Source organism: Rhinatrema bivittatum, chromosome 4, assembly GCF_901001135.1.
Source record: "Rhinatrema bivittatum chromosome 4, aRhiBiv1.1, whole genome shotgun sequence".
NCBI lineage: Eukaryota > Metazoa > Chordata > Amphibia > Gymnophiona > Rhinatrematidae > Rhinatrema > Rhinatrema bivittatum.
The window spans coordinates 277,549,944-277,694,122 of record NC_042618.1 but is presented as its reverse complement, the minus strand read 5'-3'; the positions used below and the strand labels follow the sequence as shown (position 1 = coordinate 277,694,122).

Here is a 144,179-nt window from a genome sequence, read left to right as displayed (position 1 = left end):
CGCCATCTTTAAAGATGGCGCCGGCCATCTTTACTCATTAGCCCTATAGTAAGGGCTAATGAGTAAAGATGGCCAGCGCCATCTTTAAAGATGGCGCCGGCCATCCAGTGCTCCTACCATGTGACAGGGGCCGGCCAATGGTCGGAAGGGTGGAGTCGATTTAAAGGGTCGGGTGGGGGTTTTTTTTTAGTGATGTGAAATTGGCGATGTGAATTGGAATCGGAAACGATTCCAATTCACATATCTTAACGATCAGATTCCCCCCCCCCCAGCCGAAACTGATCGTTAAGACGATCTGGCACACGATTCACATCTCTAACTTCCAGTAACTTGCTTCTGAGTCTATGTCTGTGCTTCCAGTACCTCGTTCCTGAGTCCACGTCTGTGCCTGTGTCTATCTCATTTCTGAGTCTCGTCTGCATCCATGTTCCAGTCTTCGCTGCCCTGGCCTCCATCCGGCCTGCCGCTTTGTGCCGTACCCTGTGGCAGGTCCAAAAGGGCTGGGAACGGTCGAAGGACTGTTCACAAGACCAACATTGCGTTGTTGGGTCTTCCGAAGCGTGAAAGTCTGAAGGAGGGCCATCTTCCCAGTCTTCAGTCCAGCCTCGCTCCCGTCCAACCCATGCACGGGCATGCTCGCCTCCCGCTGCACCTCTTCGGAGTTCTCTGGGGTCGAGCCGCGGCCCAAGGACACACACATCTCCCAGGAGTGGGATCGCTCCCCCAGCGCTCCACAACAACTCAGTTATTTACACTTTTGAATAATAGAAGGACTAGGGGGCATTCCATGAAGTTAGCAAATAGCACATTTAAGACTAATCGGAGAAAATTCTTTTTCACTCAATGCACAATAAAGCTCTGGAATTTGTTGCCAGAGGATGTGGTTAGTGCAGTTAGTGTAGCTGAGTTCAAAAAAGGTTTGGAAAATCCTTGGAGGAGAAGTCCATTAACGGCTATTTATCAAGTTTACTTAGGGAATAGCTACTGCTATTAATTACATCAGTAGCATGGGATCTTCTTAGTGTTTGGATAATTGCCAGGTTGTTGTGGCCTGGTTTGGCCTCTGTTGGAAACAGGATGCTGGGCTTGATGGACCCTTGGTCTGACCCAGCATGGCAATTTCTTATGTTCTTATGTCTGAAGGAAAGGAACTTTCTTCTCCTCACTTGTGTAACATGAGCTAAATCAGGATATATCCTTACTACTTAACCATAAAAAGATACTGGAAATTTCCTGAAAAAAATTACGCATAACATTATTTAAATCTAAAACTGAGATAAATAACACCAACAGCGTGTTTCTATCCAGTACTTCCGAATGGGAATTTTCTAAAAAGCTGGACAAATTTTCAGAAATTTGAACACCAGCGGCTGATCCTGATGAAGATCTTCTCCTAAGAAAATGACAAAAATTTACTAAGGTAATATTATCTTCAGAGAAACCAAGAACTTCTAATAGGAAACCGCTTCAAAGTTGTATAAGGAATTTCACCAGCTATTTTGGGAAAGTTCAGGATTCGCAAATTTAAGTATCTGACAGTATTTTCAAGAACTTCCAAGCGTCTAGAAACAAGCCATCTACTCTTTTATAGTGGCAACGTTAAGCACTTGCATGGACTGAATCTTGTTTTCAGCCTCCAAAATCCTATTTGATGTAGTGGTGGCTTGTTCTTGGGCCTCAAGAATTTTCTGATGTAAGTTATAAGAGAGAGAGTCCATTTTATTTTCAAGGCGTCTTAAAGAAGTCCCAAAGCCTGCTACCAAGTCCCATATTGCCTCTAAGGTAACTGCCTCCGGACGAGTTGAAATAGCCAGGAACTCACCAATCTTACTGGCAGAAGTCGCCACACGCTGGCCAAGTGAAAGAATCTCCATTGGTCCCTGTAATAGGGAATCTCCAGGTCAGGCCACAATGGGATTTCCAACTCCAGGGTTTATCTCCACTCCGGGGCCAGAAGATATCTCTGCATTCAGCGCAGGACGAGGAAGCACCGCCTCCACCTCAGGCGCCCTTACCGCGTCATCGGTAAGCGCCTGAGGGATGACCTTGCCGGGGTCATGCTGCGCCGGAGGCGGACGGAGGTCCGGGCTGAGGGACGCCTCATTCGCCGGCGAACACGATTCTCCTCCGCCATGACTCGCACCGAATTCATTGCTTCCCCCGAGCGGGGGCTGGCTCATGAAGCGCACAATGTCAAACTTGCCCAGCGGAAGGTAGAGATTCAGGAGAGAAGATTCTCACCTTCCCCTTTCATTTAGATGGCATAACTAACCAGGAAACAAAGAAAAAACAAGCAGAAAAAGGGAGAGAGCGCTCTGCAGCCTCATTATGCCGCCATCTTACTTCCCTCCAGCCCCCTGCAGCAATTTATATACCCTGCTGCTGATAGGATTATGACACACTTGCTGACGTCACAGCACAGTGGGGGAGCAAAGCCAATTTCAAATATGCTTTTCTAGTTTACATATCGTTTTTTTGTACTTCAACAATTGTATTACAGTTGCCAAACCTTTTTTCGACAGATATATGCAGACCGATTGCACGCATGATGCAATATTCAACGTCCAATGCAATAATAAAGATGGTGCTACAGACGCTCCGTTTCGAACAAAGCGCGTCATTTACGCGCGCTTTTCATTTCAGATTAATTTAAATATTGCATCCGCGGTGCTGGAGAAAAATTGTGTACGTGTTTAAACTGCGTGTGTTCCTAGTGAACGCAATTTAGATGGCATAACTAACCAGGAAACAAAGAAAAAACAAGCAGAGCCTGCTAGGGATGTGAATCGTTTTAGGACGATTAAAATTATCGTCCGATAATTTTAATATCGTCTTAAACCGTTATGGAACACAATACAATAGAGATTCTAACGATTTATCGTTATAAATCGTTAGAATCGTGAGCCGGCACACTAAAACCCCCTAAAACCCACCCCCGACCCTTTAAATTAAATCCCCCACCCTCCCGAACCCCCCCCCCAAATGAGTTAAATAACCTGCGGGTCCAGCGGCGGTCCGGAACGGCAGCGGTCCGGAACGGGCTCCTGCTCCTGAATCTTGTTGTCTTCAGCCGGCGCCATTTTCCAAATGGCGCCGAAAAATGGCGGCGGCCATAGACGAACACGATTGGACGGCAGGAGGTCCTTCCGGACCCCCGCTGGACTTTTGGCAAGTCTCGTGGGGGTCAGGAGGCCCCCCACAAGCTGGCCAAAAGTTCCTGGAGGTCCAGCGGGGGTCAGGGAGCGATTTCCCGCCGCGAATCGTTTTCGTACGGAAATGGCGCCGGCAGGAGATCGACTGCAGGAGGTCGTTCAGCGAAAATGGCGCCGGCCATACGCGTATGGGCCGGCGCCATTTTCCGTACGAAAACGATTCGCGGCGGGAAATCGCTCCCTGACCCACGCTGACCTCCAGGAACTTTTGGCCAGCTTGTGGGGGGCCTCCTGACCCCCACGAGACTTGCCAAAAGTCCAGCGGGGGGTCCGGAAGGACCTCCTGCCGTCCAATCGTGTTCGTCTATGGCCGCCGCCATTTTTCGGCGCCATTTTGGAAAATGGCGCCGGCCTGAAGACAACAAGATTCAGGAGCAGGAGCCCGTTCCGGACCGCTGCCGTTCCGGACCGCCGCTGGACCCGCAGGTTATTTAACTCATTTGGGGGGGGTTCGGGAGGGTGGGGGATTTAATTTAAAGGGTCGGGGGTGGTTTTAGGGGGTTTTAATGTGCCGGTTTTGCGATTTTTTTAGATTTTTAGAATTTTTCACGATTTTTCACGATATTTTACCCCCCCCAAACGGCAACAATACGATTCCCTCCCCCTCCCCAGCCGAAATCGATCGTTAAGACGATCGAGGACACGATTCACATCCCTAGAGCCTGCACCTCAGAAGAAATTTCACTAGCACTCGACAAAGCAATAAAGAATCTTGACTTGGAAAATCCAGATGCAGCTCTTTCACTCTTGGAATCACATTACCAACACCATAGCCAATGAACTCAGCCCAATGATCTATAAACAGGATCCCCCTCCTGCAGACTGAAAAAAAAACCCTGGTACACCAACAAACTAAAAAAGACCAAAGCAGGACCTTAGGACAAAGGAACGCATTTGGCGCCGCCAACCCTCCCCCCAACACAAGGCAGTATATAAACAATCACTACACGAACTACCCGCCCAAGCCACCGTCAAAGCCAAACGGGATTTCTATGCGTCCAAAATTCACGATCTACAATTCAACTCCAACGCTCTTTTTTCATATGTCGCTGACCTCACAAAGTTCCCCCACCCCTCCACACATGAAGAATTCTCGAAAGAAAAGATGCGAGGAGCTTGCTAAATATTTCCAACATAAAATCTCCAGCATCCTCCTGCGCTTCCCCACCAACCGCACTACCACTTCCCCCTCCCAAACCACAATAGCACTAGGTTTTAGATCCCTTGACCTCACATACTCCCGTGAGATAGAAACCATCTTAAAAAGATGATGATGAAACCGGCCACCCACTTCGCAGACGCAAATCCCCTCCAAATCCTCCTCTCCATACCCACTACCATCGCTAAACCCTTAGCTGATATAATTAATTGCTCTCTCACTTTTGGTAAAGTCCCTGATCCCCTCAAGCTGGCCGTTGTGAAGCCGCCTCCTCAAAAAACCCACCCTTAGCCCATCCTGATCCAGCAAACTACCGGCCCATCTCCAACCTTCCTTTCCTTTCAAAATCCTTGATAAAATAGTCAACACACAGCTCACTGAATTCCTCGAGGACACAACATCCTGCACCCCTCACAATTCGGATTCCGCAAAGGTCGAAACACTGAGAAATCTCCTGTTAACGATCACAGACACAATACTCATTGGCATGGACCAAGGAAAATCTTTCCTGCTTGCCATCCTGGACATCTCGGCGGCCTTTGACACTGTCAATCATCAAATCCTTCTCTCACGCCTGGCAGAGATAGGTATTGCCGACACAGCGCTAGCCTGGTTCGCCTCCTACCCCACAAATAGAGAATACATAATAAAAATCGACAACTTTGAATCTGCTCCAGTACCCCTCATGCAAGGCGGTCCCCAAGGCTCGTCCCTCTCCTCCACCCTATTTAATATCTACCTCCTGCCCCTCTGCCACCTTCTCTCAGACCTAGGCCTGAATTTCTTCTTATATGCAGACGATGTGCAAATTCTCATCCCCATCCAAAAAACGCTCAATGAATCCCTCCTTTTCTGGGAATCCTGCCTAGGCGCTATTAACACTCTCCTATCCAACCTCCACCTCGCACTAAATGCAGCTAAAACCGAAATACTCATCATATCTAAACAACACGAACACGCTTCCCCCTCCACCTCCCCCCTCTCGACCCTCTCCCACCCCCGTACCCCATCCGTAAGAGACCTGGGAATCACACTAGACCAACACCTCAACTTCAAACCACACATTAAGTCATTGCTGAAGGCGGGCTTTTACAAGCTCCAGATCCTTAAAAATCTCAAGCCACTACTCCACACACAGGATTTCCGCTTAGTCTTGCAGTCAACCATTTTCTCCAAATTGGACTACTGGCAACACCCTCCTCTGCTAGGCCTCCCATACTCTACCATCAAACCCTTGCAAACTCTACAAAACGCTTATGGCGAGAATCCTAACTAACACCCATAGAAGAGAACATATTACACCCATTCTTATCGATCGGCATTGGCTGCCCATCCCTTTCTGCATTCAATATAAATCCTGACCATACTTCACAACACTCTATACAAAACAACTCCGCCTGGCTCAAGGAAATGCCTCGTCTCCACTCGTCCCACCGCCCCGCAAGATCCACCCTTGCAGGCACCCTGCACACCCCCTCACTAAAAATTGCGCACCTCTCCACCACCAGAGAAAGAGCATTCACCATAGCAGGCCCTGCCCTCTGGAACTCTCTTCCCACACACCTCCGTCTCGAACCCTCTCTACCCACCTTCAAAAAAGGCATCAAGACCTGGCTATTCAGGCAGGCCTACCCTGAGTCCAACCCCTTAGACACCTGCCCCACTACATCTCCTCCTCCCGTGCAATAATCTGAACTCTCTCCCGGATATAACATTATATTAATCCGCTGTAAATAAGTTAATCTCTGCTGTAAATATGTTCTTCTACTCAGTTATGGTTACTCCTATCTACCTTCTCTACTGCTCTCTCCTCTTCTTCTCTCTGTCTACCCCCCCCCCCCCCCCAACTCCCTCTCTCGCCTGCTCCATCCCCCGCTCCCTGTTTTTTGTAATTTCCTCCTTTCACAAGTTTATTGTAAACCGACGTGATGTGCCCCACGAACGCCGGTATATTAAAAGCTGTTAAATAAATAAATAAATAAAATTTCTCTGCGTGTTTTTATAGCATCGGTCCCGTAGGGGGGAAGTGAAGACAGGAAAATAAATGGAAAGGAGGTTCTGGAAAAGGAGTATTTAGATTGACATCAAGGCAGGTGTAAAAGATTAGGATCAATGCAATTAGAAAACCAAATGTCCATATAAAGATAGAAAAAACATTTTTTCAGTTTAGTTATTGGAATGAGTCAATTTTGGGAAGGTGTGCTTCCACTGTAAGGTGGTAGGGAAGCACAGCCATTAGTGTGAGAGGGAGGCTCTGATGGTATAAAATTAACTTTTGAAACTCAATATTCTGAATTAGTATGAATACATATTCTGCATTTAAACTACCATATAATATAACGGGATATTCAAAAGCCGCCCACAAAGACATTCAGAGCAGGATCTTCTGAGGTAAAATGATCATTTATTTAACATGCATATTATAGGGATATGCAACACTATGCCACCAACCAAAACAATTACTGAAAACCTTATAAAGAACAGAACCTATGTAGCAAACTTGCTGTACCAAAATAGGACTAACTTCCAGGACTCTCACAGCAATAGTCTTATCTAGGAAAAGGCATCCCTGCAACTATTACACAGGAGGCCCGGCGTCTCGAGGCAAGGGCCGCATAATTGGGCAGACGTGCTGCAGCCAGTGCTGGGGGGGGGGGGGGGGGAAGGGGGGGGGACACAGGCGGCCTATGGGGCACCCTGAATAGGGGGGGGACAGGTGGCCAATGGGGTTGGCCGGTTCAAATCACAAGCAGGAGCCAATGAGACAAGGAAGGCAGTGTCTCAGAGCTTGGGTACATTAGGGAGTAGGTCAGGGTGGGGGAGCACATTCGCAGACTGGATTGCAGACGGGAATTGAGAGCAAGGAGAGCAAGCACTGACCTCCAGCTCAGAAGAAGCAGACCTCCACGTGTTGATTCCAACCAGCAGTTCCAGCTCGGGTGCAGTACACAATAACAAGACCATCCAACCTTCCAGCAAGGGAGAAGCTGCCGCAGGAGAAACACGCTGACCCGAAGAAGCACCTGGAAGCAGCATCCCCGGGCACTACAGTCCTACCTAGCTGTACCACCAGGTAAGTTTTTTCCAGCAACGCAGTAGATCTGCCCTGCTCCTCCCTTTTTTCCCCTTCCTCCTCTCATTTCCTTCCCCGCCCCTGCCCCCCCCCCAATCCAGGCCCCCCAAGAGCCCCCCGGGTCTCCAGCCCGCCACCCACTAAGCACCCCCCCTCCCAGCAACACAATTGCCGACCGCTGGTTTTTAAACTTCCCCAGTTCCTGAAGCCCCCCCCTTCTCAGCCCCTGGTGCCCCCCCGCACCCGTCCTCTGCCTCCAAGCACCCCCGGATTGCCCTGCCCACCCCCGCCTAGGAAATTGTTCCCCCCCTCGCATTTCCCAGCCCGTACCATGCGGCCGCGCCCCAAGCCCCCAAGAAAAAAATGCCCAGCCATGGCCCACTCCAAAGCATGCCCCCCCCCGTGCGCCTCTTGCCTGTTTCCCTCGCCCCCCCTGGCGGACCTAAATCCCAGCGGACCACTCACATGCCCAACAGGTGGCTGACTGCGCCGCCGGCAACGCCCCCCCCCCCCCCCCCCCCCCCCCCCCCCCCCCCCGGCGAAATTTCTGCCGCTACCGCAGGCCCCCGAACCTTTGCCGCGCCCACCCCTGGCATTGTCCCCAGCCCGCGGCCATACCCCCCGCTCCCTCCGCCGTCCCTGCTACATCGACCCCTCGTGACCAGGCCGCCCCATCCCGCGAGATTTCGCGCCCTCCAGCCCCATTGTCCCACGTGGCCAGGCCCGCCCCCCACTCCGCGAGATTTCGCGCCCGTCAGCCCTGCCCCCCTGCATCTTGCGCCGCCACCGGCTCCCCCCCTGCAGGCAGCCCCCCCCCACAATATTAATCACCGCTGGCCCACGCCCCCCCCACCCCTGGGTATTTGGTGCCGCCGCCGGGCCCTCCCTCCAATCGCCTTCCCCCGCGCCAGGTTTCCGGTCCACGCGGCACTCCCCCCGGACCCGCATGCCCCTCGCCGCCGCAGTTCTGGCTCCAGCTCCCCACATGGCCATGCGCCGCCGCCGTTCCCCCCAGCCCACGTGGTCAGGCAGGTGCCGCCTGCCTGCCGCGTCCCCGCAGCATCGACCCAATGCCGCTCAGTCCTGCGCCCCCCCCCTTTTTGCCGCCCCCCCCCACCTTTCCTGGCTCCCCTCATGGCCTCCACTGGCTAAATGTTTTCTGGCACCTGCCCATTTAATAAAGTAGATAAAGGGAAAGCATGCCCATAGTGTGAGGCGGCTTACTTGCTTTCCTGAATGCAGGTCCCCCTCAATAGCTGTAATTGATTAATAGAGGCCCCCGCACCCCAATCACCACCTGCCCCTCCCGGCCCCCCCCTCACTTTCTACCAGCCGTTCCCTCCCCCCTCCCCCGCCATTTGACCCCCCCCTTTTTTTTTGCACCCCCCCCTGCATTCCCCACCAGGCTTAGCCATCCCCCCCCAGCGCCCCCCCCCCCCCAGATTATTATATATTCACGCTGGCCCCAGCGCCTACTGCTTCACTAGCTCCCATGCTTATTAGTTACATGCTGCCCCCAGCCCCTACAGCTCCAATAGCTCCAACACTTGGTAGCCAACCCCATGTACCCCCGTTCACTACATAATTGCTGCAATAGCCCCCACATTTCCGCAATCCCCATGTATCCCCCCCCGTTAACTCCATAAATAGCAACCACACCACCCCCTCTCAGCCTCAAAAAGTAAAAAATTTTTAATGCACTTATAGCAGGCCAGAGCGAGCCTGGCTTGGCTCGGCACACCCCCCCCCCCCCCCCAAACTCCCGGCCCTCTCTTTACACTGTTGGCCGCTCCCACCACCAACCCTATCCATATAGGTTCGATCATTGGCAACAAACTTTCACCCCCCCCCCCCAGCTGCCATTCATAAACTACACCCAGGTTCCTGACTCCCCCTCCCCCCCCCCCCCCCCCCGATTATGATCTATCACACAACATGTCAGCCACTCATCCTTCCATGGCCCACTAGCTTGGCCACACCACAACTCGCTATGCTAGATCACAAGCGGGCAAGAAGCAAGGCCATGACGCAGAAGAACAAAAAAACGCAAAGCGGCGTCCAGGCGACAACTGCACAGCATCAGCCACTTGGGCTGCTATGTCCCTGCACAACGCCCATTAGATAACATCGATGCAAGAACAGAAAACGATCTACAATAGGTCATCAAGCGCTGGCCGCGGCGGCGATCCATGGCACAGTCAGGGTGAAGTCCCTACTGGCAGGTTTACTCAAACCTGCAGCCCGTTCCCCCCGCAGTGCAACGAAGCACCTGTTGGCCCACATCCAAGTGCAGCTGTCAGCACCCATATTCCTGCGCATCACTCGAGCGTCAACGAAATAAACCGGCACCCGCAAGTGGGACAGAACTGTGAGTACTATGTTTTAAATGGGGGCCAGGCTAATGCGCAGGTTCCACAAAAACACCCCAGTTACCCACCACAAATGCTTAATGCCCTGAGTGGTAATGGCAGCGAAGTATGGCGGGGGACACAAGGGGGTCCAATTGATATATTCTCTGCCATGAAAGCATTTTTCGATAACTTTACTGGTCACGGTGTTGGGGGCACTGGACCACCGGAACCGGGGCCTTCAGGCCCAGCCAGGGGGGAGGCCTTCCCAACAGCACAAACCAGGGCGGAGCCTGGGACAACAGAAACAGCAGAGAGTGAGGTGGGAACCACAGGACAGGAACACGCATCCACTAAAGTTACCAATGCGACGCAATACACATGTACCGTGGGTTCTCTCACTGCGCAGGTTTCAGAAGCTCAAGCTATAAGATGTCGACATATTCGAGTTGCTTAGGAGGGACGGGGAAGGAGCCGAGCCAAAGTGCCATGAAGCATGCAAACAGCTAGGGATAAACCCTTCATAGCCAGAACTGTAGCAAATTGGTCGGCAGGTTTTAGAATTTTGTCTACTATCATAGGACAGAAGCACCCTAAAAAATGTTGTGCCCTATTCACATACCAAGACGTTATCTGCGGTGCATACCACGCATATGGAGGTACTGCTTGGTTAGAATACGATGAACAGTTCAGAAGAAATATGGCGGTGAACCCTAGCTTGAACTGGGATCACAAGGATATTGTTCTCTGGCTCTCTAAAATCACCCCGTACAGACCCGTGCAGGAAGCCATCCATGGCTTCTCAGGAAATGCGTACCAGCCTAGTACATGGTCGGCACCTCGCCACCATACTTTTCCCGGAAGGCCCCTGTTTCATCAGGGGACAGCCCTTTCATCAAGGGCAACGGTTTATGCAACCCGCAAGAGCTAGGGGTGGTGCTCCCAAACTGCCGGCTGTTCAATGCCGGTTTTTGCAGATATGCAGGAGCCTGTAAATTCAGACACTCCTGCACGGTATGCGGGGCAGGCCACCCTCAAACAAAAATGCGCAAGGGGCGGTAACAGCCAACATTCAGAGCAGCAATAGATTTAGGAGGGCTCCGACGCCTATTAACATACTTAGTTTGCATAGCATGCTAAAGGGTTATCAGCCAGAAGAGGCAAGGTGGCTTCATGAAGGATTTTCTCAAGGTTTCCACATACCGTTCTTGAGCCCCGAACCGCTACAGAGGCTAATAATCTACTATCAGCAAGGAGTAAGGAAGAGGTCATAATTCAAAAAATTAGAAAAGAATGCGCTAAGGTAGGTGGAAAGCCCATTGGCGAAAAACTGTTACCAACTTTAGGATTTCCCCACTAGGGGTGGTACCCAAAAAAAATAAAAAAGAGCCAGGTGAATTCAGAATGATTCATCATTTGTCTTTCCCGGAGGGTGGGTCAGTTAACGATTATCTGGACCCCGAAGCATGCTCAGAGGCCTACGCATCATTTGACCAAGCATTGGACAAGGTGAGGCATTGGGGACAAGGAACATGGTTGGCCAAGGTGGACATCGAGTCAGCCTTCCGTTTGCTACCAATACACCCAAGCTGTTTTCATCTGTTGGGGTTTTCAATTTCGGGGGTAAATATTACTTTGATAAATGCCTCCCGATGGGCTGCTTCATATCTTGCGCCTACTTTGAGAAGTTCAGCACATTTGTACAATGGGCAGTGGAGCAGGACATCGGGAGAGGAAAAATAATACCCTATTTGGATGATTTTTTGTTCACAGGCCATAGGGACACACAGGCCTGCGCCCAAGCCCTTAAGGCATTTCATCAGTAAGGCTGACGAGTTAGGTATTCCGCTAGCCCACCAAAAAACAGAAGGGCCAGCTCAAATATTGTCGATACCCAACAAATGGTCACACGCATCCTGCACCAAAACTAGAAGCATTATGTGCCACCATCTGGTCACTGAAAACTCAAGGAAGATCACTTTAAAACAAATGGGTCGCCCATTCCTAAGAAGACTGTCCCAATCTACAGCGGGCATCCGAAAGAGCCACCATTTTATTAGAATCACCCAGGAGCTCAGGGAGGACCTGAGAGTCTGGCAGACATTCTCGTGGGAGTATAATGGGAGGACAGTATGGAGGGACCAGTTATTTATTTATTTATTTATTTAGAATTTTTATATACCGACATTCTTACATTAAAATGCAAATCATACCAGTTTACATAAAACAGAAAAAGCAGGAAAAAAATATTTCCATAGTCAAATACAGAGAACATTTATAATAAAATTGTTAACAAAGGCATAAGGTAGGAACTTGAAAAAAGGTTACTTAACAGAAAACGTAAAAGAAAAAATAGTAAATGAAGCACAAAGAGTTGACGTCGGGGGAGGGGCATGGTCACACAACGCAGTCACCCATTTCCCCTCACCTCCTGATGATAGTTAGTGACCAATCGTGAATTACAGCTCTACACCGACGCAGCTGGCAGCATAGGATTTGGGGCCTACCTGGCGGGGAGATGGTGTGCGGAGCGGTGGCCGTCACAGTGGGAAGACTTGGGCGTTCTCAGAGATATCACCTTTCTCGAGTTATTCCCCATTGTTGCGGCCATACACATGTGGAGGTCATGTTTCCAGAATAGGAGTGGTTTTCTGGTCCAACAACATGGCGGTGTGGTACAGGCCATAAACTCGCTCACGGCGCACTCCCCCAGGGTCATTAGGCTACTGCGGGATTTAGTATTGCTTTGCCTGCGCATTAACCTGGTCTTTAAGGCTAAACATGTTCCCTGGGGGGAATAACAGCATTGCTGATGCGCTTTCCCGTTTCCAGTGGTCTCATTTCAGATTCCTGGCCCCAGAGGCAGAGGATCAACCATCGTGCATTCCTCCTTTGGATTTGGGAATTGGGGGTGCCAGGGATTGACTCCATGCTGAGACCGGCTCTGGCTGAGAGTACATGGAGAGCCTATGCAAGGGGATGGAGCTTATTCCAAAAGTTTACTCAAACACAAGAAACACAGTATCCGAGGCGAATTACAGAAAGAACAGTAACAGAGTTCCTAATCCACCTCAAGAACTTTGGCGGTGCAGGCAGGGCAGCACTTAGCTGCCATCGGATTGGTTACTAAGTTATGGGGCATCGGCGGGCATTAGAAGCTCCTTTCTGATTAGAAAGATTTGGAGGGTTGGCGGAGACAAGAACCAGCTAGAACAGACACTAGAAGGCCTATCACACCTATGGTGCTGCAAGCCCTGGTAGTAGAGCTCCCTAGGTTAGTTTGGGATGATTTTGAGGGTAAAGCTGTGGCCTTGCATTAATGTTCTTCGGAGCCTTTAGGAGCAGCGAGCTGATCCCAAGGGCAAAGGTGACCACCAGGCCTTCGGAAGGGGGTCTCCCGATAGAGAACATAAGAATAGTTAGGGATGTGGTGCAGATTTTATCAGACGAGCAAAAATGACCAGAGGGCAATAGGTCAATGTGTAACCGTCTCTTTTTAGTCAGTAAGGAGGCCCAGACAACTGATCCGTAAAGATAGACTTTTATTGCCAGCAAGATGCAGCTAAGACAAAGGCTCAGTACAACTGCATGCCCCTCCCCTTCAGGAGCAGACTCTTATGCACTTTACAGTTCTTATCTCTTACACATGCGTTCTAAGCATTGCTGAGCAAGCATATTCCGGCTGAAGGGGCTACTGACCCCCTCCCTAGACACCCTGGAACTTTCGTGAAACTTCTCCCATGTTCTGCAGGAGAGGCTGCTGGGACTTGCAGTTCTGGAAAGGAATTTGCGAGTCTGCAGTAATACAGCCCCATCACATAATACATCCATTGTTCTAATCTAGGTTACAGCAGTGAAAGCTTATCAGAGAATAAGAACAGCGAAGCCAAAAAAATGAAAATGTGCAATGTGCTGACAGAGAGTTTCCCAATGTCCTAATTACAGCTGTATTGCAGACTGTAAGTAAACCCGTCATGAAGCAGGGAATTCTGGTACATGAAGTCCTTTGTCAGGTTGAAGCCTTCAGACTCCTTCATTCCCCCCTTTGATACTTATCATTCTCTATGAAAAGTATCACACCATCACAACGCAACTGTGGAGCTGAAAGAAACAGAAACAAGAAAATTAGCAATTTGAGTTCTCAGGGGGCCCTAATTTCCCAAACAGTCCGATGGTTTTCTTCACGGGTTTGAGACAGATGGGCCCTAATGGCTCCACCCCCCTTTGTAGCCCGAACTTGTCATGTATGGGAAGATGGCCCAGGATAAAACATGAGGATGGTTAAACAGGTTCTATAGGCTCAGAGGAATACATGTACAGTGACAGGAGCTGCGTGGCTGTTTTGCGTTCAGCAATGTCCTTCATCACCCGACAAAGGCGGTTTGAGCAAGAAAGGAATAATTCAGGGTCCTAAAGACAAAACAGAATTAAACTGGCTGGGATAACAAACAAGCTCTTAAATCCACCGATCATGGAAAACCAACCACGGAATCCATTGGTCCAGTCCCAAGCACTATTCCACTGCTGGTCAGGAACGTGGGCCATTTCGACCATGCGATCAGTGATGTCTTGGATAACCTTGCTTTGGTCATCTACCTGTAAACAACAATTGGAGAGGTTAAATGTTCCACAAACCCTCCTTCCTGGGCCAGAGGGTAATCTAAAACCAATCTATTCTGGTACACTGCAGTCATAATTTTGGTATTTTGTTTTGCCCAGAGTTTAAGAGCGAAAGCAGTCGTTGGTGATGAGCTCCAAGACTGCCTGAAGCCTGATTGTTCAGTTGTTTTCCCTCTATAATGCTCCATGCACTTGAATTGTAAGAAAGGCATATTTAGAGTCTGTATAGATATTTACAGTTTTCCTTCTGCCAACTGCAGAGCTCGAGTAAGGGCAATTAGTTCAGCTTTTTGTGCAGACGTTCCTGGGGGAAGAGGTTGAGCCTCAACGATTTCATCTTCGGATACAACAGCATATCCAGCAGAACGTATCTCATGAATGATTTGGCTGCTCCCATCAGTGAATAAAGTCCAAGCTCCTTGCCAGGAGTGATCCCTCAGGTCTGGTCTACTGGAATGTATTGTAGTCATGACTTCTTCACAATCATGGGCAACTGGTTCAGGTGCCGGCATAAGAGTGGCCGGGTTCAAGTTTTGCTGTCTTGTATTTGAAGTTCAGGTGTTTCACACAGTAAGGCTTAATACTTGACGAGACGTGAATTAGTCATCCATTTTGGTCCATGGGTCTCTAGTAGTCCTTGAATAGTATGGGGAGTTGTTACGTTCAGAGTTTGACCAAAAGTTATTTTGACGGCTTCTGGAATTAGTAAGCATGCAGCCGCAATGCTTCGAAGACAACCTGGCCATCCTTTTGCAACATTGTCCATTCCTTTTGACAGATATGCAACAGGTCGTTCCCACGAGCCTAGAGTTTGAGTCAATACCCCAATGGCCATTCCTTTCTTCTCATCGACGTATAGATGAAATGGTTTCATTACATCTGGCAACCCTAGAGCAAGGGGTTCAATCAAGGCGTCTTTCAGTTGATGCAGATTTGCTAGTTCATGTCCTTCCCACTGGAAGGGATGAGATTCCGATTCTTTTCCTCGTAACTTGTCGTACAGGGGTTGGGCAATAACTGCATAGTTAGCAATCCACAGTCTACAGTATCCTGCAGCTCCAAGGAACGCTCGGAGCTCTTTCTTGCAAGTGGGTACAGGTTGACCTCGTATTGAACTAGTACGAGAGATTCCAAGACAACGAGTGCCTTCACGGATTTGGAAGCCCAAATATTCCACTTCCAATTCACAAATTTGCGCCTTCTTTTTACTTGCACAGTATCCTTTGGAGTACAACGTCTTTAGCAAGTGGAGGGTGGCTACTGCACATTCAAGATACGTTTCTTGAAACAGAAGGTCGTCCACATACTGTATCACTGGCCCATACATGACTTGGTACATCTTCAAGTCTTTTGCCAGTTGCTCACCAAACAACGTAGGTGAGTGCTTGAAACCCTTGAGGCAAGCGAGTCCATGTGTACTGCTGCTTTATTCCAGTGTGCGCATTTTCCCATGTGAAGGCAAAATCTTCTGACATTCCTCCGCTACTGGGACGGAGAAGAAAGCATCTTTGAGATCAATGACACTGTACCACTTTGATGCAGGAGAGACTTGAGCCAGATTGAATATGGATTTGGTACGAGGGCTACTAGATCTGCCACTTGATTGTTTACTCTCCTTAAATCTTGTACTGGCCGATAATCATTAGATCCAGGTTTCTTTACGGGTAACAAAGGGGTGTTCCAAGCAGATCGGATTCGCCGGAGAATGCCCAAATCATACAGTCTCTGCAGATGTATCTGGATTCCTTGCCTGGCCATATATGGAATGGGGTATTGAGGTTGATTGATCACCTGTGCATTCTGTTTCATCTCTATCCATATGGGGATAGCGTCGATAGCTATTCCTCCCGGGTTCTGTTCGGGCCATACTTGGGGTACACTATCCATCAGTTGTCTTCGTTTTTCGTTGAGGGGGGTGTTGTTTTCATATCGATGTTCGATGGTTCGTTCGACTATGGGAAGATGTAGTCTCCATTCTTCTTGGAGGGGACAGATGAGTATCATTGGATGGTCCCCGAAGGAGGCTTTAACTTCCCCTGTTGGTTGAAATCTCAATGTGGTCTGAGGCTTACACAGCAGGTCCCATCCGATAAGGGATACCATGGTCCCGCCTACTTGTATAGTTCATTCTTTCTGCAGAGGGGCAGTGAGTACCTGACCTGAGGCACCCACTATAGAAACAGTCTCTTTCGTCGGGGGGGGCCGATTGGTGCAGTCATGACAGATCGTTGGCCTCTGAGTCCAACAGGCCCCTGATTTTTGTTGTTTTACCTCGTAGATCTCCACCAGAGAGTCAGTGGGGATTCTTCCCTCCCGATCTCTTCAGGCTGTATGCTCCTTGTCGCCTCCCCCGCCATCTGCCAGTGGGGGTTGTCCGATCTCCTTTCTCCTCGGCCCCTTTGTGTCGGTGCAGGTCCATTTTTGTCGTTAGTATTCACTGCAGGGCTCCCGTATTTCTTTTGCCATTCTTCACAGTCTCTCTTCCAATGGCCTTCATTTTTGCAGTACGCACACTGATTCTTTCCCAAAGGGGGTCTTGTTCCCCCTCCTCTTCGCGGTCTGCCATTGTCTTGGCTCCTTCCCGTCCGAGTGTCCTCGAGAGCGGCGGCTAACAGTCACTTTCTCCTTCATGTCTCTACTTGCTTCTCTCTTTTCTCTTCCACTTCTCTATTTCCACATACTTGGTCTGCTATAGCTTTTAACTGGCTGAGGCTCATGCCCTCAAAGCCTTCGGCCTTCTGCAGCTTCTTTCGGATGTCGGGTCTCTATTATTAAGTTCCTGGTTGCAGGGACGGGCCCTTTTCTTCTCTTCCTGATCCCTGTTCCCATACATCTCAAAATACGATGAAAAGATCACAGTCCATCTGGAAATTGAATAGGTGACCTGCGCCTGGAGGCAAATCAGTTCTGACGAGGCTGAGAAGCTGCAAAACATTGCTTCCTTCATACTTGTAAGTTTGGCATTGGGTTAATTCAATAAAGTCAACCTGGATCTGCAGGCAAGGATCCAGGGGGGGCGCTTTAGGTGTGCAGGAGTGATGATCAAACCCTTGGAAGCCTTGTACCAATTATATTGCAAACACTAAGAACATATGGTAATAGCCAGAGCCCAGCCCCCACCAGTGGTAAAAGAACATAATTGCAATATATATATATATATGTGTGTGTGTGTGGGCCACTACTTTATCATTTTATTTATTTATTTTTATTATTTTTTAACAATTTTATATACCGACCTTCATAGTAGATTACCATATCGGATCGGTTTACAGTTTAACAGAGGGAAAAAAACTAGAGTAACAAATTCACGTAAACGAAAGATAACATTTGGGCCGACTCATATTTGCTCTTGTTCCTAATCTTGCATAGTGGCCCCTTCTCTTGCCCACAACTTCCAATAATCCTTATCTTGCGCCTGCCACTGAATCAAAATTTTTTAATATTAAGTCTTTGTTTTCTCTGTGTTTTTTTTTTTTTGTTTGTTTTTTTTACAAACGGCATCCTGTAATTCCCACAGTCAGAACTGCAGCTGTCCTATCTTGCCGCTTGCTATGCCCTGCATATTTAACAAAGCTTTAACAAAGGTCCCATTCTTAATCATTTCTCCTCTAATTTTCCCAGAGACAGCTTCAAAATAAACTGCGTCAGAAAAAGGGAGTTCATACTTTATCATGCGTTCCAATGTAACTTTTAAATAACAGATAATATATAGGAGACAAGTAAGAACAATAATTAACATGGTATTAGAGAATAGAAAGATAAGCATAGGGAGGACACTGGGATAGAAGATATGAGAAAACTAAAAACTTCTGATTAACAACGCCAGCATTGAAACGCACAGCCATATTGAATGCCTACGCACTGACACACTGACACGCAGTGGAACGCACCACCATTCCACAATTACATTTTTGTACTGTAACAATGAATTTGCTGCTATAAAATGTCTTAAAAATAGCCTGCATCATAAGGCACTAAATGATTTGTAAGGGACCCTTGGTTCTGGTATTTCTTTGCAAGTAGCAATCCTTTGTCAGATTACAGACAGTTTTAGCAAGGACCTTGGAGAATAAATTTAATCAGCAGAAACTCTGAGCTAAAAAAACTTCAACTTCTGTGAAATAGCCTATAAATGCCATTTGTCTTCATTCACCCAGGCTGGCTCAACCCCTTTTTTTTTTTTTCTTCTTTCTCTTCTCTCTCTGGCTCGATCCCCTCCTCTCTCCTGTAATTATCTCTGCCGTTAACCCTTAACTGCCATCAAGTTCTAAACTTCAACACCAGTAAATGCATTCTCCAGTAATCAAATAAGTATTTTAACTTAACACTGTAAATTAATTTGTTGTATAGTAGTCTTGTGCAGCATCTGTAACCCAAAAATCTCTTCTTATTAGGGTTTAAAACAATTAAAAACAATTAAAAAATCCCTGGTACATGTGCTTGCAATTCACAGATAGCAGTTACATACATTACAATCCTTAATTAATAATGGGGACTTCCAGTTCCCCATTTTGTGCACCTGAGCCACCATTACGAGGGCGGCTCCCTCCACTAACTTCTTCGCCCATGACGGAGGATCTAAAATGACTGCAATCCAAGCAGTTATGTACGGTATATCTTCAGGGCAACCCGGATTCCCTTCTCATATAACTATATTCTGGACCCTTGTGGCCGTTTGGAAATCGAAAGTTCCTACCGGAGGCCAATTTACACACAAACTAGGCCACCTATGGCCGCATCGTTGAATCATTCAGGTTTTCGTACATTTACATCTATCAAACACTTCACTATAGTGCTTCGTCATGGCTTTTAGCGGAGTTGAATAGCCCCCTCCCTTTAGGATAGAATCACAGACAAAGGAAGGAAGGGAAGACGGATAGGTAAGGGGTCCGTACCCGTCAGACACAAAAGGGTCACAATCGCCCCGACTAGGACGCGGTCAGCCCGGCCTAGAAACTGCGAGGCCATTCATTCTCTTTCACACAACAAGAAACCTTTTCCCGCTATTGTACACTTCACTTATAATTTTTTTCTCTTATGTGCGTGGCCTTTGGAACAGAATTCCTACTGAAACACTGCGCGGGGTGTGATCAAAGCCCCCTCGGTCCGCTCGGGGATGGACCGGTTACTCTTTATCTATTCTTCACTTCTTATTTATTTTATTTATTTATTTAAGTTTTTTATATACCAACATTCAAGACAAAAGTCCCATCATGCTGGTTCACATGAAACAGGAGTGCAAAATAAACTTAAACTTGAACAATAGTGCGGAAAAGCAGTTACATGTAACAAGGAAAAATAGAACTTGGAAGTGAGAAGGAAAAAGGAAAGGAAACCAGCTAATTACATATAATTACATTGTAAGAGGTAGCTAATAGTGATGTTGATGGTGATGTGTGTTGATTGTTAGGAGTTAAATAATATTGGAGTTAGGAAAAGCCTGCATGAACAGCCAGGTCTTGAGTCTTTCTTGAAGGTTGAGAGGCTGGGTTCCATTCTAAGATCTGGGGGGATGGAGTTCCATAAGGTAGGACCGGCTGTGGAGAAGGCCCGATTTCTTAGCGTAATGTGTCTGGTAGTTTTGGCTGGGGGTACTTTTGAGTGATCCTTTGTAAGCATCTCTTGTCGGTCTTGTTGAAGTGTGTAATCGGAGGGGGAAATGAAGGTCAATTGGGGCTAGTTGATGGATGTTTTTGTATATGGTGAGAATGGCCTTGTAGATTATTCTGAAGTGGATGGGTAGCCAGTGGAGGCCCAATAGGATAGGGGTTATATGGTCTCTTCTCCTGGTGTTAGTGAGTATACGGGCAGAGGCATTTTGAACCATTTGCAGTGGTTTGGTGTGTAGTGAGGGAAGACCAAGCAAGATGGTGTTACAATAGTCCAGCTTTGCGAAGATGAGTGATTGTAGGATTGTTCTAAAGTCATGAGTGTGGAACAGAGGTCTTATTCTTTTCGGTACTTGGAGTTTATAAAAGCAGTCTTTGGTGGTTTTGTTGATGGTGGCTTTCAGGTTCAGGTGATTGTCAATTAGAACTCCTAGGTCTCTCACTTGTGTAGTTTTTGGTATGGCTGGATGAGTGGGGGTGCAGGGACTGTTCTCTGGTGTGATGAGTAGTAGTTCCGTTTTGGATGAATTTAGTACCAGGTTGAGGCTTGTGAGAAGCTGTTTGATATTTTGGAGGCATGTTTCCCAATGAGATAGTCTTCTACTGTTCCCATAATACTCGCCTGCAGGGGTCTTCCGATCGTCATGAAAGCCTTCTTCCCGGATCACCAGCCCAAAGGTCTCAGAGGATCTCCGTGGAATGACCCCCTCAGATACCTGATCACTGAACTCAGCGGTGGCCACTCACCAGGCAAGTCTGGGGGATCACTCCGCCACAAAATCCCCTGGACCAACTGGGGGGCTAAAATAGCATCCCCGGTACCTCCTGGCTGAGGCTCGCCAAATGTAACCGTCTCTTTTTAGTCAGTAAGGAGGCCCAGACAACTGATCCGTAAAGATAGACTTTTATGCCAGCAAGATGCAGCTAAGACAAAGGCTCAGTACAACTGCATGCCCCTCCCCTTCAGGAGCAGACTCTTATGCACTTACAGTTCTTATCTTTTACACATGCGTTCTAAGCATTGCTGAGCAAGCATATTCCGGCTGAAGGGGCTACTGACCCCCCTCCCTAGACACCCTGGAACTTTCATGAAACTTCTCCATGTTCTGCAGGAGAGGCTGCTGGGACTTGCAGTTCTGGAAAGGAATTCGCGAGTCTGCAGTAATACAGCCCATCACATAATACATCCATTGTTCTAATCTAGGTTACAGCAGTGAAAGCTTATCAGAGAATAAGAACAGCGAAGCCAAAAAAATGAAAATGTGCAATGGGCTGACAGAGAGTTTCCCAATGTCCTAATTACAGCTGTATTGCAGACTGTAAGTAAACCCGTCATGAAGCAGGGAATTCTGGTACATGAAGTCCTTTGTCAGGTTGAAGCCTTCAGACTCCTTCAAATGGGTTACATTATACCATGCTCTTATACAGGCCATATGCCCAGTAAGGGCCAAGAAGGAATATCTAATGGTACACCCACCGGGGGAGGGACCATTAATTAAACACCAAGATCGAACGGCTTTATCGCGTTACCTATTTATTAGTATACTACGCAAGGGATTAGCTAGGATAGGGGAGGACACGGGAGATTATCACACTCATTCCTTCAGAATAGGCGCAGCATCGTTTGCCAGCATCAGTGGTTTCAGTGAGGATCAAATAAAAGCAATAGGGCGATGGAAATCCGGTAAATACAGGGCATACATACGGCCCATAAAACAGGTTCCCATATTCCCTAGGACACCTTAACATGGCGCATCGCCACCTATCCACTTCCCCATAACCGTTCTTATTCTTATTTATCATTGACTCCAGCGGCGGTCGCAAAGGTGATATGGATCCTGGGGCACTCGTACATTTATTGGGCTCACATTAGAGCCAGGAAAAAGACCTCCAGTGATCAGACGGGCATACCTCACAGCAAGGCCAGCATATTCTGGCTATGCAACCGAGGGATGAGGTGGGTCCAACTAATGCCATCCATCCCGCAATACACCTTGCAACTTCCATGGCCAGACATTATCATCTTCCATTTAGGAGATAATGATTTGATCTCAGTCAAAAACATTGATCTTATAATTGCTATCAAGAAGGAGTTGTCTGCAGTCAAGGCCCTTTGGCCACCTGCGGTATTGGTGGGGTCTCACATTACACGTCATCAGACATGATGATATGTCTCTATCAAGAAGGAGTTGTCTGCAGTTAAGGCCCTTTGGCCACCCGCGGTATTGGTGGGGTCTCACATTACCCCTCGATTGGTATGGAGAGATGCGAGGTCGCATAAAGGCAGCGTGAAATGCAGGCGTAATTAAATAAGGAAGTGGATACCTGGATGAGGCGTTATGGGGTCACGTCATCAGACATGATGATATGTCTCCCACCTGTGCGGGCATGTATAGGCCGGATGGGGTTCACCTATCCGATGTGGGCATAGATATCTTCATCCTCTCCCTGCAAAACGGCCACAGCAAGCGCTAGTTGATTAGTGGGGATAGGAAACAAATAGGTGTTACTGTTTCCTACCTTGGCGGGGCCCTTACCGGTGCATAAGGAGATATGTCGCTGCATAGGGGGGAAGTTTTTGGTGTCGGGGGAGGGGGAAGGGGAGGAGTGGAGCACCAAGGACTTTGCATAGGGGGAAAGCGTGGGGGATGGCTATACGCAAAGCATGGCGCAAGACTGAGATGATGGCCGGTCTGGGGGTGGCCAATGAAGGCCTGGCATAAGCAATAACTGGGGCCCGCAAGGCCAGGGGAGGGAGGAGGCGGCAGAACACTGCACGGAGCGGCAGTGGCCACAGAGGCATTCACGGAGCGGGATGCCAATGGCGTACCACCTTCACGGAGCGGAAAGATGGAGGGCTGCCGTCTCCAGCAAATAGAGGGTTGGGTAAGAGCACATAAATTTACCGGTGAGGGCATAGGCTATATATGTATTGCCAAAGGTTAAGCTTGGTCAATTAGTGCTGATTGTTAATGTTTAAAGTAATGTTAATTGGCTGTGGCCGTTTCTTCCACTCAATAAAGGAACATGATTTACCTTACTGTGCCTCTGTGTGGTCAAGGGTGGGAGGGGTGCCCTGAAGCTACGGCTTGCACAAGTTGTGGACCCTAGAACCCAATACACCTACTTAAGGAAACAGAGCAAGTTAGTCTGCGACCCTCACCAAATAAAGGAACTGCAAATTAAGTAGCAGCGTGGAAGTAATCGGATCTGAATCAGAAACACTCCTAAGCCAGGGTCAGTGGGGACTCTACATGCAGACAACCTGACCTGGAAACCTCAAAATGTCACAGTCTCTGCACAATGCAACACCTTCTGTACTGTGCAAAATAGTTTAATTTCCTGCCTGTGTTTTGTGCTAGCAGCGAGAAAATGCACAGTTAAAATAACAGAGGGGGGAGGGGTTCAGCCCGTGTCACTGCCTAATCCCTAAATTCTGTGTGGTAGAACATAGTTGCCATGGAGACAAAAAAGACTGAGACCGGAAGCAGTAGGAGCCTTCTTCCTAGCTACGCCAGAAATTGTGCAGCCGTGGGGAGGAAGTTCGTAGAATTTCTGATAAGGGACTAGCTTGGGGTGAATTGCTTCCTGTGTTCATAATTTTTGGTAAGAGTAACGTGGGGAGCTGGAAGAGATGAAAATTTGGGGAAATTTGGGGGAGGAGAGGGTTTCTGCAAACATTTACCTGGAAGGGAGGGAGAGAGAAAAGCTGAGCAGGCTTACTAAAAGCAAAAGCTCCCCTCCTTTGGGATCTCAGCTCCTTTCTTTGACTGTCACTTCCCTAAGTCCCTTTAAAGGGAAGAAATGTTCAGTTTTTTATCTTAATATCACAATGCGAAAATAATTCTTGAAGTGAATAGATACTACTGAATGAAAAAAATCAAAATGGGAGGGGTCTAAGAGCTTCGGTGTCTTTCCAGAGCACAAGTAGGTATCAGTGTAATGAACATAGGGAAAATGTATACTGCCCCTCGTGTTCTGATTTACTAATGAATGTGATACTACTGAAAACATGCATGTTAAGTTATATGGCGTGCTCATCTAAGCGAGGTGCAGCTATCATGTTCCCAATAGTTTTCAGTAACATTATTATTGGAATTGAGTTTTCTTCTTGCTCACATTTAAGCATACTCTTGTTTGGGATTTGGATTTTAGACTTAATTATTCACTTTCCAAATTCAGTCTCAAGATGAATTATATTGAGGCACAGTAGGTATTTGTTTTTCAAATATTTTTAAATAAATTCTCCTGACCACTTCCTTTCACTTCCATGTACCTCTGGATGCCCTTGGACATTTGGTCAATTTCTTCCTTTTGTATCCCTCAGTGGCCCCTCATTGTCTTCTTTGAGACTTTCCCAGGAACTATTTTGGGCTTTACCTTTTTTAAATGTATTATTACTCATTCTAAAATCCTAAATGAGTTACAAACTACATACATAAAAGTTAACACATAGCTCATCTTGTATAAGTGAATGCCCCTCAGTGAAGGTATTTTCAAGTAAATATTTTGCTGTGAGAATAATGGTTGATAAGGGATGTAAAGCTTTATTTCTTAGCATCCAGTCAGATGAATCCAGAAAAAGTGGGTTATGCTCCCCTAGCAGCAGATGGAGACGGAGTAAACTGAAGTCACAGTTACATCAGCCTGCCAGTATTCTCCGTTTCCAGCAGTTGGTGGACGTGCATCTCGCCACTACAGATTGCTTCATTTTAAAATATAGGAGAATTAAAGATAAGATTTGGCTTTTCTCCGGTGATACCAAATGGTCCCTCCCCCAATTGAGAATTCCTGAGGTGATTTCCATAGTCCCTCAAATGGTGCCTTGGTCAGGTACCTGGTTTTGCTGGTGTGGACTTAGCTGCTTAAGCAACTGAAAGGCAGCCGGTGCAGGAAGCCGAGTGTGCGGTGACGGCACATGCCCTTGGCCCCTGCAGCCAGAGACAGCCAGGTAACGCTGAGCTCTGGTAATTTAAAAAAAAAAAAAAAAAAAGAGAGATACAGAAACTTAGTAGCAGGTTTTTGTTGTACAGGGTTTCCTCCACCCCCCCCCCCCCCCGGTCTCTGTGCTCAACATACCGGTCTGAGGTTGATTCTGCTTTGTGGGAGGTCGAGGATCATGGGCAACCTTCTTAGGCTATGTCCTGCTCCGAGGCTTTTCGCTGCCCACTGTGTGCATGCACTACAAGTGGTACTGTGCGCTTAAGTTTTTTTGTGTGCTTAATCTTTGGCCACCTAGCTAAGTACACCTAAGTGTTGGACGCATAATTTCTAGGCACCTAGGTGAGTCCTTATCTCAAAAAAAAAAAAAAAAGGCTATTCACCGGTCCCCAGCCATTGCTCAGTGCATTGTCGGCCATCATGGCGCCTGTGCCTAAGAAGAGAGAAACTGCCTGCTCTGATTTCTCAGACCTTGAAAATTGCTTGGAATTCCTGGGGCAGATTCAGTGTCGGAGCTAAAGAGAAATCCCATTTTGGTTTCCTTGCATAAATCTTCTTGTTTTTGATCCGTGATGGACGCCATTCAAGAATTAATTGATCTTGCATGTGCGCCCCAGAGGCTGTTTTCAACAGGGATCAGATTTTGGAAGGTCTGTACCCTCTGGATCCAGTGGTAAGAGAGCGCTTCTGTTTTTTCCCAAGGTAGAAATGCACTTTTGTATGCAGTCTCCAAGTGGATCACTATTCCCATGGAAGGAAAAGCGACCTTAAAGGATGCTCATGCTAAGAAGATTGAGACTATCCTTAAGCGAGCATTTGAAGCAGTGGCAATTACCTTGCAGATCGTTTCTTGTTGTTCCTTGGTGGCTTACTCTTGTTTGCTTCTCTCCCAGAAGGTTGATGACTCTGGGGTAAACTCTAGGGCAGTTGTGGAACCAGCTGCTGCCTTCTTGGCAGAGGCGGGCTGTAATTTGGTCTGCTTCAGCCAGAGGGATGGCTTTGTTAGTAACAGGCAGGCGTCAGTTATGGTTGAGAAATTGGTCGACTGATGCGACCTACAAGGCTAAACTCAACAAATTGCCCCTTAAACGGATTTTGGTTGCGAGTTGGAGAAACTGGCCAGTAAGTGGGGCGAATCTCCGGTTCCTGGTTTGCCGGAGGATAAGAAGCAGGCGCAGTGCTCCCTTCACAAGAGAGGTCGTGCTAGATGATCCAAGCGCTTTCGACCCTGTAAAGGAGCGACCTTCAGAGCCTCAACCCTTTGGCGGGACTCAGTCATTTTATCGCCGACAACCCAGAAGAGGTGCAGGGTCAGGTAGTGGAACCTCCCAAGCCTCCCAATGAAGGTTTGCCAACCCACCTCTGGCAGTAAGAGATAGGGGGATGCCTCTCACTCTTTTATCAGAGGTGGGTCAAAAATCACATCTGATCAGGTGGGTCCTGGAGGTGCTACAAGAGGAATGTGCACTGGGGTTGCATAGTGTTCATGGTTGTCTCCCTGCTGCTCACCACCAAAAAAAACCAAAAAACCAGGCAGTAGAAAACTGCATTGTCAGTCTCCTCAGTATGAGGGCTGTGATCCCAATTGTGTGGGATAATGGCCATGCAGTCGGCCAGCATTTCTTACATCTCTGGATTTGTCAGAGGCATATCTCCACATTCCCATCAGGACTAGAAGATCAACACTTTCTGGATTCACAATTCTGGGACGCAACTTTCAGTTTTGGGCGCTGCCCTTGATCTGGTCACTGCTCCCAGAACCTGTTCCAAGGTAATGGTGGTAGTTGTGGCAGAGTTGAGAAAGGATGGACTCCTAGTACACCCGTATCTGGATGACTGATTTGCGCCAAGTCACTGGAAGAGAGCTGCTTGGTGATTCGCAAGGTGATTTTCCCTGTTGCAGGAGCTCGGCCAGGTGGTGAACCTAGCCAGGAGCAGTCTTCAGTTGCTGGAATACCTGAGGGTTCATGTCAACACAAAGCAGGCTAAGGTGTTCCAGCCGGGAGCCTGAATTTAGAAGTTGCTAGCTCAACTGCGTCTGTTATTGAACACTCTGAGCATAACTGTATGGTATTGCTTGCAGATCCCTGGCTTAATGTTGGTGACCCTGGAAGTGGTGCCGTGGGCAAGAGCCCATATGTGTCCTCTTCAGCACTCCCTGCTGTCTCAGTGGAATCTGCAGTCTTAGAACTATTCAATTCAGCTCCATCTGCCAATGGAGGTCTTCTCCCAACTGCAGGGGGTGGCTGTAGGTGGATCATCTATGGAAGGGAGTTTTGCTATCCCCTCCAGACTAGTCCTGACAACGGATGCGAGTCGGATTGGCCACTGTTGGAAACAGGATGCTGGGCTTAATGGACCCTTGGTCTGATCCCAGTATGGCAATTTCTTATGTTCTTATGTTCCTTTGGTTGAGGAGCTCAGTTTCAGGAGCTGACGATGCAAGGGAGCTGGAGTGCAAAGAGTCTCTCTGGAACATCAGTTGCTGGAGGCCAGGGTGGTCCGGTTGGCATGTTCACAGTTTGGCTGCAGGGTCGCTCGGTCCGCATAGTGTCAGGGATGGTACCAAGAGCCAACAAATGTCACAGGAAATAGATCATCTTATGGAATGGGCAGAAGTGCATCTCCAGATGTTCTCAGTCTTGCACATTGTAGGCTAAGAAAACGTAAGAGCAGACTTTCTCACCTGGTAGAGTCTGGACCCAGGAGAGTGGGTGTTGTCAGACGAGTTTCAGCTGATTCAGGATCACTGGAGTCTCCCGTCCCTGAACCTGTAGGTGACTTTGCCCACTGTGTAAGTTTCACGATTCTTCAGCCATAGAAGAGATTTGAGGTCATTGGGGATTGATGCCCTACCGCTGGAATGGCTGGAATACAAGTTGCTGTATGTCTTTCCTCCATGGCCCATGTTGGGAAGATGATTTGAAGGATCAAACACCAGAGAGGGATGGTGCTCTTGGTTCTCCAGATAGGACCAGGAAACCATGGCATGCAGATCTGGGAGGCTCCTGTGGATTTGCCTCTTCGACTTCTGCACACAGGAACTTGTTTGCAGCAGGGACCTGTCCTTCATGAATATCCAGCTTGATTTTCTCTTATGGTATGGCCCTTGACAGGGCTCGCTTGCTGAAACGTGGATATACTCTGCGGCAGTAGTAATCTCCGCCTTGCTAAGAGCTAGAAAGTTCTCCACTACTGGTCTATGTGCGGATTTGGAGAGTGTTTGAGGCCTGGTGTAAGGATCGCGGTACTCTTCCTTGTTCGGTCAAGATACCGTTCATTTTGGAATTTTTGTAGGATGACTTGAATAAAGGCTTGGCCCTTTTATTACTTAAGTGTGCAAGTAACTGCTTTTGCCTGTTTCAGGAGTCCAGTCAATGGTTGATCCTTGTTGGCTCATTCTAATGCAGTCTGTTTTCTGAAAGGAGTCCATCAAGCCCAGCATCCTGTTTCCAACAGTGGCCAATCCAGGCCATAAGAACCTGGCAAGTACCCAAAAACTAAGTCTATTCCATGTTACCATTGCTAATGGCAGTGACTATTCTCTAAGTGAATTTAATAGCAGGTAATGAACTTATCCAATCCTTTTTTAAACACAGCTATACTAACTGCACTAACCACATCCTCTGGTAACAAATTCCAGAGTTTAATTGTGCGTTGAGTAAAAAGAACTTTCTCTGATTAGTTTTAAATGTGCCCCATGCTAACTTCATGGCGTGCCCCCTAGTCTTTCTACTGTCCGAAAGAGTAAATAACGATTCACATCTACCCGTTCTAGACCTCTCATAATTTTAAGCATCTCTATCATATCCCCCCTCAAGCCGTCTCTTCTCCAAGCTGAAACGTCCTAACCTCTTTAGTCTTTTCCTCATAGGGGAGCTGTTCCATTCCCCCTTATCATTTTGGTAGCCCTTCTCTGTACCTTCTCCATCGCAATTGTATCTTTTTTGAGATGCGGCGACCAGAATTGTAACAGTATTCAAGGTGCGGTCTCACCATGGAGCGATACAGAGGCATTATGACATTTTCCGTTTTATTTGCCATTCCCTTTCTAATAATTCCCAACATTCTGTTTGCTTTTTTGACTGCTTCAGCACACTGAACTGACGATTTCAATGTGTTATCCACTATGACGCCTAGATTTCTTTCTTGGGTTGTAGCAACCTAATATGGAAACCTAACATTGTGTAACTATAGCATGGGTTATTTTTCCTTATATGCATCACCTTTCACTATCCACATTAAATTTTTCATCTGCCATTTGGATGGCCAATTTTTCCAGTCTCACAAGGTCTTCTTGCAATTTATCACAATCTGCTTGTGATTTTAACTACTCTGAACAATTTTGTGTCATCTGAAATTTGATTATCTCACTAGTCGTATTTCTTTCCAGATCATTTATTAATATATTGAAAAGTAAGGGTCCCAATACAGATCCCTGAGGCACTCCACTGTCCACTCCCTTCCACTGAGAAAAATTGTCCATTTAATCCTACTCTCTGTTTCCTGTCTTTTAGCCAGTTTGCAGTCCACGAAAGGACATCGCCACCTATCCCATGGACTTTTTACTTTTTCCTAGAAGCCGCTCATGAGGAACTTTGTCAAATGCCTTCTGAAAATCCAAGTATACTACATCTACCGGTTCACCTTTATCCACATGTTTGTTAACTCCTTCAAAAAGTGAAGCAGATTTGTGAGGCAAGACTTGCCCTGGGTAAAGCCATGCTGACTTTGTTCCATTAAACCATGTCTTTCTATATGTTCTGTGATTTTGATGTTTAGCACACTTTCCACTATTTTTCCTGGCACTGAATTCAGGCGAACCAGTCTATAGTTTCCCGGATCGCCCCTGGAACCCTTTTTAAATATTGGGGTTACATTTTTCTATCCTCCAGTCTTCAGGTACAATGGATGATTTTTAATGATAGGTTACAAATTTTTACTAATAGGTCTGAAATTTCATTTTTTTAGTTCCTTCAGAACTCTGGGGTGTATTACCATCCGGTCCAGGTGATTTACTACTCTTCAGTTTGTCAATCAGGAGGAACGTCTTCGTCCTCCTTTGCGTTTCCAGTGCCCCTATGGAGTCCCAGTTGGTTTTTGGATTTTTTTGGTATGCCTATGTTTCAACCACTATGGTCTGACCTTGACAATAGTGTTCCTTGTGGCAAATTGCTATGTGCTTAGGGATTTTGAGCTGCAGGCCTCGTCTTGCCAGGAGCCATTTTTCTTTTTACCGAAAGTGGTCTCTGAGTTTCAATTGAACCAGTCCGTCTCCATGGCATCTCTGGTCAGGGAGAGAGATGTAGAATAGTCTTATCTCTTGTGGCCCTTGGATGCAAAGTGGCAAGTATCTGGAGGTCACTGGGCCTTTTCCGTAGGTCAGATCACCTGTTTGTCCTCCATGGCAGTACTAGATGGAGTGCCAGTCTTGCGGGCTACAATAGCTCGCTGGAATTTAGGAGGTAGTCTCACCGCATACGTGGATGCTAGGAAGCCATTACCTAGTCAGGTTCGGGCCCATTCCACTCGAGCTCAGGCAGTGTCATGAGCAGAAGTTAGATTGTTGTCTCCCGTCAACATTTGCCAAGCTGCGATGTGGTCCTCCTTACACACCTTTTCCAGGTATTATCATCTGGATGTGCAAGCCCGGGAGGATGCAGCCTTTGCACATGCGGTTTTGACTGGACTGCGGGCAGCCTCATGCCATATTCAGGAATAGCTTGGGTACATCCCACTTGTTCTAGATTCATCTGACTGGATGCTAAGAGATAAGAAATTACTTCTTACTTGATAATTTCCTTTTCTTTAGGACAGTCAGATGTATCCAGCTTCCCTCCCTTGGTTGCTGTATGATTTGCATAATGGTCCTCCTGTGTGCCTAAGTGTTACAGGGCTTACTGGTAAGTGTTACTCTAGTCTCTAGACCAGCGATTCTCAACCGGTGTGTCGCGACACACTAGTGTCTTGCGTGCTCCCGGTCTCTCCCGCTGCTCTTTCTTCCCTGCTGCCGTTGCTGCCGGGCTATCAGCACGTTCAAGCCCAGTGGGAACGGCAGCGATGGTAGAAGAAGCAGTGGCACCTACGCTGGCCTTTTCTTCTTCCCGCCCTCCCCCCCCCCCCCCCCCCCCCCGGTGACCCGGAACAGGAAATGATACGTGGTGCGCGGGAAGGAGAAAGACCGTGCCGCGTGATAAAGTAGCAGCGGCGGCTGCAGCATCGGCCCCCGAGCAATTGAAGCAGCCGGTAATCGAGAAAGGAGACAGCAGCATGAGCCTCCCGCGGCCGATGGGATTCTTCTTTCTTGGCCTGCGGGGGCAGGAGGAGGCTGCTGCAGCTACCAAGGGGGGGGGGGGGGGGGAGTGAATGAGAGAGAGAGAGAAGCAGCCAGCCAGCTTGTGTGTAAGTGGGAGAATGTATTTGATTGAGAGCATGTGTGTGATTGAGAGAAATTGGTCAGAGAGCTGGTGTGTGTGTGTGTGTATATGTGAGAAGCAATGAAAGTGACTGCTCAAGGAGATGACTGATGTGTGTGTGAGAGAAAAAGCATGGAAGTGAGAAATCTGGGTATGTGAGAAAGCATGGGAGTAAGAAGCCTGGTGTTGTGGGGCTGTGTGTGAAAAAGCATGGGAGTGAGAAGCCTGATTATGTGAGAGAGAGCATGGGAGTGGGAAGCCTGTGTGTGTGTGCATGCATGAGCAAGAGACTGGTTGGTAAGGTGACTGTGTGTGTGTGAGAGAAAGAGACTAGTGTGTGTGAATGTGTGAGAGAGAATGTGATTCAGGTAATGAGAAGCCTGTGCAGTGGAGAGCAAGCATGGAAATGAGAGAGAGACTGGTGTGTGTGTGTGTGTATGTGTGTGTAACAGAGAGAAAGTGATTATGGGAATGAGAAGCCTGTGCATGTGAAGAGTGAGCATGGGAGTGAGAACCTGTGTGTGTGTGTGAGACACAGCATGGGAGGGAGAAGCCTGTATATGTAAGACAAAATATGGAAATGGGAAGCCTGTGTGTTTGTGTATGCATGAGAGAGATCAGGTGACTGGTGTGTGTTTGTGTGTGTGTGAGAGAGAGAAAGAAAGTGATTATGGGAATGAGAAGCCTGTGCATGTGAAGAGTGAGCATGGGAGTGAGAAACCTGGGTGTGTGTGAGACACAGCATGGGAGTGAGAAGCCTGTATATTTGAAAGAGAACATGGGAGTGGGAAGCCTGTGTGTGTGTATGCATGAGAGAGATCAGGTGACTGGTGTGTGTTTGTGTGTGTCTGTGAGAGAAAGAAAGTGATTTTGGGAATGAGAAGCCTGTGCATGTGGAGAGAACAAGCATGGGAGTGAGAGACTGGTGAGTGTGTGTGTGTGAGACAGAGAAAGTGAATATGAGAGTGAGAAGCCCGTATATGTAAGTAGAACACAGGAGTGGGAAGCCTGTGTGTGTGATTGGCATGAGAGAAACTGTTCAGGAAGGTGACAGGTGTGTGTGTCAAAGACTGTTTGGGAGATGATTGGTGTATGAGAGACAGAAACTGGTCATGGGGGCATGACTGGTATGGTGTGTGTGTGAGAGACATGGGACTAAGGAAGAGGACCATGAGTATAGAGCTTAGCCTCTACTGCTGCTTCACCTGTGTGCTATGGCCTGCATGGAAGAGGAGTAGGAGAGCTGCTGGAGGGGGTAAGTAAAGGTGGCTTTTTAAGTTTATTTTTCTTGATTGACTGCCATTTTAATTATTTAATATTATGTGATGTGTCTGCTTTTTTTGAAATATTTTATTGGTGTTTGGAGAATTTTTATTAGTTTTTATGAGTTTTTAATTGTTGGATGTTATTCTGTTCATAGCTGTTTTGAAACATTTATTCTGCTTATTAGTATAGTTTTACAATTATTTCTGTGTGGGGATCTATAGCTGCTTGCTAGTTCTGTTTTCCTAATAAGAGGTGTATTGGTTTTTAGGACCTGATTTAATATTTGTAGTGTTGCCTTTTCATAGATAGGGTTGCTCCTGTTTGAGTGTATTATGGAATACACTCAAACAGGAGCAACTGTGTGCGGATTAGTTTATGTGCATTACTACAGATCCTGGGAGTATGTTAGGTCGGTTCTGTGTCTGTTACCGAGATGAGATATTTTACTAGCATGTAAGCGTTTTATCAGTCTTATTTGTTGTGTTTTCTCAAGAGGACATGCATTGGTGGTAAACTGCTGTCTTTTCATAAATAGGGCTGTTGAGCCTGGAAGTAGAAGGAGTTTGAGTTGCTGTTACTGCGATGACACCAGAACCAGAATATCTTTTTTGTAGGGTGAGTTGTATGGGGAATGTCATAATTTTGCTTTACATCCATTATTGTGGGTCAGGGGGGTTCCCGTGGATGCAAACTGTACTTTTACATCTAGCCCCGTGACGATCATGGGTCAGTGTGTCATGCATGTGAGAACCATCTGTCAGGTGTGTCCCGACAGAAAAAAGGTTGAGAACCACTGCTCTAGACTAGTGTGTTTACATTCTTGTCTGAGCTCAATGTTGCCTGTTGGCTGAGAATTGCAATGGTTATCTGTTTTTGATCAATTTTTTTGCTAGTTTTTCCACAGATGTTTTTGAAGAGAATATTAGTAGGCTGATATAACTGTAGGGGTGTGTATACTGTGACATCAGTTTACTCCATCTGCTGGTAGGGGAGCATAACCCACTTGTTCTGGATTCATCTGACTGTCCTAAAGAAAATGATATTCTCAGGTAAGTAGTAATTTCTCAATAGTGCACTGATACTATATGGGGTTTTTGAGATCAAAATATAATTTAATGTAAGAACTTCAAATTTTACTCTCTATGCTACCACCAACCAATGTAGCTTATAAAGTATCAGGGACATGTGCTAATTTTGCGAAGCACCTCGCAGCAGCATTTGAAGAGACTGGAGAGTCAATCCAGGCAAACCAATATAAACCTCATTTTCCCGTAGATAAGCAGCATGAATTAGCCATGCTGTCTAGGATGTCCTCTGGACAGCTAGGTGGCGGAGCTCCTCTTCTCCTCAGAGAACGAAAAAAAAAAGAGTTCCATCGCGATAATGCGGCCACTTGGATTCAAGTTTTGCCAATGTGGCAAGATTATGTCGGTGACTGGACATGCCAAATGTTATATTTGCCTCTGACCAGAACATGACCAGGTGACTTGCAGGGACTGCGGATGCATGTCCCCCCGGGGCCAGCGCCAAAGGGTCGCCAGGATCGCCAAATTTCGGGAAGCGGCATCAGGCTCGTATGCCCCTTACAAAGATTCGACAAAGTCTTCTCCGGGAGCCCCCTGGATGTCCAAGGCGTCGTTGCATCGTCGAGCCTCCTCGGTTGGGGCCTCTTGGTTTGTCTGGGCCAGCGCCGAAGCAAGCTCCCACGGTGCCGACGCAGGAGATGTATCAATGGCGCCGAAGTTTACATGGAACTAAACTTTTTCCACATGTATGTCTCACATCTACTCAAACACATGCCAGATGCCCATGGGTTATGAATTCCCATGGATATTGATAGACATATATAATACTATCATAGACAACTTTCAAACCAAAGTATCAGGGACATGTGCTAATTTTGCGAAGCACCTCGCAGCAGCATTTGAAGAGACTGGAGAGTCAATCCAGGCAAAACAATATAAACCCTCATTTTCCCGTAGATAAGCAGCATGAATTAGCCATGCTGTCTGGGATGTCCTCTGGACAGCTAGGTGGCAGAGCTCTCATAGACGCACCAACATGTCTGACTGCGGGAGCCGACTGCACGACTCATAACCAACGCAAAAACACAAAATGTTGATGCACAGAAGCAGGCTGATGCTTTCGACTCACAGTGCCTCAAAAACACCAAAGAAGCACTCTTCAGGGCACAAACGGCCCAGGGAACCTTCCCCACTCTTGGTGGTAGACTCAGACATGGCGCCTTCGTCTCCAGCCACCTCTCACGGTTCCTCTGCATCATTCAGGGTCTACTCTGGCTTGTCCACTGTCTCTCAGCACAGGAAGTCCAGCTTCCAGGAACCCTTGCAAAAGACACAAACGGCCTCCTCCGGACCCACTTCAACCTAGAGGTCCCGACACGGAGATACTATTGGCTGCAGTACCAGCCAGAGGTGCTCACAGGGAGCCCAGGCCACACCTGGAGATGCTCACTGACAGCCTATGCTGGTTCCTCAGGACACCTTGGCCTCTCAGGCAGTGTCCCAGATTTCCCTCATACTTTCACAGTTTCTTACTACTGTTGAACAACAGGGAAAACGTCCAGCAGAGCTACCCCTAGAAGCCCCTCCTTCGCCACAGGAGAGCCTCAGTTCAGATCCTTCTCCTCCTGGCCCACCTCTACCAATGTCTCCTCCTGGGCATGATTCCCCCCACTTCACCGGGATCCTCCACAGGGTACCCCTTTGACCCTGCAGAAGTGCCACTGGAGCCTGTGTCTCCACCTGAAGATCTGTCTTATTCCAAGTTCGTAGAAAAAAGTAGGGCAACGTCGAGTCTCGGAAGATTCCTGACCTGGGGCAGGAAGTCCTGGATGCTGTCATGACCAAGGCCTGGGAATCTCTTTTTGCAGGACCATCAACCTCTTGCAAGATGGAATTAAAATTCCGTATGCGGCTGTCCCCATTTTACTCCACGGTGCAGTTACCTCATGCCTCTGTAGTAGTGGAGTCCGCTATGCAGAAGGCCAAAAAATCACACTCTAATACTCCACCTGGAAAGGATTCCAAATACTTGGATGACTTTGGCAAAAAGGCTTTCCAATCTGGGATGCTAAATGCAAAATTTCAACAGCACCAGTTTTATATTACTTAGTACTTGTATGAGTGTCTACAGGCTGTAAAGCCCCTGCTTCAGGAAGCATCCCCGGACCACCGACCTCCTGAACAATTCCATGACTTAGAGGAAGGATTACGGCACTCCTCTGCACGGTGTATGAAAGGTTCGGCACTTCAGCCAAGTCCACGGCCAACACCATCGCTGCCCAACGCTTGGCATGGCTGCAAGCAAGCGCCATTCGTGAGGACGTGCACGAGAAACTTGTGGACCTTCCCTGTCTCCCGGATAATCTCTTTGGTGACAAATTGAGAGAGACTGTAGCTCAGCTTAAGGAACAGAAGGTGTCTGTCATGTCTCTGACCACTCCTTCCGATACCGCTTCATCCAGACGATACTTCTCATCCTATAAGAAGTCGTATTATCCATGCCGTCCTTACCGGCCTTACCCATCTTACAGGCCTGTTCGATATACATCAAGCTGCCCTCAGCCTCCCCAACAACAAGGGGTTTGACAACACCTTCCTCGGCAGCCTCGTCCACCTTAGGACTCCAACCCCCCCTAAGCCCCCTCAGGGATTTTAGGACGGGTGAACCCACCACTACCGCTTCCACTGGGGGGCAAGCTCTCCTAATTTCCCAGCATAGAAGGCGATCACATCTGACCTTTTGGGTTTTACAAATCTTATAGGAAGGCTACTCCCTTAGCTTCCAATCTATCCCATCTGTGCCACACCTGGTGCGCCAGATATACCTGAATGCACACTGTGGACCCCTGCTACAGGAGATAAACCCCCCTACTCCAACAACAGTGCATCGCTAGCTGCTCTTGACACAGCTCCACCAGGGCTTCTACTCACAATACTTCCTCATCCCCAAGAAGTCTGGTGGGTTACGACCCAGCCTAGATCTGCGTTCTCTCTACAGACACTTGACAAAGGAGAAATTCAAAATGACGTCTCTCGAGTCCATCCTTCCCTTCCTTCGACCCAACTATTGGATGTGTTCACTGGACCTCAAGGATGCTTATTCACACATACCGCCGCATCTCACATCCTGGCGGTACCTATGCTTCACTGCCAATGGCCGCCACTTCCAATACCCTCAGCCCCCCAGGGTTTTTATGAAATGCCTAGCGGTAGCGGTGGCTCACCTCTGGGGTATTCAAATATTCCCCTACCTGGACGATTGGCTGCTGGTGGCCCCCAATCTGTCCACCCTACATACCAATCTCCTAGCGACCATATCCTGTCTGGACAACCTGGGACTGCTGGTCAACTATGAGAAATCCAACCTGCAGCCCACTCAGGGCTTGCAATTCATTGGGACTCATATCAACACCATTCGCAACAGGGCCTTCCTCCTGGAAGCCCGGGCCCTTGCCCTGACATCACTTGCCGGCCGCCTCCAAGAGGCCACCACAGCCCCTCAGATCCTGACCGTCCTCGGCCACATGGCAGCATCTATCTATGTCGACTCCCACACTTGCCTTCACATGCGCCGTTTACAGTAGGGCCTAAAATCCCAGTGGAACCAGTTCTGCAATCCTCTCTCCCTTCCTGTCACCCTCACGTCCAGCAATGAAATGGGATTTGGAATGGTGGCTAACAGCATCGGCTCTCGTGATGGAGCACCTCTCCGGCCCCCAGTACAACACTTTCCGCACCACAGATGCTTCCACCATCTACAGACTCAAGGCCTGTGGTCTGCCTGGGAACGATCACAACAGATCAACCTCCTAGAGCTCCGTGTCATCCTGAACGCTTTTTGAGCCTTCCAACATGCACTCCAGGGAAGACAGTCATGGTCCACATGGACAACCAAGTTGCCATATTCTACATTAACAAGGAAGGAGGGTCCGGTTCCTGGAACCTTTGCAAGGAGCTGTCTGGATCCTGGAATGGGCAGAGAGCAATCCATCACCCTGCAGGCCACATACCTGTCAGGTATTAACAGAGCCGACAGACTGAGCAGAATCTTTCACCCCCACGAGTGGGAACTCCATCAAGACGTGGCGGAAAAGACACTTTTGAACCTGGGGTCTTCCATGCGTCGATCTTTTTGCTACAGAACAAAACTGAAAGGTCCAAACCTCTGCTCGTTGTACCCCAGTCCCCAACTACTAGCGCAGGACGCATTCCTCATCAACTGGATGGAGGGTCTGCTCTATGCCTTCCCTCCTATACCTGTAATATCTCGCACAGTCCAGAAATGCATCGCAGACAACGCAGACCTGATTCTCATCGTTCCACCGTGGCCCAGGCAACCGTGGTATGCATATCTAGTTCGACTGTCGGTGGACTGACCCATCCCCCTGGGCAAACAGTTCACGCCTCCTCACAAGAAGGAGGCTGCCTGCTCCATCCACTTCACTCATCTCTGAATCTCACTGCATGGAGATTGAAAGGCTGGTACTCACCACCTGAACCTTTTTTATCTCAGCTTCAAGATATTGTAGTTTACTCCAGGAAACCCTCCACAAGAAATACCTACCAGAGAAAATGGGTCCGTTATGCTTCCTGGTGCTCAGAACACAGAATGGACCCCCTCACCTGTCCCCCTGCTCTTCCATCTGCTCTTCCGGCAGGGACTAGCCATGACTTCGGTCAGAGTACACATCATCGCCATAGCCATCTACCATTCTCCCCATAATGCAACCCCAATCTCTTGTCATCTGTTCGTCTCTCGATTTAATGAAAGGGATTTTATGCCTCCGGCCTCCGATCCGGAAACCTCCAGTTCCATGGGATTTAAATGTAGTGCTAGAGCAATTGATGCTACCGCCCTTTGTACTCCTGGACACTTGCCATACCAAGTTCCTCTCCTGGAAAGTGCTCTTTTTGGTCGCCCTCACCTCCGCAAGACAGGTCAGTGAGTTGCAGGCCTTAGTGCACTACTCGCCCTACTTGGAATTCTATCACGACAAAGTGACACTGCATCCACATTCTGCCTTCCTTCCTAAAGTGGTGTCAGTTTTCCACCTCAGTCAATCCATTACCCTTCCAACCTTTTACCCAAAGCCACACAGCAATGAGAGCGAGCATAAACTACACACGCTGGATTGTAAGAGAGTGCTTGCTTACTATAATGCCGCACACAAACTGAGCGCAGAGCCTCCCAGCTTTTTATATCATTTAACCCTAACGCCCCAGGACTTTCAGTTTCCAAAAGGACCCTTTCGTCCTGGTTCTCGAACTGCATACAATTCTGCTATCAAACGTTTGGAGACCTTGTCTGCCTCCCCTAAGGCTCACCAAGTTCATGCCATGGCTGCAAGCAGTAGCTCACCTTCATGAGGTGCCTATTCTAGACATTTGCAGAGCGGCTACCTGGTCTTCGCTGCACACATTCACAACTCATTATTGCTTAGACAAACAGACCACAACCGATGCAAACATGGTCAAAACATTTCTCAGATTGGGCACTTCTTGAAAGCTGCGAAGACAACAGATACGAACTGTCCGCCTATCTTCTCTACTTTCTTGCGCGCACTACCTCAGCTCATCATTTGGACATGATCAGAAAATTTTGCGCTCAATACATCAGCTGGGGACTCCCAGACAGCATGGCTAATTCATGCTGCTTATCTACAGGAAAAGAGCAAGTTTGCTTACCATAAACAGTGTTTTCCGTAGATAGCAGATGAATTAGCCATGCTGACCCTCCCGCCTCCCTGGTTAGTTATTATTTTTATCTCGTCTTGCTTGGATATGGACTGAGGAGACCAGGTCAGCGTGAGAAGATCCACACAGGTGCACCACACTGAAAAAACTCAGTGTTCTATGAGAGCTCCGCCACCTATCTGCCCGGAAGATGTCCCAGACAGCATGGCTAATTTATTTATTTATTTACATTCTTTAATATACCGATGCTTAAGACAAGTCTTATCGAACCGGTTTACAATGAACAAGGGGAGAACCAATTAACACAGCAGGCGTAAAAAGTTACAATAAACAGGGAATGAAGAACTTGGTCATTAGAAAATGAGGGATAGATTAAACAGTAAAAAACAATGAGTAGAGAGCAGTTGATTAGATAATAAAGCATGTACATTCATTTAGTGGTTCAGATATCAAAAGTTAATTGAATGATCAGTTACTGGCATAATAAGATAATTGTATGAAAAGATTACATTGTATGAACAGATTTCCGTAGATAGCAGATGAATTCTGCTATCTATGGAAAAAAAACTGTTTACGCTAAGCAAACTTGCTCTTGCAGTGGTCTAAGTTGGAGGTAACCAGTGCCTGCAATACTGTTTAAAATGACTTTGTTCAAAAAAAGATCTTAATCTGCACAGCAGTTTATAGAATGCCTCTCTACTGCTATCTTATAACATGTTTTCTATGAGTAACCTCATTCAGAGCCAGGCTCACTAACACATTTTTTTGTATATCGTGTCTGTAGGGAAAAAAGCTTAGTAAATAAAGCCCAGTTTTTTGCTATTTGAAGACATGCATGTCCATCATTATATCAGGACTTCCAGTCTCCTGCAATTCCACAACTGCTGCAAAGGCTGCAAAATTTGGCCCTTGCTGTGGAATTGCCCAGTCCTAGTCAAACTGTCGTGGGACACCGTGTACTTTTTTTCAGAAGAAAAGCAGGGTGGCAGTGGGACAGTGCATTGCTCCTTTCCCTCCCTCCCTCCCTCCCTCCATGGAAGAGAAACAGTGGTAGCAGGATGGCACATCATTACTCTCCCTCCCTTCCTGAAAGAGGAACATTGGTGGCAATCCCCCCCCCCCCTCACCCACTCCTTTGGCAAAACAGGAGGAGGAGGAAGATGGCAGCCTTGGCACTTCCATTTCCTCCCTGCCAGGGCCCAAATGGTACTTTTGAACCAGTGACGTACTAATGGGGGGAGCGTACCATCCTTGGTGACAATAGGGGGAGGGGTGCCATTGCTGCCAGCGGGAAGGTCTCACGGCAGCACAGAGAAGTGATATGCTGGCAGGGTTCCCACTCCCCGCCAGCAAAAGTGAGGTCCTGTAGTTCCGGCGGCAGAAGAAAAGGCCAGCAGCCGAAAAAGAGGTCCAAAATGTGTGAGAGACTGGCCCTGTGAGAGTGAGTGCCTATGTATGATAAGGTGTGTGTATGAGGATGCCTGTGTGTGTCTGGGTATGCCTGTTTCTGTGAGAGAGAGTGCCTGTGCCTGTGCATGTATGCCTGTATATGTGTGTGAGAGGAATTTAAAGTTTGTGTGCTTTCCTCCAATCCACAACAATCTTAGGATGACTAGAAATATAAAGGTCCCAGATATTGAAAATGGGGTTTTTTTTTCATCCTTGTTAATTTTAATTATTGGATGTGACGTGTCTGCTGTTTTGAAATATTTTATTAACGTTTGGTAATTCTATTCATCAGCTGTTTTGATATGTATATTTTTAGTATGGTTTTACTATTCTGATTTATATATGATTGTTTTTGAGGAATAGTGATGATCTGCTTTTCCATTTTTGCACTGCATACAGAATCTGGCTTGTGGTTTCCAGTTTAGTTTTTGTATGCATGTGAGTGTGTGTTAGTGTGAGAGAAAGATGAAGTGTGTCTGTGTGAACAGTGTGTGAGATACAGAGGAAGCGTGTGTTGGTGTGTAAGAGACACAGAAAGCATATGTGTGTGTATGTAAGAGAGAGATAGAAGCATGTTTGTGTGAGAGAAAGGGCGCATATTCTGTTTGTGCATACATGCCCTCAGTCTACGACAATTTTAGGATGACATATGTAGAGTTGGAGATTTTTTAAATGTATGTATTTATTTATTTAAATTTTTTTAATATACCGATGCTCAAGACGAAGGCTTATCGTACCGGTTTACAGCAGAACCAGGGGAAAACCATTTAACAAGAAGAAAGAAAGTTACAATAAACAGGGAATATAAATTCAGGATCGTTAAGAGAGAGAGAATTAGTTTAACGTAACTCATCTAAAGAGGTAATGTAAAATAGCAGAAAACAATTGATCAGCATAGTGTGCTGATTTAGCAGCTGATTTAAATAAGCACTTTGAGCATAACAGATCCTTTGGATTGGGGCAGAGGATGCGTCCGAAGGGGCGATGGAGGGCCAGGAGAGGAGGAAGGTGATATGGAGGAGGTAAAGAGCGTCAATGCTAGTTGGGGAGTGACCCATTAAGGGTAGGCTTGAGAGAACAGCCAGGTTTTCAGTTTCTTTCTGAAGGACAGATGGCATTGTTCCTGGCGTTAGATCTGGGGGTAGTGAATTCCAATGATGAGGTCCAGTGGTGGACAGTGCTCATTTTTGAATGGAGTTGTGAAGGGAGGATTTGAGTGGGGGAGCCTGGAGGGATCCTTTGTATGCGGATCTAATCGGTCTTGAGGAAGAATGGAGTTCGAGTGGGATGGTGAGTTGGAGTGAGGATTGCTGATAGATGGTTTTGTGAACGATGGTCAATGTCTTGAACAGAATTCTATAGTGGATGGGTAGCCAGTGTAGGTTTTTTAGTATCTGTGTGATGTGGTCCTTGCGGCGAGAGTTTGTAAGGATCCTGGCTGCAGCATCTATAGTGGTTTAGTTGAGGCGGGGAGGGCCGAGTAGTAGCGCGTTACAGTAGTCAATCTTTGAGAACAGTATGGCTTGCAGGACTGAACGGTAATCATGAAAGTGTAGGAGAGGTCTCAGCTGTTTTAGAACCTGTAGCTTATAAAAGCATTCCTTAGTGATGGTGTTAATGAACTTTTTGAAGTTCATTCTAGTGTCCAGAGTGGCACCAAGGTCTTTCACCTGGCTTACTAGTGGTATGGTTGGGTTGCTGACGAGGGGGTTATTATCGTTGGGAGCAATGACGAGGAGTTCTGTTTTGGACGTGTTAAGAACCAGATTGAGACTAGAAAGAAGGTGGTTGATGGAGTGAAGGCAGCTGTTCCAGAAGTTTAGGGTGATGGTGATGCGATCCATGATGGGGATTAGGATCTGCACATCGTCAGCGTATATAAAGTGGGTAAGGTTGAGGCTTTCAAGTAACTGGCATAGGGGGAGCAGATAGATATTAAACAGGGTAGGGGATAGTGATGAACCCTGGGGTACTCCTTGATTGGAAGGGACGGGGAGGGATTCTTTATCGTTTATTCTAACTTTGTAGTGCCTGTTGTTGAGGAAGGATTTGAACCAGATGAGTGCAGAGCCTGTGATGCCGATCTCCGTCAGATGGTTGATGAGAGTTGTATGGTTTACTGTGTCGAACGCTGCAGAGATGTCGAGAAGAGCTAGTAGGTATGATTGGCCTTTGTCGAGACCCATCAGGATGTTGTCCGTTAACGAGAGTAGGAGAGATTCCGTGTTTAAAACGTTTCCGGAACCGAATTGAGAAGGGTAGAGAATATTATGGGAGTCATTAATTATTGGGTGTTATTTGATGGGTCTGCTGTTTTTTAAATATTTTATCGATGTTTAGGAAATTTTAAAATTATATATTTGGGAGGGGGGGGCCAAAGGAAGTATCTGCCCCAGGTGCCAAATTCTTTAGGGACTCCACTGCTTTGAACCACTGTCCACCAAAGTAGTGGGTGTAAGAGGGATCTAGAGGGGGCAAGAAGGGAGTGAACCAGGTATCATGGGGGTGGGGAAGATGGAGGGAGTCAGTTGGGGGATGGAAGAGGGAGTGAAACAAATTTGGGGTGGGGGAGGGACTCAACCGAGGAGCAGGGAGTGAGAGGATGAACCGGGGAGCAATGTTCCTTCTAATTTTGAAACAGCTACATCTGCAAAAAAATGTTTTTATGTAACTTTTTATAAGCTGATTTCAAATTTGTGCACTACGAGCCAGTATAATATAAATAATATTGGGATTTCTTGTGCACACTATGTTTTGCTGTGTGCGCAAGCTTCATGATCTTGTGGATATGCATGTGCACAGCTTAGAGAGAACAGTGCTGAGGAGGAAGGGAATGAGTGAACTGGGGATTGGGTGAAGGAAAAGGAGGAGGGAGTGACCCACAGATATGTTAGATGGAGGGAGTGAACTGGGGGAGTGCATGAACTAAGGTTCATAGGAGGATCCTAGGGTGGGAGTAGGGAGTGAACCAGGGTTTGAGGGGTTCATGGAGAGGGAAGGAACAAAGGTAAGTGAGGTGATCGAAGGGGGAATAAGGTAATAAAGGAAAGAAAGGAAGGGGGCTGAGGTTTTCTTCTCCCCCCCCCCCTCACAGTCCCTCTCCCCTCTTCATTCTAATCTTCCCCTTCTTTTCCATCTCCATCCCCAATACTCTTGTTTCTTTCCACCTCCCAATCCCTTCCCCTTTCATTCCCTTTCCTTATCCTCCTTGAATCCCCCATCCTTTCCTCCCTCTGTTCTTCTCTGTCCCTTATCCCCCTGCCATTTCTGCCTGATTCCTTCTTAATTTCACTCCTCTGTGATCTCTTTCTTCCCATCCTCAGATTCCCTCCCTTCCTTCCTCCACAGCCCAATCACTAAGTTTGCTCAGAGTCATCACCATCCAAAAACGTTTCGCTGTGGGTATGACCATATCATCCTCCTCAGTAAAGACACAGGCATTTAGTTTTTCTGCTATTTCCTTGTCTTCCCTGAGCACCCCTTTTACCCCTTGGTCATCTGCCCGACTGACTCCCTCACAGGCTTTTGCTTTGGTAAGATAATTCTGATATTCTTAAAAGGATATCTTGGGCCCCAGGGGGGGTGGGTTCTTGAGGGTACCTGGAGATCATCCTTAGAAAGGGGGGGATACTATCAGGACTAGCAGCTGCATGGGCAGTAGCTTGGACTGTACTCAGGAGAGTCATATTAGCTATGGAGTGCTGAGAGAGCAGTATTTTATACCTACCCGTCAAGTATTCAGGCCTTGGACACACTCAGTGAAGCCCCCATTGGTCCAAAGGAAGACCTAACTCTGCAAGCACATCTATTTAAACCTTGAGCCAGTGGAGAATCTGTACTAACTAGCATTATGAATCTCTGGGTCAGGTCTGTATGTGTTGGTTTGAATCCTGTTTGAACTGTTGTGGATCTAAAACCTTGTTTGTCTGGTAAAGAAGTGAACCGGTGTCTGTTGTTTCTCCTGCATAGTGTAAATAAGGATCTTGTTATGTTTACATAAGAACATGCCATACTGGGTCAGACCAAGGCTCCATCAAGCCCAGAATCCTATCTCCAACGGTGGCCAATCCAGGCAATAAGAAGCTGGCAAGTACCCAAAAACTAAGTCTATTCCATGTTACCGTTGCTAGTAATAGTGGTGGTTATTAACTAAGTCAACTTAATTAATAGCAGGTAATGGACTTCTCCTCCTAGAACTTATCCAATCCTTTTTTAAACACAGCTATACTAGCTGCACTAACCGCATCCTCTGGCGGCAAATTCCAGAGTTTAATTGTGCGTTGAGTGAAAAAACTTTCTCCGATTAGTTTTTAAATGTTCCACATGCTAACTTCATGGAGTGCCCCCCTAGTCTTTCTATTATCCGAAAGAGTAAAAAAAGGATTCACATCTACCCATTCTAGACCTCTCATGATTTTAAACACCTCTATCATATCCCCCCTCAGCTGTCTCTTCTCCAAGCTGAAAAGTCCTAACCTCTTTAGTCTTTCCTCATAGGGGAGTTGTTCCATTCCCCTTATCATTTTGGTAGCCCTTCTCTGTACCTTCTCCATCGCAATTATATCTTTTTTGAGATGCGGCGACCAGAATTGTACACAGTATTCAAGGTGCGGTCTCACCATAATGCCTCTGTATCGCTCACCATGGAGCGATACAGAGGCATTATGACATTTTCCATTTTATTCACCATTCCCTTTCTAATAATTCCCAACATTCTGTTTGCTGTTCCCTGTACGTACCAGGATCAGTCCAGGACACCTGGGTTGTGACTCCGCACCAGTAGATGGAGACAGACTAAAACTTGTGGGCGGAGCCATATATATGCCCCTGCGCCAGTCACAGCCCCTCAGTCTTACTCTGTCTCCAGTAGATGGTGCAGGTGCGGTCACAGCTCCTGCCTGCCCTGGTTCTGGTACTCTGTCAGGGTTGGTTCTTTGTTTCTTGGTTTTAGGCCAGTTTAGGCTATAGTTAGTTTGGTTTTTTCTGTTTTTTCGCCGCGTTTTGCGTCAGCATGCCTCCTGGCTCGTTCTGTTGGGCCTGCGGCTCGGTCGTTTACTCCCGGGGGGCTTACCAGGTCCTGAGGGGACCATTTTCCCCTGGTAGAGCACTGACTGGGCTAGGGGTCGAGGATCCTGTGGTACTTTACAGCCCAGCCGGGGTGTTGCCGAGGAGCCCGGCTCACTCACCCCGGCCAGACCGCTGGACCGTGGCGAGGGACAGCTGCAGGTAATTAAAAAAAAAATTGAAAACCGGAGCGGTTTCTCGTTTCAGCGCGAGCGCAGGGGTTTACCTCTATACCGGTCGGGTCGGCGTTTCGTTTCCTCCCTCTCCCTTTTCTCCCGCTTAATTTTTGTTTTTCTGTCACACTGCCGAGCAGGCCGCTCAGGTCGGCCCTGCTCGACTTGCGGCTCCAGCGCCGCGCGCCTCTCTCGGGCTCAGCTGTCTTCAGGCTGCGGCACGGGGGGCACAGGGTTGTCGGCCTCGCTTCGGGGGGGTGTTTGTTTGGCGGCAGCCTCTCGTTTTTGCGGTCGGGGTCCGTCCGGCGGCTTTCCCCAAGCTGTTGCCGTCTGCCGCGGGGAACAGATTAAAAAATAAATAAATAAATAAATAAAAAATAAGTCGACCTCTCGAGCGAAATGCGCGGGGAAAATCGGCCATCTTTGTGCCGGCTTCAAGCGCGACTCCAAGCGCGGCAGGCCCCGAGGATTCTCCTTCCCCCCCCCCCCCCCCCCCCCCCAACGGCCGGCTCCGCGGTCTGTTCGCCATCGGAGGCGGTGGGGGGGAGGGCTGGGGGAGCCATGGCGAACTCTGCAGGACTCTTTTGCCCCTGATTATTTTGGCCAGGCATAGGGTTTTTTTAAGGCCCGTAAAGCCCACAAGCGACCTGATGGCCAGGCGGAGGGGGGGGCCTGCGAGGCCACTCACGGCCCAGACACGCCCCCGGCCACGGAACCCGGCGGGGCGATTCATAGCCACGCGCCCGGTACGGGCCATACCGCCTAGAAGGGGCACGGACCCTACCTCGGAGTCGTCGGATCCGGAAATTTTCAAGGTGCCTTTCCCTCCTCCGAGGGGGAACTGAGGGAGATGGCGCGCCACCGCAGGGGGCGGCGAGGCAGAAACAGGCTTCGGAAGGGGATGGCTCGGGATTGATTCGCCCCTTCATAAGGAAGGGGCTGACCCATGTTTCCCGCCACCCTGGAGGAGTTGGAATCGCCACGCCGCCTGAGCGGTCTCGGCTGGGCTCCATTCCTTTTCACCTCTCTGTGTCAGCTCTGCTCTATCGAGCGGGGGATGCTCCGGTTTTGCACCTGGAGGTCGCGAAAGCTATGGGTACGCTCTCTCACTTGCCGGAGGACGACGGGTTTCCCTAGGGGTAAACCGGGTTTTTTCAAGCGGCCCGAGGACAGATCCAGAACGCGGTCTTCGTTTTTCGGCCAGGTCCCGCTTTTGTGGTCCCAGGACGTCGCATCCTCAAGGGTAGTCCGGTCAGTCGTTTAGTCTTCCTCCTCCCAAACCCGCTTTAGCGACAGCAGTTCTTCGGGGGCAGCGGGGGAGCCCCGGCAGGCGCAGAGTCCAAAGCTTCGCCATGAAGGGTGGTCTGTCTCTCTCTCTCTCTCACCGCAGCCCCGGCACGCCGTTCCCAACGTCGGGGCGCGGTTGGTATCGGTTTTTTCGAGCGATGGGCCGGCCGTAACGTCAGTCCAGTGGGTCCTCCATGTGAACAGACGCGATTACCTCTTCCGTCCCGGTCTCCCTCGCGGCGGGGGGAACCGTTAATCCATTCACTTCATCGTCCCCAAGGAAGGCGGCACGTCCAGTCCAATGCTGGATCTCAAGAGTATAAACCGATGCTTTCGCGTTCCTCCCTTCAACATGGAGACGGTTCGGTCGGTGATTGCCGTGGTACGGCCAGGCGACTTTTTTGGCCCCCCTAGCTCCCATGGAGGCGTATCTTCACGTAGGCATTCAGCCATCGTTCCAGCGCTTCCTCAGGTCTGCGTTCTAGGACGGCAATATCGGTTTCGAGCGCTCCCGGTTGGTCTCGCGCCGGCCTCCCCGGACATTCACGAAGGTGATGGTCGTGTGGCGGCGCGGCGGCGCCGGGAAGGTCTCCTGGTCCTTCCTTACCTGGACGATAGGTTAATTCGGGCGAAATCCGAGGATCACTGTCGGGTGCCAGTGGTCAGGGTCCTACAACTGTTGCAGTCCCCTGAATGGGTGGTCAACTACAACAAGTGTCTTCTGACACCCACGCGGACCTTGGATTATCTGGGAGTCGTTTTCGACACGCAGCAGGGCACGGTGTTCCTGTCGCACGAGCGGATATGCAACCTGCGAGCTCCAGTACGGTGCTTATTGTCTCTCCGCCGACCGCGGGTCTGCGATTACCTTACGGTCCTAGGTTCCATGGCTTCAACGCTGGCGCTGGTTCCCTGGGCGTTCGTTTATCTGCGACCATTTCAGTCGTCCTTACTATCCCGCAGGAAGCCGGTTTCTGACGAGTTCCACTTACCGCTTCTACTAGGGGGACACGCGAGCCCAGCCTACTCTGGGGGCTGGATTCCAGTCATCTGTCCTCTGGAGTGTCTCTTCGGGGGCCCAATTGAACGGTGGAGACCACGGATGCCAGCCTCTCCGGTTGTGGAGCGGTCTGCCTAGGGAGCTCGGTCCAAGGCCTATGGTCAGTGTCGCCAGCCCAGTGGTCTATCAACAGACTAGAGACCGGAGCGGTCCGTCTGGCTCTGCAAGCCTTCCTACCGGTAGTGCGGGAAAAGAGTAAGATAAGCAGAGGGATATCGGACAACGTGGCCACCGTGGCCTACATCAATCGCCGAGGCGGGACAAGGAGCCCACCGGTGCCGAAGGAGGCTCAGCGCTTCATGGTCTGGTCAGGGCTACATTTCAGCAACATAGCAGCCTCTCACATTGCAGGAGTCGACAACGCTCAGGGGAGTTTCTCAGCCGGCGTCGCCTGGACCCCGGAGAGGGGGAGCTGGCGGACGAAGCATTTCTTCTCATTTGCGAAACGTTGGGAGTGCCCCACATGGATCTGATGGCCACGTGGCACAACGCGAAGGCGCCGCGATTCTTCAGTCGACGTCCAGAACGGGGGGCAGAAGGCGTCTATGTGTTGGTGCTTTCTGGCCGACGAATGTTCTGCTGTACATGTTCCCCCCGTGGTCGATGTTCGGCACGATTCTGCGGCGCATAGAGTTGCACCCAGCCAACGTGGTCCTGGTGGCACCGGAGTGGCCGCGCCAGCCGTGGTTCGCAGACCTCGTCCAGCTCGCAGTAGCGGTACCCCTTCAGCTCCAGGGAAGGGCGGGTCTTCTACGTCAGGGCCCCGTCGGTTTGGTGGATGCGGATCACTTCGGTCTCGCGGCATGGCTTTTGCGAGGAATCGGCTGAAGAGAAAAGGTTACTCGGATGCGGTGGTAGCCACGTTGCTACGTTCCAGGTATCAGTCGCCGTCCCTGGCTTATGTCCGTGTCTGGGGGGGTTTTTGAGGAATGGTGCGTGCAGCGTGGGGTGGACCCCACTTCGTCTCTATCTCCATCATTCTGGCGTTCCTCCAGGCGGGTCTAGCCAAGGGTCTGGCTTGCAGTTCTCTACGGGTCCAAGTGGCGGCACTTGTTTGCGAGATAGGGTCCGTGGTATGTCCCTGGCTCTTCACCCGGATATATCCCGTTTCCTTCGGGGAGCTAAGCACCTTCGTCCTCTATTGAGTCTCCACTGTCCGGCTTGGAACCTTGATTGGGTTCTCTCCGCGTTATGCGCGGCGCCGTGTTGAAACCTTGTAACGCGTACCTATTAAGGATCTCACGTTGAATACGGTGTTCTTGGTGGCGATTGCTTCGGCACGGCGTGTTTCGGAGTTACAGGCCTTGTCCTGTAGGGACCCCTTCTTGCGTAGTTCCGATTTCGGAGTTTTCTTTGCGGACGGTTCCTTCCTTCCTGCCGAAAGTGGTGTCAGCCTTCCATGTACCTCTATCGGTTGCGCTGCCCGCTTTCGCGGTCAGGGAGACCTCTGATCCAGATGCGAGGGAATTACGGCAGCTTGACGTACGGGGCTCCCTCCTTCGCTATCTGGAGGTCATTAATCCATTTCGGGTCACAGATCATCTGTTTGTTTTTGTTCTCTGGTCCCAGGAAAGGAGCTGCAGCATCCCGCGCGCAGATCGCCCGTTGGTTCAAGGAGGCCATTGGTTCGGCGTAGATCGCCCGTTGGCTTAAGGAAGCCATTGGTTCGGCTTACTTGGTGCGGGGCGAACCACTTCCCGTGGGTCTTCGGGCTCGTTCGACTCGATCTCAAGCTGCATCTTGGGCGGAAGTTTCCCAGGTGTCCCCTCAAGAGTTTTGCAGGGCGGCTGCCTGGAAGTCGATGCATACCTTTATCAGGCAGTACCGGTTGGTTGTCCGGTCTGACGACTCCGGGGGTTCTGGAGAGAGGGTACTCCGAGCGGGACTCTCTGCTTCCCACCCTTGGTAAGTTTGCTCTGGTACATCCCAGGTGTCCTGGACTGATCCTGGTACGTACAGGGAAAGGAAAATTAGTTTCTTACCTGTTAATTTTCGTTCCTGTAGTACCAAGGATCAGTCCAGGATCCCGCCCGCAGTGCTACGCTAAAGTAACGGGGAGTCCGCTCATTGGTCTGGTCTAATCGGATCCGCTTGTTTAGCTCTCTCGGTTGGAGAGTCCGTTTCCAGAAGGGGTGTTTCTTTCCCCGTTCTATTCTTTTAGCGGTTTATAGCTAGTTTTGGTTTTAGTTCTCTGGTTGTGTTTTCTACTTTGACATTACGTATGACTGAGGGGCTGTGACTGGCGCAGGGGCATATATATGGCTCCGCCCACAAGTTTTAGTCTGTCTCCATCTACTGGTGCGGAGTCACAACCCAGGTGTCCTGGACTGATCCTTGGTACTACAGGAACGAAAATTAACAGGTAAGAAACTAATTTTCCTTTTTGACTGCCCGCAGCACACTGAACCCATTTCAATGTGTTATCCACTATGACGCCTAGATCTCTTTCTTGGGTGGTAGCACCTAATATGGAACCCAACATTGTGTAATTATAGCATGGGTTATTTTTCCCTATATGCATCACCTTGCACTTATCCACATTAAATTTCATCTGCCATTTGGATGCCCAATTTTCCAGTCTCACAAGGTCTTCCTGCAATTTATCACAATCTGCTTGTGATTTAACTACTCTGAACAATTTTGTCTCATCTGCAAATTTGATTATCTCACTCGTCGTATTTCTTTCCAGACCATTTATAAATATATTGAACAGTAAGGGTCCCAATACAGATTCCTGAGGCACTCCACTGTCCACTCCCTTCCACTGAGAAAATTGCCCATTCAATCCTACTCTCTGTTTTCTGTCTTTTAGCCAGTTTGCAATCCACGAAAGGACATCGCCACCTATCCCATGACTTTTTACTTTTCCTAGAAGCCTCTCATGAGGAACTTTGTCAAACGCCTTCTGAAAATCCAAGTATACTATATCTACCGGTTCACCTTTATCCACATGTTTATTAACTCCTTCAAAAAAGTGAAGCAGATTTGTGAGGCAAGACTTGCCCTGGGTAAAGCCATGCTGACTTTGTTCCATTAAACCATGTCTTTCTATATGTTCTGTGATTTTGATGTTTGGAACACTTTCCACTATTTTTCCTGGCACTGAAGTCAGGCTAACCGGTCTGTAGTTTCCCAGATCGCCCCTGGAGCCTTTTTTAAATATTGGGGTTACATTAGCTGTCCTTCAGTCTTCAGGTACAATGGATGATTTTAATGATAGGTTACCAATTTTTTACTAATAGGTCTGAAATTTCATTTTTTAGTTCCTTCAGAACTCTGGGGTGTATACCATCCGGTCCAGGTGATTTACTACTCTTCAGTTTGTCAATCAGGTCTACCACATCCTCTAGGTTCACCGTGATTTGATTCAGTCGGTCTGATTCTTACCCATGAAAACCTTCTCTGGTACGGGTACCTCCCTAACTTCCTCTTCAGTAAACACCGAAGCAAAGAAATCATTTCATCTTTCCGCGATGGCCTTATCTTCTCTAAGTGCCCCTTTAACCCCTCAATCATCTAACGGTCCAACTGACTCCCTCACAGGCTTTCGGCTTTGGATATATTTTAAAAAGTTTTTACTGTGAGTTTTTGCCTCTACGGCCAACTTCTTTTCAAATTCTCTCTTAGCCTGTCTTATCAATGTCTAACATTTAACTTGCCAACGTTTATGCATTATCTTATTTTCTTCTGTTGGATCCTTCTTCCAATTTTTGAATGAAGATCTTTTGGCTAAAATAGCTTCTTTCACCTCCCCTTTTAACCATGCCGGTAATCGTTTTGCCTTCTTTCCACATTTCTTAATGTGTGGAATACATCTGGACTGCTTCTAGAATGGTATTTTTTTTTTGATTTACAAGTTTTATTGGTCTTCACATGTAAAATATACAAACAGTGAGACACTAGACAACCAACAAGTTATCAATGCAAGATTAAACCCTCACCCAGCCCCCCCCCCCCCCCCCCCCCGACTGAGACTACTGCAATCAAGAATATATAAACTGGAGTACATATAATACAGTCTTATTCTTAGACCACTGTAGCGAGCAGGTTATACATTAACAAGTCGTCTCTCATATCAAATACATGCACGCACATAGACTCTATGACAGTTGATTCCTCCATGTCAGATAAGGACCCCATATTCTATAATATTTAGGCAAAGTATGATTTTTAATCGCAGTTAGCTTATAAAGATAGCAGTTATGGTCAAGTCGGGCTACCACTGCTTCCCTAGTAGGGAGGTCTGGTCGCTTCCAAAACAGAGCTAGCTCACACCTAGCTGCAAGGATGATTTGATGTGTGAGTAAACCATTGATAGTGAGGGACTGGTGGAGACACATTCAGTAAAACATGCTCAGGAGCTAGGGGAACCTCTAAGCCTAGAATACCTGCAAACCAATTTTTGGGTGTCTTCCCAAAACATGTTCACCTTTCGACATGTCCCCACATATTACCACCACAAATTACCGATACAACTGTATGACTTTTTCTCTATCCCCAGAGCTAAAAAAAGAAGGGGAGGGATTACTGCTGGCCGCAAAAAAAGAACTGAGTCTATCACAGCAAGCCATCAACTCGACCACCAAACTTGAAATCGGATTATTCAAATCCACCAGCTTCAAATCTGTCTTATCTACGCTCCCCCTGGGCTCCTAGAATCAGACCCATCCCCCCTCATAGAAATGGTAGCCAAACACATCAATGCAAACTCACCAGCTATCCTGTTAGGAGATTTCAATATTCATGTCTATTCCCCTTCCCCCTCCTCCAACTGCGAAGCCCTCCTTTCCTCATTCCAAGCCATGGGTTTCAAACAAATTATAATAAACCTATGCACAAAGCTGGTCACAAACGTTTAGACCTTATATTCATAAATGAATCCATCCCCTGGTCTGATCATTCACTGATAATGACAGAGCTATCTATAAAAAAAACAAAACAAAAAAAAAACGTCTCCCATCATCCCTAAATCATCATTCCAATTCAGAAAACCATGTTCCATGGACGCCCTTAGCAACAGCCTCGCCAAGGACCTAACTAACTTGGACCTCACAAATGCCGACACTGCTATGAACTCATGGCTAAATATCACATGCTCAGTAGCTGATAAATATGCCCCATGTCCTCCAAAGTTATAAATCTAGCTCGTACTACAAAAACCCTGGTTCTCAACAGAATTAAGGAAACTCAAACAAGACCTGCAACTTAAAGAACAACGCTGGCGGAAGGATCCATCCCCTAACACACAGGCTTCTTACAAAACGGCAATGAGCTTCTATAGGACCTCCATTCATCGCACAAAAAGGGATTTCTACGCCAAAAAAATACACGGCTTCCTATACGACCTGAAAACACTTTTTTTCATATGTTGCAGCCCTTACCACCCCTGTTCCTCCAATCATCCCAGAAGAAGAAGCCCTAAACAAATCCACAGAGCTGGCAGTTTTCTTTGACGACAAAATCAAAAACCTACTTACTCTTCTGACATCATCCAACGCCCACACCAAACACCCAGCCTCCAACTAGCCAAAAACTACTCTCCTACGATTCACAAACAGTCACTAGAATCTTTTGATCTCACATTATCCTTGAAATTGAATCTATTATCAAGAAAATGAAGCCTTCATCACACCCTATAGACCAAATACCAACCAAACTCCTGCTCAACAATTCCGAACACCATTGCCAAACCACTGGCAGACATCATAAATTGCTCCCTCAATCAAGGATCGGTCCCGGACGCATTAAAAACCGCTTCTCTAAAACCTTTACTAAAAAAACAAACTGGACCCGGCTAACCCTATAAATTTCCGGCCCATCGCCAACTTAACTTTCATAGCCAAGCTAATGGAAAAACTGGTAAACACTTGACTCACAGACTACCTCGACGCCCACGACATTCTTTATCCTTCTCAATTCGGATTCAGGAAACGACGAAACACAGAATCTCTCTACTCTCATTAACTGACAACATCCTGATGGGCCTTGACAAGGAAAATCCTACTTGCTAGCCCTTCTCGACATCTCCGTGGCCTTTGACACAGTAAACCACACTATCCTCATCAACCATCTGATGGAAATAGGCATCTCAGGTTCTGCACTCCTCTGGCTAAAATCCTTCCTAAGCAACAGGCACTACAAAGTAAAAATATCCAATAAAGAATCTCCCCCCATACCCTCCAAACAAGGAGTTACCCCAGGGTTCCTCACTTTCCCCTACCCTATTTAACATCTATCTACTCCCCCTTTGCCAATTACTCAATAACCTCAACCTTACCCACTTATATACGCCGACGACATGCAGATTCTAATCCCCATCAAGGACACCATCTCCAACACCCTAAACTTTTGGAACAGCTGCCTTCACGCTATCAATCTCCTTCTCACCAGTCTCGATCTGGTTCTCAATACGTCCAAAACCGAACTCCTGGTCATCTCCTCCAATGATGATAATCCCTTCGCCAGCACTGCTACTATACCACTAACAAACCAGGTGAGAGACCTGGGGGCCACTCTGGACTCTAGAATGAACTTCAAAAATTCATTAACGCCACCACTAAAGAAGGCTTCTTCAAGCTACAGGTCCTAAAACAGATTAGACCTCTCCTACACTTTCATGATTACCGCACAGTCCTTCAAGCCATATTGTTCTCAAAGATTGATTACTGCAACGCGCTACTACTTGGTCTCCCTACCTCCTCCCACTAAACCATTACAGATGCTGCAGCCAGGATCCTCACAAATATCCGTCGTAGAGACCACATCACTCCGATTTTAAAAACACTACACTGGCTACCCATCCACTGTAGAATTCTCTTCAAGACACGACCATCATCCACAAAACCATCTATCAGCAATCATCACTACAACTTACCATCCCTCTCGATCTCCACTCTTCATCAAGGCCAATCAGATCCGCTTACAGAGACTCCCTCCAGGCGCCCCCCCTAGCAAATCCTCTATACACAACTCCATTAAAAAAACGAGCCTTTTCCACAGCCGGACTGCATCACTGGAACTCGCCAGGAAAAATGCCAGATCTCCTTCAGAAAAAACTGAAAACCTGGCTGTTCACTCAAGCATATCGTTGAAGAAACCTTCTTCTACCAGCACAGACTATCTCCCCTCTCCCTAGTACCTCCCCTCCTTGTTCCCCCCCCACCTTGCCACCCAGTCTCATCCTCCGTCCCTCTCACAATGGAACTGTTATGCCAGAAAAACTGTTCATCCAATTAACTTTTGAAATCTGAACCACTATGTGAACGTACATGCTCTACTATCTAATCAACTGCTCTCTGCTCATTGTTTTTTTACTGTTTAATCTAACCCTCATCTTCTAATGACCAAGTTCTACATTCCCTGTTTTATTGTAACTTTTTAGCGTGCTGTTGTAATTGTGTTCTCCCCAGTTTATTGTAAACCGGTACGATAAGACTTGTCTTGAGCATCGGTATATTAAAAGAATTTAAATAAAATAAATAAATAAACATATGGAAGTAAGTGCCAGTCCCCCCACACTTTTTCCAGCAATCGGCACTAAACGTTGGTACAATCTTCTGTATCCGAACAGGCGTCCAGTACCATCGCATTAATACTTTTATACCCATTTTCTGTTAATGTGGCCGAAATCGAGCTGCGTTTTGTGTTTTGAAAGATTAATTCCCAGGTCTCTGGAGAGAGATGTTTGCCCAAGTCGTGTTCCCAAGCCTTCTCATACGGGGCCGGGAGCCTCACAGCATTACCCATAAAGATTAGAAATAATGCCAGACTGACTGTCTGCTTTATTACACCAATGTTCCAGTATTGTTTTCCCCTTCCGAAGCTCAACCCCTGCTTTCTCTGACAGTAGAAAACGTCGGAGTTGCAAATACAATAATATATCTTGCTCACGTAACTGCCACTTCTCCTGAAGCTCTGGAAAGGTGAGAAATCCCTGAGAGCCCCAGACATGCTCAAATTGAGCAATTCCCCTACTGAGCAATGAGTGATAGTGTGAAAGTGCTTGTCCCGTTGCAAATTTTATATTATAGTTAAGGGCAAGTACTATAGAAATAACAGCGAGTGCCAACAAAATGCACCCTCCATTTCTCCCATGTATTTAAAGTCGTCGGCAGGGGAGAAGAAAAAAGGTTCGCACTCACAAAGCGGGGAGTAGCTGGCTTGTTACGGCGGTTACTACCCCAAACCAAATGTGCCTGATACTTCACTTTCGATGCATATCCAGCATGGCTCTCTGCTTCAACGGCATGGGAGAAGACTGATACATCATGCATTTCCAGCATAGCGCTCTGCTTCAACGGCAGGGGAGAAAAAAACTGATACTTCACGTATATCCAGCATAGCTCTCTGCTACAACGGCAGGGGAGAAGAAAAAACAACCAACAAGGGCTGTACAACATAGTCTGGGTAAAACAAATAAGCATGGGTGTAGCTTGCTTATTGCGGCGGTTACTACCCCTACTACCCCTAACTAATCAAGCTAGACATTTCACTTGGATGCAGCTCCATCACTGCTCGCTACATTAATGGTGGGGGTGGAAGGAAATAGAACCAAGAGCTAAGAGAACAGATATAAGTATGAGAGAAAAAATGTGTGAGGCTTGCTGGGCAGACTGGATGGGCCGTTTGGTCTTCTTCTGCCGTCATTTCTATGTTTCTATGTTTGTGGTAGGGGCAATTTCACCATCTCTCAGCCAGGTGTCCCTAGGCTGCCAAAGCATGGCCCGCAATGGCATACGCCCCACTATATCCTGTTCAAGATTTACCCAAAGCGGCTGGTCGTACATTTTATGCCAGATAATTATGGTCCTTAACTGAGCGACCACCCAATACCACTGTAGGTTGGGGACTCCCAAGCCCCCCCTACTAGTAGGTTGAAACATTACTGCCCTTCGAATCCGAGGTGGCTTCCGCTTCCAAATATAGTTAAAAACACGTCTTTGCCAACACTTCAGCATGTTATTGGGGATAGATATAGGAAGTGACTGGAATAGATACAAAAGCCGTGGTAAGGGATTCATTTTACCGCAGCTATCCGCCCCAACCATGTGAGGGAGAAGCCAGACCAAATGTCCAATTCCTTAGATAGTGTTTGCCAGAGGTGGTTTATAGTTCAGTTCCAGGAGGTCCCCATAATTCTTGCCAATACGTATACCCAAGTATTTAATGTGATGTGCCGCCCACTTAAAGGGAAAGTTTGGACTTGCAAACGCGGCGCCCTCTGTTCATCTCCTAAAGTTAAATTGAGCACTTCAGATTTTTCGAGGTTTAATCTGAACCCGGAGACTTTACTAAAGTCTTGCAAGCACTACAATTGTCCCTGGGAGTGAAAGATCTGGTTTAGTGAGGGTAAATAGGACATCATCCGCAAACATAGCTATTTTGTTGCTCTGACGATCCCAAGTGACCCATGAATATCACCTGAGGCACGTATATGATGAGCTAAGGGTTCTAAAAAAAAGGGCAAAAAGTGGCGAAAGGGGACACTCCTGCCGTGAACCTTGCTGGATGGGCAGAGGTTTCCGAGTGTTATACCATTAACCTTTACCCTCGCTTGGGGTTGGGAATGTAAATTGTGCAGCCATGCCAAAAAAGTCACCAAAGTTCATTTTTCTCAAGGACACTGAAAAGATATGGCCAGTGGACCCATATCAAAGGCCTTCTCAGCATCTATAGACAATAATACTGCTGGGGTCCCCTGCCTCTATACCGAACCAGATGAGGTTCACTACCTTCCTGACATTGTCTTGCCGTCATGCGGCCCGGTATGAACCCCGTCTGGTCCAGATGTACTAGTTGGTCATGACCCTCTTTTAAGCGGCATACCACTACCACTACCATTACCCAATTTCTATTCCCGGCTACTCACACTAAACCATTACCCAATGTCCATTCCCGGTTACTCACACTAAACTTGTTCAAATGTTCTCCTCCCCACCTCCCTCCCATCCATTCCTCTCTACTCTCCATGATCTCCTTCAACTCACCCCCCTTATATCTAATGAATGATCCGATACTCCCCGCCTACAATACCGTTCCATTGTGCCTGATGTTAGTATTGTTCGGTTAAAAATTTGATACAGCTGCGCTATTAAGAAGTTTATCGTTCATGTTGTAATATACTCTCCAATGTTGACTGTAATATACTTATAATGTTAAATCGATGTATTTGTTACCATGTAAACCGATGTGGAAGGCAGATTGCTATACGTCGGTATATAAAAAAAATTTTGAAATAATAAATAGTCTATTTGCGAGGATCTTGGCAAAAATCTTTAGGTCAATATTGATCAAGGAGATAGGTCTGTATGATCCACACACAGCCGGGTCCCGTCCCAGCTTGGCCAGTATAGAAATCCCAGCTACATTGGCACTAATCGTAAGAGGATTTCCAGACTTCAATGAGTTGAATCATTCCTGCAATAAGAGAATGATTAGGATGGCAAATTTTTTGTAGAATAGGGCTGTGTACCCATCAAGCCTGGGTGCCTTGTTGACTTATAACCCCTTAATCACCTGTACTATTTCCTGTTCCATAATATCTTTATCAAAAAACTGCCTTTCAAGATCAGATATTCCAGGGAGAGTTATGTCCTGCAGATACTGGTCAATACGATCAGTTAGAATCAGGGGATCTGCGGTATAAAGGGCCCTGTAGAATTCCATGAATCTTTGCCGCATATCCTCCGGCTTAGTGAGCAAAGTGCCCCTTTCTGATTTCATTTGTGTAATTTGCCGCTGGGCTACTCGTTTGTGCAAGTATCGAGCCAAACAGCGACCCGCCTTATTCCCACCTTGAAATCGTTCCTGTTGTAGCCTCTGCAGTTGAAAAGCTATAGTTTCTAACTCAAGAGACGAGAGTTCAGATCTAGCCCGCAGGAGCTTAGCATAACAGGCCTTATTCAAGGTTTGTTTATGGATTTGTTCCAGATCCAGGATCTCTCGCCGGAGCTGCTGTTGTTTGTGGTAGCCTAATCTTTTTCACATAGGACGCCCTTGCTATTAATCGACCCCTAATTACTGCTTTAATAAGGCCTTCCCAAACCATTGAAGGGTTAATGTCATCCTGTACATTAAAATGAATATATTCTTTAATTTCCCCTTCCAGTTGTGAACAGTAGTGTTCGTCCCCCAATAACGAGTTATTGAGAGTCCAGAAGCGCCCCCCCCCTCCTTGTTTGGTAGAATCATACAAGATAAGCTCGACTGGGGGCATGATCCGACCATGTGATATGGATGAATATCAGCCTTGCAATACTGTGGTAACAAACATTTATCTAAAGGAAAAAGTCCAACCTAGAATAGGACTGGTGGGGTTTAGAAAAAAAGGTATAATTTCGGCTATGGGGGTATGGGAACCTCCAGACATCTATAAGATTCCATTTTTTCATTAGTTTCTTACCCGCGCTCTGACTGTACCTACGCCCGAGCTACTACCCTTAGTGTTGTCTGCCCTGGGATCCAGAGTCAAATTTAAAGTCACCAACTAAAACCAAATGGCCTTTCAAACCGCCTGCTGTAGGTAGTGACCCAATGCAGTGTAAAAGATAGGTTGACCCTGCCACTGGTGCATAGGCATTAACCAGGGTATACGTAACACCTTCAAGCTGAAATTATACCATGACATATCGCCCCTCTGGATCAGAAAAATGTTGTATAATACCCTGAAAATCCTTGTGCAGCAGAATAGCCTGTATATTTATCCTGACTGGTGGTTGCTGCAAAATATTGTGTAGGGTACAGGGACCACTGTAGAAGGGATTCATAGCGTTTCCGCAAATGCGTCTCTTGTAATAATATAATAGCTGCCCCTGAACGGAGAATGTCAGCGTGCAGAAACTGGCGTTTCCTCGGGCTATTAAGCCCTTTAACATTCAGGGACAGCATAGATAATTGCTCAATCATAGTTTAAACATAAATTAAAAAGGGATCGAAAGAAGGTCAAAAATACATGGAGACTTTCATAAAAGAACCTGCCAGCTCGCATATTCTGTGGAGCAAAATTAGTTAGTACTGATCTCAGTCCATTTCCCCAAACCCTAATATGTGCGCTATGTTGCCATAGCCAAGCTGCCCACGCAGCCAGAGGGGAGAGCTATGAAAGCACTGAAACATGTCCCCCTCCCCCGAGCCTCACAGCCACTCTTAATGCATATGAAAAACATTTTACAACCCCTAGTAGAACTGTAAAACAGGTGCTGTTCCCATGGATACCAAGTTCTGTGATCTGAAACAAAAAGAACTGTCACAGCACAAAAAACATCCTCCCTGCAGACAAAGAGGTCACCAGCACAATGTGCCACCAATCTCTGTCCTGAAGAACAAATTAAGGACTTCACATATCCTCAGCTGTTGGCTTTGCCCATTGTAAAGTCACCGGATTGACGCTGAAGCCGCTTGCTGTTTTTCCCCACTCGCTGCCATCGTGGCATCACAAGCCGTCCCGCAGTAGGTGCCCTGGTCGGCTGTTTAGGCTTCTGGATCATAAAGCCGGCTTCTATCAATATACGTTCTGCTTCCTCTGCCTTTGAACCGTGGATGTAACTCCCTGTATGGTCAGCGCCAGACCAAAAGGAAACAGCCATCTATATCTGATCCCCTCCTTCCGCATTACAGCAGTGGCAATCTTTAAATTCTGCTCTTTTTTTTCAGTGTCATGGGGGGGAAAAATCTGATAATATGGAGATGGAGTGATTTTCCCACAACCAGCTTGTTGCTTACGGGGCAAATTGCAAGCACTTGCTCCTTAACTGGAAAATCTATGAAAACAGGCTAATGTATCCCGAGGGCGATCACCGATTCTGGGGCCCAAGGTGCGGTGTGCCTCTCCAGCAAAATTTCCTGTGAACTCTGTCCCGGGCTATTGTATCTGCCTATACAATATAAGCCACTATGTTTTTTACCACTTCTACTGCATCTTATATTCCTCTGTTTTCTGGCACTCCTGATTCTTAAATTGTTCTTCTGCGCCCCCTATTCTCTAGATCCTCCACTTTTAGGAGGAAGCAGAATTTTCCTGTTGTAGTTCAGCATGTGGCTATACCACTTGATCAAATTTAGCGTCCTGTGCATCCTGTCTCATATCGCACTCATCCACTCTCCTGCCAAGGCTAGAGATTTCTTCTTTCATGGTCTGTTGTAATTCTCTCATTTCTTGTTTAAAAGCAGACCTTTCAGTTCTTATTTCTCTAAACCATGTTCTAACCTCCTCCCGAGAGGGAATGCCACCCCCCTCCACCTCCAGGGCCTCCACAGCTGCACCAGACGCCATGTGCTCCACTCCCGGCTCACTGCTGCACTAGGCCCCTGGCATCGTTCCTCCCCGGGTTTGTAGGAGAACTGCCTGAGATCGGGAGTCTTTTTTTTTTTTAGCAATCTGTAATTCTGATGGCATCCGAATTACAGATCACTATTTTTTGTGGAGTTTCGCGGGGTTAGCAAGCTGTCTGTCTTAATTGCAGCTCGGGGGAGAACGGACCTCCACGTTCAAGCAGCCATCTTCCGCGGTGGCCACGCCCCCTCCTCTCTAGAATGGTATTTTTTAACAATGACCACGCCTCTTGCACATTTTTAACTTTTGTAGCTGCTCCTTTCAATTTTTTTCTAACAATTTTTTTTTCATTTATCAAAGTTTCCCTTTTGAAAGTTTAGCACGAGAGCCGTGGATTTGCATACTGTTCCTCTTCCAGTCATTCATTCAAATTTGATCATATTATGATCACTATTGCCAGCGGCCCCACCACCATTTCCTCTCTCACCAAGTCCTGTGCTTCACTGAGAATTAGATCTAAAATTGCTCCCCCTCTCGTCGGTTTCCTGAACCATTGCTCCAGAAAGCTATCATTTATTCCATCCAGGAACGTTATCTCTCTAGCATGTCCCAATGATACATTTACCCAGTCAGTATTGGGGTAATTGAAGTCTCCCATTATTAACCGCACTACCAATTTGGTTAGCTTCCCTAATTTCTCTTAGCATTTCACTATCTTGACCAGGTGGATGGTAGTATACTCCTATCACTATATTCTTCCCCGACACACAAGGGATTTCTACCCATACAGATTCAATTTTGCATTTAGTCTCATGCAGCATGTTTATCCTGTTGGACTCTATGCCATCCCGGACATAAAGCGCCACACCCGCCTCCCGGGTGCTCCTCTCTGTCATTGCGATATAATTTGTACCCCCGGTATAGCACTGTCCCATTGGTTATCCTCCTTCCACCATGTCTCTGAGATGCCAATTAAGGTCTGTCATCATTCACTGCTATACATTCTAATTCTCCCAATTTACTTCTTAGACTTCTGGCATTAGCATACAATCATTTCAAAGTTTGTTTTTTGTTTGTATTTTCATTCTGCTTTTAATTGATAGGGATAAGTTAGAATTTTTTAGCTCAGTGAGTTTTTAGTTACAGGCACTTGGACTTACTTTCTTATTATTGGAACCTCACTGTTGGATGCCCTAATTCTAATACATCATTAGTATCCTTTGAAGATAACCTCTCTCCGAACCATGCGCTGCTGAGCGACTGTCGGCTTTCCCCTTTGTTCTAGTTTAAAGCTGCTCCATCTCCTTTTTAAAGGTTAGCGCCAGCAGTCTGGTTCCACCCTGGTTAAGATGGAGCCCATCCCTTCGGAAGAGACTCCCCCTTCCCCAAAAGGTTCCCCAGTTCCTAACAAAACTGAATCCCTCTTCCTTGCAGCACCATCGTCTCATCCATGCATTGAGACTCCGGAGCTCTGCCTGCCTTTTTGGACCTGCGTGTGGAACAGGGAGCATTTCAGAGAATGCTACCCTGGTGTTCTGGATTTAAGCTTCTACCTAAGAGCCTAACTTTGGCTTCCAGAACCTCCCTCCCACATTTTCCTATGTCGTTGGTGCCCACATTTACCACGACAGCCGGCTCCTCCCCAGGACTGTCTAAAATCCTATCTAGGTGACACGTGAGGTCCACCACCTTCGCACCAGGTAGGCATGTTACTAGGCGATCCTCACGCTCACCAGCCACCCAGCTATCTACATTCCTAATAATCGAATCACCAACTATGACGGCTGACCTAACCCTTCCCTCCTGTGCAGTAGGCCTTGGGGAGATATCCTCAGTGCGAAAGGACAATGCATCACCTGGAGAGCAGATCCTTGCTACAGGATTCTTTCCTGCTGCAACCCGGTTGATGCTCTCCCATCATGAGACCTTCTTCCTCCAAGGCAGCACTAGGGGCTGCCAGTCTGAAGTTGGGACTTGGCTACTATGTCCCTGAAGGTCTCATCTATACCTCTCTGTCTGCCTCAGCTCCTCCAGGTCTGCCACTCTAGCCCTCCAGAGATCGGACTCGTTCTCTGAGAGCCAGGAGCTCTTTGCATCGCATGCACATGTACAACTTCTCACCGGTGGGTAAAAAATCATACATGTGACACTCGATGCAAAAGACTGGGAAGCCCCCCTTCTTGCTGCTGGACTGCTGCCTTCATCTCAGTTTTGATCAGTTCCTAGTTAAGTTTAGATTGCTATGGGATTAAGAATGTGTCATAAGAACATAAGAAATTGCCATGCTGGGTCAGACCAAGGGTCCATCAAGCCCAGCATCCTGTTTCCAACAGAGGCCAAACCAGGCCACAAGAACCTGGCAATTACCCAAAACACCTAGGAGATCCCATGCTACTGATGCAATTAATAGCAGTGGCTATTCCCTAAGTAAACTTGATTAATAGCAGTTAATGGACTTCTCTTCCAAGAACTTATCCAAACCTTTTTTGAAACCAGCTACACTAACTGCACTAACCACATCCTCTGGCAACAAATTCCAGAGCTTTATTGTGTGTTGAGTGAAAAAGAATTTTCTCCGATTAGTCTTAAATGTGCTACTTGCTAACTTCATGGAATGCCCCCTAGTCCTTCTATTATTCGAAAGTGTAAATAACCGAGTCACATCTACTCGTTCAAGACCTCTCTACGTCCTTTAAATGTATTAGTGAATTCACTATATGTCTGGTAGTGGCCTACCGGGGTCTGATCAAACTCTCAAAGTTTTTGTTGTTGGGTGGTTTTTTTTTTTTTTTGTGAAAGTGTCACCCTGCCTATAAATTAAAGGATGAGCTAGGGGTGGGTGGGCAAGGGTTGGGAAATCCAAACAGTCTAACTTCAGTTAGGTCAACAAGAGTGACTCACTGCTCTCTTGATTAACAAATGTTGGTACCTATTCAAACCAAATCACCACTACCTCAACACCTTTCCAAGGTGAGTAACTGAGCAGAACTTTTCAACCTTTTACTTAGATATACACTGCTCCTAGCTTATTTCTAGCTTCTGGCTACTTTTTGGGTTTGGTGTTTTTTGGGTTTTTTTTTTAAATGTTGTATTAAATACAAATACTCAGTTCTTAGTCTGCAGAACACTCAGTTCTGCAGACTTTTAAAAATAAACACACTACCTACTGCTTACTTAGCTGCCTTATTGACTGACTATTTAAAAATACAAACAGTCTAACTTGTTTATTCACTGCCTTACTGACTATTAAAAGCACAAACACACTAAATAATATTCCCAAATAGTTAACTTTGCCCCAATACTTTTAAAAAAGGCAATGTCCAAGGAAAAACGTACTGATTCCTTTCAGCCACCAGCAAGGTGATCCTCTCCTCTCCTCTATCATATCCCCCCTTAGCCATCTCTACTCCAAGCTGAACAGCCCTAACCCCTTTAGTCTTTCCTCATAGGGGAGCTGTTCCATCCGCCTTCTGTCTTTTCCTTCCTTCCCATTTACCCTGTTCTTTCTATCCATAGTATGGCCTAGCATGTCACAACAGGGCAGAGTGGGTGCAAGGTATTCCCCCCAGCAGGAGCAGTACAGGGCTCTACAGCAGAGCAGGACTAGGTCTTCTGCCTGTCCAGCTACTTCCCCTTGGGTTAAGCCCACAGATTCTGGTAGACCGTGGGGTGCACGTAAAGGATTCAGGCAGGAGACAAGGAAGGCTGGAGGCAGGCAGTCCGGAGTTCAGGCAGTGAGGAGAACAGTTGAGTGTCCGGGTTAGCAGAGTTCAAGCCTGGTCATGGAACTGGCAAGAGTCAGTTACAGGAAGTCAAATTGAACATAAAAGAAGAGCAAGGCAGACAGGAGCTGAACAGACAAGGCGGGGGGAGCACACTGGCAGGAACAAGGGTAAGACATGGGCAGGAATGTAATAATACAAGGATAAACTGAGACAGGGATGCAAGGCAAAGTATGACAGAGCTAGATAGGCCATTGGGAGGCCTGGACAAGAGCAAGACAGGGAACACAGAGACAGGATAAGAACAAGACATGGTACGAGCTAGGCCACCGGAAGACCTAGACAGGACAAGGGCAAGAGATACACAGACAAAGAGGACCAGCGAGAGTCTCAGACAGGATAGGAACTAGGCACTATACAAGCTAAGCCACTGGGAGACCTAGACAGTACCCAGGAGGATCACTGGGAGGCACACAGTGAACAGGACAACAAAAGGCAAGGAACAAACAGCACGACAAGAAGGCCTAAATAGGCACACTGGGAACACAGACATGACAAGGTAAAAAGGCCTTTAATAGGCCACACAAGAAACAAGGCTAAGGGTAAGGTTGGCAAAAGCAAGAAGCTGAAGAGACAATGATGAGACCTAGCAAACTGAGGGAGGGTTTTATAGAACTGGCCTTGCTGTGTCATGCAGCCTTCAAGATGGAGGCTAATGCTGGATTGAGTATGGCCCACTGAGGGACCCTGCTAGCAGGGGGGGATGCCTAGCAGCCACAATTAAGACACAATGTCTACATCTCAGTCATAGTTACTATATTCATTGATGGGGCAACTTTCAAGTCTGCTTTAATGCAGCTAAAAAAACAGGGTTCCACACATACTTGCTAGCATAGCTTGCATCTTTAATTTTCAACCAAGACAAATATCACACACGTGCATGCATGGTACACAACTTATCGCATGCACTAAGTGTCATTATGGAAACATGCCAATGCACAACACATTCTGCGTATGTTCTGTATGTTGGAAAGCATAAAAACAGGAATTAAGTAACCAAGTTACACCTAGATTCAGCAAGTAGTCCTAACAGTGAGTTGAGCCTTTGCTAAGGAGAAATGTGTATATGGCAAGTAGCAGTAGCAGTTTGTGTGCATCTCTTCATAGACAAATCCTTGTATGATGGGTGAAATAAGGATAGATAGTATGTGTTTACACAGAGATTGTTTCCTGCAAGGTTACCCTACTAGCAGATTGCCACCTAGCAGCAGTTACTCTTTTGAAATTTAGCTGCCATGTACATCACTTTAATGCAAAAGAAAGATTATGCTTTTAGGCTCATATATGCTAAGAAAAGAAAGTAAAAGTTGTAAGGCATGTGAGAAAAAAGGAGAGAGATAATGTGTAACAATGGAAGCATCATACATGTGTAAAAAAAAAAAAAAGGACTGTATGCAGGGTTTAATATAGGGACCATGACTACTGAGGATGTTTGTGGCAAGGTGTGAGAGAGGCACTATCCAGAGATGTTGAACACTGAGGCTTCTAGGAAAATACTAGGTCCTGGGATATATCAGTGCCCAGCAAGTCAACAATGTAAGCCAAAAAAAATTCTACAGAGCCCTATTTGAAAAAACTGGCTAATGGTGCATAAATGACTTTTCCATTGATATTGTTCATGTGGACATTATGTCCATAATGAACAGGCATAATTACTGTTATCTATGCCTCAGTCCAGACCACGACCAGATCTCCTGCAAGGATGATGGTAGAATGTCATCCCAAGCAAAGAGACAGAGGGTGGAGAAAATAGCCCAACTAAGTCTGGAAGGGGGAAGATAAAAACCTGTCACAGCCTCCCCAGCCTCAGCCAGCTTATCATCTCCACAGGATCCAAAGCAGGAAGGTAGATGATCAGCATTCTCTCCTCTCCAGTTCCAATTGCGCAGACTACAAACCCAGGAGCAACAGCCAGCCTCCTCCAGAGTGACATATGCGCTGATCCACTCCAAAGCATGGAAAGACGCATGGCGCCATACTGGCAAAAAAAACACCACTTGGCGCCAGTCTTGCCAGCACATGGCATGCAATCCAAGCCTATGCATGCATAAAGCATCAATCAGCCCATGACTCATTGCATATAACACAGGCTACATTGAAGACGGTGCACGAAATGTCCCATAAGCCACGCGACACAATTTGCCCGGCATATACTGTGCAGAAGACCAAAAAGAATGCAGTGAAGGAGCATAGGAAGAATGCCCCAACTGAGCAAGTTATACGGTCATCTCCAGCAAAAAAAACATCAGAGTCTACAGGACTAGTAATCGATGTCCCTTTTGCCCGAAGCATTAATCTCTAAGGACCTTGTCAAAACCTTCATATGGCAGTGGACAACAGACTATGGAGACCAGCAGCAAAGACCGGCCTACACATCTAGCCCAGCCACAAGGTGATCCCCACCCACTACATACGCGTAGGGGTCCATCACCATCTCATCTCATCTCAGCTTTGCACCTCCCATATTACTACAAGGAATATACTCCACCTATGAAATAGCCATTTAGTTTCCGCTAATGTTCCCAGACCCTTGTTTGTGTCTAGTCTATGGTGACAAGGTCTAAGCCTCCAGATGCCAGAACCAGTATATTTCCTTTTACCACAGGGACAACCACCAGCAACTGATCAGGAACAAATATTGGTCCTGAGGAAGATGCTCCAGCACAGTCTCCAGGACAGAAGTCCCAACAAGCATTAAACCAAATTAGAGATAGCAAGAGGTTTCTTAACATCTTTATTCCCCCAGATTTAGCAGTCAGTCTTACCTCCGGCATACCCAATACGACTACCTGCACTAGCTTGTAAAGCCGGGAGCACCTCCGATGTCTATCCCTACATCATTTTGAAGATACCAGAGGGGCGGTATCCCCGATACTTCCTCCGTCAAGAGAACCTTCTCCAGATCAGTCTCCAAGAGTAGAGAGTCCTATATACTCATCCCCAGGGGAGTCCCTGAACAGTTCCACTAAACTACCTTCAGATACACCAGAGGAGCCACCAGATCACTCCTCGCCGCCTAAGGACTTTGACCTATTCCTGTTTTGTGGAGAGGATGGGTACTAATCTCAAGGTGGAAGTGAGAAAGAAGCCTAACCCCTGCTTAGAAGTTATGGGGATCCTTAAGAAATTAGACATCCCATCAGAACCATCTGCACTCTGTATTGGACAAGGTACTCCTAAGATGTGGGAGTCGCCTTTTTGGGAGCAACTATTGCCAGGAAAGTAAACCTGACATTCCATTTAAAGAAATCTCCAGGCTATGGTATAGTACATTTGCCGCATAATTTGGTGGGTTGTAGAATCTGCCATGAAAAGGCAACAAAATCTCATCTCCACTCGAATATACCACCCAGAAAAGACCAGAATTTACTGGATGACCTGGGGGGGGAGAAGGTAATTCAGAGCACTTTGCTCACCTTAAGGTTACAACACCATCAGTTCCATATGGTGCAATATTTCTATGAATGTATGCAAGAGCTAAATCCCCACATAAAATCCAAATCAGGCCAGCAATCAGCCTGCAACTGCCACATGACCTCAAAGAGGGACTCCACCAACTGTTGTGGTCTTTATATGAAGCTTTTGACACCATGGCCAGAAGAACCTCAGCAACTTCCATAGCAGCACATCGACTGGCCTGGCTTTGGGCAAGTGCCATTCGAGAGGCTTCTGATAACTTTGGGAGTAGCAGCTGGGGAAACAGTCAGGAAAACAAAGGAGGCAGACTCTGGCTGTTTCCTTACGTGCACCTTTATTTATAGTGAAAGCAAAACAGAAAAACAGATGCAGCTCACCTTGCTATTCTGACAGCCTCTCCCAATCTTCTGAGCCCTGGTCTTTTATCCCTGGTCTGCTGTGATCCACTCTAGCCCAGAATCCCTTGCTGAGTTGGGACTTAAGGAGGACTAGTACAGATAGCTGTGGCTGGTCCTTTAAGGTTTTTGGAGGAAGTTTCTTATATACTTCCTCACAAGAATGTGCACACAAAGCTGGCAGACCTTCCGTGTCTGGGAGACAAGGAGCTACTTCCTGGCTCCACCTCATAGATGAACTGTCCCCAGGTTGGTTGCCCTCATTTTCTGTGAGCCGGCGCCACAGGACCACAAACTGGGGACAATCATGTTTCAGAACAATCAGGTATGAGAGGTCAGGAAAGATTCCCACTTCCATAACGGCTTGACCTGCTGGGATCACAAACAATACCTGACTAGTTGGGTATTCCTATTTGTCCTCATGTATACAGGTAAGGGTCTCTTTTCTCTTGTGATTGATGTGTTCTTTTTGGAGCAGGTCCTCATGAATGAGAGTCTTGCCAAATCATGAATCCACCGAAGCTTGGGTGGGAACGTTGTCCAGTTCCACCTGGATCATGAATTCCTTACGAGCCTGGTGAGGAATCTCCACTAAGCTACAATTCTGCAGTTTTGTGAATGTTTACTTACTCTTGTTCCCATATTTTATTCTTGTGCTGTTCCTCCCCGCTTGCATTCACACTCCATATCGTCAAACCATGGAACTCTTTGAGGATATCTACCGCCTCACAGAAAGAACATGCCCTCTGCGTGGGTTCCCCTTGGCTTTTAACATTTCCCTTCAAGGGCTTTTCAATTTTGGCCTTTCCAAAGGGGCAGCTGCCCTGATGCCTATATCCTGCACAGAAAGTAAAAGTATCTGAAGTTTCATTCTTGGGATGGCTTGAACGCTCTGAGGTACCTTTCTTCTTTTGAGGAGAGGGATCTTTCCTGCTTGAGAGTTCTCCCTTTGTCTCTGGGAATTTTACTTTTTGGTGGGAGCCGGGTCACTAAGCTGACATCCATAACTTCAGGTGTTTCAAATTGGAAGTACTGTGCCAAATGACCTCTCTGATCATAGTTAAAGCATGTGAACGAGACTGTGGCCTGGGTTCTAGGTCCATAAGATCAGTTATCTGCCTCTGAAGGATGTTGCTGGGATCCTCCACTGTCTGTGCTTCATCATGGAGTTTGTGCAGGGCTATCTTTCTAGCCTTCATACCATGTCGGCCATTGTGAGTCTGCCACTTCTAGAGCTCTTTCCAATGTGAGTCGTGTGTCGGCAGACCCAATTCCACCTAGGTCGGTCAAGCCCATATAAGAACTGCTCTAGAAGTACCTGTTGGGCTACTTTGAGGCAAGGCCTTGCCTCCAGCTGTAGCTACTTCCAGGCAGAAGATTTCAGGGGCTCTCCATGGGCTGCAGGAACTCCAATCAGAACCACTGTCAGTATGTTTGAGGTATACCCAGCTCTCTCCAGGATAGTGGCCTTGACCTCTGTATAGGTGGCCCTCCCATCTGGGTTGGCTGCTTGGAACCCTGCTCGAGTTCTGCCCGTGAGCAAGTTAGCCAAGTACATAGTCCAGTTGGCTTCGGCAAAGCTGATAGGCAGGCGGACCTCTCAAAATTTTTCAAGATGACATGTGGGTCCTCGCCTGCTTTCATCTTAAACAGGATGTGAGGTAACAGATTTACCTGGGTTATGCTGGTCACAGCTGTCTGCACAGCCTGTGCTACCTGAATTAGCACTGTTTTGTTGCATAAATTGCTTTTGCAGTGCCAGCTACCGGTCAGTTTGCATTTGTATGGAGTTCTGCAGTTGCTGCTACCCTGTACTAAGGACCTGGATCACTTGCTCCATCTTCCCTGCTTCATGGACTGCCTCTAGCTGGGATATCTCTACCGGGAAGAAGAGAGTAAAACAAAACACCTTGCTGGCCTATCTGACCCTGACTTACTGCTTGACCCCTGACTCCACAGATGGGGTTAACCCTCTTGGCCTGTTGTAGCTTCGGCTGGGAGAGTGGAACTGGAAGGTCCCAAGAAAAAAAACCTGCAGGTTTTGTTTTTGTTTTTTTTCTTTCTGCTGCAGCTGTTGGCCTGTGCTTCCCACTTAGGCAAGATATGTGGTAACTCAGGTGGTAGCGGCTTGGGAAACAGCCAGGAAAACAGAAGAGGCAGACTCTGGCTGTTTCCTTACATGCACTTTTATTTACAGTGAAAGCAAAAGAGAAAAACAGATGCAGCTTACCTTGCATTTCTGACAGCCTCTCCCAATCCTCTTAGCTCTGGTTTTTTATCCCTGAACTGCCATGATCCACTCTAGCTTTGAATCCCTTGCTGGGTTGGGACTTAAGGAGGACCAGTACAGATAGCTGTGGCTGGTCCTTTAAGGTGTCTGGAGGGAGTTTCTTATATATTCAAGCATGTTCACAAAAAGCTTAATACTTGCCGTTCAACCTCCATGCTGTCAGATGCAGGGACTGGTGCATTGGGTGGCGAAGAGATCCCCCTTCCTGAGTTAACAGGTATGGATGGTATTCTAGGGGAATGGGTGGTCGTATGGAGAGTCGCATGAGATACGCATTCCATGGTTGTCTTGGCCAAGCTGGAGCTATTAAGATCAAGATTGCTATGTCCTGAATACATTTCTGAATCGTTTTGGAGATGAGCGGAATGGGTGGATAGGCGTACAGCAAGCCGTCCGTCCATGGAATGATGAAGGCGTCCGGGGCGTAATGAAGGTTGCTTGGGTAAATGGAGTAAAAGGTTTGTGTTTGTCGATTGCTTTGAGTTGCAAATAGATGGTTGGGTAGCCCCATTGCTGAAAAATGTTCTGCGTCACTTTGCGATTAAATGTCCATTCGTGTAGATGAAAAATTCTGCTGAGTCGATCCGCTAAGACATTGTCCAGCCCCGGCAGATAAGTGGTCTGAAGTGTTATTCAGTTCGCATTCGCCCAAAAAAGTATGTGAAGGGCCTCTCAACAAAGTGTCCATGAACCAGACCCTCCTTCCTTGTTTATGTAGAACATTGCAACTTGGTTGTCTGTGTATATCATGAGGCTTCTGCAACAGACTTGAGGAGAGAAGGTCTGGAGTGCCTTCCAGATTACGCGAAGTTCCAGGAGGTTGCTCTGGTACGTAGTCTCTTGAGGCGACCAGCAACCTTGAGTTTTAGGTCTAATAGGTGGGCTCCCCAACCTTTTCTGGATGCGTCCATCATTACTGTTAGTTGATGTGGAGGCGATCGAAAGGGAGCTCCTGAAGTTAGGTTTGCGGAGGATATCCACCAGTGCATATCCATGCGCATTTGTTTGGTGATTTGAACTCTGGTAGAGAGGGGTTGCAGGAACTGTGACCATTGAGTCTTTAAACCCCATTGAAGAGGACGCATGTGGAGCCTTGTGAATGGGACTACATGGATCGCCGCCGCCATGTGACCCAGCAACTGGAGGCCTCGACGTGCTGGAGCATGGGATTGATTGAGAAGTCTGTGAGCTAGGGCAGAGAGATTTTGAATTCTGTCCCTTGGAAGGTAAGCTCTCTCTGTTTTTGTGTCGATGAGAGCTCCGATGAATTGAAGTGTCTGGGTTGGCTGCAGATTGGACTTGTCAAAATTGATTAGGAAACCTAATGTCTGTAGGCAAGTTATTGCTTGCATAGTGTGTCCATAGAGTGGCTGGATCCGACGCCACTAACAGCCAGTCGTCTAGGTAGAGAAAAATTTGGATCGATAATTTCCTGAGGTGAGTCGCCACCACTGCTAAACATTTCCTGAAAACTCTTGGTGCTGAAGAAAGGCCAAAGGGCAGGACCTTGTACTGGTAGTGTGTATTCAGGGCCGGACCTTGTACTGGTAGTGTGTATTCAGGGCTTGAAAACAAAGGTATTGCTACGAAGAAGGGTGCATGGGTATTTGGGAGTAAGCATCCTTCAGGTCTATGGAAAATAGCCAGTCGTTGGGTTGCAGAAGGGGTAGAATGTTTTTGAGAGAGGTCATCTTGAACTTTTCTCTTTGAATGTATTTTTTGAGGTTTCTTAAATCTAAGATTGGACGAAGACATCCTAATTTTTTTGGAATGAGAAAGTAATGGGAATAAAATCCCTGATTTTGTTTTGATAGAGGAAGTTTTTGAATGGAGTGTTGGAGATGAAGGTTCCTTATTTCTTCTTGAAGAAAGGAGGTGTGGGATGACATGCCCCTGTAAGGGGGAACATGGGGAATTACTGGAGGATTTACGAAATTTAGACGATAACCTTCTCTGATACCTAAAACCCAACGATCTGTAGTTATTTCTATCCAGTTGGTATAGAAATGTAGTAGATGACCTCCTATGAATGGCGGTGGGGATAGCTCAAAAAGCCGGTGGTTGGTTTTGAGGAGCTGTGGCGGCCTGTTTCTGTGGACATTGTTGTCTAGAGCGTCCACGAGACTGATGCGTTTGAGGCTGGAATCGTGATTGATTATAGTATTGTGGACGATAAGGATGGAAAGGTCTGAAGGACGTTCTTGGGTATGTACGTCTCCTATAATTAAGGTAGAATTTTTTGTAGGAAGAGTGAGAATCTGTAGGTGGTGTTAATGAAAGCACTGCCGAATTCTGCTCCTTAATTGTGTAACCTTTTCGGCAAATTTATCGCCAAAAAGGTTGTCTCCCATGCAGGGGACATCAGTCAATTTCTCGTGAACATCTTCTCTTATCGAGCTAGCTCTTAACCAAGCTAATCATCGTGCTGCGATGGTTGCAGCAGCACCTCAGGAGGTAGACTTGAAAGATTCATAAACTGTCCTGAGTAAATGGCGAAGTCCTTCCTCCATGTCAGTGAAGGGTTGTGGTAAGGAGTTGTCAGAGGCTAGGTAGAGTGGATGCAATTTTTGAAGTGTTTCAAAGAGGTATTGCATGATGTAGAATTGGTGATGTTCAATTTTTGTGGTCAACATCGAGATATGATACACCTTACATCCAAAATCATCTAAAGATTTGTAATCTTTACCAGGTGGCGAATTGGCATGGAGTTTGATCGCTTCGCCTTGGTAAGGGCAGACTCAACTACTATGGAATTATGAGGTAATTGAGTAGAGTCGCATCCTATACTTTAAATCTGTTTTCCAGGATGTTGGACCCGAAGAAAAAGGTTTTTCCCAGATCTTGTGCAGGACTGAATTTAGAACTGTATGAGGCGGTAACGCAGTTGGCTCTGGCGGCATTTCAAAGATTTTTAGAATTCCAGAACTTCAGATCTGGGATCCAGGATTTTACCAGTTTCTATGTTGAGAAGGGCACCCACCTTTTCGACAAATTTTGCATAAGTTAAATCTTCCGGTGGGGAATAGGGTTCCAGAAGACCCTCCGGAGGGTCCGAAAGCATACCTGTGGACGAACTTGGGGAAGAAGTAAGAACATAAGAAAATGCCATACTAGGTCAGACCAAGCAGTGGCCAATCCAGGCCATAAGAACCTGGCAAGAACACAAAAACTAAGTCTATGCCATGTTACCATTGCTAATGGCAGTGGCTATTCTCTAAGTGAACTTAATAGCAGGTAATGGACTTCTCCTCCAAGAACTTATCCAATCCTTTTTTAAACACAGCTATACTAACTGCACTAACCACATCCTCTGGCAACAAATTCTAGAGTTTAATTGTGCGTTGAGTAAAAAAACTTTCTCCGATTAGTTTTAAATGTGCCCCTTGCTAACTTCATGGAGTGCCCCCTAAGTAGACCACTGAGAGGCAGGGCTATCCGGACACTCTTGATGTGGAGATTTTGTAGGTGGTTGGATAGGTTTTGAAGGACCCGGTATATCCGCTGGTAGAGATGGAGTTGCGGGTCGTGGGTGCATGGCCTGTAAATCCTGGAAATATGTATTGAGAGCCTGAGAAATCTGAAGCATAGCCTTGGATGCGAGAGGAGGCTGCGGTTGTAAAAGAAGTGGAGACAGATGGGCCAGAGATGGTACCTTTTCAGGTTCCTGTGGGTCTCCCTGGGGGAACCCTGGTCTATTATGAGATGAGGATGACCAATCCGAAAGTGAAGCAGCACTGAGTGAAGGAGCTGCAGAGGATCTTGACACTGAAGAAAATTCAACGTCTACTTCAGATTCTTCATCTGGCAGAGTCGAGGCAATAGGAAGGGATCCCGAGGTATATGTTTGGTCTTTTTTGGCTGTTGCACTCCTGGCCCTGAGGAAGGAGTCATCGGTGCCGGAGGTGTAGGCTGCGCTGGTGCTTCGAGTGGCAACGAAGTGCCGTGTTTTACGGGTGCTTTGCGATGCATCGTGGTTCTTCGAAGCACCGTGGTGACACTTCAGCTCTTTACTTCTTGGCGCACTAGTATGGACAGGAACAGGGCCCTGTATCCCGCGAGGCTCATTCGGGGATTTATGAGACATAGCCTCGACCCTTTTCTTCAGCACTTTAGGAATCTCTAACCTGGTCGCTGTACTGTGGTCTCCTGGCTCCAGCGAAGCAGGTCTCTTTAATGTTTTCTAGAACGCGTCGATGGCGATCTGAGGCGCGCTAGCCTCGCAGCGCGGTGCCTTTGGGCCCGGGGAGACATCCGACCACAGTGTCTACATGAGGCTTGGTCATGCTCTGGGCCCAGGTATAAGTAGCAATAATTATATCCATCTGTTATGGACATATTTTTACCACACTGGCAGTATTTAAAACCAGATGGCTTAGGAGCCATCACTGCCAGAAAAATTTTTCGAAACAAAAATTGCGAAAAAAGTGAGATGAGGAGTGAGAGAGAGAAAAAAAAAACCACACGTGCTATCTGCTCGTGGAAAAAAAGAGACTGAGGAGAAAAAATGAATTTGAGCGGGAAGACGACCGCGCAGATGCACAGAATTAAAAACTCTGTCACTACTAGAGAGAAACTCCACCTACTCCGGTCGTGTCGACCCTCCCAGAAAGCATGGCTAATTCAGCCTGCTATCAACGGGAAACTTGTCTTCCTAGTAGTGAATACTTCGGCAAGAAGAGTCAGTGAACAAGCCTTGGTATATTTTCCTCCTTATCTACAATTCTGCCATGATAAAATAGTATTACGTACATGTCCAAAGTTCTTGCAAATATTGTCGGCCTTTCACCTCAATCAGAACATTACCCTTCCGATATTCTTTACGAAACCACACAAACAAGAATGAGAGAGACGTCTGCACACACTCAACTACAAACAAGCAATAGCCTATTACATAAAAAGGACACAAGGGCGCATAGGCATTCCTCCCAGCTACAGGCTGGGCCACCAGTAGTAAAGTGAACCTTGTCCAACTGGATCACTTCTTGCATTCAATACTGCTACACATCTAAATCGCTACCATTGACTCGTCTGTTAAAAGCACATCAGGTGCAGACATCAACAATGTCCATCACACACCTGTGTAATGTGCCCATCAAATAAATTTGTAAAGCTGCATCAGGGTTAATAGCTAATAGCCTCATCAACATGAATTTACATGTTATGAGCACTATTAGCTACACGCTGGTTTGGATGCGCATCCAAGCACGTGTAAAGAAATGAGCTCAGCCGAGCACAGTATATTGCATCAGTCTGAATGTGTATAAAGTACTATGAACAAAGTTGTCAGTACAAAAGTATATGGCTGACTTGCCAGCACATTCGTACTTCAGATTGGCTGATTTTCAGAACACTGCAACTCTGCAGCTGTCTAAAAATTTGAGCCATCTTTTCCATGACTGCGGATATCCGGCTTTTGTGTACACACTTATGAGTCCTACTAAAGATTGGCCTTGTTATATAATGTAGTCATATGATTGGATCACAGAATACATCTAAAATAATTAAGTTATAGCCAACAGAATTTAGTTTACTGAGGCATCATTTTGGCAATCTTGTTTGCAAGATAGCGTGCCCAAACATTGAAATCATTAGGCTTGAGTCTTGCTTTCAGGATTTTTGTCATGTTTCAATAAAAGTTGTTTTAAGCAGTGTCTTCTTTAGCATATATTTTGTCAGTGTCCTTTTGCTGGCACTGTACTAATTAAGTGGTTTAGAAGACAGGTTTAGAATTGTCTTTTTAGCTGTAGGATTCTGTTTGAAAATTGAGAAGCTATTGTAAAATTAATCCCAATCAAATTAAGCCAATTGTAATCTGTTCTTTTCATATTTTGAGCACTGCTCAGGTGCATCCATATGAATTAATGTTCATACAATTAAATATATTGGAAGGAAATCAGAAAATTAACTCTTTAACAAGCATGCATAGTTGTAAAACTATTTATAATATTTCTAAAATATTAGATTACTTGATTTTATTTGTAGAGAACCTTGTGGGTTCCAGCTAAGAGGATTGTATCATTTCAACAGGGAGGAAATAGAAGTTGTAGTGTTGTGGGTTGTAGCTCCCCCATGTGGGAGCCAGGAATAGTGAGTCCCCGGAGTACATAAACCATGCCACTAGTTTAAGGTGTGTATTTTGTTTTAGTTATCCCTGGTAGGGATTGCATGTTGACGCCTGTTTTCTTTGTTTTTCCTGAGGTAGGACCCTTGGATCTCCAGGATGGAGACCTGAGTGTGGAAAATTAGAGTACCTATGCCAATGTGTAAGATGCCTTTTTGGAACCCTTTTAGTTTTAGAGAAGGAAGTTGTTCCACCCTTCCTCTCTCTACTTTTAGTTCCTTTTTCAAGACTTAGTTTTCATCATGCCTGAGTATCCTAGGGGCCAGGGGCTCACAGTGTTCCATTTAGAAGGCGTGTTGTCTCTCATCCAGAGAGAATCAATGGACTACTGTTAGTCCTGGAGAGGATTGAATTGACATTCATTCCTGAATAGAAGATTGTGAAAAATATCTGTGGCACCCATCTGGTGTAACCACATACATATCACCAGGATGTTTTTTTCCAAAATAATTTTTATTAACAGCAAGAATTCGCATCCATGCACAAAACATGACAGTATAATACATTCAGTGCCAACAGGGCAAGTCATAAAAAATATGGTAGCGTCAATAGTAACAAAAGCACATCCCGCGTGGCTGGACGCATGTAATGCAGATCCCGCTTTCAACTTTCTTAATAACCCCCGCTCATCATTCCAATTAGCAGCCTCACCCCTACATTCATGCCAGCACTCGCCCTAACACAGCTTCCACATTCATCCCTATTACTTCCTGCACTCAATCATCTGACCACCACAAACAGCCCTCAGCAGCCCCCCCACCCCTCCCCGAGACCAGGGAAGTCAATCCTAGTGATTAGTATATAGCCAATTTCCAGCAGTCCAGTTTGTAAGTCCTTGGGTAACAGTGTAAAACATCCCTGCCAACACTCCTCATACTTCGTATCCCATTTGCGATGTCTGGCAGTGCAGTCCATATGCTCCAATTGCAGAAATGTTGTCATCCTGGTGAGCCAGGCTGCTACAGAGGGAGCTGTTTTGGATTCCACCCACACCGAGAGGATCGTGTGGCATGCTACAGGACGGCCATGCGTCCAAACTTTGCTTTAGAATAGTTGCCTGGTGGCAGCTTACGGAAAGGATGGGTCATCAAAATCTCGCCAGATGCATGTGTAGCAATACCGGTACATTGTGTGATAGTGTCCAGCACAGTTTCCCAAAACTGTGTGAGCTTCTGACAATGGAGAAGGCGATGCGACAAAGAACCCTCCTCCAAGCCACACTTGATGCAGAGCGAGGAGTTTGTGAGACCCATCTTGAACCGGCGTACATCATCATAATAAGCCAAATGGAGAATCCGGAACTGTAATTTGTGGAGCCCACATCCGGATTTTGAGCATATAGAGTTTTGAAACAGTTCGGCATATAATCCTCCGTGATATCACGGGTAAGAATAACCAACCACTGCCTCAGCAACGGTTGCAAAAAATTGTGTGCCTTATGAGCCTGTCCTAAGCCTTTCCAGCCAATAATGGTGTTATGGAGCAGGCGACATCGAAAATTTTGATTGCAAGTCAGTCTCTGCGGTTACCGCCTCCGTCGTCCATCTGAGGGACTGCACATAATGACGGGCTTGTAGGTATGAAAAAAAATGGCATGGTGAAAGATGATAATCCTTAGTCAACGTTTGAAAATCCTGTATGATACAAGTCAATGGAAAAGGAAAACAACTCCGCGACTAGCCCACTGTTGGAAGATGCCACCAGATTCCTTGCCTGACAGAAAGTCCAGATTACCCATTAGCGGCATCAGTAATGAGGTGTCCGCCAAACCTTGGAGCTTCCTCAACCACTCCGAGGCGCAGCTACAAGGGTTCAGCAACTTTTTGGGGAAATCCAGGGTACATAGCTGTGAAGGTCGGAGGTGCAACAAACAGCGGCGACCAAGGTGCTGTCATTCTGTTCATTAATCCCTTCCCACAATAACGGTAAGTATCAGTCAGCCATTCTGCCACAAATCTCAACTGACAGGCCACATTGTACAGCCGGAAATCTGGCATCCCACAGCCGCCCGTCAGTCTAGGGTGTTCAAGAGTGGTATATTTAATGCTGATGGCCTTTCCCCGCCACATAAAACCTGAGATATAGGATCTCAGGCGCTTTAAGTCACGAACCATAAGTCAATAGGGGAGCTTATGCATTACTTATAGAATTTTAGGAAAAAGCACAATTTTCACCAATGCACATCTGCCAAACAGAAAATGGGAGAGATCGCCAGGCTAATCCCTGTGTTTGCATTTTATTGATGACTGCAGAGAGATTTAGTTCATACAGAAGGCTCAAGTCCCTGGGAATCCAGACCCCCAAATACCTAAGCTTGCCAGGGACCCATGTGAATGGAAAGGGCCCGCCCCATGACTCTGGTAGTACTGGATCCCAGGGCAAGAGCCTCAGATTTTGAAAAGTTAATCTTCAACCCTGCAATTCTCTTGAACTGCTCAAAGATGTGGATAATCACTGGGATACTACGGCGGGGCTGTCCCACAAATAACAAAATATCATTGGCAAAAAGTGCGATTTTTAAGGGGTGGCCACTGATACTGAGTCCCCAAAACTCCTTATTTTCACGCAGTTTAATGGCCAGGGGTTCCACTGCCAGCACAAATAGAAGTGGGGAAACCATGCAAGCCCTGCCTCATGCCACACTGTAAGTCAAAGGGATCCGTAAGGGCACTATTTAGCAAAATACGGGCACTCGGATTGTGATACAATGCTTCAAGCCACGTCACAAACGGTCCCCTGAAGCCATATTGATACATGGACCAGAACAGATATTCCCACGATATGGACTCAAAAGCTTTCTCAGCATCTAGGCTCAGGATCATGGCATCCATCATGGGATGGTAGCTAAGTGCTGCTATAAGGCGCCGCACGTTCCTCACACCCTGTCTCCCTTTAATAAAACCGGTCTGGTCAGTTGCAATTAAGGCAGGCAAGAGCTCATTTAAGCGTGCAGCGAGTATAGCCGCTAAGATCTTAATAGCAACATTGATCAGGGATATGGGCCAATACCAGCTAATCTCCAAGGGGTCTTTGTCCTTTTTCAGGAGAACCACAATGGTAGAACAATTGGTTTCAGCAAGGAGCGCTTTAGTAATCAGCAACACATTGTAGTGTGTAGATAATGAGGGCAGAAGTTGAAATTTCAAAATTTTATAAAACTCGGACCCTAACCCGACCTGGCCCGCTGCCTTCCCCACCTTCAAACCGTGTATCACTGCATCTACCTCCCGTTCGCTAATAGGCTTATTCAGCCCTTCTAGTTGGTCCGTGTCCAGGCGCGGCCAAGTCAACCTCTGGAAGAACTGTTCTGTGGCGGCTGGGTCAGGGAGTTTTTTGGCGTATAGCATTTTATAATACTGCAGAAATCTAGCGAAAATGTCCGCTACAGTCTTATGCATTCCATCTCACCCGCGAATGTCTGATGGCCGACCTTTGATTTCGGAGTCGCACTAAGCTAGCATTCTGCTCGCCCTATTGCCATATAGGCTTTTCAGCTTGGAGAAGAGACGGCTGAGGGGGGATATAATAGAGGTCTTTAAGATCATGAGAGGTCTTGAACGAGTAGATGTGACTCGGTTATTTACACTTTCGAATAATAGAAGGACTAGGGGACATTCCATGAAGTTAGCAAGTAGCACATTTAAGGACTAATCAGAGAAAATTCTTTTTCACTCAACGCACAATAAAGCTCTGGAATTTGTTGCCAGAGGATGTGGTTAGTGCAGATAGTGTAGCTGGGTTCAAAAAAGGTTTGGATAAGTTGTTGGAAGAGAAGTCCATTAACTGCTATTAATCAAGTTTACTTAGGGAATAGCCACTGCTATTAATTGCATCAGTAGCATGGGATCTCCTAGGTGTTTGGGTAATTGCCAGGTTGTTTGGCCTGGTTTGGCCTCTGTTGGAAACAGGATGCTGGACTTGATCGACCCTTGGTCTGACCCAGCATGGCAATTTCTTATGTTCTTATGATATTGGTAGTACCGTAATGACTTAGAAGCTCTTTGGTGAAGCAAAGTATTTAGCACTTCGCGTGCTTGGTATACCAGGTCTTTGTCAACTGACAACATAGAGGCCATATGCTGCTGCGCCTGTTTAAGTACTCCTGTAAGACGTAATGTTTCTGCATTGCGCTGCCGATTGACCTTAGTAACATACATTATAATATGGCCTCGCATCACTGCCTTCCCTGCCTCCCAGAACAACCCTGGTGAGATCTCTGGGGAGATGTTTAGCTCTGAATACTCCTTCCGCTTTGCCTGTATGTAAGTGTGGAATTGTTTATCTAGAAACAGCTCTGGTCGCATGCGCCAGGAAAAGGAGCCCCGCGGTCCTTGTTTGCCCTTCAGAGTGAGAGTCACCGGCGCATGGTCTGAAAATGAAATGGCCCCAATATTGGCATCCACTACCCTTGGAAACATAGCGCTAGAGACCAGCAGGTAGTCTAAACTGGAATACAACTTATGTGGATTAGAATAAAAAGTGAAATCTAGGTCATTGAGGTGCAGAACCCGCCACACATCGAGCAGTTGAAGTTCGTGGCATAAAAAATTTACCCCTGATTGAGGATCATTGATCGCAGCAGGCTTAGGGGGTTTGCAATCAAGTTGCTTACTAACTACCGTATTAAAATCTCCCTCTACCACCAAGGTATGGCCTGGAAAATTGGTCAGTACTCCCACCAACCCTGTAAAAAAATGTGTGAGAATAGACATTTGGCGATTAGATGTTACAAAGCACCATCCGTTGTTGGTATAGGACTCCAGCAGCTACCACATAACTACCCTCTCTGTCATGGCAGACCTTTTCGAGATAGAAAGGTAATTGTTTGTGAATGAAAATGGCAACGCCCTACTTTCAAGCTGTAAATGAGGACTAAATGCATTACCCCACCCAATCCCGTTTCAATTTTCCATGCTCTACATCCGTTAGGTGGGTCTCTTGAAGGAACGCCACCTGAGAGTGCTGGTGGTGCAGCATGGAGAGCAATTTGGACCTCTTTATTGGGGATTGAATGCCATCCACATTGAGGGACGTAATTTTAACCATTGCCATGAGCACTACACAGGTATTGCCAAGACAGAGGATCGCCTGCCCCTGGTATTAAACACACTGCAGAGTGGACCTGAGGCTCCCCAGTCTGAGCCCCAGGATCCGACAAAGCCAAAACCCATACAGTTATTCCCTGGTCTCCAGCCCACCCATCACACACACCTCCTCCCGCCCCCCCCCCCCCCCCACCCTACATACCCCAGCCACATCCATACCATCATGCACACTACACATACGTACCAGTTTACACATACGCCCCAAGAGGCACAGGAATCTACCCACTCCGGAATCATACCCTCAAATCGTAGTTAGGTACCCCCCTCCTCTTTTACCCAATTTAAAGACGATCGTGCAGTTCGTGTAGCAACCCTAACGTTCTTTCTCTCCAGGCCATTGCCAAATACTCTGTGGTAAACACAGGAATCTTTTGGCCTGGCACCATGAAATTCCAAAAACAAGAACTGTAGTAACCAACGATAACAGTGCAACGCATGCAGTGACCAGGGACGCTGTAGGCCTTAGGGTTTTCTGCACAAAATAGCAAGTCCCTCGTCATCTTGACCTTGCATTATAGAGCACGCATGTTGTAGCTTTCCATCGAGTACGCACATAGAGCTGTTTAAACCACTCCAGGTTTATCTAGCTTCGCAAAGAAGTTTGCAGCTTCCTCCCTGGACTGTAGGTAGAGCACCCGGTTGTCGTGATTTATTTATTTAAGTTCTTTTAATATACCGATGCTCAAGACTAGGTCTTATCGTACCGGTTTACAATAAACAAGGGGGAAACCAGTTAACATAGGAGGCGAAAACGATACATTAAAACAGGGAGATCGAACATGGCTGTTAGAAGAAAAGGTTAGATTAACAATTTCTATTCTAAACGTATAGAAGAGTCGATCAGCAAGGAGCGGTTGCTTCACTGTTAAACTTAAATACATATTTACATAATGGAGATTCAATTGCAATGTTAATATACAAGAGCGGTTCTAGAATAGCAGATACTTAATGCAGCTGGGAGAGGACATCAACCGGGGGGTGGAGGTCCTTGCGGGTACCATGGGTTTCTTCAGCGATAAGCTTGAGCCAAGTTTTCAGTTTTTTTTCTGAATGTGAGATGACAATGTTCCTGGCGTATGTCTGGTGGGAGAGAGTTCCAGTGATGTGGTCCAGCGGTGGAAAGCGCTCGTTTTTCGATGGAGTTATGTTTAGTGGAGCTGCTGGGAGGAACTTGTAGGGAGCTTCTGTATGCAGATCTGGTAGGTCTTGAAGAGGCGTGTAATGATGGTCAGAGTCTTGAAGAGTATTCTGGAGTGTATGGGTAGCCAATGAAGTATTTTTAGTATCGGTGTGATGTGGTCCATCCTGCGCATGTTAGTAAGGATCCTGGCTGCTGCGTTTTGTAGCATCTGAAGAGGTTTGGTGGAGGAGGCCGGGAGACCAAGCAGGAAAGCGTTGCAGTAATCAATTTTTGAGAATATTATGGCTTGAAGGACAGATCTGTAGTCATGGAAGTGGAGGAGTGGTCTTAATTGTTTTAGGACCTGAAGTTTATAAAAGCCCTCTTTTGTGGTGTTAATGAATTTTTTGAGGTTCATTCTGGAGTCTAGGGTGGCTCCAAGGTCTCTCACTTGATTTACTGATGGTATGTTTGTGGTGCTGGCTGGTGGGTTGTTATCGTTGGGGGAGATGACCAGAAGCTCAGTTTTGGAAGTATTGAGAACCAGGCTGAGGTTCATGAGAAGGATATTAATGGCGTGGAGGCAGCTGTTCCAGTAGGTTAAGGTGTCTGAGATGGGATCCTTGATGGGGATAATGATCTGCACGTCATCAGCATAAATAAAGTAGGTGAGATTGAGGTTTTTGAGTAGTTTGCATAAAGGGAGGAGATAGATGTTGAATAGGGTCGGGGAAAGCGAGGAACCCTGGGATACTCCTTGCTTGGACGCTATGGGTGAAGATTCTTTGTTGATTATTTTTACTTTGAAATACCTGTCACTTAGAAAAGATTTTAGCCAGTGGAGTGCAGATCCTGAAATGCCTATTTCCATCAGGCGGTTGATGAGGATTTATGGTTAACTGTGTCAAACGCAGCAGAAATGTCTAGAAGGACTAGCAGGTATGACTGACCTTTGTCGAGGCCCATCAGGATGTTGTCCGTTAATGAGAGAAGAAGCAACTCTGTGTTCCTCTGTTTCCTGAATCCAAATTGTGATGGGTGTAGAATGTCGTGTGTGTCCAGGAAGTCTGTGAGACGAGAGTTGACCAGTTTTTCATTTATCTTGGCTATAAAAGGTAAGTTGGCGATTGGGCGGATGTTTATAGGGTTGGATGGGTCCAAGTTGGGTTTTTTTAGAAGAGGTTTCAGGGAGGCTGTTTTTAAAGCGTTCGGTACAATTCCTTGAGAGAGCGAGCAGTTTATGATGTCTGCCAGAGGTTTGGCGATGGTGTTAGGGATTGTGAGAAGGAGTTTGGTCGGGATTTGGTCTATTGGGTGCGATGAGGGTTTCATTTTCTTGATGATAGATTCAATTTCTAAGGGTGATGTGGGATCAAAAGATTCTAGGACTTGTTTGTGATGTACCTTCAGCTTTGCTGGGTATAAGAGGGCAAAACGTATTCCCCGTTTGTGAAGGTCGGAACAAGCCAGCGCCATTTGCTTCCGCTGTGCTGCTGTGGCTGCAGAGAAGTTGTTGAAGAGTAATATTTTTTGCCCTTGGTATTCCACCGATGGCTGTTGGCGGAAGGCGCGGAGCAATTGAGTTGTGTGCACATTTAAGGATGCGCACCATCACCGGTCCGGCCGACGACTCGCATGGTGGCCCCACGTGGTGAGCCCGTTCGCAGCATAGCTTATCGTCGGGGAACACTAGGCCTAGCTTCCCAGGGAGCCATGTTTCCACAAAATTTATCAGCTCACCCTCCTGTACAGATTCCAGGAGCCCTATTATTTTAAGGTTATTGCGCCATCCTCTGTTTTCCTGATCCTCCATCTTGTCCATGAGATCTTTATGCAGGGCTTGTAGCTCCGCCACGCAGCACTCCGAGTCCGCCAGCCAGCCTCCATGATCAGACATCACCTGCTCTGCTTGATCTAGCCATTTTGCTTGACCCTCCAGGGTCCTTTTTAAATCGTCCATCGATGCCTGAATTTTTATAAGGCACATATCCAGCACCTTGGAGACACTTTGGGAGATCTGCTAGAGAACTTCTCCAAAATCACCGCCAGTATCTTCGGGGCCTCCGCCGCAGCTGCCATTTTGCTCACACTTTGTCTCCGCTCCATGCTACTCCGGGTGGGCTGCTGCCTCATGCCACCCACAGCGTTCAAAAATCGGCTGCGTGAGCACAAGCTCAGGAGAAGCCCTCCGGAGCAGAGCCGCACCAAAATCGCTGCTTTCTTAAGGATTTTTTCGAGGAAAATGAGGAGGGGGGGCCGCGGAGTTCAGATGCCGAGCTACCGTCTCGTTCACGTCATCGCCGGAAGTCCAGCAGGATGTTAAAGAAAGGAGTGATGAGATACCATCCTAAGGGAGTCGAGGAAAAGGGTTAGAATCTAAGACAACTGGATTAAAGGTATGAGTCATGGAACTGTAAATGTCGTCTAAATTATCTCAACAAAATCTACCTCAGGGATTTGAATGGAATAGGATTAGAAGAATCAATTGATTTCAGTAACATCATAAATTAATTGCAACTTAGTCACAGATTTATTAAAAGATCTAAAGCTGTAAATGGACTGTAAAGAACTAGAACTTATAATTGAATATTTTCATCAAATTTACCATTATTAATCAGTAAACATTAAGTTGGAAACCAAATCAGTTTCCAGTATGATTATTGATGCTGTTTACAAGAGTCTGAATGATGTATTGACTATTGAACAACATTCAGGACTTAGGAAGTAATTTCTCTCTCCCCTCTCCTGACAGGGAATCTTGGACATTAGATTTTGCTTAACATCAGGACAGGACTTTAACAGCCTAAACTCTTTTTGAGGTGTGGTCTTTGGGGGTCTTGTGATGGGACATTATATATATAAACCCAGGGGTTTATATATATTAGTAAGAATTTTCCTACCTTTCCTAGCGTGTAGCAGATGGACTCAAAACAAGTGGGTATAGTGTGCTCGTGCTAGCAGTTGGAGACGGATCTGACGTCAGCACGGGTACATATACCCCCACAGGAAGTGCAGCAATTCAGTAATTTCCGTCTCCAAAGCAGTTTGGAGCTACCTCACGCTCGCTGAGCGTGTTTCCAAATTCTAACGACTAAATTCATAGAAGAAACCTACCTGAAGACGAGCCCCGCACTCCTGCGGTGATACCATTCGGTCCCTCCCCCAGTTGAGTTTCCTGAGCTGATTTCCGTGATCCCTCGGAGGTAAGAGCCTCGGTCCGGTGGCTGATTCGCGGCAGGGACCTAGCCCCCGAGTGAGAAGGGCTCAGGTGTGACATAGAGGCAGCCTTGGTCCCGGCGAGGACTTGGCCCCCGAGCGAGACGAGTTCGGATGCGGCATAGAGGCAGCGGGTGCACTTCCTTGAGCGCGGCGGTGACGGTACTTACCCTCTCCCCCCGCAGCCAGAGACCACCCGGGTCGCAGCCGGGAAGCGCCGAAGACAAGGTAAGGCGTACATCTTTACTTATGGTCTCCGAGAAAGTGAGGATTAGCGGGGTCTGCCTACGTGGCAGCCCTCCAAAGAGGTCGCCATCTTGCCTGTCTACTCGCCTTCGCCGGATAGGCGCACGTTGCTGAGCGCACGCAGATAGGCACCCGTTCATAAGACGCCTGTGGGTAGGCGCCCGTTCATAAGACGCCCGTTCATAGGCGCATGCTGCTAAGCGCAGGTTGATAAGCACACATTCAAAGGCGCACGTTGATAAGCACATATTAGTAGGCGACACATATTACAAGGCGCATACTCTGGCTGGGAGGAAAGAACAGGCGAAATGGAGCGTAAGAGAGCCCATTTGTCCGCAGAGCCGGCGCCTCCAGAATCAGGCATAAGAGCCCTAAGCCTCTGCTCAGCATGCAACCTCAGAGCCACACAGAGCGAGGAAGCAGACTCCCTATGTGCCCAATGTGAGGAGGCTATGGGAATTCCAGGCCAGGACCGGTCCCAGCCTAGCGTACTTGCCAGTTCCTCAGGGAACACTCTGGACTTAGCGGGCCGCGGGGAGCAGCCAGGGAACCCGAGAGACCTGGTGCCCCTAAGGCCAGATCCGGCTTCGCTTTCCTGGGTGGAATTATTCAAAGGGATTCACGCCTTTGTCCAGATGCAGTCTGCTCCTCGAAGGGGCCTTTCCGTTCTGGATGAGCCGGCCCCTGGACCCTCGAGACCTTGGCACGGCCACTCGCCACTCGAAAGCCCCACTTATGGGGAATCGGATTGCTCCGAGGAAGATGAGGAGCCCCCTGAGGAGGGAGAACTTCCCTTGGAGATAGAGCCATATCGGACCATGAGACGCTTTTTTTGGAAAGAGGATCTTCCAGGCCTGGTCTCCCAATGCCTATCAGAACTGGCTATTCCGGGCCAGGACACCCCAGGGGAACCTAGAATGAACCCCCTGCTTGAGGGCCTGCGCCAAACGGCTCACCATTTTCCCCTCCTACAAGCAGCACAGCAGCTAATCGATCTGGAATGGAACGCGCCGGAGGCCTCATTCAAAGGGGGTCGGGCCTTGTCAGGCATGTACCCTCTGGACTCGGCGTCCAAGGAGCTGCTAGCGTGCCCCAAGGTAGACGCCATAGTTAACGCAATTGTGAAGCGCACCACCATTCCGGTTGAGGGGGGAGCGGCCCTCAAGGATACACATGACCGGCGCATGGACACCATTCTGAAACAAGCCTTTGAGGTGGCAGCCATGTCCCTACGAATCGCGACCTGCTGCACCGTGGTGACGCGTTCAAGCTAGAAACAACACCCCGGGAGAAGACATGGAATCAGCTCTCGCGTTCCTCACTGACGCAGCCTCCGACCTCGTCCATAAAGCAGCCAAGGGAGTATCAGCCTCAGTGGCAGCCAGGAGACAGCTCTGGCTACGTAATTGGGCGGCCGACTCTTCCTCCAAGACATGCCTCACAAGAATGCCCTTTAAGGGATCCCTACTGTTCGGCAGCGATCTCGAGAAACTGGCTAATAAATGGGGCACCTCTCCATTACCCCGTCTACCAGAAGACAGGTCGAGGAGGAGCCAGCGTTCTTTTTCTAGGCCATCCAGAGGTAGAAACTCTCAGCGCTTCAACCCTTACAGTGCTCGCTACCAAGCGCCTCGTTCTCAGGCCAGGAACCAGCCCTTTCGGACTAAGCACAACAAGAGGAGAACCGGCTCGTGTTCTGGCCCCGGCCGTACCCCACAATGACAATCAGCCGACCCATCCGGGGGTAGCAGCCATAGGGGGCAGGCTATCCCTCTTCTACCGCAGGTGGGTCGAGATTACCTCGGACCAGTGGGTCCTCGCCATCATCCGAGAAGGGTATTACCTGGATTTTCTTCGGCTCCCGCCGGCCAAGTTTGTGGAATCTCCTTGTTCACCTCTCAAGAAGGCGGCACTAGAAGTTACCTTACAGAGGCTCCTGGCCCTAAAAGACATAATCCCAGTGCCTGCAGGGGAGATAAATTCTGGGCATTATTCCATTTATTTCATAGTACCCAAGAAGGAGGGCACTTTCAGGCCCGTCCTGGACCTCAAGTCAGTCAACCGACACCTACGGTTCCCCAGCTTTCGCATGGAAACTCTGCGGTCTGTCAAGAATGCAGTACAGCCAGGGGAGTTTCTCACCTCCCTAGATCTGTCGGAAGCCTATTTGCATATCCCAATCCATCAGGATCACCAGCGCTATTTACGCTTCAAAGTCCTGAATCAGCACTTCCAGTTCCGAGCTTTATCCTTCGGGTTAGCCACCGCGCTGTGGATCTTTACCAAGGTCATAGTAGTAGTGGCGGCGGCACTCAGGAAGGAAGGAATTCTCGTCCATCCCTACCTGGACTATTGGCTGATCAGGGCAAAGTCACCGGAGGAGAGCCACAGGGCAACCAGCAGAGTTATAGCTCTTCTGGAAAGCCTAGGATGGGTAGTCAACATGAACAAGAGTTCCCTACAGCCGTCCCAGTCGCTGGAATACCTAGGAGTTCAATTTGACACCCAGGAAGACAAGGTCAGTCTGACCTCCAAGAGGAGATCAAAACTCCGAAATCGTCTGCAGGCCCTGCTGAGCGCCATCCGGCCCACAGCTCGGGATTACCTACAGGTCCTCGGCCTCATGGCATCCACTCTGGAGGTGGTACCATGGGCGCGGGCTCATATGAGACCTTTTGCAACGCGCCCTCCTATCTCTGTGGAGCCCACGATTACAGAACTACACCGTACACCTACCTCTACCAGCCAGAGTGCGGAATCAGTTACTGTGGTGGTTGCAGCCCGGCCACATGAGCCGGGGGTCAAGAATGTCCTCCCCAACCTGGACCCTGCTCACTACAGATGCCAGCCTGAAAGGATGGGGAGCACACTGCGAAGAACTCACTGCCCAAGGGCAGTGGAGCAGAGAAGAGTCGAGGTGGAACATCAACCGACTAGAAGCAAGGGCAGTCAGGCTCGCATGCCTGCGATTTTCCCACAGACTTCGAAACAGAGCGGTCAGAGTGATGTCAGACAATGCCACCACAGTGGCATACATCAACCGACAATGCAGAACCAGAAGCCAACAGGTGTCCCTAGAAATAACTCCCCTGATGATTTGGGCGGAAGCAAATCTCCAGGACATCTCCGCCGTACACATCGCCAGGAAGGACAACACCACAGCAGACTTCCTCAGAGGAGAAAGCCTAAACCCGGGGGAGTGGCAGCTGTCGCCCACAGCTTTCCAGATAATTGTGGATCAGTGGGGGATGCCGGGCATGGACCTACTAGCGGACAGGTCCAACGCTCAAGTACCCAGATATTTCAGCCGCAGGCGGGATCCTCTATCCCAGGGGATCGATGTCCTGGTACAGCCATGGCCTCAGGGGATCCTGCTATATGCTTTTCCTCCATGGCCCCTGCTGGGCGCCATTATACACAAGATTCAGCGACACAGAGGCCTAGTTTTTCTAGTGGCCCCGGACTGGCCAAGAAGACCCTGGTACGCAGACATGTGAAGACAGCTGGCAGGGGATCCTCTTCCCCTGCCTCCTCACAGGGACCTGCTGCGGCAAGGTCCCATCCTCCACGAGGATCCAGCTCAATTCTCTCTTACGGTCTGGCCATTGAGGGGGCTAGACTGAAGAAAAGGGGATACTCTAGGCCGGTAATAGATACACTTCTCCGTGCACGCAAATTCTCCACATCACTAACTTATATAAGGTTCTGGAGAGTATTTGAAGCCTGGTGCGAAACTCGCAGCACTAATCCACATGCCGCTAAAATCCCCATCATTTTGGATTTCCTGCAAGATGGGCTCCAGAAGGGTCTGTCCTTCAATTCAATCAAGGTTCAGGGGGCTGCGCTATCCTGCTACGGCCCCAGGATTGACGGCAGCAGCATTGCCACACACCCAGACGTTTCACGTTTCCTGAATGGAGTCAAACACATTCGCCCGCCACTGAAGTGGCCAGTGCCCCTGTGGAACCTCAATCTAGTTTTGGAATTCCTAGCAGGACCTGCCTTCAGACCCCTCCGAGGCCTGTCCCTCTGTCTGTTAACCTTGAAGATAGTGTTCTTGCTGGCCGTGTGTTCAGCACGCCGCATCTCAGAGCTACAAACACTGTCCTGCCGCGATCCGTTTCTCAGGATCACCCCAGGGACTATCCATCTTCGCACGGTTCTTTCCTTCTTACCCAAAGTAGTCTCGCACTTCCACCTCAACCAAACCATATCCTTGCCAACCACGGAAGGTTTGAAGAAGTCGGAAGAAGGTCTAATACTGCGCCATCTCGACATTGGCAGGCTATTGTCCAGATACCTGAAAATGTCGGAAGCAGTACGAAAGATGGACCACCTGTTCGTCCTTCACAGTGGGAAGAGGCAAGGCGAAGCGGCCTCACGGGCGACTATTGCCTGCTGGATCAAAGACGTTATCAAGGCAGCCTACGTAGAAGCGGGAAAACCACCTCTATGGGTCAAGGCTCACTCTACCAGAGCGCAAGCGGCCTCCTGGGCAGAAACTAGGATGCTGTCGCCTGCAGAGATATGCAGAGCGGCAACGTGGTCCTCCCTCCATACCTTCTCCAGATTTTAACTTCTGGACGTCCAGGCCAGGGAGGACACAGCATTTGCAAGGGCAATCCTAAACGGACCTCGGGCAGCCTCCCACCCAGACCGGGAATAGCTTTTGTATTTCCCATTTGTAATGAGTCCATCTGCTACACGCTAGGAAATGGAGAGATTACTTACCTGATAATCTCGTTTTCCTTAGTGTAGGCAGATGGACTCAGCATCCCACCCGGCTGCTGATATACATGGGAATTCACCGATTCAAGGTAAGCCATGTTTTCTGACATTGGGCATCCACCCTGCCGGGTGTCGCTGCCTTCCGGTTGAGAACACTGGCGGTCTCCAGCTACTGTCAATCGGTCAGGTTAATCATGTTCAGTCAATTGATCGGTCAGTCACACATATATCCATAAAGCTTTTGCAAGGAAGATTACTGAGCACCTGCACTTCCTGCAGGGGTATATGTACCACGTGCTGACGTCAGATCCGTCTCCAACTGCTAGCATGAGCACACTATACCCATTTGTAATGAGTCCATCTGCCTACACTAAGGAAAACGAGATTATCAGGTAAGTAATCTCTCCAATCTTTACTACAGTAAAGACAGGTAGATACTATGTCTCAGTAAGTGTAATAGACCAGCAGACCAATAAAGCTAAAAGTCACAAGAGTCCTGGGTCCCACCCTTTCTTCCTACCTCCTGCAGTCATTCCCACTAATAAGCTGCGACCTCGAGGAGTCATCCAGCCCAAAGCCCGAACCACCTCGATGGACCCCCACCGCGCCAACCAGCCCGACCCAGCCCCAGACTCTGCCTTCCTCCACGTCAGCGAAGTGCTGAGGGACAGATGGAATAAAAGCCACACCGGTGAGCTGATCCTTCCTTTCCTCGCGCCTGGCCCACTCCACGCACACCCAAGCACCCCGAGGACATCGATCGGCCCTTGCTCCCCACCGCGACCTCGGAGTCATCCAGCCCGACGCCCGAACTACCTTGACGGACCCCCACCATGCCAACCGGCCCGAGCCAGCCCCGTACTCCACCTACCTCCACGTCAGCGAAGTGCCGAGGAATAGATCGAATAAAGGTCGCACCGGTGAACTGATCCTTCCTTTCCTCATGCCCAGCCCGCTCCGAGCACCCCGAGGACATCATTCGGCCCCTGTCCCCCACCACGACCTCGAGGAGTCGTCCAGCCCGATGCCCGAACAACCTCGACAGACCCCCAACATGCCGACCGGCCTGAGCCAGCCCTGGACTCAGCCTAGCTCCACGTCAGTGAAGTGCTGAGGGACAGATGGAATAAAGGCCACACCATTTAGCTGCACGTGCCACGTGCTGGGTGTCACACACTGAAGGAGCACAACAAAGGGGCCTGCCCCTTAGTGTGCCCCTTAGTGTCGCCTTTCCAACCTCCCCTCCCTCCCCATTCACATTTCAACCCTCTTAACCTTTTCCCTCCCATCTCTCCCTCTCATACAGTCATCACCTCAACACATTCTACAAGAGACCCGCTCTTTGTCTTATACGCCTACCCTTCCCACCCACCCCATCATCATCCAACAAACCAAACCCCCCCTTGCCCCTCCTGCCCCACGTAAATTCCCATTTTAACATTCCCCCTTCTACCTACCATCTCTCAATCTCTTTTAATGCCTCCTCCCACTCCACCTAATTTCTTTCCCCTATACTATCAACGTTCTCCCTATTTCATCCCCAAAGCCAACATGGATGCACACCCCATACCTAAAATCTCAAAGCAAGCTCACTCACACAAAAAAACCCTCTCACTGTTCACCCAAGATCCTTTATACCTATCATGATTTCCCCTCTGACACAACTATTTGGCCTCACAGCCTTCACCCTCTTAGTATTTAAATCCCTCATCAAAAAGACCCCGATCTTAAATGACATATTACTTGATCTCAAACCAGATATCTGTGCTATCACAGAAACCTGGTTCAAACAAACTGATACTGTTCTCATAAACCAACTACCCTCTCACCTCCCTGATATCATTTCCATACCTAGACACAAAAAAGAGGGGGGGGGGGGGGGGCCGCCTTCTAGCAGCTAAGAAAAATCTCAGGCTCCTATCTGAACCCATTAAAACTGAGCCCAGATTTGAAATCAGTTTGTTCAAATCTTCCCTCCTTCAGGTTTGTCTTGTTTACAGCCTCCAGGTCTCCTCGATAACAATGCCTCCCCACTCCACGCGCAGGTCACCAGAGGCAGGCAGAGCTCCGGAGTCTCAATGCGTGGATGAGACGATGGTGCAAGGAAGAGGGATTCAGTTTTGTTAGGAACTGGGGAATCTTTTGGGGAAGGGGGAGTCTCTTCCGAAGGGATGGGCTCCACCTTAACCAGGGTGGAACCAGACTGCTGGCGCTAACCTTTAAAAAGGAGATAGAGCAGCTTTTAAACCAGAACAAAGGGGAAAGCTGACAGTCGCTCAGCAGCGCATGGTTCGGAGAGATGTATCTTTAAAGGATACTAATGATGCATTAGAATTAGGGCATCCCGACAGTGAGGTTCCAATAATTAGAAAAGTAGTCCAAGTGCCTGTAACTAAAAACTCACCTGAGCTAAAAAATTCTAACTTATCCCTATCAATTAAAAAGCAGAATAAAAATACAATCAAAAAACAAACTTTGAAATGTTTGTATGCTAATGCCAGAAGTCTAAGAAGTAAGATGGGAGAATTAGAATGTATAGCAGTAAATGATGACATAGACTTAATTGGCATCTCAGAGACATGGTGGAAAGAGGATAACCAATGGGACAGTGCTATACCGGGGTACAAATTATATCGCAATGACAGAGAGGAGCAGTCGGGAGGAGGTGTGGCGCTTTATGTCCGGGATGGCATAGAGTCCAACAGGATAAACATCCTGCATGAGACTAAATACAAAATTGAATCTTTATGGGTAGAAATCCCTTGTGTATCAGGGAAGACTACAGTGATAGGGGTATACTACCGTCCACCTGGTCAAGATGGTGAGATGGACAGTGAAATGCTAAGAGAAATTAGGGAAGCTAACCAAATTGGTAGTGCAGTAATAATGGGAGACTTCAATTACCCCAATATAGACTGGGTAAATGTATCATCGGGTCACGCTAGAGAGATAACGTTCCTGGATGGAATAAATGATAGCTTTATGGAGCAATTGGTTCAGGAACCGACGAGAGAGGGAGCAATTTTAGATCTAATTCTCAGTGGAGCACAGGACTTTGTGAGAGAGGTAACGGTGGTGGGGCCACTTGGCAATAGTGATCATAATATGATCAAATTTGATTTAATGACTGGAAAAGGAACAGTGTGCAAATCCAAGGCTCTCGTGCTAAACTTTCAAAGGGAAACTTTGATAAAATGAGAAAAATTGTTAGAAAAAAACTGAAAGGAGCAGCTACAAAAGTAAAAAATGTCCAAGAGGCGTGGTCATTGTTAAAAAATACCATTCTAGAAGCACAGTCCAGATGTATTCCACACATTAAGAAAGGTGGAAAGAAGGCAAAACGATTACCGGCATGGTTAAAAGGGGAGGTGAAAGAAGCTATTTTAGCCAAAAGATCTTCATTCAAAAATTGGAAGAAGGATCCAAAAGAAGAAAATAGGATAAAGCATAAACATTGGCAAGTTAAATGTAAGACATTGATAAGACAGGCTAAGAGAGAATTTGAAAAGAAGTTGGCTGTAGAGGCAAAAACTCACAGTAAAATCTTTTTTAAATATATCCGAAGCAGAAAGCCTGTGAGGGAGTCAGTTGGACCGTTAGTTGATCGAGGGGTTAAAGGGGCACTTAGAGAAGATAAGGCCATCGCGGAAAGATTAAATGATTTCTTTGCTTCGGTGTTTACTGAAGAGGATGTTGGGGAGGTACCCGTAATGGAGAAGGTTTTCATGGGTAATGATTCAGATGGACTGAATCAAATCACGGTGAACCTAGAAGATGTGGTAGGCCTGATTGACAAACTGAAGAGTAGTAAATCACCTGGACCGGATGGTATACACCCCAGAGTTCTGAAGGAACTAAAAAATGAAATTTCAGACCTATTAGTAAAAATTTGTAACTTATCATTAAAATCATCCATTGTACCTGAAGACTGGAGGATAGCAAATGTAACCCCAATATTTAAAAAGGGCTCCAGGGGCGATCCGGGAAACTACAGACCGGTTAGCCTGACTTCAGTGCCAGGAAAAATAGTGGAAAGTGTTCTAAACATCAAAATCACAGAACATATAGAAAGACATGGTTTAATGGAACAAAGTCAGCATGGCTTTACCCAGGGCAAGTCTTGCCTCACAAATCTGCTTCACTTTTTTGAAGGAGTTAATAAACATGTGGATAAAGGTGAACCGGTAGATATAGTATACTTGGATTTTCAGAAGGCGTTTGACAAAGTTCCTCATGAGAGGCTTCTAGGAAAAGTAAAAAGTCATGGGATAGGTGGCGATGTCCTTTCGTGGATTGCAAACTGGCTAAAAGACAGGAAACAGAGAGTAGGATTAAATGGGCAATTTTCTCAGTGGAAGGGAGTGGACAGTGGAGTGCCTCAGGGATCTGTATTGGGACCCTTACTGTTCAATATATTTATAAATGATCTGGAAAGAAATACGACGAGTGAGATAATCAAATTTGCAGATGACACAAAATTGTGCAGAGTAGTTAAATCACAAGCAGATTGTGATAAATTGCAGGAAGACCTTGTGAGACTGGAAAATTGGGCATCCAAATGGCAGATGAAATTTAATGTGGATAAGTGCAAGGTGATGCATATAGGGAAAAATAACCCATGCTATAATTACACTATGTTGGGTTCCATATTAGGTGCTACAACCCAAGAAAGAGATCTAGGCGTCATAGTGGATAACACATTGAAATCGTCGGTTCAGTGTGCTGCGGCAGTCAAAAAAGCAAACAGAATGTTGGGAATTATTAGAAAAGGAATGATGAATAAAACGGAAAATGTCATAATGCCTCTGTATCGCTCCATGGTGAGACCGCACCTTGAATACTGTGTACAATTCTGGTCGCCGCATCTCAAAAAAGATATAATTGCGATGGAGAAGGTACAGAGAAGGGCTACCAAAATGATAAGGGGAATGGAACAACTCCCCTATGAGGAAAGACTAAAGAGGTTAGGACTTTTCAGCTTGGAGAAGAGACGACTGAGGGGGGATATGATAGAGGTGTTTAAAATCATGAGAGGTCTAGAACGGGTAGAAGTGAATCGGTTATTTACTCTTTCGGATAGTAGAAGGACTAGGGGACACTCCATGAAGTTAGCATGGGGCACATTTAAAACTAATCGGAGAAAGTTCTTTTTTACTCAACGCACAATTAAACTCTGGAATTTGTTGCCAGAGAATGTGGTTCGTGCAGTTAGTATAGGTGTGTTTAAAAAAGGATTGGATAAGTTCTTGGAGGAGAAGTCCATTACCTGCTATTAAGTTCACTTAGAGAATAGCCACTGCCATTAGCAATGGTTACATGGAATAGACTTAGTTTTTGGGTACTTGCCAGGTTCTTATGGCCTGGATTGGCCACTGTTGGAAACAGGATGCTGGGCTTGATGGACCCTTGGTCTGACCCAGTATGGCATTTTCTTATGTTCTTATGTTCTTATTGAATTTATTGCAGACAACATTGATAGTGGTACCCCTGCCATCATACTCAGTGACTTTAACCTTCACGTAGACTCTGTTCCCCCATCCCCCAACTGCAAAGCCTTCATATCCACTCTAAATGCTATGGGCTACAAGCAAATTATAAAAGCCCTACCCTCAAAGCTGATCATATCCTAGACCTAATCTTTATTAACTCCTTCATACACCTACCTGAACCACCCACTTGCACCATCGTCCCTTGACGACCACTCCCTCATAAAACAAATCTCTCCTTAAATATAAACCACCTCTCTCCCCCCAACCACAGCTACACCATACAATTCAGAAAACCCTGCAACAAAGATGACCTAAGTGAATCCTTTACAAATGCCCTTAACCAACTAGACAACTCGAACCCTGATCTTGCCCTGTCCACTTGGTCTAACATTACCACTAGCATAGCCAACAAACTCTGCCCTCTTACAACCAAACATAACACAACAATAAAAAAGCCTGGTACTCCCCTGAACTCAAAACACTTAAACACTACCTAAGAAACATCGAACAGAAATGGTAGAAGGATCCTACCCCTACATTATTGGCTACCTACAAAACTACCCTCCACAACTACAGAACTACCATCCTGAAAACCAAACGCGACTTCTATGCCCTGAAAATTCACAACAACCAATACAACGCCAAAGCTCTTTTCTCTTATGTCTCTGACCTAACGAAAACTTCTCCCCCCCCCCTATATCTGACTCTATTTATTTATTTAAAATCTTTTTTATACCGTCGTTAAGTTAAATACCATCACAACAGTTTACAGGAAGGCATATAAATTAAGGTTGGTTAATGTATTGGAACATACATTCTACATAGGTGCCATAAAGATTCGGTAACATAATTTTGTGATCAGTATTGGTGAAAGTGATAAACCATGTCCTTTTTATACAGGTTTCATTCTAGATTACTGGTTTAGTTTATAAATTGAATATTTCTTCTATGTTAACAGTGTGATAACTCGATATGTGCACTTTTATTATTTTAAGTGTTGTGCACGGGTATTCTACCACCTGCTCCCTTCTATTTTCTATTCTCTATTCTCCATTCTCTATTCTCTTCTATTCTCCATTCTCCATTCTCTTCTATTCTCCATTCTTCTATTCTCTTCTATTCTCTATTCTCCATTCGCTTGTTTTAAAAAACCAGGTTTTTAAACTCTTTTTAAATGTTTTGAGATCTCTTTGTAATCTGATCTCAAGTGGTATAGTGTTCCATGGTATAGGTCCTGCCAGTGATAATGCCCTTCTCTAACTTGTGTTAGTCTTGCTGTTTTGACAGAGGGGATGGTTAGTAGTGCTTTGTTAGCTGATCTCAGGTTTCTATGTGGGACATGAACCCGTAGTGCTGTGTTCAACCATTCTGCTTTTTCATTGTGTATTAATTTATGTATAGTACATAGTACTTTGTATTATATTCTGTGTTCAATGGGTAACCAGTGTAATTCTGCTAGAGTTTCTGTAATGTGGTCTCTTTTTCTTTTCCCAGTCAGAATTCTTGCTGCAGTGTTTTGTAGTATTTGGAGTGGTCTTAGAGTTGTGTATGGTAATCCTAATAGAAGGGCATTGCAATAATCCGTGCTTGCAAATATTAAAGCCTGGAACACTGTTCGAATGTCTAAAACCAAATGCAGACATCGCCCACTATTTGAACAACAAAATCTCTAACTTTATGGTGAAGCTTCCCCCCCCCCAACAACCAATACTATCCCTAAAAACCCTAATGCAGTCCTAGACTCCTTTTGATACCATATCTACCACAGAAACAGAATCCCTCATAAAGAAAATTTAAACCTGCTTCTCACCCAGCTGATCCCATCCCATCTCATTCCCTAAAATCAATCTTAAACATTCTAGCCAAACCTTTATCCCAAATTATTAACTCATCCTTCAGACATGGAAATGTTTCCTCCACCTTGAAACAAGCCATAGTCAAACCCATACTAAAAAAAACCCAACCTTAATCCCTCTGAACCAGCCAATCTCAGACAGATCTCTATTTTCCCCTTCTTGACTACTTTCTCTAAAAGTTTTGCTAACACCCAACTCTCTGAACACATTGAGAAAAACATTCTCTTCCCGACTCAATTTGGGTTCCGCAAATTCCATAGCACTGAAACCTTGCTCCTCTCCCTCTCTGACACATAGGTCTGGACAATGACCACTCATACATCTTAGCTATACTCTGCTTTCAATATCATTAGCCATAAAATTCTTCTAAACAGACTCTCAGAAATTGGCATAACTGGCACCGCCCTTCTTTGGTTTAAATCCTACCTAAATAATAGACATCATAAAGTCAAAATAGGAAATAGTGAATCCAATCCCATCAAATTAACCCATGGCATACCCCAAGGCTCCTCTCTATCCTCCATTCTATTCAACATCTACATGTTGCCCCTTTGCCATCTACTATCTAATCTAGGCCTCACTCATTTCATCTACACGGACGATGTCCAAATTCTAATCCCCATCACCGAATCTATCTCAAAATCCCTCCAAATATGGGAACTGTCTTATCTCTATAAATCACCTCCTAACTAATCTAAACCTCACCCTTAATACCTCCAAAACAGAACTCCTTATTTCCCATAACCAGACCATCAAATCTCCCACTGTCACCAACTCCAATCACCCCACACCCCATATCCTATTTCATGTAAGAGACCTTGGTGTCATCCTAGACAGCCAACTTAACCCCATCCTAGTCTCTGTCCTCACCCCCCCAGGTTACATAACTCTAACTATGTAACCCTATCACTACCTAACGTTCCTATAGCCATATCCGGTAAACCCCAAATATTATACATTGTCACTACATTTTGCTGCAGCAACTAGTGCTTTTGACTGTCATACAGTTATGTAAATATAATATGTAATATAGTTGCTATCTCAACAAAGTTGTTTAAGTTTGCTGTATCCTTCCTGCTATTACTCTCACTTTGTCCCTTAGACAGTTCCTCATTCTCACCTCGTTCCTTACGATTCCCTGTTAATTGTAACTTTATCCTTCCTTTCTCCCTACTAGTTTTTTGGCTCCCCAGTTGTATGTGAACCGATGTGATATTCAATTGAATGTCGGTATATAAAAGTTATAAATAAAATAAATAAAATAAACTTAACTAAAAATTCATTCATTCCATCATGAAAGACTGCTACTACAAACTGCATGTACTTAAAAAAAATCTCAGCGCTCTCCTCCACTTTAACGACTTCCGTACTGTCCTCCAGGCAATAATCTTCTCCAAAATAGACTACTGCAACTCCCTCCTCCTAGGCCTCACTAACACTTGCAAAAACGATCATATCACCCCAATTCTAAAACACCTCCATTGGCTCCCAATCCCCTTCAGAATTAGCCGCAAGACTCTACAAGACTCTACATAATCAAAATATACACTGGCTAAATTACTCCCCCCACTTCCATACCCCAAATAAACACACCAGATCTGCCAACACCGGCACCTTACATATCCCTGCACCTAAACTCACACATCTAATCTCCACCAGAGACAGAGCTTTCTCCATTGCTGGCCCCTCTCACTGGAACTCGATGCCCCGTGATCTACGACTAGAGCCCTGCACTCAGAAATTTAAAAAGAAATTAGACATGACTCTTCAACCAGGCTTTCACTTAACTCCCCTCCCCCCTCTCATTCTTCTGCCATGAAACAACTTTAAGCCTCCTGTACATAGTTTCCTTGTAATTTAATTTAATCTTGCTGTTAATTTTTAATTTACTGTTTAATTTTGTAATTTACTGTTTTACTGTTTCAGGTTCCTTGCCCTATCTTTTTTTCTCCTCTTTATCTCTTATCTTTTCTAAACACTAAGACTTTAACTCTCCTCTTTATATTGTTGGATGCATCCTGATTATATTGTTTTATGTAACTTACTTCTCATCTCTTTCCCGGTCAACCTTGCTGTCTGTTAAATGTAAACAGATGTGATGTACATACGAACTTCGGTATATAAGAGCTATAAATAAATAAAATAAATAAGCATTTCTCCAGCAATCTCATATGGTCAGTATATCTCAAGAAAGTATCCCTTAGAACAATTTCTACAAAACTAACCTTCCAAGAGAACATGCAAAGTTGCCATACTAGGTCAGACCGAGGGTCCATCAAACTCTGCATCCTGTTTCCAACAGTGACCAATCCAGGTTACAAGTATCTGGCTAGTACCTAATCATTAAATAGATCCCATCCTACTAATACTAGTAATAGCAGTGACTATTCCCTAAGTCAACCTGATTAACAGCAGTTTATGGACTTTTCCTCCAGAAACGTATCCAAACCTTTTTTAAACCAACCTACATTAAATACCCTAACCACATTCTCTGGCAACAAATTCCAGAGTTTAATTGTGCGTTGAGTGAAAAAGAATTGTATCTGATTTATTTTAAATGTGCTACTTGCTAACTAGTCCTTATATTATCTGAAAGAGTAAATAACCTATTCACATTTATCCATTCTAGTCCTCTCATGGTTTATAGACCTATCATATCCCCCCTTCAGCCATCTCTTCTCCAAGCTGAACAGGTTTAACCTCTTTAGCCTTTCCTTAATTTGGGAGCTGTTTCATTCCCTTCATCATTTTGGTCCAGGCGGTGATGTTAAAGACTTATGTATTTTGGGAACCACGTAGAAAATTGGCGTGTTAGGAAAAGGTTCAAACAAAAACTGTTTTTCTTTTTTAGTGATCAGTTTATGGATCTCACCCTCCTCCAATACCTCAGCTATAATATCTTGAAGTTCTGGTGTCGGATCATGCTCTAGCAGGGTATAGCACCTAGAATCTGTAAATTGGCGCAGGACTTCATCATATTTATCGGTATCTAAAATAACTATTCCGCCCCCTTTATCTGCTGGGCGTACAGTAATTGTATTGTTTTGTAAAACGATGCACGCTGCCCGCTCCTTCTCAGAAAGTTTATTATTCACCTGTATTGGTGATTGTTCCAATAACTCCAAGTCACGCAACACCAGTTTTTCAAAGATAGCTATGGCCGGGTCCATTGGTCCTGGGGGGATCCATTTAGTAGGTCTCGCAGAAGATTTAACTACTGGCTGTTGATTATCAAAAAAATCAAATGATTTTTAATTTCCTAAAAAATTTTTGTAATGACACTCGCATCGAAAAAGAATCATATCTGGTAAATGGAACAAACGACAATCCCCTCTGTAACAAAGACGGTTCAGTGGATGAAAAAGCTCTAGATGATAAATTGAAAACTAATGGGGTATTTACTGCTGCGACCGCATCATTCACTTGTCTGATGTTACATTGTAAGTTCTCGGTCCCTGCAATATCCCTGGTTTCTTCCTGGTATTGGTGGTTTGTTGAGACAAAAAATCAGAGGGTACCTGTGACCCTCCAACTTGATGTGATGTTTGAAATGTCACCTTCTTACCATTATTTCTCTGCTGATTTACTACAGTATTGTCCTCATCGGATGAATCACTCGAAGACGAGTCAAAAGTTTTTGTTTTTCTATTAATTCTGTTCTTATTTATCCACGGATATACATAACCCCGTGTGTAATCTGACTCATCCCTTTGGAATTTTTTAATCTTTGTGGCTTTCAAATCAGTAGGATTAAATGATAATTTTCTCAGTGGAAGGGAGTGTGGGCAGTGTAGTGCCTCAGGGATCTGTATTGGGACCCTTACTTTTCAATATATTTATAAATGATCTGGAAAGAAATACGACGAGTGAGGTAATCAGATTTGCAGATGATACAAAATTTTTCAGAGTAGTTAAATCACAAGCAGATTGTGATAAATTGCAGGAAGACCTTGTGAGACTGGAAAATTCTGCATCGAAATGGCAGATGAAATTTAATGTGGATAAGTGCAAGGTGATGCATATAGGGAAAAATAACCCATGCTATAGTTACACAATGTTAGGTTCCATATTAGGTACTACCACCCAAGAAAGAGATCTAGGCGTCATAGTGGATAACACATTGAAATCGTCGGTTCAGTGTGCTGAGGCAGTCAAAAAAGCAAACAGAATGTTGGGAATTATTAGAAAGGGAATGGTAAATAAAACGGAAAATGTCATAATGCCTCTGTATCGCTCCATGGTGAGACCGCACCTTGAATACCTTGTACAATTCTAGTCGCCGCATCTCAAAAAAGATATAATTGCGATGGAGAAGGTACAGAGAAGGGAAACCAAAATAAGGGGAATGGAACAGCTCCCCTATGAGGAAAGACTAAATAGGTTAGGACTTTACAGCTTGGAAAAGAGACTGCTAAAGGGGGGGGGGGGGATATGATAGAGGTGTTTAAAATCATGAGAGGTCTAGAACGGGTAGATGTGAATCGGTTACTTACTCTTTCAGATAATAGGAAGACTAGGGGGCACTCCATGAAGTTAGCATGTGGCACATTTAAAACTAATCGGAGAAAGTTTTTTTCACTCAAGGCTCAATTAAACTCTGGAATGTATTGCCAGAGAATGTGGTTAGTGCAGTTAGTATAGCTGTGTTTAAAAAAGGATTGGATAAGTTCTTGGAGGAGAAGTCCATTATCTGCTATTAATTAAGTTGACTTAGAAAATAGCCACTTCTATTACTAGCAACAGTAACATGGAATAGACTGTTTTTGGGTACTTGCCAGGTTCTTATGGCCTGGATTGGCCACTGTTGGAAACAGGATGCTGGGCTTGATGGACCCTTGTCCTTATTTTCTTAAGGTGATAGTGCCCTTGTACAGGTCCTTGATGAGGTCTCACCTGGAGTAATGTGTTCAGTTCTGGAGTCTATATCTCAAAAAGGATAAGATCACCATGGAGGCAATCCAGAGAAGGGCAATCAAAATGGTGTGGAGTCTGTATCGAAAGACTTATTAGGAGAGGCTGAAGGATCTAAATATGTATACCCTGGAAGAGAGGAGGTGCAGTGGAGATATGATACAATCTTTAAAATACCTGAAAGGTTTTAATGATGCACAAACTTCAAACCTTTTTTGTTGGAAAGGAAATTGTAAAACTAGGGGTCATGAAATGAAACTCCAGGGGGATGAGACAGAACCAACTTGAGGAAATATTTATTTTTGGAGAGAGTAGTAGATGCTTGGAATGCCTTTGTGGAAGACGTGAGGACAAAAACAGTAAACAAATTCAAAAGTGCATAGGATAAACACTGCAGATCCCTAAAAGGCTAGAGGTGAAAATGAAGAAAAGGATGCATGGGAGTAACCTTCACCGAGAGGCAGATACTATCCTTAACAGAAGGCATAGGAGTTACTACCCTTAATCAATTAGCCTAGATGCTTTTGACGCAAATGCAACATTGTTGCCCGCTTGAACAGCAGGGGCAAAAAAGGAGAATTAGATTCAGATGACAGTCAATGCTAGGTACCGACTTTTACGGTCTTGGGTATGGATATGCAGACATTAGGGAAAAACCACAAGACTGTTGCTATGGCCAAATCCAAAAGCAAAACACAATGTGTAAAAATGTTGCTAGTAGTAATTTTGTTATGGATTTGATAGTTGCTTGGTTACTACCTTCAGCATTAAACCTGGAGGGCAGCCTGTATAAAGCGGCAGTTACTATCATAAGAAACTTGCTGGGAAGATTGCATGGACCATTTGGTCTTTTTCTGCTGTCGCTACTATGTTACCATTTTACTATGTATGTTACTTTATATAATAATTTGCCCTATAAATCATCACATGACATCCATGGTGCCAGATCGAATGGGAGGCACAGAAGGAGAGACATCGTAAATGGCAGTAGGACCACAATTACCATTGTGGTTAGCCCTGTCTGTTGGACTTTCACCTTATAGCAATATTCCCCTGAGGAAAGACGCATTAGTCTGAAACACGTGTCGGGAATAGAATGTAAGATTCACAACAAGCAGGACTTGTAAGGTATTCATTTGGAAAGAAGGTAGAATCGTTTCAATATAAAAAGATAATAGTTACATGCAGTGTCATCGCATCATGGATATTACGAAATGACGGGATTTTAATATATTTAAACATATGGAAACATAATTATAAAATAGAGCATGGAGGCGGAGGGAAGTTAATGGTTATTATGCAAGAATAGTGCAGGGACGCCTACACAATGTATGAAACTTTCCTCTTACTCCTAAATCTAATTATTTTTTAAAAAATATATATATTTTAAAATTGAAGAAAAAATTTATTCCACTTGTGTAGGCAGTGAGATTACAATGGAAAATTCACAGCATAATTGATAAAAAAAAACAAACGTTTTAAAGAATATTTTGAAAAAATAAAAACATGCAGTGAACAGAACAGCTATAGTTGCTGTTCAGTTGATCAATATTTAAGGTCAAGTCTAGGCAGATGGTAAGCAAGTCCAAGTCCGAAGCAAGATATCAGTACCAGGAGATTTGGCGAAAGGAGACTAGGAGAGGCTGGGCAAGGCAAGACTAGACAAGATAGACTGGGCAAGTCAAGGCTGGTTAAGGCAAGGTTAGGAAAACGAATGCTCAATTTTACGTGCATCTGTTTTCCTAACGTGTGCACTGCCATGGATTAGAAAAATGGACGCTTGTTAACTAACCTGACTACTGGCACTTTTTTTTTTTTAAACCTTTTGTTTCCTCCGACTTAATACTGCCATGATATTAAGTCAGATGATATATAGAAAAGCCAGTATTTTCTGCTTTTCTGTACACTTTTTTGTGCTGCTCAGAAATTAACGCCTGCTCTGGGTCAAGCTCACATTTTTGGGGGGGGGATCTAGGGAGAATAGCTAATAGCTTCGTCAACATGCATTGGGGGGGGGGGGGGGTGTTGGACGCGCTAATCTCCTTACAGCATAAGGGGTTGTGGACGTTTTTCTAAAACACATGTCCAACCACAGGTTGAACAGTGCGCTCAGCTGAGCGCACTGCATTGCATTGGCCCCTTAGTGTTTATGCATATATATCTACTTACATCATCTAGTTATGCATTGCTGGCTGTAAGCCCAGCCTTTCTGTCTAGCTTAACTTGCTACGTTGCAGTTATGTTATTAAACACTAACTTATAAACAATAAAATCTTGCTACATTGCAGTAATGTTACAAACAAAATCTTGTTGCTTTTCTTTCCTGGCAAACCATAATTCATTGACTTAAAGACCTTTTTTTTGGGGTTGTTATCTTCTAGCTGGTGACCCGTAATATAGAGGAAAAGTAACCATGGTTCCCGCTGGCAATATATTTGTGAGAAACTGTATTATCTCTTTATTGCTCATTGTGTATTTCTGGGCATCATACCAAATCTCATTTCAGAGGCTTCTGGCTGCTTCCCTTTGCTCTGTAATAGGAATGATTTAACAGGCAGTATTGGGCTTTTCTTAAAGTGCTTCTTATCAATACTTAAAGACCCCGTGACCGCAAAAACAGGCTTACCCTGTGGCTGGCCAAATAGAACATTCATAAGTTTTACCTCTCCAGAACTTCACTAGATTTGCCACGAGTTTCCCTACTTTATTTACATATCAAAATAGTATATGGGACATAGTTAATAATATCTTTTGAGCTCTCTGGTATTAAGGTAGGTATTAAGAGTACAGAGAATTGCTCTACATTCATCCCTGTTGACTGTATTAGGATCGGATGCCAGTTTCCATTTTTGCTGCTTTTAGTTTGGATTCCAACAGTGATATATTCTTACTTAAAAGTAGCTTTCCAAATAAGGTAAGAAGTGTGTTTGTCCCCTACAACAGTCTTGCTTCTTTCCCAAAAAAGTCTGGGATTAGATTTATGTTGTATATTATTATGCTCAAAACTCAACCATTTTGTCTGTAAATACAATTCAAAATCTTTATCAGATTAAAGAAAATCTGGAAAATTCAAAAATGTAATGCCTATCTGATCATGATATGGTTTGATATCTACCCATATTAAAGAATGATTTGATATCTCGGCAGGTCCAATTTCCTCCTTAGTTACAATAGAAAACATTGTTGTGGAAATTATAATATAGTCATTAAGTGATATAGTCATGTAAGCCCTAAATATATGCATATAATCTTTCTCCACTAGATGTAATATTCTCCATGAATCTATCAATTGCAAGGAATTAGTCATTCTTTTTTTGTGAATTTGGTATTCAATCTGCGCTCACATACAATATGAAAAGAGATTTGAATTGTGTGATAAATCTTCTAAAGCCTAGATTAAGCAAAAGTAGAGGAATTTCATACTTGTGTAATTATTTGGCACATACACTTTATTTAGTGTAATTTCTTTGCCATACATTTTACCCACAACTATAACATATCTTCCTTTTGGATCTTTATAAATTAAAGTGGTTGCAAAATGAGTTTGCGTAGCAATCAATATGGCAACACCTTTTTGATTATTGGTGAGGGAAAAGAAGCAATGACTCACCCATTCTCTATTTAATTTTATACTTTCTGTTTCTGTTAAAGATGTTTCATGTGTAATGTAAAAACTTCTTATGGCCTGGATTGGCCACTGTTGGGGACAGGATGCTGGGCTTAATGGACACTTGGTCTGACCCAGTATGGCATGTTCTTATGTTCTTATACCAAGGACACAACAACAACAACAGAGACTGAATGTTTCTCAGAATTAAAAGTTTTTATTCTTATGCGCATAAGGAAGTCTGCTCTTAAAGTTGCAGAGTCCGACTTAATCAGGTATCCAATTGACTTCACTTAAATACACTTTTGCCCAGGATGTTATTACAAACACTTCTTTGTTTTAAGATTGCAAGGTGAAGACATTTGCTAACATTATCATACCTAAATGTCCTGGGAACTCTAACTAACCTTGAAGACATGCATTTTTTTTATAGCTCTTTATTGTGGTATCTAAAACTACAACGAGATACATTTGTCTTTTCCTGGCGTGTAGCCAGATGGACTCAGTACGAATGGGATAGTATCCGCGTGCTAGCAGTTGGAGAAGGATCTGACGTCAGTACGGGGGCGTATATAGCCCCACAGGAAGCGCAGCGACTCAGAAATTTCCGTCTCCAAAGCAGTTTGGAGTGCCTGCACGCTAGTTGAGCGTGCTTTCCAAGACTACTTTGATTTTCTCTCTTTCTTCTCATTTCAGCTTCTACTTCGTTGTTTCTTGCCTATTTAGGCTTAGAGCCCCGCGCTCCTGCGGTAGATACTCTCGGGTTTCTCCCCCAGCGAGCTCCCGGGGTGATTGCCGTGCTCCCCCGGTGGGAAAGTCCTCGGTCCTGCCGAGCCGCGGCAGTGACATAGCCCCCGGACGACGTTCGGGTGTAGCCCACGAGGCCCTCGGTCCCGGCGTGGACGAGGTAGCGGGTGCATATCTTCAATTGCGGTGGCGAGATGCTCCCTCCCCCCGCAGCCGGAGACCTCTTGTGTTCCAGCCGAGGAGCGCCGACGCTGGTACGCTGCACCGCCCTTCCTACTGGTCTCCGAAGCACAGAGGATCGGCGGCGTGGCACGCCGTGGAGGACGCCATCTTGGGCCTGTTCAGGTACTCCGCGCCCCTATTGAATGCAGATTGAGCGTATACTGCTGGCCGCCTATTGCTGAAAGCCTATTGAATGCATACTGAGCGTATACTGCTGACCGCCTTTTGCTGAAAGCCTATTGAATGCAGATTGAGCATATCCTGCTGACCGCCTATTGCGGAAAGCCTATTGACTGCATACTGAGCGTATACTGCTGACCGCCTTTTGCTGAAAGCCTATTGAATGCAGATTGAGCATATCCTGCTGACCGCCTATTGCGGAAAGCCTATTGAATGCAGATTGAGCATATACTGCTGACCGCCTATTGCTGAAAGCCTATTGACTGCATGTTGAGCGTTTAATGCTGACCGCCTATAGCTGAAAGCCTATTGAATGCATATTGAGCGTATATGGCTGCCCGCCTGTGACTGAGAGCCTATTGCCCGCACACTGAGCGTCTAGCGCTAGCCGCCTATTGTATTAAGCACCTTTTGCTGCCGCATATTATTATTGAGCGCCTGTTGTATTAAGCGCCTTTTACTGCCGCATATTATTATTGAGCGCCTGCTGTATTAAGCGCCTTTTGCTGCCGCATATTATTATTGAGCGCCTGTTGTATTAAGCGCCTTTTGCTGCCACATATTATTATTGAGCGCCTGTTGTATTAAGCGCCTTTTACTGCCGCATATTATTATTGAGCGCCTGTTGTATTAAGCGCCTTTTGCTGCCGCATATTATTATTGAGCGCCTGTTGTATTAAGCGCCTTCTGCTGCCGCATATTATTATTGAGCGCCTGTTGTATTACGCGCCGCTTGCTGCCGCTTTTTCTTATTGAGCGCCTATCACTCGATGGAGCGGGATGAAGCGGAGTCTGCGACGCCGGCGCCCCCTACCTCGGGCGTTGCAGCCCTTGGCCTCTGCTCTGCATGCCAGCTTCGGGCCACGCGCAGTGATGAGCCAGACTCGCTTTGTGCCCAATGGGAGGAGGCCGTGCGACCCTCGGGTCTGGACCAGCCACGGTTTGTGGACAGTTCCCCAGGGGCTACCCCGGAGTTAGGGGGCAGTCTCGACCAATCAGGGATCCCGGGGGAGCTTGTACCCCGGCGATTTGAGGCTGCTTCAATTTCCTGGGTGGATCTCTTTAAGGGAATTCATGCTTTTGTACAGATGCAAACGGCTGCCCAGCCTGGCCCGGCGGTTCAGGCTGTTCCTGTCATTCCTGCGGTGGCTGCGCCTGCGGCGCCTGCTGCGCCTGCTGCTTCGGTGGTGGTTCCTGCAGATCCGGTTCCTGGGCCATCACGCCCGTATCGCGAGCGGGACTTCCCGCCGCTGGACAGTCCGGATCAGTCGGACCAGGAGGTCTCACCGGGCGAATCCGAGCTCCCGGACGAGGGGGACCTTCCTCCAGGGACTGAGCCATATAGAACCATGAGGCGGTTCTTCCCTAAAGAGGATCTCTCCGACCTGGTGTCTTGGTGCCTGGCGGAATTGGATATTACAGGTCCCAGCGCTTCGGTGCCCCCGGCGCAGAATCCCCTGCTGGAAGGTCTTCGTCCTACAGCCCGCCATTTTCCTTTCTTACATGCGGCACAACAACTGATCGATTTGGAATGGGCGGCTCCAGCGGCTGCCTTCAAATGGGGTCGGGCGCTAAGGGGCATGTACCCATTGGCACCGGCTCTACAGGAGCTGCTGGCATGCCCTCAGGTGGACGCCTTGATTAGTGCTGTGGTCAAGCGCACTACCATTCCCGTGGAAGGGGGGACAGCCCTCAGGGAGCCTCATGACCGGCGACTGGATGCCATTCTGCGACAGACCTTTGAGGTGGCAGCTTTATCTTTGCGGATCGCCACCTGCTGCACGGTGGTGACGTGTGCCTGTTTGTCACAGGTTCGGAACAACGCTCCAGCGGCGGACATGGAACCCGCTCTTTCCTTTCCTTTCTTACAGATGCGGCATCAGACTTGGTCCGCACAACAGCTAAAGGGATTTCATCCTCCGTGGCCGCCAGGAGGCAGCTCTGGATCCGAAAATGGTCAGCGGATGCGCCTTCCAAAACACGCCTCACTAGATTGCCCTTTAAAGGCTCCTTTCTCTTTGGCAGCGACCTTGACAAACTGGCCAGTGCATGGGGCAACTCTCCAGTGCCCAGATTGCCGGAAGATCGGTTCCGAAGAGGCCAGCGCGCATTTCCAAGGCCCTCCAGGGGCAGGGGTTCACAGCGCTTTGTTCCTTTCAGGGGTCGCTACCAGGCGCCACGTCCTCCGGCCAGGAATCAGTCCTTTCGGGCCAAGCAGCGTCGGAGGGGAGCAGGCCCGGGCTCGGGTCCCGGCCGTGCCTCCCAATGAGGATGCGCCGACTCATCTGGGGGACGAAGCCATAGGGGGCAGGTTGGCCCTCTTCTACCCCAGGTGGGTCGAGATTACGTCGGACCAGTGGGTCCTCGCCATGATCCGGGAGGGATATTACCTGGACTTTCATCATCTCCCCCCGGACAAGTTTGTGGAATCTTTCTGTCCCACGCACAAGAAGGCAGCATTGGAAGCTACACTGGCGAGGCTCCTGTCCTTGAACGCCATCATCCCAGTACCTGCCTGGGAAGTGAATTCTGGTCATTATTCCATCTATTTCATGGTACCCAAGAAAGGGGGTACCTTTCGGCCTGTCCTGGACCTCAAGTTCGTCAATCAATACTTACGCGTCCCGCGGTTTCGCATGGAAACTCTACGCTCCGTCAAGGACGCCGTCCAGCCAGGGGAATTCCTCACGGCATTGGTCATGTCAGAAGCATACCTGCATATCCCGATCCATCCGGATCATCAGCGCTACCTATGCTTCAAAGTCCTGGGCCGCCACTTCCAGTTTCGGGCTCTGCCCTTCGGGTTGGCAACGTCGCCACGGACATTCACCAAGGTGGTGGTAGTGGTAGCGGTGGCGCTCAGGCGGGAAGGGATTCTAGTCCATCCCTACCTAGACGACTGGCTGATCAGGGTGAAATCACGAGAGGAGAGCCTGCGGACTACCGACAGAGTGATCGCCCTCCTGGAAAGTTTGGGCTGGGTGGTCAATCTCAGCAAGAGCTGTCTGCAGCCTTCCCAGTCCATAGAGTATCTGGGAGTACAGTTCGACACCCGGGCAGACACGGTCAGTCTTACGACCAAGAGACAGTTGAAGCTTCGACAACGTCTCCAGTATCTGATGAGAGCCAGTCGGCCCATAGCCTGGGATTATCTGCAGGTTCTGGGTCTCATGGCATCCACCCTGGAAGTAGTGCCTTGGGCGCGGGCCCATATGAGACCTCTACAGCATTTCTTGCTCTCTCGCTGGAGCCCCCGTCGACGGGACTATTCCACGCACCTTCCTCTACCGGCCAGAGTTCGGACCCAGCTACGGTGGTGGTTGCAGTCCAACCACCTGAGCAGGGGGTCGAAGATGTCCTCGCCCACGTGGACCTTGCTCACCACGGATGCCAGCCTGAGCGGCTGGGGAGCACATTGCGAAGAACTCACCGCGCAAGGGCGATGGAACAGAGAGGAGTCAATGTGGAACATCAATCGCCTGGAGGCCCGGGCAGTCCGCTTGGCTTGCCTTCGATTCGCTCACAGACTACGGCACAGAGCTGTCAGAGTGATGTCAGACAACGCCACCACGGTGGCCTACATCAACCGGCAGGGCGGAACCAGAAGCCGACAGGTATCTCTGGAGATCGCCCCACTGATGGTTTGGGCAGAGGCGAATCTGCAAGACATCTCCGCCGTCCACATTGCTGGGAAGGACAATACCACAGCAGACTTCCTCAGCAGAGAAAGCCTGAATCCAGGAGAGTGGCAGCTGTCCCCCACAGCTTTCCAGATGATTGTCGATCATTGGGGGATTCCGGCCATGGATTTACTGGCGGACTAGTCCAATGCTCAAGTACCCAGATACTTCAGCCACAGGCACGACCCGTTCTCGCACAGCACCGATGCCCTGGTCCAGCCATGGCCTCCCGGGACTCTACTATAAGCCTTTGCTGGGCGCCCTCATCCACAAGATTCAGACACACCGGGGCCTAGTTCTTCTAGTGGCACCAGACTGGCCAAGAAGACCCTGGTACGCGGACATGAGAAGACTACTGGCAGGGGAGCCTCTTCCCCTGCCTCCTCTCCGGGACCACCTACGTCAAGGTCCCATTCTACATGAGGATCCAGCTCAATTCTCTCTTACGGTCTGGCCCTTGAGAGGGCTAGATTGAAGAAGAAGGGTTACTCGGAGCCCGTGATTGATACCCTCCTCCGAGCTCGCAAGTTTTCCACATCCCTCACATACATCCGGATCTGGAGAGTATTTGAAGCATGGTGCGACACTCATGGCACCAATCCACGTGCAACCACAATCCCTATTGTGTTGGATTTCCTGCAGGATGGACTTCAGAAGGGTCTGTCCCTCAGCTCCATCAAGGTTCAGGTGGCTGCGCTGTCTTGCTATGGTCCCAGGAGGGATGGCAAGACCATCGCCAAGCACCCAGATGTTTCTCGCTTCCTGCAAGGGGTCAAGCATATTCGTCCGCCACTGAAGTGGCCAGTGCCTTTGTGGAACCTCAACCTCGTTTTGGATTTCCTCGCCAGCTCCACCTTTAGACCCCTTCGGGGCCTGCCTCTTCGTTCTTTCACCTTGAAAATGGTATTCTTGCTGGCGGTGTGTTCAGCACGCAGCATCTCCGAGTTACAGGCACTGTCCTGCCGTGATCCCTTTCTTAGGATCACTCCAGAGGCTATCCACCTTCGTACAGTTCCCTCCTTTCTGCCTAAGGTGGTTTCCCAGTTTCATCTTAATCAAACCATATCCTTGCCTACCACGGCGGGTTTGCAGAAATCTGAAGAAGGTCGTTTATTATGCCATCTCGACATTGGCAGAGTGCTGCCCAGGTATCTGGAACTTACACAAGACCTACGAAAGACGGACCATCTGTTCGTTCTGTACAGCTGGAAGAAGCAAGGTGAAGCGGCCTCGCGGCCCACCATCGCCCGCTGGATTAAAGAAGTCGTTCGAGCCACCTACGTGGAGGCTGGGAAGGCTCCGCCTCTACAGGTCAAGGCTCATTCTACCAGGGCCCAAGCGGCATCTTGGGCTGAATCACGGATGCTGTCTCCGGCAGACATCTGTAAAGCAGCGACGTGGTCCTCCCTTCATACCTTTTCCAGGTTCTACCGTCTGGAAGTCCAGGCCAGGGAGGACTCAGCTTTTGCGAGGGCGGTTTTGCATGGTCCTCAGGCAGCCTCCCGCCCAGGTGGGAGGTAAAGCTTTTGTACATCCCATTCGTACTGAGTCCATCTGGCTACACGCCAGGAAATGTTGAGATTACTTACCTGGTAATCTTCTTTTCCTTAGTGTAGACAGATGGACTCAGCATCCCGCACCACTGCCTGTGTGCATGAGCTTCACCGATTCCAGATAAGCCATACCTTTGTTTACATGAGAGCATGCACTCTACCAGGTGTCACCGCTTTCCGGTTGGGAACGCTGGCGGTCTCCAGCCACTGTCAATCGGTCAGGGGAATCCTGTTTTCACTTTTCTCTTTTCACTGAGCGTCAGTACACACATCCATAACAGCTTTTGCAAGGAAGATTACTGAGTCGGTGCGCTTCCTGTGGGGCTATATACGCCCCCGTACTGACGTCAGATCCGTCTCAAACTGCTAGCAAGCAGTACTGTCTACACTGTCTACACTAAGGAAAAGAAGATTACCAGGTAAGTAATCTAAACATTTCTGTTATCTAAGTGTGAGACAGTTTCAAGACCTAGCAATGCCTTCTGGAACTCTTCTGGTATTTTTCCATTGAACAGATGCTTCTAATACATTTTATTATCTCAAATGCCACTTGCATTTTGTACCTGTGAAAAGACTGTAACATTTTCTCTCTCTTTAGAAGAGAGACTAGTCCTGCTATTTTCCAGGATGTGTATCTTAATGTATCAACCAAATTTAATCCAGAACTGTGAAGATTGTATAAAAGCACTTGTATCAAACCCCACAAAAACATTAGCAGCCACCCAGCCTTGACCACCAACACATATAGGGCCGGATTTTAAAAGGGTTACGCACGCTGGGCCTATTTAAAAAAGGCCCGGTGACGCGTGTAAGTCCCGGGGCTTTACAAAAGGGATTGGGCATGGGCGGGGCAGTCTGGGGTAGAGCAGGGGTGGGGCCAGAGGCCTCCGACATAGCGACCATTGCCGCTGTGTTGGAGGATCGTGCGCCGGCAGGCTGCCGGCGTGCACAACTTGCGCCTACCCAGAGGCAAGCAAGTCAGGGGGGTTAGAGTAGGGCTGGAGGGGGAAAGGTTAGGGTAAGGGGTGGGAACGGAGGAAGGCAGCGTGGCTTGGCGTGCGCAAGGTGCAGAATTGTGTACCCCCTTGCGCACTCCGATCCCGGATTTTATAACATGCGCGCACATGTTATAAAATTGGACATACGTGCGCACGCTTCTTTTAAAATCTACTCCATTACATATATCTTAATATCAAAAGTCATCCAAATGCCTGATAAATGTCACAGACTTCGAAAGAGATTTCCATCAATTACTCCCACCTTCTCCCTGCTCGCTCTCCCACATAACCCTTAACCGTATAAACCCAAATATGATTATTTGCCCCATAAAAGGGCTGAAACACTATTCCAGAATATAGGCAGGTGCCCCCACCCCAACCACCAGTAAATTCCAATTTTTAAGGACCAAAAAGCAATAAAGCAAAAGATGCCCATGAAAGTTGAAAATAGATCAGTTAGTAAACTATTCAATCATAGAGTGGTGTGTAGACCCAAACTGCTTTTGGCAAAGCCAAAAACACAAAAAATAGCAGTGTGTGTGTGTGAGTCAACCACTAGCCCTATATCTGTTGGTGGTCACGGCTGGGTGGCTGCTAATGTTTTTGTGGGGTTTGATACAAGTGCTTTTACACAATCTTCACAGTTCTGGATTAAATTTGGCTGATACATACAATGTTAGCTTCCTTAATATTCTGTCACATGCCAATTACCATTATGGGCAAAGCTGGATATTGCAAAGAAAATGTAATAATCTTTTTAAACAACTCAGAACATATAGAGGCATTTTTTTCCTCTTCAGTGATACTGCATTAAAATCTTAAAATATGTAAATGTGGGTATCTACATATCTCCATGCTTGCGATAGACCTGCAAAACATCCATTTTATGAGCAAAATTAAGCAGTTTTGCAATAACTACTCTAGGTCTTGTCAACGCAGTATTCTTAGATATAATCTGATCTACTTGCTCAATATGAATCTTTCCCATGAGACAATTCCAGCCCAACTCCAATAATCCCCAGAAATCTAAGATTATTCTTTTGCAATCTATTTTTCAAATCTCCGAATACTGATTCTAGTTGTACTTGGGAAGAGAGTTTCACTTGTGACTCAGTTAACATTTGCACCTCCATTTCCACATCTGCAAGCTGTCTCTGTGTATCTTCCACCTGATTTTTATTTTATTTTATTTCTGTTAGTTTTTCATTCACAGATACATTTTGCTTGGAAATATCACATTTTACCTCTAGCACATTCACTACCACCGCAGAGACCTCAGCTACCACACCCTCCGTTACTGTTGCTCTCGGGCTAGCAGATCCATCCACTATTTTGAAATCCATTTGCTTCCCAGTTACCTTTTTTTTTTTTTTTTATTGCGTTTGATGACATCTTAGCACTCTGCTTCATCATGAAATTATCCATAGCCAGATCATCTTTGTAATTGGTAGGGTTGGGGGTTCGTTCCACGCTTCAGTCCCGCTAATTAAAAGAAAGATCAGGAGGGGCACCTTGAGCAGGATAGCAGCACACCTTACCCGCTTATTCTATCATGTGGTGGTCTCATAATATGAGATGTTTAATGGTGGTATTGGTTGGGCACTTATCTATTGTGTGATCAATGTATAGATCATGTACTCAGTAGTGAAGCTCACTTGGAAAGCAGGATAATGGGCATTGTATACCTACCACAGGCTGTATACACTCACTCTGGCACTTTGTACACTTTGGCACAAATCCAAAGGCTCTAGAATAATATATAAACATTACTTTATTGTTGATTTATATATGTATATATATTGTCGCTGTTACATTCCCTATACCATATGATGTGAAACTAGTGCCTTTCTAAATTCCCATAATTTCTTCCCTCTTACCACTCCCAAAACAAGGTATCCTGTACCTTGGCTAATGGTCCATAACTCCTTTGTATTCCTTTCTGAAGGCTGGGATCCACCTCTGCATGGTCTGGACTCTCTTTCCAGTCTTTTCTGTGTTGGGGCTCTTTGTCTGGTCCTATGTCAAGAGTTTTAATTTTAGACTCTATCTTAATACAGCTCTAGTCAGTAGGATTGCATGTGTCTCAGTTCATTGGTTGGATCAGGTTATGATGATTTGTCCATCCTTAAATATAGATCAGGGTTTTCCCTGTAGCTTGTTTTTTCCCGCATCATCTGGTAGAAGGGATCTTGGAACATGAAGCCTTTCTGATTGGTATTCCTACATATAGGATGCTCCTGGGCCTCTGTTTTGCATATATATAGTTTTCCTAGCATGTAGCTAGATGGACTCAGGACCAATGGGTTATATGCTCACCTGCTAGCAAATGGAGACAAGAGTCAGGTTTCAAAACTGATGTCACCTTAGATACACCCCTGCAGTGACCTCAGCCCTTCAGTATCTCTCCATCTCCTAAGTAGATGTAGACATGCTTTCCCTACTGGGATCGCTGAACTCTTTAGAAGAAGAAATTCTACTTTTAAATTGAAGAAAGATTGAGCTATGCTGTCCTGCGGTGATACCTAAAGGTCCCTCCCCCAATTGAGAATTCCTTAGGTGATTTCTGAGATCCCTCAGAGGTGTGCCTTGGTCTGGTAGCCGGTTCCCAGCATAGACTTTGCTGCTGAAAGGCAGCGAGTGCAAGAAGCGAGCTCGACGGTGACGGCCAAAGCCCTCTCCCCCCGCAGCCAGAGAGTGTCTGTACTCAGCCGGTAAGCGCTGAGCCCAGGTAGGTAAAGAGAGAAGAGGATTCCATCTGATTCAGAGACGGGGGGGGGGGGGGGTGTTCCGGTAAGACTTCCTTTGGTCTATCTGCTCGGCACGCCTTACTGAATATGTTACCGATCCCGTTGGGGTAAGGGGAAGTGGGCTTCCAAGTGGGTAGAGCGGCCCACTGGTGGGCTAGGCCCCACTCTAGGCTTTATAGGCACACCGCATAGTAGGCCACGGTGGTGCCATCTTGCGTGTATTTTTGTGCGTCTTCCATTGCCCACCATAGAGCGTCGGAACACACGGTGCATGCTGGCTCTGCACATGCGCTGTGCGCGTAACGTTGTGCATATGTGCGTGCTTACATGCACGCATTCGTGTTGGTGCTGCACACCTTAGGCACAGAATTTAGGTAAAGCCGGGCACACAGACTGTGTGTGCACCTCTCCACGGCCCACAGAGGCGTTAGCTGGCTGAGCACACAGTTACCGTTTCTAATGGTTCCAGCAGCAAAGAAACATAAGTGCCATTCTCTCTGTGCTGCCTGTCATATTAGAGCTACGCAGTCTGACCTTGATTCTTTCGTATGTCAGCACTGTGAGGAGGCCCAGGGAGAGTTGGCCTCCCAGGTCATTGCTAAGCCTGGCTCCTCCCATTCAGAGGATGGGTCAGCTACGACCTTAACCGGTAGTGCCCTGAATCTGAGTAATCCCAGGGCTGGGTCTTCCATGGGAGAGGGAAATCCAGCGGCGCCTACCCCAATACCTCCTGGACTAGGCATGGAACCGGCAGCCTTCTCTTGGGTGGAATTTTTTCAAGGCCTTCAAGCCTTTGTACAGGTGCAGTCTGCTTCACTTGCCCCTGTCCGGACAGCACCCCAACCAGCAAGGCCTCCCTCTCCAAGCCCTCTCGGCAGGCCTCGAGACATGCCTCATCTCTCACCAAGGGTTTTCCTGGCAGGGACCCAGACACCATGGACGAAGAAGGGGATCCAGATTCCTTGATGTGAATGGAACCCGCCTGTCGGCGAATCCGGCCATGACCTGTTTTCTAAAAGGGGTAAAGCACCTCCGGCCACCCCTATGGTGGCCGGTTCCCTTGTGGAATCTTAATCTAGTATTGGAGTTTTTGGCAGGGCCCTCCTTTCGGTTGCTGCGCAGACTGTCCTTGCACCTGTTAACCTTGAAAACAGTGTTCCTGGTGGCGATATGCTTGTTTCGTCGCATCTCTGAATTACAGGCATTGTCATGTTGGGAACCATTCCTCTAGGTTGACCCCAGGAGCATTACAACTTCGTATCGTTCCATCCTTCTTGCCTAAGGTAGTCTCGGAATTTCATGCGAATCAGTCCATTTCATTGCCATCCCTAGATAGGCACAAGGACACGGAAGAATACCGCCTCCTCCCCCATTTAAATGTCTAGGCTTTTGGTGTGGTATCTGGAACTTTCAGAATCAGTGCACAAGACAAACAGTTTGTTTTTCATGGTAAAGGAAATGGGGCGAACCAGCTTCACGGGTTACCATAGCTTGCTGGATCAAGGAGGTGGTCACGGGAGCCTATGTAGAGGTAGGAAAGCCATTACCCTTTCAGGTTAAAGCTCATTCCACTAGTGCTCATGCAGTATCCTGGGCGGAAGCTAAACTGCTGTCTTCCGTCAACATCTGCCGAGCGGTGACATGGTCCTTCTTACACACCTTCTCCAGGTTCTATTGCCTGGATGCTCAGGCCCGAGAGGGCGCAACCTTTGCAAGGGCGGTGCTAACTGGACCGCGGGCAGCCTCCTGCCTCAATTGGGAGTAGCTTTTGTACATCCCATTAGTCCTGAGTCCATCTGGTTACACGCTAGGAAATGGAGACATTTCTTACCTGATAATTTCATTTTCCTTAGTGTAGACAGATGGACTCCGCATCCCGCCCACGGCTGCCCAAGAACAGTGCCAAGGAATTGTCCATGAAATGAATATCTATTCCAAGAGGTTACAGGTAAGCCATCGCCCAATCCCTAGAACAGGGCATCTATAATCTTGCTGGGATTTAGTGTTTTTTGGTTGAGTACAGTTACGGTTATCCGTTTTTAATAGGTTTTTCAATAGTATGTCCACAATGGCCTTTGAAGAGAATACTGAAGGGTGGGGGTCATTGCAGGGGTATATCTAAGGTGACGTCAGCTTTGAAACCTGACTCTGTCTCCATCTGCTAGCAGGGGAGCATATAACTCAATGGTCCCGAGTCCATCTGTCTACACTCAGGAAAACAAAATTATTAGGTAAGTAATTTCTGCAATATAATATGTGCAGTTTTCAGCTGATCAATATTTTGCAATGTTGAAGCTACAGGCTCATTTTCAATTATGTCCTTATCAGCTGGCAATTGTCAGTTGTCCACAGAGAGGGTTTACTTTTCAGTGCAAGGTCCCCACTCTGCAGTTGAAAGTCTCTTAATATTACAGCTTAATATCCTTTGAGTGAGTTATAAATACCCATTTTCCATAGATTCTGTTCATTTGAGAAATGTTTATGGTATTTATCCATTTGAGTCCAGAATAGGACACTTATTCCAACAGTTTCCCTAACTTATCTAGTATACTAATTATATGTCTCCACCCCAAGCAGCATTATAACAACAACAGCCTATTGTGAAGTTATGCTGGAACCTTATCCATTGAGTCCAGCATGTTCTTGTTACATGCCCCGCCTGTGGCCGTCCTGCGCACAGGCCTGCTCACCTTCATGGTTCCACAGCGGGTCCAGGGACGACCTCCCTCGCGGTTGTTGCCAGTCCTGCTAGTCCCCAGCGTTCCGCGGTGGCGGTCACCGGGCCTTCCACTGTGCGTTGGACCTCACGCCAAGGTTCGGCGTCCTTGGCCATGTTGGCCATGTACACGCGTGGACTGCCCAGACTCATGTAGGGCCAAGGGCGGGTCCTAGCTCCGCAGCGCGCCCTGATTGATCCCCCGATATAAGGAAGTTCCTGTCTCTGCTTCCTTGCCTTGGCAATCGGGTCAGTTTGTTGTAAGATTGCCTCTGCGCTTGTACCTGTTCCTGCTTGTTCCTAGTCTCGTTCCAGGATCCTTCAGTTCCTGACTCGTTCCTGTCTCGTTCCTGTAGCCTGCTTGTTCCTGTGTTCGTCTGCCTGTCTACCCAGGTAGTACCCTCGGACTGACTTTCTGGTACTGACCTGCCTGCCACCTGCTTCAAAGACCACAGCCTGTTCCTGCCTGCCGCCTGCCTCAAGACCTCAACCTGCCTTTGACCTCGTCTGACCTCGGACTGACCTCTGGATATTAACCTTTGCCTGTCTGACCTCGTCTCCAGATTCTGGCTCTGTTCCTCGCCTTGTCATCACCAGCATTGTTCTGGTTCTCCCTATTCCAACCAGCAGCCACCTTTGAACCCGATTGCGCTCCCCCCTCTCTCTGTGGGTACACCGGACTTTCATTCTCTTAAGGAGACCCTGCAAAGCCCACCTAAGTCCAAGCAGCCCGGGTCCCTACGGGCTCCTCCCGGGGGACCTTGGGTTTCCTGTGGTAAAGCTCTTCTTAGCCTCTGCCTCCTCCAGTGCTCCGCCCCCTGGGGACAGCTACCTCCTGTTCCCTTTCAGGAGGCGTTCCACCTCTGCCCCAGGACAAGGGTCCACCCCCGAGCACAACAGTTCTCCTTAGACAGCAGGATGAATTAACCATGCTTAATACCCACCCACCTCCCTGCAGAGTCTACTATCTAGCTATAGTTTAGCACTAATATTAACTGTGAAGGGCTTACCAAGCAGCGCTTGCGTGAAAACATCCACACATACTCATTAGAGCAAAAGCTTAATGAGCTAAGAAAGGAGGGTCTGTCAGCACCATTGAATGATATCACTTACATGTCCTGCAGTCTACAGAGGATACTGTTTACGGTAAACAAAATTGCTGTACTTTCATATTCTAAAAGTATCTATGCTACATTCTATCTTATCCCTGCAATTAGCTCACCTTCTGTTGCAGCTGATTGGCTGAGTATCATCATGTGACCATCTCTGTTTTGGCACACATGTTTTCCCTTTACATTTTGTGTGGTCACTTGTCTTCTGTAAGAGCTTTTGTGAATTTAAGTATTGCGTTAGGTATGTAATATGTACTAACTTTTTCATTTTTCCTTTTGCGTCTCTTTGTTTCCAGTGTCACAGTGATTGTTACTCACTGTTATTTTTACTTCTGTTTACTTTGCAGTTTAAGCTGCTGCCTTCTAGTCCCTCCAATTGCAGCTTTCGGGCAAAACACGGGTTCATGTTGGGGGACATACTGATTTTCTCACTCCTTTAACAATTTTCATTTCGAAGCTCTTGAATAAAAGTATATTCACCATTAAAAAAAAGTTTCTTAATGACTCCAGTAGACGTTGCGCAATGTCTGTGTTTTCAAAAGTAAAAAAATAAAATTGGAGGTGCTATCACTCTCCTTGAGTACATAGTGAAGCATAAAGGCTTCAACATCTGCAACGTGCATGCAGCATATATATGAATGAAAACACAGTTTGTATTGTATTAGAGAAAGTGATTGAATTTGATTATGGTGATGATATAATAATTCAGATAATTTTGTTAGGAATATAAAAGCAACCCAATTTTCTGTATTAAAACTTTTTTTTTCAATTCTTTATTTATTGCTTCTAAAATCATAAACAACAAATATAGCCAGTTACCATAACATAGCTTCTGATTGATATTTTATACAAAAAGGATAAACAATCCCATATCAGTATCTATTTTCTCAATCAGTCACTAATATTAGGCAAATACAAAGTAAAATCTTTATATTTCTTTGAGCGTAATTTTAAGGTTAAACGTACAAGGCAAACATTATCTAGGACCCTTACTTTAATATTTACTACCGGATTTATACCTCTAAAGGCCTTTGAGATCTTCAGAATTTGTAAATATATAGTTTTTTCCCTTCTAATTTTACGATACATCTACATGGATATTTAAGCATAAAATAACCCCCTTTGTCAATTACCCCTTTTTTAAGTGATAAAAATTTCTTTCTCCTTAACTGGGGTTTTTTTTAGCAAGATCTGGAAATATTCATGTTTTATCCCCGTAGTATATTTCAGAACTATTACGAGAGAATGATCTCATCACATTATCTTTATCTGTAATGAATGCATATTGGACCAACAAGGTTCCATGTATTTTAACCACTAATTCATCTTGAGACTTCTGCAAAAGATCAGATAACTCCAGTGATTCATCTTGAGGTTCTTTTTGAACCAATTGTTCTTTTTCACCTTCTCTCACCACTTTACCCAATTGATCTAATTTACTGTATTTTTCGCTCCATAAGACGCACTTGACCATAAGACGCACCTAGGATTCAGAGGGGAAAAATTAAAAAAAAAACAAAAAAAGCGTGCTAAACCGGCTCCGTCCCAGGCGTCTATGCGTCTTATGGAGCAAATTAGGGGAGTGCATAACATTTTTTTTCTTCCCATTTTGTTTTCGGGTCTGGGAAGGGACATTTCGGTCCATTCCCCAGATCAGAAAACCTTTGTCTTTCTAATTCTGTGGTAACCCCCCCCCCCAAAAAAAAAAAACCAACAAACCCCATCCCAACACTTTAAATTAATTAACCCCCACCCTCCTGACCCCACAAGATCTTCCAAATTAATTTACTACAGCCCCCCACCCTCCTGACCCCCCCCCCCAAGACCTGCCAAAAGTCCCTGGTGGTCCAGCGGGGGTCCAGGAGCGGTCTGGGAGCGATCTCCTGGACTTGGGCCGTCAGCTGCCCGTAATCAAAATGGCACCGACGGCCCTTTGCCCTTACTATGTCACAGGGGCTACCACTGGCATTGGTCGACCCCAGTGACATAGTAAGGGCAAAGGGCCATCGGTGCCATTTTGATTGCTGGCAGCTGACGGCCCAAGTCCAGGAGATCGCTCCCGGACCACCAGGGACTTATGGCAGGTCTTGGAGGGGGCGGGGGGTTTTGTTAGATTTTTAATTTTTTTTTATATTCGCTCCATAAGACGCACTTTTGGGGGGGAAAAAGTGCGTCTTATGGAGCGAAAAATACGGTACTTCCCCTATCTCCTGATCCTAGATAAAAAGCCTTAACAATAACAGGTAAACAATTATCTGGAATCTTCAAAACCTGTTTTAGATAATTTCTAAATAACTCAGTTGGTTCTAGCTTTTTAATAATAGGGAAATTATTAACCCTTAAATTCAAGGATCTAATCGAGTTTTCAATGTTTTCTATTCTTTTATTAAATTCCTGTTCAGTATTTATTTGATAAGATTGTATTTTCTCTATTTTTGAGACCCGGTTATCTATCTTTACTATTTCTTTCCTCTGTTCTTCCACTTTTGCAGAGTTCTGAACAGATGAATTTGTGGTTTTCATTACCTCTTTTGTCAATTTATTAATTGATAAATCTAATTTAACCAAGTAATTCCACACATTCTCCAGTGTTATATTAGCAGGTTTTTCTAGTATCTTATCTATATTGATTATTATATCAACATTATCTTGTTCCCTATTATTAGGGTTATTTAACCTCGGGGTACTAGTTCTTTTAAAGGAAACATCTACATTCTCAATTATGCTCAGATGTAAAAGTTTTTGTTCTTCTTTCTTGGATGTATTCGTATCAAGTTCTTTTTGATTCTCATCATGTAATAAATCTGGAGATCTCGATATCCCTTCCAGCTCAAATTCTGGTTTCACAGGGGATATTCCCCCTTCACTACCAGGTGGTGGTGGTGTTACCGGTGCCCCTGGACTTAAAGATGTCTCCTCGATCAGAGGAAGGGGACTCCGCTCAACTACCTCTTCCTCAGCGATCTGTCCTATTGGGGTATAACTTGGAGAGTCCAACCACTCAGACAGTCCTTTGACCTAATTCCACAGCACTCACTCCAACTGAAGGCCTAAGTTTAGCCTTCCTTTTGGTGTGGGGCATCTTATCAAGGTAAATCAAACAGGAAATAACCAGTCAGTGAATTGTGTCCAAGAGATAATGCAATTATAATAGAGATTTTACTTTGAGGAGGCTCTTAGGAGACAATAACATTATATTAAGGAAAATTTCATACCTAAAACACTGTTCAAAGGAGATTCATTATATTAGTCCAGTTCTTTAGGAATATAAAAAACAAAAAACGCTAGTCCAGCTAAGTCCGGCGAAGCCCAGCTAAGTCCGCTATACTGCCCGCCCCTTAAGCGCACGCAGCTTTAGCGACGCGCCGGCTCTGCTGCGTGCCGCAAGGAACTCACTTTTTATTCACCGTCCGGGACCTGCCTCCAAAAGCCATGCCCAGCGTGAGGAAAACAGCTGCTGGTGTCAATCACTGTTGGGGCGTCTTATCTCACCCCCGGTATGCAGCTCCTCAGGTAAAGTTTGTTCTTTCTCCTTCTGGCCTCCGTATTAAAACATTTTCTCTCATAGTTGTGTTTAGGATAAGCCAATACAGTACAGTCACATTTGGATTTTAAAACATCAAATTTATATTGTTAAATGGCTTTTTTGTTAGCATTTCTCCCTTTATTTACAAGACAGTTTTTTATGGATTTGTAGGTCATACAAATATTTGTTGTGTGTATTGTTATGTTTCTGATGGTCAGCACAGGGGAAATATACCTCTGTGGTGCATCTCAGATATCTCAAGCCAGTCAAAAATATTGAATACTCTGGATTTCAGCACATGGAGTAAACATATCAAGGGATGAAATATTTGGACACAGCTAAGAGATTGACTTTCTGTCATGACTTAGAATTTGTAGTGTGTCAATTATCAAACTGCTGCACTTGGTTCAAGTTAAAACTGCATTCCTAATTTAATAACTGATTTTTTTGTAGGCTTTAAATTATCCTATGAATACACCAGAACAAGGTGGAGATTTTCAATTCTGTATGGAAATGGCTCATTCTTTAAGAGGAGAAGTGATAAAGCTTTATAAAAATGTAAGTCCATTTAAATAGAAGTCCATGTAAATGTTGAGCCGTTTAAAGCCATTTATTTCTTTACATTTTTATATCGCCCATCCAGTACTGGCTCCAGGCAAGTTTACAAGACATAAAAGTATAACCAACAAACAAAATCAACAGAATTTACAACAAAAACAATACATCCAGTAAACAATCAGAAATAATAAACAACGCACAATACATAAAATCAGTGGCCCAGCATATTTTCAACTCCTCATCAGACTCTACCAATCAAAAACTAAGGTAAAGAATCATGCTTACAAAATTAAATAATCTGTAATCAATTTAATTTCCCTAGACACTGAGTTCCAGGTAATTGGCCTACAGTATGAGAAGTTTTGTTTTTTTTTTCACCTCTACCAAACTTATCTCTAAGAAATAGTGTGTAAACTCATAAATCATACATAGATGGTAATTTTTTTGCTGGGCACAGTACTTCAGAGTGAAAAAATATACACCAAAGTAGATTAAAAAAAAAAAGTGTGATGAAGGAAAAAGGACTGTACCACAATTAAATCAAATGGATGAAAAATGTACTGATGACAATATATATTCAAAACAATCACATATATGCAGTTCCCCAACACAGACCATGTTTCGCTGAGGCTACATCAGGATGGACACTTGTCCATGTCCCCTGTTATAGGTAGGTAAGACCTTCTGGATGTTAGAAATATGAATTTTTGAACACTGCTATTTCATTTGGTGGTCTCATTTGGAAGCTCCTTTGGTTGGCATTGGCTTTCTGAACAGCATTCTCTTACTGATTTTTGCTTTGTTGTAATTGAATACTGTAAATCTCTACTACTTCGCGGTGGTGACTTTTCCTGTTATTTGCTCCAGCGTGAACAACATTGGTACATTGGATACACTACATCCGGCAGGACTTAATCAAAAAGTTGAATGGTCTTTTTTTTGGAGGGGGGGGGGGGAGAGTTCTGAGCCTTTTCTGATTTTTTTTTTTTTTTTCTGAGTTTTTCCATTATGATTTTTTTGCTTTTGTTTTCTCTTCTGTATTTATTTATTTATTTATTTATTTAAGTTTTTTTATATACCAACATTCAAGACAGAAGTCCCATCATGCTGGTTCACAAGGAACAGGGGTGCACAATATAATAAACTTTACAATTTGAACAATAGTGCAGAAAAGCAGTTACATGTAACAGGAAAACAATAACTTGGATTAAGAAGGAAAAAGAAGATCAGATAATTATATATGTAAATGATAACATTGTAAGAGGTGGTTATTAATGCTATAACTAGCGAAGCATGATGATTGAAGGGAGTTAAATGATATTGGAGTTAGGAAAGGCTTGCGTGAACAACCACGTCTTGAGTCTTTTCTTGAAGGTTGAGATGCTAGGTTCCATTCTAAGATCCGGGGGAATGGAGTTCCATAAAGTTGGACCGGCTGTGGAGAAGGCCCGATCTCTTAGCGTGATGTGTCTGGTGGTTTTGGTTGGAGGTACTTGAAGTGATCCCTTGTAAGCATCTCTTGTCGGTCTTGTAGAGTGGTGTAGTCGGAGGGGGATATGGAGATCGATTGGGGCTAATTGGTGGATATTTTTGAATATGGTGAGAATGGCCTTGTAGATTATTCTGAAGTGGATGGGCAGCCAGTGGAGGCCCATCAGGATAGGGGTTATGTGTTCTCTTCTCCTGGTGTTCGTGAGTATACGAGCGGAGGCATTTTGGACCATTTGCAGTGGCTTGGTGTGTGAAGAGGGGAGACCAAGCATGATGGTATTACAATAGTCCAGCTTTGCAAAAATGATTGATTGTAGAATTGTTCTAAAGTCATGTGTGTGGAACAGAGGTCTTATTCTTTTCAGCACTTGGAGCTTATAAAAGCAGTCTCTGGTGGTTTTGTTGATGTTAGCTTTCAGGTTTAGGTGATTGTCAATTAGAACTCCTAGGTCTCTCACTTGTGTAGTATTTGGTAAGGTAGGATGAGTGTGTGTGAGGGAACTGTTTTCTGGTGTGATGAGTAGAAGTTCTGTTTTTGATGAATTTAGAATCAGGTTGAGACTTGTGAGAAGCTGTTTGATATTTTGGAGGCAGGTTTCCCAGTGAGCCAGTGTTTTTGCGAGCGACTCCTTGATGGGGATCAGGACCTGAATATCGTCAGCGTAGAGGAAGTGTTTGAGATTGAGGTCAGTGAGAAGTTTACATAAGGGTAATAGATAAATGTTAAACAAGGTAGGAGACAGGGAAGAGCCCTGAGGGACTCCTACTGACATGGGGTGAAGAGAGGATTCTTTATTATGAATCTTCACCTTGTATCCTCTGTTGCTGAGGAAGGTTCTGAACCAAGACAGGGCAGTGCCTGAAATACCTATGGCTGTTAGTTGGTTGATGAGAAGGGAGTGATTGACCGTGTCAAATGCAGACGACAGGTCGAGTAGGATCAGAAGGAAGGCTTGTCCTTTGTCTAAGCCTAGGATGATGTGGTCAGTCATAGAGATGAGGAGGGCTTCCGTGCTTAAGGTTTTACGGAAACCGTATTGTGATGGGAATAGTAGGTTGTTGTCTTCAAGGTAGTTAGAGAGTCGAGAGTTTACCAATTTTTCCATTATCTTGGCTATGAAGGGGAGGTTAGCTATCGGTCTGAAGTTGTTCGGATCAATAGGGTCAAGATTTGGTTTTTTGAGAAGGGGTTTAAGTGAGGCTAGTTTAAGGTTGTCAGGGTAGAATCCTTGTGTGAGGGAGCAATTTATGATTTCTGCCAGTGTTTTGGAGATAGAGTCTGGAATTGAGAGAAGTAGTTTAGTTGGGATGTGATCTGAAGGGTGAGAGGAAGGTTTCATTTTCCTTAGAATTCCTTGGATTTCGATGGATGAAGTTGTGTCAAGTTCTTCTAACCGAGTGTAGTTGATTGAGGGTTGGGGAGTGGTTGGTGGATCAATGGGGTTAGTGGGGAACTGAGCTAGAAGATTGTTGATTTTGTTGCTGAAGAATAGAGCTAATTCTTCCGCTTTCGATTGAGCTTGGTCATGTGCAATCTCTGGTTGGTTTAATTGTGTGAGGTTGGCTACATAGCTGAAGAGGGCTTTAGCATCGAATACGAGGTCGTGTATCTTCGAGGCGTAGTAGTCCCTCTTGGATCTTAAGGTGCTTGATTTGTATTGGTGCAGTGATGATTTGTAGATTGAAAGGGTGTTGGTTCCTGGGTTTTTGCGCCATTTAGCCTCATTTTGTCTTAGTTGGAGTTTGAGCTTTCTTAGTTCTGAGGAGAACCAGGGCTGTCTTTTGGAAGAATTCTGGTGTGGTTTTTTTGTAATTGTAGGGCATAACTTGTTAGCTATAGTTTCGGTGATGGTATTCCATGATCGAAGTGCTGAGTTCGGATCTGTAAGGTCCAGTTGGTGTAATTGTGGTGATAGGTGATTGTTGAGGTCTTCTGGGGAGCAAGTTTTCCTGTAAGTGAAGGAGGGCGAAGGAATGCAAGCCAGGCTAGTATCTTTTATAGAGAATGAAGTTGTTATGAGGTAGTGATCTGACCAGGGGACCTTAGTGCAATTTGGGATAGATAGGGGCTTGATGGCAGCGTTAACGAAGATCAGGTCTAACGTGTGGCCGGCTTTGTGGGTAGGTTTGTTGACTAATTGAGTGAAGCCTAGCGCTGAGAAGGCTGTGAGTAGTGTTTCACAGTTAGGTGATGGGTTGGGGTTATCAACGTGTAAATTGAAATCACCTAGGATGATAGCTGGAGAGTCAAAGTTGATGATGGAAGAGGTTAATTCGATTAGTGGTGAAACATCTGATTCCAGAAGTCCTGGGGGAGCATATACGAGGAGGATTTGGAGCTAGTCTGAGGTGAAAAAGCCAAATTCAAGTTTTGAATTGGAATTGGATTGATGTAGAGAGAATCTGAGGTCCTTTTTAGTTGCTAAAAGGATACCTCCTCCCTTTTTTTTATGACGGGGAAGTGAGAAGAAGTCGTAAGCCTCTGTAGGTAATTGATTAATTATTGCTGTGTCAGAAGGTTTTAACCACGTTTCAGTGATTGCACATATCTCCGGTTTCACATCTATGAGGTAGTCGTTTAAGATTACAGACTTTTTCGTTAGAGATTGAACATTGAAAAGGCTTAAAGAGAAGAGGGTGAGGCCTAGGAGTTGTGTGGAAGGAGTGATCGGCGTTGAAGAGAGGGATTTAAGGTTGAGTTGTTGAGCATGTCGGAAAGAAATTCTTTTCGGTGGTGTGTTATGTTGGAGAATTGGAATTGTGAAAAATGGTGCCATTTGTAAGAACTATGTTACAAGGTAAGAAGAATTATGAAAGAAGGGCTATGAGAAAGTTGGAGGCTTGTCTGTGCAGGTTTGATGAATGCTAGCGGCTTGTAGGAGAGGTTGTATGAGTGCTTGAAGTTTGCAAGTGGGTCAAGAAGAATACTAGAAGCTTGCAGGTGGGGCTAGATAGCTGTGGGAAATATTCCGGCAAGGCTGTATGAGATCTGGAAGCTTGCAGGTGAAGATGGATGTACGCTTGTAGCTTGCATGTGTGGCTGGATGAGTGCTGGAAGCTTGAAGGTGAGGCTGGATGAATGCTGACTGGCGTCCTGAAGGGGTGGCGAGTCTTATTGTAGATGTTTCTGACAACGCTGTAGAGACTGGAATAGATGAAGTTGGTTGAATGGTAATTGTATTCCATACAGCTGAAACGGTTGGCTTTGTACCTTTACTGGCTGTTACTATTGTTGTTGATTAGGGCTTTTCCTCGGGTATGGCTCGGGCCTCCGCCGAAGGGGCGAGACAAAGGGGCAGGCCCCTTTGTCGCGCACCTTCGGCGCGCGACGCCGATGGGGGCGTCTCAGATTTAAATCCCCCGCTTACCGCTGACGTGCAGGTAAGAATATCCAATCGGCTGCCGCTGCGTCTGGGAGGGGGCGGAGTGGAAGGGCCGGTCGCGTGGCCGTCGCTGGAGCCCCGGAGGCGAGTGCTGTGCTTTTAATTTGGGCCTTGCCCCGACGGGCTTCAGCGCCGGATGCAAAGTACTTTGCTCTTATTTTGGATGAGTTTTGTTCTACTGATTTTGTATTGGCTGCTGTTTACCCTGTATCATTGGCGCCTACTAGTCATATGATTTTTTGGCACCCTGTTTTGACTAAAGCATCCACCACGCAGTTTAAACATTTATGCTGTCAGTTACTGCTCTGATATCTGAGGCCTGGATTTTCTTTCTTCGCACTGGTTTGTGAATCTCGGTGCTAACGGGGGGCGGGCCTGCGAAAGCTGGCAGCGATCACATCACCGCGGTGTTATCACTGCCGGCTTTCGCACTCAATAGCGCCATCGTAAAAGGTAGTTCTATTGGGCGTGTTACTGGCGGCGATAAGGGGCCTTACCTTTTCGCCGTCAGCGAAGTTTCCACGGCATCTGCCCCGACACCGCCCCGTCTCCTCCTTTTCCGGTGCTGATGCCTCCCCTAAGTTATTTACCTTTTCAAATTCAAAGATTTATATTGCATTTATCCGGTTTTGCTTTGTCTTATCTTGTTCTTGTCCTTTTAATTGTTTTCTGTTTTCCAGGTAGTGTCCCTCCCAACGCAGGCTTAGTGGATCAGTTCATGTTAAGGGACTGCAGCATCTGCGATTGTTTTGAACATATGCTATCAGTAAACTTTTAATCAGTTTAACTGTAGGACAGTCCTTTTTTTCCTCTTCATCACACCTCATTTTTTTGGTCTAAAGTTTTTGCTAGGATATATAGAAAACTTGGTCTACTAAATATTTTGGGTCCAGATCATGCAATTTTATATAAACTAAGGTAAGAATTTAAAAACCAATTTTGAAAGACACAAGTAGCCAATTTAAAGATCTTAACATAAGAGAAATAAGATCCCACAGCTTCAAACCTTGAAAAATATAAGAACATAAGAAATTGCCATGGTGGGTCAGAGCAAAGGTCCATCAAGCCTAGCATCTGGTTTCCAACAGAGGCCAAACCACACCACAAGAACTTGGCAAGTACCCAAACACCAAGAAGATCCCATGCTACTGATGCAATTAATAGCAGTGGCTATTTCCTAAGCAAACTTGATTAATAGCAGTTAATGGACTTCTCCAAGAACTTATCCAAACCTTTTTTGAACCCAGCTACACTAAGGGGTAGATTTTGAAAGGAGTGCGCGTGGGAGGGAGAGGGAGAGGAACTCTTTATAGGGCTCAGTCTGATACTCTATATATGGACCAATGTAAGGGGGCACTTTCAGGGTGAGTTTTCGGGAGGAGTTAATTTGTACACTGCAGTCTCTGCTAGATGTATTATACAAATCAACTCCTTTTCATCTCTTATAAGGTCAAAAAGATCTTTAATGATGTGAATTTTACAATGGATAACTCTAAATGTGCCTGTAACCCCAACCCACCTCCCAAAAACGCACCCCAAATGAAAGTACCCCCTTAAAATGGTCCATATATAGAGTATCAGACTGAGCTCTATAAAGAGTCTCTCTCTCTCTCTCCACCAGACTCCTGTGCTTAATGAGGAGCTGTAGCAAAGTGCTGTGCGAAAATTTGGTGTTACATCTTTCAGTCCTGGCCCTGCCTACTTTTTCTGGGCTCCCGCTCTGGCCACTTACGTGTGTAAGTGGCTGTTTTTACACACACAAGGCTTTTAAAATCTACCTTTTAGTGTCTGCCAGCTTTCAAATCACCGCCACCATCAAGTTTGACTTTGGCGAAAAGAAGAGGGAAGCAATCATATCTAGCAGGTTCCAGTGATGCCCTCAGTGTGCAAGCATGATATTGTGTGCCTCAGGGCATCGGATGATGTCCAGGGGTGTCACAAAGGTGCAACCATGACCCAGAAAGGGCACTGGTCCCGCATTTTGGGCATCAGAAATCTAATCCATTACCATCCGGGGCATTGACATCGAAGGACTTCTGACTTGCATCAATGGAGGGAGAGGCATGGCTGCCTACTTAGAGCAGACTAAAGCCTATAGGATTTTGTTTCTTTTGACACAGTCTGACAGTGGCAGAGCAGCAGCAAATAAGGGTGTTGGCTATGCTGCCTTTTAATCAGGCAATGGCAATATTGCTTGCCTTTTTATATAGTATCTGGCACTGCATTTATAGCTCTTAGAGGGGCCAAAGCTTTTATTTATTTTCCATATTTGAAATTTCACCTTTCTAGAGAGTTTTAAAACAAAAAGGGAAAAAGTGAGGAATAGTGGCACCCACAAAATTCACATTAAATCTATTACAGAAGATTCACCATGCTTTGATGGGGCGGAAAAAGACCTCTGTGCAGATATTTAAACTCCATTTGGGGTACCAACTCCAGGGAGATCTGTGTTCTCAATCACAGGTTAAAAAAACCTCCTCCTATACCATTCTCTTATTTTTTATGTATCAAACTTTCAATAATGTATCAAAATATTCATTCCACTTTGTGCATTTTCCTTATTGTCCATTACAGATATTTACCTTTTTATATGCCGCTGAGAAGAATTCAGCTGTATCTTTGAATTTTAACTGAATCACTAAACAGACACTGTCAGTTCACGTAAAAGTAAGTTCATTTTCACTGTGCTTGAGTTTTTGGGGTTTTTTTTTAAAGACTTTTTGCATTTACCCATTCTTTATTTTCATCCTTAGATAAATCCTCAGGCAGCTGTACACAGCAAAACACTGATAGCATCAGTTCATTGATTCAGTTAAAATGCAGCAATACAGTTAAATTCTCAGTGGCATAAAGAAAAGCTCAGTAATTTGTAATAGATATTAAAGAAAATGCACAAAGTGGAAAGGCTATTTTAATACATTATCACTGAAATTTTGATTATAAATAAAAAAAACAAATAAATAAGATAATGATACAGGAGGAGGATTTTTTGGCCCATGATTAAGAATTAATAACTCTGGAGTTTAAATATCTGCACTGATGTCTTTTTCCTCCCAGTCATAGAATGGTGAATTTTCTGTAATAGATATAATATATGTGATGTTTATTAAATTTTGTAGCGTGCAAAACAGCATAAAAACATAGTGGGGCAGATTTTCAAAGACTACGCACATAACCTGAGAAAATCTGCCCCTGCCGAGCCTATTTTGCATAGGCTCGGCAGCGAGCGCAAGCCCCGGGACGCGCGTATGTCCCAGGGCTTCGAAAAAGAGGCGGTCCGGGGGTGTGGCGGTGGTGCGGGGGCGGTCCGTGGGCAGGGGCCGAGTGCTCCTGCACAGCGACCTGTGCCGGGGCATGGCACGCCGGCAAGCAGCCGGCGCGTGCAAGTTACACCTGCCTCGGGCAGGTATAACTAATGCAACAGAGGTAGGGGGTTTTTAGGTAGGGCTGGGGGGGTGGGTTAGATAGGGGACGGTGGGGGGGGAGTGGAGGGAACGGGGAAAGCCATCGGGGCTCCCCTAGGGCTCGGCGTGCACAAGTGTGCACCCCCTTACGCGTGCGCCGACCCCGGATTTTATAACATGCGTTCGGCTGCGCGTGCATGTTATAAAATCAGGCGTAGATTTGTTCGCGCTGGGTTGCGCGAACAAATCTACGCCCGTGCGTATTTTTTAAGATCTGGCCCAGTATATCCAATTTATCAGATTTGTTTAATTTAAAATTATTTCTTTGGTGCATTCTCCGCTGATTGTGGTGGCTTACAATAAAACATACATACCTCAATTGACTATACTTAGTATGAGACAATCAACATGCAAGATTTCTACTCTCCATTTCTTATTCTAGTGCACTGATTAGATCTTTAGAATTTTTCAGCCTGTCAATGAAGTAGGTTCTCAATCTTCAAATGCTGTCTTAAAAGCCATGTCTTTAAACCTTTCTTAAAGGTTTTTCCATCTTCAACCAGACGTTGTTGTTCTGGCATTGTGTTCCACATTATAGGCCCATCCTCACAGATTGCTCATTCCTATACCTCCTAAACGAGCCTGCTAAATAGCAGGAGCTGCTAACAGTCTCCAGTTGGCTGATCTTAAACAGTGTTGCAATATGTATAAAGTTAGGTTTGCTCCCAACCATATAGTATTAGAGTTGTAAACGTTTTTTTGAATCAGCATTAATACTTTATACTGTACCCTAAAGTAAGATAACATAGTAATGATGGCAGAAAAGAACCAAATGGCCCATCTAATCTGTCAGCAAATTTCTTGTGATAGTAACTGCTGCTCCATGTAGGCTACTCCCAAGCTTTATGTTAAGGGTACTACTACTAGCAACATTTTTACAGGGTGGCCTTGATAATTCAAACAATGCTACTTGAATGCACTTTGCTTTTGGACTTGCCATAGAAGCAGTCTTGCGCTTTTCCCCTAATGTCAGCATATCAGTATCCCGGAGCATAAAAGTCAGGGCTCAGCATTGGCTGTCCTCTAAATCGAATTCCTCTTTTTCCCCTACCATTGAAGCAGAGAGTGATGTTGCAATTGCGTCAAAATCATGAAAGCTAATTGGTTAAGAGTAGTAACTGCCACTCCATGCAGTTTACTCCCATGCACCTTTTTCTTCATTTTCACGCTCTAGCCTTTGGGATCCACGGTGTTTATCCCGTACCTTTTTGAATTTGTTTACTGTTTTTTGTCCTGGCCACTTCTTCGGGAAGGTCCCAAAAAGCACAAAGGTAGGCGATCTATGAAAGCTGTTAGGAAATACAAAAAAGATAGATGCCTTAACTCTTTTTCAATTCCTTTATTGAAGTGGAGACGTAAAAGAATGATACTGCTAGACTCTGGCCGAGTTTCGCCACTTATGACGGCTGCCTCAGGAGCTAAAACATCAAATTGTATAAAAAATTGTTACAAAAAATGAATTCACAAAACAATAAATACAATTTAAAAATATTAAATACAAAAATCAAAATTTATATTTAAAAACTTTTCTGTTGATGTATAAAAGCTTTTCTGATGATATTCTAAAATGGTGACGTGGAATGATTATTAAAAAATCATTAAAAGATCTTCACGGTTGATATATTATACTAAAAAAATGAAACAATATTGGTATTATGCATAGATATAATCAACAATGTACTAAAAGGCTCTTACCTTAAATGTACAATCATGGACTCTTGATTTGGAACAAGTCATGAGCTTGTTTGTTAATTGTGTTTGTGACTGTCTGATCTGCAACAATATTAGATCTATAAAAACGTGTGAACAAAAAATTGAAAAAACATTTTGAAAAAGATATGAAATAATAACAATATCAATCCACTATGTATTTAAAAAAGCGTATATAGAAAAACAATTAGGTTGTGTTCATATATAAATACTAACCCTTATCGTTTGTACAGTCAGTCTTAAATACGAAGTATCTAATCAGTGCTGGATTCAACAATTGCACTGGTCATATCGTGCACCTGATGTCATAAAAACTCTTGATATGGAAATAGATAAATGGGTTATTGATTAGAATTACATTTGAGACTCAAATTAATATTGATAAATTAATGAAATAAATAAAAGATATATAACCAATGAACAAGACATTTATATTAATAGTGTGCACGTGTTAATGACAAAAAAAAAAAAGTTAATGTACTGTGTCTGGTAAAAACTTCAGTAGAAAGGAAGACACTTGCCACCAGTCATTCAAGAAAAAACTGAAAACCTGGCTATTCAGCCAAGCATTTCCATGATTTCTAAAAAGCTGCTTCAACGAACTCTTATTACATCCTCTCCGCTCCAACTATATAACCCCTCCATCCCCCTCCCTCCATTCTTCTCTCCCCCCTTGGATTTAGACATATAAGACTTTGTTGTGCCATGTATATTTTATTCTTATGGTTATGTTTAGCTATGTATTTTTTGCTCCTATGTTTAAATGTTACTCAAAAAGTTATACAATATGTTACTCAAAAAAGTTCTTTGTTATATGTAATTGCCCACAAGCAAGCTTATTCAACTGTTCTCTGTAAACCGATTTGATTTACATATAATGTAAGAAGATCGGTATATAAAAACCATAAATAAATAAATAAATAGTGAATGAAAGAACTAATCAATTACTGGCTATGTGCCTAAAAGATTTCTATATTGTGGAAGGTACATGTGCTATGCTAAACAATTTTCAATTCTCACAACAGGAGAATAGACGTGATTCTTCCTTAGTGTTCAAAGTTAATGAATAGAACGTGTAATTCTGAGTGAATGTGAAGAACTAGAAACATGAATTGAGATGGCAAAGTCATGGCGCGCACAAAAATTATTTTTCCGGTGTCTGGATTTTCGTATAGCAAATAAATGAGACCCAGTTCGCTCCGGAATTTTGCTGATTAAGTAAACTTACAAACATTGCGTCTGACTCAAGTGATATATTTTTTTAAATGGAAAAAGATATTCATTTTTGCATGAAAAGTAAAAAGACCCGGATTGACACGGCAAACATCGAAGTGCAGCTGGTATATTAATTGAAAAAAAAATTTTTTATACCCGATTGAAGTGTAAGTCATAACATTGACTATGCCACAACTATTTCAAAAACTTATATGAACATAAAAATCAAGTTATTTGGTGGGAAAAATGAGACCCATGGAAAAATATATTTAAAAAACCAATCATTTATATCGTTGGCAATCTAATTGTAAAATAGTAAAAATGTGTATAGACAAACTTGTATTACATGAAGAAGTGATATCGCTTATTGTCATGCATTTAAAAATTTATAAAAGAAGGACTGAAGATAAATATCGGGTGCAGTGCGATGTTAAATCTTAATGTTATTGATATTACAGCAGCGAGGGATGGCTATGCATGATTCACTTCAGATTCCAATGTGAACTACTTGCATTGCAATATCAAAAAAGAAAGATGTGCTTGACTCTACATGTAAGCACCTATATCTGTTAGATCAACTCTTAAACTTTAATTTTAAAATCTAGCCGACATCTAAGACAGCCAATAATGATTAACTCGCTATAAGAATCATATTAAAAATCATGCAATATCTAGCAACTTAGTTTAAATTTTACGGAGAAATGTTTTACCTTGCAGTCCACTTCTAAATACAGGTCTCCACTTGAAATCACGTGAATCACGCATAGCCGTCCCTCGCTGCTGTAATATCAATAACATTAAGATTTAACATCGCACTGCCACCCAATATTATTCTTATAGCGAGTGAATCAATATTTCAAGTGGAGACCTGAATTTAGAAGTGGACTGCAAGGTAAAAACATTTTCTCCGTTTTTACCTTTTAATGATTTTTTAATAATCATTCCACATGTCACCATTTTAGAATATCATCAGAAAAGCTTTTATACATCAACAGAAAAGTTTTTAAATATAAATTTTGATTTTGTATTTAATATTTTTAATTGTATTTATTGTTTTGTGAATTCATTTTTTGTAACAATGTTTTATATAATTTGATTTTTTTTAGCCCTGAGGCAGCAGTCAGAACTCCTAAGCCTAAGTCACATACAACATGGGATATTGTAAATTCATGTCCAACAAACAAACTTGATCAAGTCACCATCAACTGAACATCTCTTTATAGATCACTTAGAGATAAATCTGCGGTTCCTTTAAAGCTGATGGCAGCAAGCTCTTAATTGGGAAGAAGAATCCAATGTCATCTACATACATCTGAAAACTGAGCCCTAGAATATCCAGTTTACAAAGAGGGGCCATATACATGTTGAAGAGAGTGGCAGAGGGCATTGACTCCTGGGGCACACAAGTCTTCATCTCTATACTGTTCTCAGTTATAACCTTCTACTTTCGGTCTGTTAAAACTTAGTGAACCCAGCTCTCCTGTCCTAATTAACCCCAATTCTAATAACCTAGTTTGTAGTATCTTATAATCTATAGCGGCAAAGGCTGCCAAAATGTTCAACAGAAATAAATTGTAACTGTCCAAAATCAAATCCTCTTAGGCTAGTATCTGATATGGACAGCACCAGCATTTCAGTACTGTAATTTTTCCTGAAACCATATTGTTTGGAATTTAATAGTGCGTGCTCTTCAAGATGGTCATTGAAAAAATGGTTCATAGTTAAATCAATCAGTTTGGCTAAGAACAGCACGGCTGCGTGCGCATGTTATAAAATCGGGTGTAGATTTTAAAATCTGCCCTGGAGTATGGAGTTGTCATCTGCTACTAGTTGAATGATATTGTCCCAGTCATGTACTGCCTCCTTAATTGAATCATCGTCTGATTCTTTAAGAGACAGGCTATCTGAACTTCTTAATCTATCAGTATCCATCAGGCGATGGCAAGTAATCATTTGGACCTCCACACAGGGGTGATTCCTGTCTTCAATAGTGAAAACTGCAGAAATTATAGAGTGGTCTGACAATGGGACTAGCTCCATTTTAAGCTTATTTTGCACACCTCTAACCTTTTTGCTTAGAGGGATCAAGTCCAATGTATGTTCAGCTTAATGAGTTGGTCCTTGAATGATGTTATCACAGCCTTATGCATTTAAGGTCATAAGAAATGTTTTACAGAGTGGTGATAGGTGATTTTAATCTGCATATAGATTTGCTTCCCTTAACACAATAGTAGAATCCATGTCTAATTCAAGATGTGAAAGAAATTCAACCAAAGACATATATGTAATAAAAGCCCTGACGGGCTATAAACTAGACACAAATTAAAAGCCTTTAGACCAAAGGTGCATAATCTCAAATGGTGGACTGATGGAAGTCTGTCATGAAGAGACCAAGGCACTCCCTACATAATAACAGTAGTCGTGTGTCCCCCCCCCCCCCCCCCCCCCCCCCCCCCCTTTGACCAAGTTTAGGTCGTGATATAACAGAATAACCATCTAAATTCAGCTGCTTTAGTCACTTGGTCTGAGTCTGACATCCAGGTTTATGTAATGCATACGCATGAGTGTTATATTTCAAATATAACTAATAAAAAGGCTCCCCAAAACAAATTATACACTCCTATCACCACCTACATCAACCTGCACAATAACAGAGCACCTTAAAATAAAAGTCAGGACTGTATATCCATTTCCTTTTTGGGCCATCTTTATGAGGAAATTATGAGAAGGCTTGGATAAACAGTCCTACTTTCAGATGTTTTCTGAAAATCAGATAACTACACTCTGAGTGAATATTCAGAGATGCCTAATTCCATAGCGTGAGGCCAATAATACTGAAAGAGCCGCAGGTCACAGCGATCTTTGCCTTAGAGAGGAAGGACAACCAGCAAATTCTGTTGTGAAGAACATAAATTCCTTCCTTGCCCATATGGAATTAAGAGGTCTCTTAAATGGTATACTTCCTATTTAGGCACTTAAAAAAAATATGGGACTGGTTGGAGAGGGAGGGTCTCCCTCCAATATGTTTATCAACCAGGTGTTTCCCCTCCAGTATGCAGCTGAGGGGGTTCTCCCTCACAACCTCCTATTGGCCATTACCACCTCTGTCTCTCTTTCCCTGCTACTCTTCAGCCAGTGTATGTACTGTATATGTGTGTGTGTGTGTGTGTGTGTGTGTGCGCGCGCATTTAGCTTACATTGCTGCTGCTGTGCTGTACCTGTATTCTGTGGTGAACCGGAGTGTGTGTGTATGTAGTTTACGCTGCTGCTGATGTGCTGTGCCTATTTCGTTTCCCCTCCATATCCAGCCCTCCTTCTTAGTTCCTATCTCCCTTGTCTCTTCTCAAATTATACTGTGTATTTAAAACATTTATAAGCCATCTACTGTAAAGCTTTAGGTAGCATACACAAAAGTAACACTCAAAATTACAGAAAACAAACTAGAACAAGACACAAAAATCAACACTTATTCATTACCCCTGGCTCTCCTTGCCAACAGCAAAGCCACTAAAATGCTTTGCTCACAGTCTTCAATTCTGTGCCTCTACTTTTCCTTGTGCTAGGTACACTAGGGTCAACCTCCACCACACTGCTATGATCTTCCTGCTGTTGGCTATGCCATGTTTCCTGATCCTCTGGCAACCTAAGTTTCTGTGGCCATCAGGATCTGGCTGTTCTTTCATCTCTGGTTCTCGGTGTGCTGCAGGGCCAGGTTGGGGAGGGAGGCAGGACTCAGTCTGCTCAGCACAGTGGTCTGCCTCCCCTGTTCCTCTTGGACTCAGTGCAGGGCCAGGCTGAATGGAGGGTGGTGCTCTTTACTGACAGTCTGCCTCCATCTCTTACTACGGCTAACTACAAGGATGGGCTGGAGCAGAGACTGGGCTGTTCTTGCCATTGTAGTCTACCTGCCTTTTCCAGCTATGCAGGGAGCGGAAAGGCTTTCAATTGTGAATGGAGAATGCTTAGGATGTGTTTTTCCCCAATCGGGAGCTGTTCTCTCAGGCCTTACCTTGAAGTATACTGGCTTATTCAGTAAATGAAATGAATTCCACTTTTGAAGTGACTGGTGCTAGATTACAGTAATAGTGGGACTGTCTCTTTAAATGTCAAGAAACTGCACAAAGAGGGGACTTTTTTTAAACCTTTTCTATTGCCATTTTTGTGTTTGTATGCTTGTATTGTGGATTACAGTAAAAGAAGAGTGTGTCAAGGGCAACTCTTGATTTTTGATAGGAAGAAAAGAAATCACTGGTGGGCTTTTGAGAAAAAAGTCTATCTGGATGGATTTCTACCTGCAGCAGGTATAAACTTATTCAGGAAAGAGGTCTTGGGGAATCTCACATGAAAGCTGCAGATGTAGGGTTTGAACTAATTGTGGGTGGAATCAGAAGCAGATCAGATCCTGATAATTATGAATATGGTAGACTCCACTTGATGATAAGCTTAGAGAATCTTTTTTGCTGGCCCTTCTGAGTAGCACCAGATATCCCCTTTTACAACTGCATATATTCCACAAAAACTGCTGTTCAATTATTTGCCAGAATGAGGCCCAAACTTCTAGGAATTAATGTGTTTTATTGCCAAGAAGACTCAGCAAGTGTGCCTGCATATGCTAAGCGTAATAATTTTATTTATTTAACATTTTTCTGATCCATATACAACTTGTTCAGGGCGGATTGCAACACCAACATCGCAAAACACAAAAACAACAAAACACGACTTTAAAGGTTTTACATTTAAATGATTTTAAAGTTTTCTATGGACTTTGAAAGGATTAACTTTGTACAAACAGGTTTCGATTGTATCTACTGATCAGTATCTTGTATTAAGATTAATATTTTTTGCTTTGTTTTCTTTAAAGCTTTTGTATCTTGGAAGAGAATATCCAAAAGGTGCAAACTATTTCAGAGACAGACTGAAGGCAGCTTTCATGAAGAACAGAGATGTTAAAGATCCTGAAAAGATCAAGGAACTAATAGCAAGAGGAGAATTTGTAATAAAAGAACTTGAGGCTTTGTACTATCTTAGAAAATATAGAGCTATGAAGCAGCGCTACTATGAGGATGACAGTACAAATAAATGATTACAGTACAGTGGAATATTCTATATTCTTGTAGTCTGTGATGATGGGAATCATACTTCAGTAAAAAAAATAAAATTCGGTATGGGTTGTGATTTTATGAAATTTACCATGTATGGTGTTGTATTTGTACGCAGATTGTGTACTTAGAAGTAATATAGTATTTTGAAATCTCATGTAAAAGCAACATGAATATATGTAAAATAATCAGTGGTATTTTTTTTCTGTCAATGATTTGCCACCTGCACTTTTGTTTTTAAACTATTACTGTATACACAGTTTTATCTGCTTTCTCTTCACCACTATTTATAGACTCTTATTTTCTTTACTTTTGACTAGCAGATGAACTGCTGTACACATCTGTAACATCTACGCCATGCACAAAAACCATGAGTGGACAATGCTTTCGTATGAACTAATGCCTTTAAGATGATCTCTTCAAAACACTACAAAAAGATCAATGTTGTACCTTACTTTAAGCTCTATTATATCTTCCTATAGTAGACAGCATTATTATGAGAAAATCACTTATAATAGATACCTGTAATAAAAGTGTGGTTGCCATTTAGTCCACTTGATTGCAGAGAAATAAAGGTTAACAAAAAGCAAAAAGACATATTTATTTATTTATTTATAATATTTTATATACCGCTGCTCATCAAAGATATCAGGTCGGTGTACAGTGAACAAGAACTTACGCCGGAGCGTTATACATTTAACAAGGTTATACAAGCGTTATATATTTAACAAAGGTAAGTATAAAAATATTTGATAAAATATAAAAGGTAAGTATAAAAGGTATAAAAGGTAAGTATAAAAGGTAAGTATAAAAATATTTGATAAATATGTAGGTGATACCTTTTTATTAGACTAATGTAATATATTTCTTGACTAGCTTTTGAGAGTTAAAACTTTTTTTCAAGTCAGAATTCAAATGAGCAAATGACATTACCAGAAAATACAAATTAGTGCAGTTGCAATAAGTTAATCACAAAAGGGAATTATTCTAGTGCTAGGGTAAAGGGAAAGGTTTGGGTGAGCGGAAGGAAATGTCATTTTCTGTCCTCCGCTCCTGAGGTCCTAGCTTGGGAGCCTATAGAGAAGCCCATACAGTAAAATCTGCGGGAGAGCAGGCGCTCCAAGGTGAGCGCCCGCTCTCCCAACGCACATACAGGCACCTCTCCTGGGCATGCGATACAAATTTAAATTAGGGCCCGCGCTAATGAGGCGCTAGGGACACTAGCACGTCCCTAGTGCCTCCTCATTGGCGGAAGTGGTGGCTGTCAGTGGGTCTGACAGCCAACACTTAATTTTACTGGCATCGGTTGTCAAACCCACTGACAGCCACTGGTTCAGAACATGGACGCTGGCAAAATAGAGCGTTTTTTTCTGCTTTTCTGTACACCTGCCCGGTGCTTGGCCGCACATTTTACTTCCTATATTGCGGGTAACTACCTAATAGGCTCATCAACATGCATTTGCATGTGATGAGTGCTATTAGTTTCGGGGGGTTGGCCACTTGTTATTACCCCTTACTGTATAAGGGGTAAAAATAGCATGTCAAACACATGGCCAAACGGGGGCTAATGGTGTGCTCAACTGAGCGCACCATTCTGTATTGGCCTGAGTGAAAGTTAAGCCTCATCCTTTCTTAGCATTCAGACAAGTTAATTCACACTGCTGCATTATGCCCCTCTACCAGCAGATGGAGATGGAGCAAAGCTGACATCACGGTATATATACCCCTGTACTGACAGCCCGCCAGTATTCTCCGTCTCCGGCAGATGGTGGATGTCCATCTCCCTACTGGGGATTGCTTAAAAAAAAAATTGTAGGAGAAAAAAAGGA

At 45.7% G+C, this 144,179-nt stretch overlaps 1 protein-coding gene across 3 annotated transcripts; it reads left to right on the top strand.

The window, feature by feature from the left end:
• Window positions 1-23,496: 23,496 nt before the first annotated feature.
• On the top strand, window positions 23,497-142,631 carry ETFRF1 (electron transfer flavoprotein regulatory factor 1). 3 transcript variants are annotated; one of them, XR_003856476.1, is made up of 5 exons: window positions 23,497-23,627; window positions 125,884-125,988; window positions 126,074-126,255; window positions 133,437-133,529; window positions 142,113-142,239. XR_003856476.1 is itself a non-coding variant. In XM_029600140.1 (3 exons), the coding sequence occupies exons 2-3, from the start codon at window positions 125,899-125,901 to the stop codon at window positions 142,332-142,334; spliced, it is 312 nt and encodes a 103-aa protein (XP_029456000.1). In that variant the 5' UTR covers window positions 23,497-23,627; window positions 125,884-125,898; the 3' UTR covers window positions 142,335-142,631. The 3 variants fall into 3 exon arrangements, 1 of the variants encoding a protein (XP_029456000.1); XR_003856475.1 differs by lacking the exon at window positions 133,437-133,529 and having other exon boundaries at window positions 142,113-142,245; XM_029600140.1 differs by lacking the exons at window positions 126,074-126,255; window positions 133,437-133,529 and having other exon boundaries at window positions 142,113-142,631.
• The last annotated feature ends 1,548 nt before the right edge of the window (window positions 142,632-144,179 follow it).

Excerpts from the sequence above, each read along its gene's own strand:
- ETFRF1 (XM_029600140.1), top strand. The coding sequence starts at position 125,899 with ATGAATACACCAGAACAAGGTGGAGATTTTCAATTCTGTATGGAAATG. Across the intron at positions 125,989-142,112 it reads TGATAAAGCTTTATAAAAAT|CTTTTGTATCTTGGAAGAGA; the intron begins GTAAGTCCATTT and ends TTTTCTTTAAAG.